The sequence below is a fragment of the Artemia sp. Qi Xiang Cuo genome, chromosome 14 (assembly GCF_049724085.1).
Source record: "Artemia sp. Qi Xiang Cuo chromosome 14, ASM4972408v1, whole genome shotgun sequence".
Lineage (NCBI taxonomy): Eukaryota > Metazoa > Arthropoda > Branchiopoda > Anostraca > Artemiidae > Artemia > Artemia sp. Qi Xiang Cuo.
This window is the reverse complement of record NC_142807.1, coordinates 20,153,664-20,297,842: the sequence shown is the minus strand read 5'-3', so window position 1 is coordinate 20,297,842 and position 144,179 is coordinate 20,153,664. Positions and strand designations below refer to the sequence as shown.

Below are 144,179 nucleotides of genomic sequence, written 5' to 3'. Positions count from 1 at the left end.
TTTTGGCAAATTGTATTCATCAGGAGTACACCTACGATCCTGTAGACTGTCGTAAAACGATTCGATTGAGGGAATAGTTTACTCGACAAATCTCGACATGGAGTAGTAATAATCCTAAGGATATATGCCCTTGACCGTCAATAAATCAAATAAATCATTTGAAAATTGTTGCTTGAGAAGAGGGGAAAGCGTTGCAGCCGTCATCGTTTTTCTGCACTTGAATTAATTCGCTCAAAGATTCTGGAAAAAACTGAAAGAATCTAAAAAGCGAATTTTATTCGTGTTCTCAACGCCGTCTTCAACATATCTCCACATAAATTCCAAAACAAGCAACTTTTCTGATGATTTAGGAATGATTTTGTAGGAAAAGCTGTCTATCACCCATGTATCATCCACAGCTCCATTTATTTGAAGATGTGTTCTTGCTGGTAGCACATACTTCAGATCGTAGTTAGAATTATGTATAAAAATCGGAAGAAGAGCTGCTGTTTAATTTTTAAATTACATGAATTGTGAGCCCACCCCCGAAAGTTACTTTTCCCCGTTAAATTGGGGTCAATAAGGTGATTTTGATTCTGAACAGCGTTTTTTTGGGGCAAGAGCACCCCTACAAACCCAAAAAATTGTCCCCTTTTCTAGTGCCCGTTGCTCCTTATCTGATAATGACATTGGGTAGTTGGTGTGACGCAATCGTGAAGTTGCACCGTTCGCTGTTTTTATTAAACACACCAATAATTTCTCCATGCTACCCTCCTCATCCATAGTCACAAAAAACTCTTCCAATTGCATTTTCTTGTTGGAATCGCGTCGGGCATGCGCAACGAGTTTGTGTTCCTTGACTATATCTGGCCTTGATGGGTCCAATACCTTCAACAGTCTTGATTCACAACCCAAAGATACTTTATCAATTTGTAGCAGGGAATTTTGGAAGTTTTAAAATTGTAAAGTAGATTTGTCCCCTGTCGGCATTTCTATTCTTTGATTGCCATGAAGTTTGTAATATTTCACGTAATCCGTAAATATTCTTTCAGGTTTAAATGGGGAAAGACACAAGGGGCAATAGTGACGTTCCCAATATTTTTTGCCTTGAGATAAAAGTCGACTTATTGCCGTAACGGGGAAAAAATGGCCGTACGAGTTTACATCTTTGGGGGGCTCATAGACAATCCAAACCCAATTTATAACATTATCTCAACGGTGTCCTAACTGAATATAAAACCCCTTTTTTATTCGGTGTCTTTTTCCCATTTACAAATTCTGTGTCATACTGGAGAACAACCACCCCCAACCCTAGATTTTCGTTTGCTTTTTCAAATATAGTTATTTCTTTTACGGACACCGGATACTTTCCCTCTAAACAATCAAAAGTTATTTTAGGGAAATTGTTTCCACTATTACGTGCAAGTCTGTCGAGATTTTTCATTGTTGAATCATTTTTCAATTTTTTATGAGCTGCTACTAAAATGCATATTTAAAGCATTGCAGCCCCGTTCCAAATCTGAAACCTTGAACCCCCCCTGTAGCCGACAAATCTTGGTGGCATTTTATTCGTCAATTACTACCCATCCCCCTTAAAATAAAGTTTTTTTTTTAATCTATTGAGATTCAGATCCATATATTCAATGTATAAAATTGTGGACACGCTCCTCCTCTCGTTGAATGTGTCCAAAGTTGATATAAATTTATTGACCCAATTGAAAAAGTTACCCTCAAATTCATTAAGACCAGGGTAAAAAGTTTGGTTGCCAGTTGAAAAATGAAAATAAAAAATGTCCCCTGATGTTCCCTTTTGTAAATAAATTTTTTGATTAGCTGATGCCTTAATCCCCCCTTGACACCCCCCCCCCGATTCTGAATCTGAATCTCAGTAAGTGCTCGAATTCGGTCGATGTATGTATGAAGAACATTTACAGGATCTGTTAAAATGACACTCCCTTCAACCAAGTTTTCCTCAGTAGAATTAAAATCTATCCTATGTGTTTGCAAGTGACATAGAGCAGATTCTAACAAATAAAATTCACGTAGTTCCGGGGACGCGACACTATTTTCATGTCCTGCAGCTATTTGCACAGGACCTAATTCACTAATAATAAAGTCATGGTCAAAAATGTCCCCGGAAACATTAGATTCAACAATTTCTTTAAGACTATTCATCTCTACTGTTGTAAACTGAAAATCCAGGGGAATAGTAAACGACGTACTTTCACTAATAACATCCGATTGTTCCGACGAGAGGGGACAATTACCTATGATATTCTGAAGTCCCGCGCCAGGGAACGTAGTTGCTTTTGTAGCTTTCCCCGAAACTAAAATAAATGGATTGAGTTTTTTTTCTTCGAGGAAAGTTTTATCACAATTATAGCACATTATTTTTTTTTTCTTAGTTGGATTTGTATTCATATTATTTATCAAACAAAGGTTTTTTTTTATTAACTGGATTTGTATTCGTATTATTATTTATCAAACAAATGCATAATAAATGAAAAATTTTGCTTATAGCATTATTTATGAAACATGTGCATAATAAACTAAGAATTTTGTTAATAACACACACACACAAACAAACACACACACACACGCGCGCTCGCGATCACGCACACGCACACAAACAGACACACACACACACGCACACAAACACTCACACACACACACACACACACACACACACACACACACACACACACACACACACACACACACACACACACACACACACACACACACACACACACACACACACACACACACACACACACACACACACACACACACACACACACACACACACACACAACACATACACACGCACACACACACACACACACACACACACACACACACACACACACACACACACACACACACACACATACACACACACCCACACACACACACACAGACATACACACACACAAACAAAAAAAAAAACACACATAAACACACATATAAACAAACACAGACACACACTCAAAAACACATACTCAAACACACACACACACACACACACAGACACACACACACACACACACACACACACACACACACACACACACACACACACACACACACACACACACACACACACACACACACACACACACACACACACACACACACACACACACACACACACACACACACACACACACACACACACACACACACACACACACACACACACACACACACACACACACACACACACACACACACACACACACACACACACACACACACACACACACACACACACACACACACACACACACACACACACACACACACACACACACACACACACACACACACACACACACACACACACACACACACACACACACACACACACACACACACACACACACACACACACACACACACACACACACACACACACACACACACACACACACACACACACACACACACACACACACACACACACACACACACACACACACACACACACACACACACACACACACACACACACACACACACACACACACACACACACACACACACACACACACACACACACACACACACACACACACACACACACACACACACACACACACACACACACACACACACACACACACACACACACACACACACACACACACACACACACACACACACACACACACACACACACACACACACAACTTCGAAAAACTTGTTTTAAGAAGCGTTTTTCATAATCAGTTAGATTCGGTGTACCCCAAGGGTCTATTTTAGGCCCATTATTATTTTTGATTTATGTTAATGACCTCTTTTCTTCTCTTTGGCGACTTGTGAATAAGGTTTCAGGCTTCACCAATAAAGAGACTAAGGTTTCTCTCCTGATGTTTTCTGATGACACAGGTTCAATTGTGAGTGAGAAAACGACTGAATTGTTGGCTACTGCATCGTCTAACGTTATTAAAAAGATATATATCTGGATGAGGTGCAATAAGATGGCTATTAATTATAATAAGTAAAATTTTGTTGTTTTTGGATGGTCTGGTAATTGTTATCCACGGATATCTTCAGTTAAAGCTGGGAGCATTGTAATATGGTGGACTTCCAGTGTTTGATACATTGGTATTATTGTCGATGAATCACTCTCATTTAAAGATCATATTGTGTAAGTTTCAAATATATTAGCAGAAAATGTTGGCATGATTCGTAAACTTAACTTAACCATTGTTTTCCGAAGGAAATAATCCGTATGTTATATTTTAGTTTAATCCACACCCATATTTTCTATTGAAGTTCAATATGGTTGGGAACCTTCTCCTCAATCCTTCGTCCAGTCCGAGTTTTGCAAACTATTATTATTAGAATACTTGCTAACTTAAGCCCTTCTGAACAGTGTCGAGAAACTTATGTTGAAAATACTCCCAGTGGCTGCTCCCCTTGACTTTTATACTGGTGTTTTTATGTATAATTGCGTCAGAGGTAAGTCCGCTTCTTTTCTAAGTGTGTTCACGCCAGTTAATCAAGTTCAATTCCATGGCACAAGGTCAATGAACAAAATTTATGTTAATAGTTTGGTTATGTCTAGCTCAGGTTTATTTTTTATTTTTAGAGGGGCTAAGCTATGGAATTTGTTAAGTGAGAATATTAAAAATAGTAATTTAATTGAATTTAAAAGGCTGTTGAAGAATGAACTGTTTTCTAAATATGTTTATATTTAGAAAAATATATTAAATTATATATTAAATTAGCATTAAATCATTAAAGGTAGTGTTTTATTTTTACTGAGGTGTTTTAAGGAAGGAGTTGAGAGTGGAGTGTTAAGCGAGTGGTAGTGGGGTACATGATTCTGTAGTTGTGTTAAGTTCTTACACCCCTTCTGAGGTTTATGTTAAGTTGTTTTTCTTTTTGTTTTTCAGTATTTTTTTTTATTTGTTTGGTTATCTCTCCTCCATATCATGCTGTGGTATTTGGAGGGGTTGTGTTTATGTTAACTTTTCTGCTAATAATTGCTATTAAATAAATAAATACATAAAACATTCTGCACTTCCGTAGTTGTGTCTTGAAATTTAATTAATTTATATAAAAAAGGGCCAGTAATTTTCCTTAAACACCAACTCCTTAACGCAAAAAAATCCACACGTTGAAACATTTCCACTCAACTGTCAGCATCTTTTTTAAATGCTATATTTTGACATTTTCAATTAAAAATACTCGTTTCATTTCAGTGAACCTTACTGCATGAGGTTTAGATAATGAGGGCAATAGTGTAATGAGGTGTAATAGTTTAATGAGGTGTAACAGTGTAATAGTGATAATGAGGGCAATAATGAGGGCAATAGTGTCTAATAAAGCGCAATTTGCTACCGTTTACTAGATGTAAATGCCACTGTCCTAATTGCTTTGCTTGAAAGATCTGAACACATCCGGTGTACTGATGTTTTAAGAACTAAATTGTCTTTTGATGATTTTGTTTCTAAGAGAAAAGAGTAACTTTTTGTCTTCGGTGGCAATCGATAGATCAATAATATGCAAACACATATTGAAAACGTAAAAGTAACAAAAATTATTACGTATATGAGGGGGGTTACTCCTCCAAAACACCTCGCTCTTTACGCTGAAATGTTTTAGTACTCTTGAAAAAAAGATTCTTATTGTTCTAATTAAACGGACATAGTGTTTTCAGGAGTCGTTCTTAAGGGATTGGGACAGAATTCAAACTGTAGCGTAAACAGCGACATGTTTTGAAGGAGTAACCCCCCTCAGATGTGTAATGATTTCTTCTCATTTTAATTTTTAATAGTGCTGCTTACTTTCAGTTGAAAAAACTTATTTTTTTATTTAATTTCTGATTGTTTTTTCAAATATTTCCAGAAAATATGGCTACTCCTCCACGGGGAAATCCTTCCTGCCTGAGGATTTATCCTCTAGACAATTCAATCCTGGTAAAAATTACCCTTAACATCTCCACGCGTGATATTGAGTGGGCAACGATTATGCAAGATATAAAAAGAATTTCGTATAGGAATTTTGGCAAATTCCCCCAGTGTAAAGTTTCACCTGAAAAATTCAACTCCTGGAAACTTCCCTCCCCATGAAAAATCATCCCCGTAGAAAATCCCACCGGCAGAAATCCCCTCCCCCGAAAAATGCCTGTTTACTTCCCAATAACAAATGTTTTGCGTAAACAATGGGCAAATTTCTTAAATTAAAGATCTATCTCCATGGACTGTAGGAGGATCGTGATACCCCCTAAGGCACTGTTACTCAGCCTTTAAATTATGCTGAACCAAATGGTTATCTCAAAATTTTGATCGGAGGATTTTCAGAAAAAAGGAGTGTAGGAGGGGGCCTAGTTGCCCTCCAATTTTTTTAGTCACTTAAAAAGGGCACTATAATTTTTAATTTCTGTTCGAATGAGACCTCTCACGATATTCTAGAACCACTGGGTTGATACGATCACCCCTCCAAAAAAAACGCATCCGCGATCTTTCTTCTGTCAAAAAACACAAAATTCCGTATTTTTTCAGATAGGCGCTTAAAACCTTTCCAGGAGGGTTCTCTGACACGTTGAATCTGATGGTGTGATTTTCATTAAGAATCTATGACTTTTAGGGGGTATTTCTCCCTTTTTTCAAAAATAAGGCAAATTTTTTCAGGCTCGTAGCCTTTGATGGGTAAGAGTAAACTTAATGAAACTTATATATTTGAAATCAGCATAAAACTCCAACCCTTTTCATATATCTTTTGGTTTCAAAAATTCGTTTTTTAGAGTTTCATTTACTATTAGGCCGGGTAGCTCCTTATTTACAGATCGTTACCGCAAACTGTTTGATTAGAGATTTGCCAGATAATTTATTGCCAGTCTTGAACAAAATTATTCTAACTTTATATTTTGATTCCTTAACGCAATCTCTCACAAAAGATTTCAAAAATATTTCCTAGCATGTCAATCATACATAGAATATTTTTCGTAATAAAATTTCTCAAAGTATTGTTTAAAAATGTATTTGCAATAAAACACATGAAGCTACCGAAAATCTATTAGCCAAAAGGAAAAAACAAGTTGGAGCAAAAGGTATATTAAAAATTTTCGTTATAGGGGGTAATAAACTCTATACTAATTTGAAGCTGTTCCTGCTACCCTGATTATGAACAAACTTATTGGAAAATTTGTCCTCCTCTAAGTTAAAATTTGCTTTTGAGGCACTTGCTCTGGCATAAATCCACTGGAAGGAAAGTGCGTCTTATTAACTGATTTTGGTTATCAGCATCTTCACAGTAAAATTGTCATTATCGTCATCCAAAATTTCGAGGAAAATTTCTTTTTTATCCATCAATTTAGTGTTTGTTCCAATTACCTTAATATCAAGCATTGACGACCAATGATGATAGTGAAAAAGGGAGGGGTAATAAAAATGAATCCCCTTTGATGACCTAAACTGTAATAGATCCGTACATAGCAACTAATGCCATTTATTCTTTTATAGTACAGGCAAACTAACCAAAAATATGGGTGGCTTACTTGACTTACTTGACTTATGTCTCCTGCCGGGCGCTGCTCGGCGTAGAGAGTGATATGTGCCTCCTCCATCCACTTCGGTCCATGGCAAGCGTTTGTACATTGCTCAAATGGATATGTTCCATCGTCAGGAACTCGGATAGGCTGTCAGACCATCGTTTCTTTGGTCGGCCGCGAGGTCGCTTCCAACCGGCTTTGACAGGGTCGAAGTCATGGATCGTTTTCGCAGGTATGTGTGGAGGCATTCGAAGTAGGTGTCCGAACCATCGTAATTTTCGCTCGGCTGCTTGGGTCGAAAACCGAGAGTGCTTGGTGAGCTGCAGCAGCTTCTCATTGCTGACGAAGTCGAGCCATCGTAGACCTTCGATCCTCCTCAGGCTCTTCGACTGAAAGACATCAATTGCCTTGAGGATTGCGGTTAAAGCTTGCTATGTTTCAGCTCCATAGAGCATCACAGCGCCGATAGGGGTATTGAAAATTCGCAACTTCGTTGTACGACTGACGTTTGGTTTTCTCCCGAGGTGACGTTTCATTCCGCCCATGGCAGAAGACGCTTTGGATATTCTCGCTTGTAGTTCAGAAAGAAGCGAACCATCTGAAGAAAATATAGAGCCCAGGTAGGTGAACCTTTGAATAACTTCGATACTAGTGGTGCTATCCAGGCTAACTGAAGGATTGGCAGCAGGGGAGAATGGGTCTATGGCCATAATTTTCGTTTGAGTCCAGTTTATCTGCAGTCCTACTTTCGCAGCCTCTTCTCGTAGGATTCGAAGCGCTTCTAACAACTGCTCCATGGAGTCCGCCAGAATGGCCAAGTCATTGGCAAAATCAGCATCTGTAATGACACGATCTCCAAACTTGAGTCCAAAGCTGACACGTGAAGTAGTCCTTGTCATAACGTAGTCTACGATGACATTGAAGAGCTCTGGGGCCACTGCACATCCTTGGCGCACTCCTTTCGTGATTTGGAAGAACGGGCTGTGCCGGCAGTTCACTTGAACACAGCTCTCCGTCCCATGGTGTAGAGCTTTTAAGAGTCTGCAGTATTTCTCAGGGAGGCCTGTCGATTCTAGATTATGACAAAGGGGTTCTAGGTCCACTGAGTCGAACGCAGTATGGACGTCGACGAAGGTGAACAAAAGAGCTTTGTCTCGGAGCTCCGTGATTTTTTATCCGATTTTTTGTGCCTTAAAAATCTAGTCAAGGATTGTATGGTGAGACGTGAAACCAGCTTGCTCCGGTTCCCGGAATTTACGAATGATATTTCGACATCGATCTAGCAGGACCATTGAGAAAAGTTTTCCCGGGACAGACAGTAGGGTTATTCCACCGTAGTTCGAGCAGTCGCTTCTAGAGCCTTTCCTCTTCCACAAAGGGATAATTACACCCTTCTGCCAATCTTCGGGAATTATCTCGGTTTGCCAGATTGTAGAGAACAGGGTATGGAGAAACAGGAGCATAACAGGACCTGCATATTTTAGCAGCTCCGAACTCAGGCCACAGATACCGGCAGCTTTATTGTTCTTGAGCCTTTTTACTGCATTTCCAATTTCTGAGGGGCTGAAAGGCTCGTCTGGAGGAGCATCTGCTTCGGGTCTTGGACTGCCAGGTTGGCTGGGACTATCAGTAGGAGGCATAGACGGCTTAGTGTTGTTCAGGAGTGAGCAGAAGTGATCCTTCCACCGCTCGAGACAAGAACCCTCTTCAGAGAGAAGTGTCCCATCCCTGGATAGGACAGGTCCCAATGCTGGTGTTTTATTTTCTGTGAGATCACGGAGGTGCTTAAAGAGGCTACTCATGTCTTTCTTTTTTGCTGCTAGTTCGATTTCATCGGCTTTCCTTGCAACAAACTGAGTTCGATCTCGGTGAATAAGTCTGTTCCGTACTCCATTGAGCCTTCGATAGGTGGCCATGTCCCCAAGAAGTCTTGCCCTCCCCCTTTGCTCTATGACCTGCAGTGTTTCTTCAGTTAGCCACAATTTCTTCGGGAAACTTCGCTTGCCAAGCACCAGCTGTGTAGCTTCACTGGTCTGCGATTTAAAATACTTCCAGGCGTCTTCGCTGCTGTTGAGCGTGCCAAGGAGCTCAAAGCGATTTGATATCTCAACACTATACTTCCGGCGAGTATCTCGCTCCTTTAGTTTCCCAATATCCGCTACTACTGGTTTTCTTTCCAATCGCTTTGCATGGAGGCGAAGCTGGACATCAGCACACACAAGCCTGTGATCTGCATTTCCGAGTTCTGCTGATCTGTAAGTTCTGCAGTTCTTCAGCGATGATCTCCAGCGTTTAGAAATAATAACGTAGTCAATCATCTTCTTTGTGTGACCGTCGTTACTATACCACGTGTACTGGTGGATAGTCTTACGTTGAAAGTAGGTGTTTGCGATCACAAGTTCATGGGATTGGCACAGTTCGAGTAGGCGAAGGCCGTTATCGTTCAGTGGGTTGGGGGATATAGGTCCAATTGTGCCACGCCAAACACCCATATCATCTCGCACTGTAGCAATGGAGTCATCGAGAAGAACAGTGACTTCGTGGGGGGACACTGTTGACAGACATCTAGACAGAGCAGAGTAGAACTCTTCCTTGGTTACGTCGTCAGATTCGTTGGTCGGGGAACAGCATACGAAGATTGTCATCTTGCCATGCTTGTGCCCAAAGCGGGCCTTCACTATTCTGTCCAATACAGTTTTGTGCAAGAGTAAGGCCTTTCTTGAAGGGCCGTTTAGCGAGAAACCAACACCATTTCTTCTCATGCTCCCTCCATACCAAACTAACGAATGATTATCGCCTATTCGCTCTTCTCCACTCCCAGTAAGACGGGTTTCTGTGAGACCTGCAATTGCCAATTTATTCTTACAAAGTTCTTGAGAAAGTAGGTTCTTTGATTCTGGTGCATTCAGTGTCAAAACATTTCAGGTGGCTTTTCGAACCCCCCTTTGATCTAGAAAGTTCAGCCTGTCTGTCTTTCTGACGTCGTCAGCATGTCCGTGGACGCGCGATGGTCGAGATCTTAAAAGGGGGTCTGGATCCGAGGCTATGTAGTCACTTTGCGTAGCACTTGATTTTCAGGTGGAGGGTCGCTAGCCCAACCGACCCTAGGCCTGGAATCTGATTAGAGCTAGGTTTAACCTAGGTACTGAGATTCCCGGGGTGGGCTCCACCCGCCACATGAGGTTGCAGCCACCCTGATCGGAGTGTTTAATTAGGGGATGACCCCATATCCAGAGGCACGTGGTCAGCAGACAAGGTCTGCATCATTCCGGACGAACTCCATCCACGCAAATTGCAAATTGCAATTTACCCCAAGCAAATTGCCACAGAAATGATTCTTATACCATATTGTAGAGAAAAAAAATCTTAACAACATATTCAAAGTTTCACATTCTAGGTCAACGCAAAACTAGTTTGTTTTGCTTTTTGTGTCAATTTTTTCCGTTTTTTTGCTAAAAAAATGAACAGTCGGTAAATGTTCGTTTTTCTGTATATGAAGTACCGTCCTGATGTAAAATGAAGAGCTGAGACCAAAAATGAAATTAAATTTGGTGTAAAATGTACCAGAAAAAAATTTCATAATCATCAATATGCAATTTTACCCTTCTCATCATTGTGACCTCTTTTTCACAATACTATTAGAAGGCAACTATTCTGACATAAAATGATGAGCTGAGCCCTAAAATCAAATTAACCTGATGTAATGTCTACTAGAAAACCCCGTTTCATATTCATCAATATGCACTTTTATCGATAGGAAGAGACTGGAACTACTCCAGTGCAGAACCTCAAAAATGTGGTTCCAATACTCCGATATGGTATCCGTGCTGCAAAATTTCCAAATTTCTGACATGCTAGCTCATCTGGCGGCAAATGGGTACAACAATTATACAAAATCCTGCCAGCTTTACATCCAGCGAATGTTCAAGCTCCAAGAAACCCATCCTGCCGTTTATCAAGCCTTCCAGAATGGGATGCATGCGATCAGACATTCTGACAGCTTCTGGGCTGGACTGTCCAAGGATCTTGTCATTGAGCAGGAGCTCATGCGTTGTCTCAAAATGGCTGGTTGCCTTACCGATGGAAGTTGTATGACAGAGGTTTAAAGGTCTTTATGGGTTCTGTCTTGACTAGTCTGCTATGCACTGAATATTCTGATGGAGGGTATATCACAGGCTTTCTATGGAACTAGTGAACAACATGAGAAAACGTCCGAGTCGAGGCAGCTAAGAGATTTTAAAGTCATCCAGATCGTTATCGATTTCCTAGAAAAAGGACCACTGTTTAATGGGAATCTTCAACTAAGAAACATCTCCAACGGTCTGATAGCCTACGAATCTGCCAACGTTGATCCTGCTAGAGATTTTGGCCTAAAAATCATTGACTCCATGTCTGGAAAGTTGGTCGCTGATTTTGTGTTTCGACGAAAACAACAGGCAGTTCAAATTACTGAAAAGCAGAATCCAGGTGCAGATTGCAAAAGACTGGACCCCAGTCTCCTTTTTCATAGGTTCATCACGCTAGCAAAGAGGATCAATGTCACTGAATCTGAGTACTTTCAACACGAACTGTGTTCCGGTCGGTGAACAAGCGAGAGTTTGCCAAGGCTATACCACAGGCTTGCAATCTTGAGGAGGTTTCTACTCCCTTTCCCAAAAGCATTCGGTATATCATCGATGATGTAGCTCTTCTGCACAGAATTCCATGGGCCAAAAAAGAACGATACTCCAAAATCTTTGACCATTATGCTACTTACGCGACCCAAAACTATCCATCTGCCACTATTGTGTTCGACAGCTACGATGGCGGAGTACGATAAAGGATATGGACCAGTCAAAGAGAAGTCGTATAATCGGCCGTGAGATCTTCTTCACATCAGACATGCAGCTGAAGGTAAAAAAGGATGAGTCTTTGTCCTCATCCTATAAACAAGGCCAGGTTTATCTGCGCAGAGGCTGTTTATCTCCGATCAAAGGGCTTCGTCGTAGTCCAGGCACCATGTGATGCAGATGTCCCAATTGTATAATTTGCTGTTGATTCTTCCCGGTATTACGACACTGTCGTCATTGGAGATGATACTGATCTTTTGGTTCTATTGTGTTATCATGGTGACCTATGAAGCAAGAAACTATCCTTTGCACCTGAGCCAAAGTCGAGCAAAGCTCCCCGAGTATGAGATATTCACAAACTGAAAGAGAAGCTGGGCCAAGAGGCATGCCATCTGATTCTTTTTGCTCACGCCATCTTAGGTTGTGACTCTAATTTACAGATCCACAGTGTGGGAAAAGGCCTTGCTCTGAAGAAGCTAATGAGAGATGCCTATTTTCGTGCATCAGCTGCAGTTTTCATGCTGAACTCAGCTTCGACGGAGGAAGTAAGGGTTGCTGGAGAAGACGCTCTGTTCATGATATATGGCTCATCAAAAGGGATAATCCTGAACAAACTCCGCAGAAAAGTTTTAAAAAGAAGGTGACTATTGCTAGCATGTTCGTCCACCCAGAACAGTTACCACCAACTTCTGATGTGGCTAAATTCCATAGTTGCAGGGTTTTCTAACAAGTTCAGGTATGGAGTGGAGATCTTGATTCAGAACTAAAAGCCGAGGAAAGCGGTTGGAAAAATAAAGATGACTTCTTGTATCCATTGACTACTGACGTCCTACCAGCCCCTCGTCTGCTTCTGAAAACCGTGAAGTGCTCTGGTCAACTGGAATGCAGCTCAACGAGCTGTAGTTGCCTTAGAAACGGCTTTGCTTGCACTGCAGCGTGTAAAACGTGCAAAGAAACAGCATGTTCTAACTCTCCAAGAACCGAAAGCTATAATGATGAGGAGAACGCTGAAGCTTAGATATCTGAATTAATAGAATAAGTTGTGAATACTTGTCGAAGTTTGATTCTTTCCTTCAAATGTTCATGAAGTTGATTTGATAATTTTATCAGTTATGAAGACTAGTCAGTGTGTTGATAATAGTTTCTTCTATGGGGGATTTTAAATCTCGGCTGCTGAAAACTAGTTTCATAGATGATTTTCCTTTTCTAATATTTTTCATGTTTTAACAAACATCTTGCAATCACTTTGTTTAGGCCGACCCATCAGGCAATGGAGTCATCGACGATCAGGTTCAGGCTAACTAATTATTAGATCTTAAAACCGACCGTTAAGCCAGCAAAAGATGGTTTAATAAAAAAAAAAATGGTGGTCACAACGACGAGAAGTGTAAACATCTCATATTGATGATTATGAAACTTTTTTATATACCGTATACCAAATTTCGTCTTTTTACATCAGAATAAAAATTCAGTTTAAGAAAAACGAACAATTACTGGAACTTAACTTTTTGTTAGGAAAGTGAGAAAACTGACACGATACGCAAAAAAAAACTAGTTTTGCGTCACCGTAGAATGTGTAACTGTGGATATGTTGTTCAGCTTTTCTTCCTCTACAATATGGTGTAAAAATCATTTCTTTTGCAATTTGTTTTTACCAACAATCGCCGAATTGGTGGACAATAAGTGCTAAAAGAAACATCTCAAATGAAAATGAGAAAGTGCATATTGATGAATATGAAACGGGTTTTCTTAGTAGACACTACATCATGTTCATTTTATTTTTTGGTTCAGCTCATCATTTTATGTCAGAATAGTTGCCTTCTGATAGTATGGTGAAAAAGAGGTCACAGCGATGAAAAGCGTAAAATCACATATTAATGTTTATGAAACTTTTTTCTAGTACATGGTACACCAAACTTGCTTTCATTTTTGGGCTCAGCTCTTCATTTTATATTAGGATGATACTTCATATACAGAAAAACCAACATTTATCGACAGTTCATTTTTTTTAGAAAAAAAAACGAAAAAATTACCACGAAAAGCAAAGAAAAAAACTAGTTTTGCGTCGACCAAGAATGTGCAACTTTGGACAGGTTGTTCAGCTTTTTTTTTCTACAAAATGGTGTTAAAATCATTTCTGTTGCAATTTGTTTGCGGTCAAATTCTAGTTTGCATGTACTAATAATCTATTTGATAAAACTCTCTATTTTGGTTTGAAAAATATCGCACCTGTTGGAAATTAAGTGAAAAGACCAAATTTGGCAATTAAGACCCCGTATCCCACTTCATTTTCTGTAAGAACATGGGAAGCCTAAACATCTACTGAAGAAGGCTAAAACGCAACATGAGGGAAACAAAAGAAACTATATATAGTTTTTAATTAGTTCTATAAGAAATCATCTTTGTCTACACTCCAGCGCGGCCTTTTGAGTGTACTTTCGAAAGGCCTTTTTCCTCCTCTGCCTGTATCTACGACCCCGGGAGAGGGTACCCCACTTTTTATTATGGACCCGCAGGGACTAGGTCCCTCTTTGACCCGTGCCTCTTTTGGAGGGGGAAAATTATGGAGGAAAAATTAGAATTGATTATAACTCTTCAATTATTTATTTGAAATTCTGCGCACCTAAGATTTCTGCACTTGGGACAATTGCTCCCTCGCTGGGGCAACTGCTACATTGCCCCCCTAAAACTTGCTCTAAGTGCTCCAAAAATAACGAGCGTAACGGGGACGAAAAAAAAAAATCAAGAATTCATTCTCATTATTTATTAATCAGGGAAGAGGATTTTTAAATTAATGTAGAGTAAAATGTCAAGAAATTGGAAACGATTCAAACCACCGAAGACTGGTATCTTAAATAGTTCTTTTCTACTATCTGGCATTGTGCAGTAGCAACAATAACGTATCCAAGGAATTCATCGTATTAGAGAAAATCTGTCTCGACTTAAAAACAAAGGGATATCCAAATAAATATATTATTATTTAATAGAAGATCACCCTATTTGAACTTTATTCAACTTGCTTGATTTTTGCGCCATCTAGATTTTGTAGCTTGTTTTTATGTTTTTTTATGAGTTTGCTGCAGTGATGCTGTAAGTGACCAAAGATTTAATGTACCTGACCTTGCTTAGTGCTATTGTCATGCAAATTAAATACGAGAAGGTCGAACTTCATTCACCTTACTTGGTGGTGGCGCCATCTACATTTTATAGCTTATTGCCATTTGTACTTTTAAAACCGCCACCAGATGGCTATACCATATCCACAGCATCGATCAGACGCTCTCATCGCGGGAAACGTGGAGGTAGAATCAAAAACGGGGATGAAGATACCAGCGATAGTTTCAACTGGGAACAAGACTTAAGCCCTACCGCGTAGACCAAGTTGTCTAGTACCAGTAAATTTCTTTCCTGCTAATAAAACACCGCCTGAGCTCACTCCTTGGTATAGTGAACCGGTTGTGATTAGCGACTGTAACAAAACGCCGCCTGCTCTACGTCCACAGCGTTTTTCAGCTAAACAAAAGCTGCCTAATATACTCGTGTGTAACGCGCGTTCCTTGAACAATAAAATCGACAAACACGAAGTTATAATCAAGCAGAAAAATGCCTCAATCGCCATAATAAGTGAATGCTAGGACATTATTTCTGAGTCAGCGCGCATTAAAGGCTACATTGGCTACTTTAATACTCGTCGCGACCGTGGCCTGAATCGTCGTGGAGGCGTCGTAGGACTTTACTTTCGGAACGATCTACCGTCAAAGCTGTGAAGCGATCCAATTGACTCCAACCATGATATATTGTGGATGGAATGTAAGCCAACACATTCATCAAGAAGATTCTCGTGTTTGATAGTCCCTTCGGTCTATTATCCTGAGAGTGCCAGTAACAGGAAAGAACTTATTGAGCACATACAGTTTTTCGTAGACAAAATGTGCCAAAAGTATGCCTCTCATGCCTTTGTGATTGCCGGTGACTTTAACCAAACAAAGAAATAGTGGATGTCCAGTGTCTTGGATTTGCGACAAGTTGTCCCAATACCTATCCATCAGAGTGGTAGCAAACTCGACTTGATCTTAACGCGCCTTAGAGACTTCTATGATGCACCGAAGTCCCTAGTACCCCTTCAGAATTCTTGTCATTTCATAATTTTCTGGGAAGTAAATTCAGTAATCCTCAAAACCAAACGAATCAAAACTACTATACGACTACTAACAAGAAATTCGCTAGATCGGCAACTACAAATTAATGACTCTGAGCCGGAGCCGGCTCAGTTCCAAGCCGGACATCAACGTCAAAGTCAGTAAGCTAAATGTCCTATTTCAGGAGAAGTTCCATGCTTATTTCCCGACTAAAGTCATTACCGTTATAGATACGGATAAACCATGGATCACAAGTCACCTCAAGGACCTAATTAAGACTCACTGCAGCCTTCACAGCAATGGCAATTCAGTTTTTTAAGCCAAGTTGCGGAACCATATTGTCAAACTGAACAGGCGAGTTAAGAGACAATATGTGAAGGACAAAATTATGCCCTTACTTACGACAGATCCATACAAATGGCATTCGTAAGTAAAAATACTTGCTGGTAAAACGACACCCAGTGACTTAAGCGTATTAAAACAGGATGGTACCTTGCTATCGGCTACGGAAGAGAATTCTTTTTTTGTTGGTATCTGTACCACCTTTCCGTCAATCATTAGTTCATTAATTGAGACTCTCGTTACTGAAGCAGAGATTGATGATGTAGGTGAAATTTCCGAGTTTGCTGTTTACAGGGAACTTCAGAAGCTGAATAGGAACTGTGTGTTCTACCCTAGCGAGCTTTCTACCCTAGCGAGTTGTTACGTGAATTCGCTATTTTCCTTGCCAAGCCACTCTCCTCCATTATTAACCAGTATTTCCAAAAGCAAGTGTTCCCTAGTGCTTGGAAGAGAGCGTCAGTTCGGGTTATACTCAAAGTAAAGGGTCCCAAATCTTGCGACCAACTTCGACCTATCTCAAAAACCCCAAACCTGTCTAAGGTGGCAAAAACGTTTATATATCGCGAGCTGATGTTACAGGTTTCTCTTTCTCTTGACCCATATCAGTACGGATGCTTGAAAGAAAGCAGCAAAACTGTTTACTTAGTGAGAATGTATCGCCTTATTGTCGAATAGCTTAACCGAGGAAGTGCGATTATCGATCTTCTCCTAGTATATTACCGAGAAGCCTTTGACCTTATTCGCCATTTCAAAGCTGTGTCAAATTTACGTGCAATGGGTGCACGCAATTATATTCTTCTTCTAGTGATGGATTTTTGCAAGACTGTTTCCAGTGCGTTTACAGTCTTTTCTCTTGAGACACCAACTCCGAATGAGCTGAGCTCACGTTTGGTGCTCCACAAGGCACAAGACTTGCAGCGCTATAGTTTTTAGTAGTTATAAACTTTGTCATTTTTGAGTTTGAGGACAGGCTTAATTGCATAGACGACTTTTCAGTTCATCTGAAATATCTCATTGAAAACTCCAAGGAAAAACTTCGTTTTTTTTCTCCCGAAGAAAAAACCAAAATCCTTCGCCTTAATCCTCTTAAGAGGGACTTTGTCAGTCCTCCTTCAACATATCCCAGTGTATCTTCGGCTGTAATTCTCGGTGTCATATTAGCGTTGACTGCTCGTCTAGTACTCATGTTGATACGATCACTATAAAGGAAAATGGTGCGATGCGTACCCTTATCTTACTACGTCGTTTCAGATTTTCTGTGTCCCAACTTAATCGGCTTATCTTCCATATATCTGACCAATTTTCGAGTAAGCTTGCCCTGTATGGGGTCCTCAAGTCGACAACACAATTTACCTAAGTGATCAACTTGAGTCACTACAAATAGGAGCCTTTAAAGTTATTCTTTTACACACACATGTGAGTTATGAATCGGCATTATCTGTCCTACAACTACCGTTCCTTCGCGAACATCGTTTGGGTTTGATCTGCAAATTTGGCCAATTTCTTCTTAGCAGTGAAAAACATAGAGAGATTCCACCACCAGTTATAAGGAATAAAATAAACACAAGGTCACCTTACAAAGTGAGCCTGCAATTGCTTACTCCAAGAACAAACCGTTTCACCAATTCGTTCGTTCCTTTTTACATGTCAATGTTTTATAAGTTATAGTCAAGTATTTTTCTTGTTTTCGTTGTAAGTACTAGCGCCATTTATTTGGAATTTTTATTCTAAATTATGATTGCTTGTATGAATAAAACTGTTCTATGATTTCCTGAACAAAATTCTTTAAACCTTTTGCATAAAAAAAATGAATGAGGAGCTAAACCAATAATTCATTGATTTATTTTTCATCATAGAAAATAGGGAATATTTAATAAGGACGTGACTTCTACTTCTTCTTGAATTGAAAGTAAAAAATTATGCTAACTTTTGAACTGAAAGGAAAAGTGACAAACTATGTCACTATGTCGCTATATGATCTGTGAACTGACAACAAAACATAGTGACTTAAAGTAAATTATGCAAACGAATGACTAGGTTTCAAGAGTATTAATCGTTTCATTCAACTCAATCCTCGTTCAACTCAACTCCCGTTTCGTCTAGACCTGTCTGACTTAAACCCCCATTCAGATCAACTGCATTCAGCTAAACCCTCCTCTTATCAACAATATAACTAGAAAATGTAATTCAGCCTGTTTATTCGAAGGTGATGGAAACTAACTCGAGTGTCTTCGTTTATCAGTTAATTCTTATGTGTTTTGTTCATTTTATGCCGTTTCGATGAAAAACTATACCCCTTCAAAAAATAACAATTTATTCTTCTGTCCTATATATTTGTAAATTAGTGAAATTTTTCACGCCCAGGGCCTGAAAAATATTTTTAGACACTTATTAGGTAGTTTATTGCAGGGACAAATGTATGGGAATTATTAAAAAGAGCTAGAAAAGCGGATAAGCCTCCCTTTTTAGTTTTATTCATCCAGTACTAATTAGGCACTAAAACATCGTAGAAAGCTATTTAAAGTCATTTGATCAGTTACACGAGAGTTCAGTTAAATTGGTTTCAGTTTTAAGAGGGTTCAGTTACAAGAAGGTTCAGTTGCATGGTGGTTTAGTTGCTTGGGGCTTCAGTTGCATGAGGGTTCCTTTATATGGGGTCAAGGTGTACGGGGGTTCAGTTGCACGAAGGTTCAGTTGCACAAGAGTTGAGTCGCATGGGGTTTCATTTGCACGGGGGTTTGGTTGTACAAGGGCTCTATTAAATGGGGTTGAGGCGCATGGGGGTTCAGTTGCACGATGGTTCGGTTAAATTGGGCTCAGTTGCACGGAGGTTCATTTGCACGGGGGTTCGTTTACATAGGGCCTTATATGCTTTTACGAAGGGCCTTATAAAACCTATATGCCCTGGGGGCATATAAGGTTTTTGGGAATGGGTGGTCGTATTAAATTCCGATGGGTCTCATTTGATTTTAAATTAGAAGCTGTAGTGCCTTTTTAAGAGTCAAGGTGATTTGAGAGAAACCTCCCCCCCCCTTCCCATAATGAAAATCCAAACAAAGTTTTAAGGCATCTAGTTTTTTAGCATTGTTGAAAGGTTCAGTAATTATCTGTACCAATAGTTGTAGTAGCAGTATGCAAATAGCATCTTTTTTCAACATCCCCTTTAATACACGATGAAATTTTTAACTTAATGCCATCAACCGGTCCTGAAGCATTTCTGATACGTCCTCTTGACAACCTATATGGGCATAGTGTGTTTTGATTTATTTCAATAGTTACAATATAGCACAAAATTTTCGCCTTAATATCCTTAGGCTTATTAGTTGTATTAGTAGCACCAGTGAATATAGTAGTAACAGTAGGAGTACCGTTAATAGTAGTAGTTGTAGAAGTAGAAGCATTTAGACCCCGGCGCCGCGCCGATGAGGGAAGACCGGTGGCGGCGGGGCAAAAAACAGTACGCCGCGCCGCGCCGCCGGTAAGACGCCGGCGGCGCGCCGCCGGCGCGATCAATGTTGACCGCAAACATTAATGTTTTCATCAGTCTTTCTCAAATCACAGCTTCAATTTACAACAGATTCGAGCCTATTCATGAGTTCAAAAATTCACAATTCGCTGGCTGGAAACTGGTCTTCTTCGTTATTCATCAAGAGAAGTAGAAATCTGGTAGAAACGAAATTGCTGTGGCGTTTCAGAACCCTTGCATAATACGAGTAGTTGAATTATCTATTAGCTATGTATTCTTAACATAAATAATTATTAAAATTAATCGTTTTTTTCATCGAGCATTACTGCATATAAAACTTCAAATACAGTATCACAAAATTCGTCAGTTATCTGGGTAAAAACTTTGAATATAACTTTGAACTTAGAAGCTTAATTTTTTCATAATGCCCTTTGCCTATATCTGTTTTGTCACCTTTAAAACATTTGAAATGGGCGACTGTGATATTGATTATTTTTTTTTTTCTCTTTTAGATTTAAAAAAATGCATTTTAAAGTTTTTTTTTGCTTCTTTATAGAATATATGTCATGTAGGCTAAGGCTAAACTGCTGCTTTTTTATTGCTTTTGGCTGCTCTTTTGGATATTATTCATTTTTTCTTTTGGGGATTCATTCCAAATTATAAATTGATAAATACCTAAAATCAGTCAAATTATAAACTGCATCTAAAAGGAGTAAATTTATAAAATTGAAAAATACATGATGAACACTTCATATGAGAACACTTCAATTACAATGACACAAAAAACACTTAATAGTTTATTGGCTATGAAGAAAAATGAAGTGCCATCTATTTTCTTATGTAAAAAATGAAAAGCTCACCCGTTTTAAGTGTAATTAAATGAAATGATATGCAGACTGAAGTAGCTCCAGGAAGATGTTGAAATGTTCATCCTAGTTCGTCACTTTTAATCCATGCAAAATGTTAGGACACTTAGTATCAGTTATTGAGTTTAAGCTTTGATTTCCAAATGCTCACAAGAATTACGAAATTTAAGGAAGTCGCAACAATAAGGCACCTGTGTTCAAAATACTTAGACTCCTCTTTGATCCCCACCCAGGCTCAAAGCTTCTGCTATGGTCATTTCCATGGAAATCTCCAAAGAGTTTCTTTTTAAAATAGCTTTCGAGCGTAGTTAGGGGTATTTAGACTTTTTTGCTTTTCTTCAAAGCTTTGAAAAAGTATTATAATATTTCAAATGTTACATTTGTGCATATTTTTGGTAATCATTTGTGGGGTGATCGAATTTTCTAAACCACTGTAGATACGTAAGAACATTGCAACATCTAGTACCCTGAGGTCATAAGACTGTCAAAGACTCCTCCTTGAACCTACCAAATTGAAAGCTTTTATTATAACCTGGCCTTTTAATGTAACTTGGGCACTGGACCAAAGGCACCATTGTTATTAGAGCGCAACGTTAGATGGGGATGTCGATATTGCTTTCGTCACACCAATTCGTTTTAGTGTGAATCTGCCTGGTACATATGAATGAATGTTTTCAAAGTAAACCCGTTTCATCAATAGGGAAAAAAAAACGGGATGGACGCATATGTCCCTTTCCCTTTGGACGATAAAACCATACAAGTGCTGTGTCAAGTATAACTCTCGAAAATCTTGTTAATTTTGTCAACTTTTCAACTTTTTGGCATCCCAGCTTTCAATAAAAAAAGATCAAGGTACTATCACTTAAACATAATAACTCCCTATGCCCCCCCTCAGGATACCATCTTGATAGGATACCGTCTCTGCTTTAAATAAAAAAAATAATTAACTTATTGGCACCCCTGCTTTAAAAAAAATCGAGGTATTATCATTTAAATATGATAGCTCAATACCCCCCCCCCCCCTCTGGATACCACCTTGATAGGATGCCGTCTCTGCTTTAAATTAAAAAAAAAAGAACTTTTTGGGATCCCTGCTTTCAATAAATAAAATTTCGAGCTATTATCATTTAAATATAATACCTCCCTACCCCCTTCCTCTGGATACCACCTTGATAGGATACCGTCTCAGCTTTCATTTGAAAAATAATTTACTGAATAATTAACAAGGTCACTATATGGTTCAAACAAATACGAAAAATAACGCTAAAGAGCTTAGTGTTCATTGAAAAAAATTGAGGGTATGAGTAAAGGGGTACAAGGACAACAACAAAAATGTCGAAATTATTCAGATATACCTCAAATTATTGGAAAACTGAGTGATAGATTCGCCATGGCATTCCATAAGATCCAAAGAATCGAATTAAAAGGGAACACACACAAAAGCCAAATAAGGCCAGTAGCCTATGAGAAATCACAAAATACCCAAGACAATGAACAAGTCCTAATGGGGGGCCCTTGGTCTATCAATATATTTCAATTGTTTCCTAAGTAGTTTGATTTTCTTTTCTTCGGTCTCCACTTGAAATGAAAAAAAATTATTATGTTTTTGGCATCCCTGCTTTCAATAAAAAGAAAATAAGGTATTATCATTTAAAAATGACAGCCCCCTATACCCCCCCCCCTATGGGCAATAATTTACAATTTATTTATGAATAATGTTTTTGGGGTAACTTCCGGTTCAATCTTTAATTCCCGAACCTTGTACATAGCTTAGTCTATAGCTAAATTTTGTCTCAACCGAAGACTGTTTTTATTTTTTGGGGGGGGGGGGTAAAAATGTTCGAGAAAGAAGATTGTATTTTCTATCAGGTGTTCAATAATTGAGTATTAAACATTAGAAAAATCTTATCTAAAAACAGCAGAAAAAAAAATCTGCAAACTTACAATTCAGCTGTAGAAACAATCTGTCGACTGTCAATTTCAAAATCCAACAAAAGGCTGAAGGTGTATAGTAGTGAATGCGTTCTATAATTCTATTCAACTTAAAAATAAAATTCTTGACTACGAATGATGTAAGAAACAGCGATTGGGAAACTGCATTCGAAATGATTTACTCATTTCATAAAGACGATACTTTTTTTTGTCAACATATGAAGAACTGTGTATATTGCAATATTTGCAATAGCATATTGCATCTGTCTGATTTTTATGCAAAGTAACAAAAGAGACGAAAATTAATGAACAAGACAGCAGTGAAGAATTATGGTATACAAAGTTATATTTGGCAGGGAAAGTCACTGGTGATAAATCACTAGGGGTGGCACCATGATTAGATGATTTTCGGGGATTCAGGAACCAGATTTTTTTTAGCGTGACATATAGATTTTTGGGGAAATCTCGAAAAGTTCAGAGGTAATGCAAGCCGTGCTTGATTTCTAATCTTGGAAATTGAAATACTGAACCATACAAGAAGGAAAAGCTCCGACTTTGCAGTTGACGCAATAAAGAATTGCCGTAAAAATAATTTAAAGTCAACCGAACGCCGCTGCCTCTGCCGGCGGTGGCGTGCCTGCGGCGCGCTGGCGGCGTTACAACACTTTGGCGGTGTTCGACCGGGCCTCTCGTCGGCGGCGTTCGGTCGATCCTCCGGCGCGGCGCCGTGGTCTAGAATCATTAGTGTTATGATGCGAATATTGTCTTTTGGTTCAACATCCCCCACAACAACCGTTGTAAATTTTAATTTCACACACGAAACTGAGATATTGCTGATATGCCCTTTTGACAGCCTGCATACGGATAGCAGACTGTCATCCCTACAACAGAAATATTCTCTGAAAATTTTACCTTCATACATTCATAGGTTGTGGATTTTGAGCTATCCAGAACACACTATGTATTCATTTAATGCTGTTTCTACGGTTACTGTAACTAAAAAACACTAATGGCATTAATTTAAAACTTTTAGGGAACGTTTGGGAGGAGTTTCAATTAAACGAAAAACCTAGGCCTATATGCATGCAGGTATTAAAAGGGCATATAAGCACTATAATGCATATAAGGATATAGGCAACAATTTTCTATTATAGCTAGTAATATCATTGATATTTTAAAGGAGCTAATTTGATCAAAAAGTAACAGTTCTAGTGCCCTCTTAAGAGTCAAAAGTGATTGGAGGGCAATAAGCCCTCCTCTGTAGCTCACAATTTTTCAGACACTTCCAATCATGATTTTAAGGCGACCATTTTGTTCAGCATAGCTGAATGGTCTAGTAACTATATTTCTATGTCTATTGGGTAGGTCAAGCCCTCACAGTTATGTAATTTGCCCATTATGCTTAAAAACTGAATGTTGCTTTAAAATTTAATCGAAACACACTGTTTGTATACTGTTTGCCAATAGGACATCTCAGTAATATACCAACAATGACTGAGGGTATTAAGTTCTCTATGTTTTCTAAAAGCCAGAATATAATTTGTACTTTACTGAAAAAAATTCAAATGAATGTGCATTGTCAGTTTAATATACATATGCCGATATTTATTCCTTAAAATCTTAATTAATTTTTGGTTTCTTAAAGTTATATAGTGAAAACACTTTAGAGAATTTTTTTCAGTGAAGTACAAATTATATTCTGGTTTTTAGAAAGCGTAGGGGTTTTGAACCCTACTCATATTAATTTCTGCTCGTTTTGAGTTTGACCCTGTTATTTATTTTAATTTATGTTCGTTTTGGGTTTCATTTATTTATTGAAATTGACTGGTGGAAGTTGTATACTTGGTAGATTATTTATTCTATTTTTGTTCGTTTTTGGTTTAATGGAGTTCTTTCCTTTTTTTTGAAAAACTTATTTTATGGGAAAAGTTTTTTTAATTAGTATGTAAAAAAAGGACAAGATAGGTTTAAAGGAATTTTGTGTAGCAAATTATAATCTTATAATATTTAGTTATTTGGATATCTCTGCATCTTTAAGCCGAACCATATTTTCTTGGCCAAAGAGAAATCATATAATGGGGAGATTATATCTCTTCTAAGTTTTCGCCTAGATCTTTACCAAATTGTACTCATTTTGGATCTGTTTTCAATTTACTTCTAAATGTAATAAAGCTAGTGGATGGTTATTGGTAAGAAAAAATCCTTTGTCTTCTCTTTTCTAAGAAAAAAGGGTATTTAGGCGGTAAATTGGCCTAAACTTATGATAATATATTTATTTAAATGAAATATGAACGTGGTAAGGTACATAGCACATACACAAATGCAACATTCTATACCCCGACAAGCCTCTATGACGAGGAATGCTGGGAGAAAAAAAACACACTAAAGAGGGAAATGAAAATGACAAGCAACCGCAGTTGAGTTGAACTTAGTTGAGTTGAAGCAGTTGAGGCTGTCATGGGCGCCCATATGGGGGGCAGAGGGGGATCTACCCCCCTGGCTAAATGATGCTGCCTTATATTTTTATATATTTGTTTTGAGATTTCTATTATACAGCATTGAAAGTGGCGATTAGATCTGGTAATCCTCTCCTAAAATTTGGCTTATGGGCGCCCATGGAGGGTCTATGGGTCTTCTGCTGGGATTGTTACCAGGCGATTTTACCTAAACCTAAAACCATTGAACTTTTTTAAAACCAATTTCCTCTCTGTCTTTGATGTCTAAGAGTCCGAAGTATCAGGGAATGAACATTTAAACGAAGGCTGTAATTAGTGCTGTGGACAAAATCTGTGGAAATGTGGCATTTTAAGAGTATTTGGTATGACAAATGCTTCTCTTTGTTCTGAAGACTAGTAGAGACCAGTAGCACGTATAAAGTCAAATAAACATGAAAATATCAATAGCAAGCATAAATTCACCTAAAAAATAGGTTTAAAAGTGCATCCTCTGGATAGTATTAAAAACACATCCGATTTTCGTCCTGAACTTTTCGCTATGGGATTTGATTAACCATAGGAAAAAAGGGCTGATAATTGTCATTGAATCTTTCAGAATGTTGAGATGACTGGTTCGATGTCATACTGCTGTAGATGTTAGAACATGCATGCCAACCAGGAGTGGTTCTGGCCTCTCTCACACCCGGGGCTGAGTCTTGATTAGTCCCTCCCTCTTGTCTCTCAAAATTTTCAGATCATATTTTAACAAAGTTGTCATTTATTACCAAAATTTTCTATTTATTTAAGTCAGACTTTTCTCACTTTAGCCTTTTTAAGATTATTAATTATCTAGTCCCCATTGATTGCTTCTAATTCTTCGCGTTCTATGCTCATTAACGCTAAATCATTTGGTCGCTCCTGGCCCACGGTCGATCTGACTATGGCCCATAGTCGATCTGAATTTTCTTAATAATTGACACTAGTGCACCCCTCCCCCAGCACCAAAGAATTGACGAGAGCTAATTTGAGACAAATTTGAGAAATGGACGTGCATCTGATGTCGCTGGAATCACGGTAGAGATGCTGATGACATCCGTTCGAGCCTGAACTGTTTGGACTGCTCTTCTATTGGTCATTGGATATAACGAAAAAATCTTAAAAGATCGGACTAGGAGCATACCGGTCAAAATCCTCGAGAAGGGCGATGCGCTAATCTGCAACAACTAGAGGGGCATCAACTTAACGTCTGTTCCTTGTAAAATACAAGCCACAGTCATATTACAAGGCCTAAGAACATCCTTAGACTCCCACCTCAGGGAAGAGGGCTTTCCACCTGGTAGGTCCTGCTCTGATCTTACTTTCATTCTTAGATTAATGGATAGAAGAGTCGAGGAATGGGGCAAATATATACACACATATACATTTATACATATATATATATATATATATATATATATATATATATATATATATATATATATATATATATATATATATATATATATATATATATATATATATATATATATATATATATATATATATATATGTGTGTGAGTAATAATTGTGTATGTATTTATGTATGTATGTATTTATTCTGTTTCTCGAAAAACGGCTCCATAGTTTTTCGGGTGAATTGGTATCTTGGGATATTCTCGCCTAAAAAAAAAAGATCTATATAGGTAAGAATTCTGAGAAAAATCGTTAAGAGCCTTAATTTTGGTTTTTGCAAATGAAGTCATGTACTATGTTATTACATCATATATGCATTTCTTATGACATCATATATGGCATCATATAAGTATTTTCTTATATGATGTTATGCATAGCATAAATAAGATTGTTGAGTTTCCAGCGCAACAGTTATTTACATAAAATAAATGTCTGTTGAAAGGCCCAAAAAACGAAAATTTGCTGTTGCAGATACTATAAATAATGATTCTTTAGAACCAAAACCTTAACTATCAAACGTGATAAGATGTGAAATTTGACAACCTGGACCATCAATTGCATCATGCTACAAAACATATATGGACAGCTATACAAAGGCCATTCCTAAATTGTCTGAAGTAACCAAAATCCAAAAACGTATCAAAAATGAAAATGAAGAGTAAAGACACGGGCAGTTGGAAGATCATAGGCAGCGCCATGGAAGGAGTCGTCGTAGAAACATCGAAAAGGGCTCATTCGATTGGAAATTGGAGTGGCTAGTAACCTTTTTAATGGTCGAAAGTCATTGGAGGGCAACTAGCCCCCCCCCCCCACACCCGTCATTCCCCCAATTACGTCCAATCAAAATTTTGATATAGCCATTTTGTTCAGCGTAGTTGATTTCCAGATAGAAAATATCATTTTGAGGAGGACACTCCCCTACAACCCACGGGGCAAGGGTTATAAGTTATGCCCTGAGGGCATATTTTTATAGAAGGCGTTGTCGTAGAGACTTCAAAAAAGGCTCATTGGATTGGAAATTCACTAGTGCCCTTTATAATAGTAAAAGGCGATTGGAGGGCAACTAGCCCTCCCCACGCCCATCATTACCCCAAATATATCAACTCAAAATTTTGAGATAGCCATTTTGTTCAGCGTAGTTGATTTCCAGATAGAAAATATCTTTTTGTGGAGGACAATCCCCCAAAACCCTCGGGGCAAGAGCTTTAAGTTATGCCTTGGGGGCATATAAGGTTTTTATAGAAGGCGTTGTCGTAGAAACTTCAAAAAAGGCTCATTCGATTGGAAATTCAAAGGGCTAGTGCACTTGTTAATAGTCAAAAGTGATTGGAGTGCAAGTAGCCCCCCCCACACCCATCATTCCCCCAAACACATCCAATCAAAATTTTGATATATCCATTTTGTTCAGTATAAATGATTTCCAGGTAGAAAATATCTTTTTGAGGAGGACACTCCCCCACAACCCTCGGGGCAAGTGCTTTAAGTTATGCCCTGGGAGCATATAAGGTTTTTATAGAAGGCTTTGTCGTAGAAACTTCAAAAAAGGCTCATTCGATTGGAAATTCAAACGAACATTGCCCTTTTTAATAGTCGAAAGTGATTGGAGGGCAACTAGCCCCCCCCCCCGCGCCCCTCTTTTCTCCAAACACCTCCAATCAAAATTTTGAGATAGCCATTTCGTTAAGCGTACTTGATTTCCAGAAAGAAAATATGTTTTCGAGGAGGACACTCCCCCACAACCCTCAGGGCAATGATTTTAAGTGATACCCTGGGGGCATATAAGGTTTTTATAGAAGGTGCTGTCGTAGAAACTTCAAAACAGGCTCACTCAATTCTATATTCAAAGGGCTAGTACCCTTTTTAATAGTCGAAAGTGATTTGAGTGCAACTGCCCCCCCCCCCCTCACGCTCTTCATTCCCCCAAACCCATCCAATCAAAATTTTGAGATAGCCATTTTGTTCAGCGTAGTTGATTTCCACATAGAAAATATGTTTTTGAGGAGGACGCTGCCCCACATCCCTCAGGGCAAGGGGAGCGTAAGTTATGCCCTGGGGGTATATAAGGTTTTTAAAGAAGGTGTTGTCGTAGAAACTTCAATAAAAGCTCATTCGACTGGAAATTCAAAGGGCTAGTGCCCTTTTTAATAGTCGAAAGTGATTGTCAATCCGGACTTGTCCTAGTTAAAGATAGGAATGGGGTCGCAATTAGCAATAAGGAAAAAACTAAAGAGAGATGGGCCGAACATTTTGAGAACTTGCTTAACCGAGATAGAGTTGCAGGAAAAAATATAGAGGGAAATGAAAAAGTTTGTGATACCTTGGATGTGAAGGAAGGAGGAATTAGCAACAGTACTAAAAGGATTAAAGAATAATAAGGCTCCAGGTGCTGATAGGGTGGTAAATGAGTTTCTTAAATATGGTGGCTCTGAGGTTAGAAATAAGTTATTGAAGAAGGGGAAGTACCTAACGATTTTAGGAAAACCTTAATTAAGCCACTTTATAAAAAAGGTGATGAAAGTGAGGGTGGTAATTATCGAGGCATTAGTCTGGTCTCTGTAGGTATCAAATTACTTAGTAATATGATACTTTTTAGACTGAGAGATGCCGTCGACAAAGTTTTAAGAGAAGAGCAGTGCGGTTTTAGAAAAGGTCGAGGATGTGTCGACCAAATTTTCACTCTTAGGCTAATAATTGAGAAGTGCCTGAGTTTTCAAACACCTTTGGTCCTCAGTTTTATAGATTATGAGCAAGCGTTCGATTCTGTTGAAAGAAGCTTTAGTAAAGGTTTTATCCTTGTATGGTATACCAGACAAATACATTAAAGTGATTAGGGCTATGTACGATAATACCCCTACTTCGGCTGAGGTGGGAAATGAGGTTAAAAGCTGGTTTGGTATTGAATCAGGAGTTAAGCAGGGTCGTGTTCTATCCCCCTTTATATGGATTATTTTGATGGACTTTGTTTTAAGGAGCACAGGAAAGGTAATGGGAGACCACGGAATCAATTGGGGAAGAAAAAGTCTCCTGGACTTGTGTTATGCTGATGATTTAAGCATCCTAGATGAAAGTATGAGCAAAATGAATGAAGTTTTAGAGGTTTTGCGAGTTCAGGGTGCTAGAATTGGTTTGAAAATTAATGTTAGGAAGACTAAGTCACTAAGGCTAGGAATAAGTGAAGATGAAAAGGTGACGATGGGTAATGAAAAGATTGATCCGGTGGGTAGCTTCAGTTACCTTGGTAGTATTATTAGTAAAGATGGTGGGAGCAGTGAAGATGTTAAAAATAGAATAGCCAAGGCTCAGGGTGTTTTTTCACAGTTAAAAAAAGTCTGGAAGAATATGAAGATGAGTATGCAAACCAGGATTAAAGGAATTGAAGCTACAGTGATGACAGTAGTCAAAAATGGCTCTGAAGCATGGACGCTTCGAAAGGCGGCTACAGATTTGTTAGATATTTTCCAGAGAAATTTCGTAAGGATTGTTCTGGGTACCCGGCTGACCGACCGTATTTCAAACAACAGGCTGTACGAAAAATGTGGTTCAATACCGCTCTCTAGGGGTATAATGAAAGAAAGGTTGATGTGGTTAGGGCACGTTGTGTGTATGAAGGATGACAGATTGCCAAAGATCGTTCTTTTCGGCCAACCATCTAGGGCTAAACGGAAAGCAGGTCGTCCCCGTCTGGAGTGGGAGGACGTCATAAAGAAAGATTTAAAGGAAATGGGAACTTCCGGGGCGGGTGTAAAAAGGGAGGCTTTGAATAGATTGGGGTGGAGGAGGAGCGGGCGAAGCTGTGTTGGCCTCAGGCGGCTTGGTGCTGTGGTGAGTTGTTAGTAGTAGTAGTAGAAAGTGATTGGAGGGCAACTAGCCCCCCCCCCCCCCCATCATTCCCCCCAACCCATCCCAAAAAAATTTTGGGGTAGCCATATTGTTCAGGGTAGTTGATTTCCAGATAGAAAACATATTTTTAAGGAGGACATTCCCCCACAACCCTCAGGGGGTTTTAAGTTATGCCCTGGGGGCATATAAGGTTTTTATTGAAATCTGTGTCACAGAAACTTGAAAAAGGGCTCATTTGATTTGAAATTCAAAGGCTAGTACCCTTTTTAATAGTCGAAAGTGATTTGAGGGCAACTAACCCCCCTCTCTCGCCCACCTTCTCCCAAAACACATCCAATCAAAATTTTTAAATAGCCATTTTATTCAACGTAGTTACAAGTTTTGGAAATTAGCTCTTTAAGGATGACAACCCCTCCCACACAGCCCTCAGGGCAGGGGTTGTAAGTTATACCCTGGGGGCATATAAATTTTTTATTGAGAGTGTTGTCGTAGAAACTTCAAAAGGGCTCATTGAATTGGAAATGGAAAGGGCTAGTGCCTTTTTTAATAGTTGAAAGTGATTGGATAGCGACTAACGCCCCTCTCACGCCCATCATTTTCCCAAACACAACCAATCAAAATTTTGAGATATTCATTTTGTTCAACGTTGCTGAAAGTCCTGGAAATTGGGTCTTTTAGGATGATAACCCCCTCAGAGGCCTCAGTGCAAGGGTTGTAAGTTTTGCCCTGGGGGCATATAAGGTTTATATAGAAAGATGTTGAATATGATTCATAGAATAGATTTTAGTCCTCCTTAAATCCAATTTGTTTATGTTTAAAAACTAAATATTGACTAAGATTAAATCTAAATACACTGTGATAATACTAATTCCCAATAAGGCATCTCAGCAGTGTCCCAAGAACAACTGAGGGTATTATGTTCAAACGTTCGGGGCTACTTCTATTCTTAAAAATTAACCAAATCTAAATAGCGTAAGCGTATCCAACCTATCAAAGAAAGTATACAGATTTTCTTGCGAATGGTATCAAGTTTTCCATTACAGGTCATCTAGAGGAGTTATGAAACTAAATTAAACAGTACTATATGTGTCCAGATTTTAAAAAGTGTGTATGCTGTTAAAAATTGCTGAAAATTTTTCTACAGCATACAAATAGCAGGCCGAACTATAAAGTCTTAAAAAATGAAAAGATTTAAAGTATTATTTTCTTTTTCCCTGAAAAAACTATGTCAATATAAAACGAACAGAAATTAATTAAAAAAACTTTTTCCACAAAATAAGTTTTTCAAAAAAGGGGTTCATTCGATTGGAAATTCAAAGGGCTAGTGCCCTTTTTAATAGTCGAAAGTGATAGGAGGGCAACTAGTCCCCTCCCCACGCCCATCATTCCCCCAAACACATCCAATCAAAATTTTTGACAACCATCTTTTTTAGCGTAGTTGTAAGTTTCGCAAATTAGCTCTTTAAGGATGACAACCCCTCCACCTCACAGTCCTTGGAACAAGAGCGGTGAGTTATGCCCTGGGGGCATATAAAGGTTTTATTGAAAGCCTTGTCATAGAAACTTCAAAAGGGCTCATTCAAGTGGAAATTGAAAGGGCTAGTGCCTTTTTTAATAGTTGAAAGTGATTGGATAGCGACTAACGCCCCTCTCATTCCCACCATTTTCCCAACATGTCGAATTGAAATTTGAGATATCCATTTTGTTCAACGTAGTTGAAAGTTCTGGAAAATTTTGTCTTTTAGGATGATAACCCCCTCAGAGCCCTCAGTTCAAGGGTTGTAAGTTATTCCCTGGGGGCATATACAGTTTTTTTTTATAGAAGGCGTTGCCGTAGAAACTTCAAAAGGGGCTCATTTGATTGAAAATTCAAAGGGCTAGTGCCCTTTTTAATAGTCGAAAGTGATAGGAGGGCAACTAGCCCCCCCCCACGCCCATCATTCCCCCAAACACATCCAATCAAAATTTTTAGATAGCCATTTCATTCAACGTAGTTGAAAGTTTTGGAAATGAGGTCATTAAGGATGAAAACCCCTCATTCAATTGGAAATTTAAAGGGCTAGTGCCTTTTTTAATAGTTGAAAGTGATTGAATAGCGACTAAGGCCCTTCTCACGCCCACCATTTTCCTAAACACATCCAATCAAAATTTTGAGATATCCATTTTGTTCAACGTAGTTGAAAGTTCTGGAAATTAGGTCTTTTAGGATGATAACCCGCTCAGAGCCCTCAGTGCAAGGGTTATAAGTTATGCCCTGGGGGCATATAAGGTTTATATAGAAAGTTGTTGTATATGATTTATAGAATAGGTTTTAGTCTTCCTCAAATCTAATTTTTATTTACAAGATATTCTACCCAATCACGAGTTAAAAACTTTGCGATTTGCTGGCCTGACGCTGGTCTTCTTCATTGTTCATGAAGAGAAGTAGAAATCTGGTAAAAACGAAATGGCTGTGGCGCTAGCGCTGCCTAAGTAAAGAACGATGTGGGCACAATTTGTTTTTTTTTCTCCATACCCGGGCACTTCGTATCGAAGGAGTTGTCGTAGAAACTTCGAAAATGGCTTATTCGATTGGAAATTGGAGTGGCTAGTGCCCTTTTTAATAGTCGAAAGTGATGGGAGGGCAACTGCCCCCCCCCCACGCCCATCATTCCCCCAAACACAACCAATCAAAATTTTGAGACAGCCGTTTTGTTCACCGTAGTTGATTTTCAGATAGAAAATCTGTTTTTGAGGAGGACACTCCCCCACAACCCTCAGGGCAAGGGTTTTAAGTTATGCCCTTGGGACATATAAGGTTTTATAAAAGGTGTTGTCGTAGAAACTTCAAAACAGTCTCATTCAATTGGAAATTCAAAGAACTAGTGCCCTTTTTAATAGTCGAAAGCGATTAGAGGGCAGCTAGCCTCCCCCCCCACGCCCATCATTCCCCAAAACACAATCAATCAAAATTTTGAGACAGCCATTTTGTTCAGCGTAGTTGATTTCCGGGTAGAAAATATGATTTTGAGGAGGACACTCCCCAGCAACCCTCAGAGCCTGGTATTTACGATAGGGCCTTAGGGCATACAAGGTTTTTTATAGATGGCCTTGTTATTGAAACTACAAAAAGGCCTAATTCGATTAGAAATTTGAAGTACGATTACCCTTTTGATAATTCGAACGGTATTTTAGCACAACTAGCCCCCATCCCCATCATTCCCCAAAACACATCCAATCAAAATTTTAAGACAGCCATTTTGTTAAGCGTAGTTGATTTCCAAATAGAAAATATTTTTTTGAGGAAGACATTCCCCTACAACCCTCAGGGCGAGGGTTTTAAGTTATGCCCTGAGGGCATATAAGGTTTTTATAGGTGTTGTCGTAGAAACTTCAAAACAGGCTCATTCGATTGGAAATTCAAAGGGCTAGTGCCCTTTTTAATAGTCGAAAGTGATTGGAGGGCAGCTAGCCCCCCCCCCACGCCCATCATTCCCCCAAACACATCCAATCAAAATTTTGAGACAGCCGTTTTGTTCACCGTAGTTGATTTCCATATAGAAAATATGTTTTTGAGGAAGACAGTCCCCCACAACCCTCAGGGCAAGGGTTTTAAGTTATGACCTGGTGGCATACAAGGTTTTTATAGAAGGTGTTGTCGTAGATACTTCAAAACAGGCTCATTCGATAGGAAATTCAAAGGGCTAGTGCGCTTTTTAATAGTCGAAAATGATTGGAGGGCAACTAGCTCCCCCCTCCCACGCCCATCATTCCCCCAAACACATCCAATCAAAATTTTGAGATAGCCATTCTGTTCAGCGTAGTTGATTTCCAGATAAAAAATATAATTTTGAGGAGGATACTCCCCCAGAACCCTTAGGGCAAGGGTTTTAAATTATGCCATGGGGGCATTCAAGGTTTTTATAGAAGGCGTTGTGGTAGAAACTTCAAAAAACGCTCATTCGATTAGAAACTCAAAGGGCTAGTTCCCTTTTTATTAGTCGAAAGTGATTGGAGGGCAACTAGCCCCCCCCCCCCCAAGCCCATCATTCCCCAAAACACATCCATTCAAAATTTTGAGATAGCCATTTTGTTAAACGTAGTTGATTTTCAGATATAATATATATTTTTGAGGAGGACACTCCCCCACAGCCCTCAGGGCAAGGGTTTCAAGTTATGCCCTGGGGGCATTTAAGGTTGTTATAGAAGGCGTTGTGGTAGAAACTTCAAAAAAAGCTCATTTGATTGAAACTTCAAAGGGCCAGTGCCCTTTTAAATAGTCAAAAATGATTGGAGGGCAACTAGACCCCCCCACGCCCATCATTCCCCCAACCAGATCCAATAAAAACTCTGAAATAGCCATTTTGGTCAGCGTAGTTGATTTCCAGACAGAAAATATGTTTTTGAGGAGGACACTCCCCCACAACCCTCAGGGCAAGGGTTATAAGTTATGCCCTGGGGGCATATAAGGTTTTTATTGAAACCTTTGTTGTAGAAACTTGAAAAAAGCTTATTCGATTTGAAAATCAAAGGGCTAGTACCCTTTTTAATAGACGAAAATGATTAGTGATATTTTTTGTTGTTGTTGTTGTTTAGACCAGGGCACTTAGTATCGAAGGATTTGTCGTAGGAACTTAGAAAAGGGCTCATTCGATTGAAGATAGAAAGGGCTGATGCCCTTTTTAATAGTCGAAAGTGATTGATGGGCAACTAATCTCACTTTCACTCCCACACCCACCCTCCCATTTACCCATTATGTTTAAAAACTAAATTTTGCCGTAAAATTAAATGAAAATTCACTGTGTTAATGCTAATTACCAATAAGGTATCTCAGCAGTATCCCAAAAACGACTGAGGGTATTTATGTTCAAACTTTCAGGGCTACTTCTGCTCTTAAAATTTAACCAAATCAAAATAGCGTAAGTTTAACCAAGCTATCAAAGAAAGTAAACATTTTTTTATTGCGACTGGTATCAAGTTTTCCATTTCAGGTCAACTAGAGGAGGTATGAAACTAAATCAAACAGTACTATTTGTGTCCAGATTTTTAAAAGGGTGTATGTTGTTAAAAATTTCTGAAAGTTTTTCTCCAGCATACAAATAGCAGGTCAAACTATAAAGCCTTAAAAAACAAAAAGATTTAATTAAAAAAAGTTTTTCCACAAAATAAGTTTTTCAAAGAAAAGTAAAGAACTCCATTAAACAAAAAATGAGCAAAGATAAAATCAAATAATCTACCAAGCGTGGAACTACCACATATCAGCATCAATAAGTAAATGAAACCCAAAACGAACAGAAATTACAATAATTAACCGAGTCAAACTCAAAACGGACAGAAATTAACATAAGTTGGGCGCAAAACCCCTATGCCTTCCCAAGGCTAGAACAAAATCTGCACTTTACTGAAAAAATACAAATAAGATAAGATAAGTTTTATTCTTCATTATATACACATACAGTATTACATGTGATTATTCCCCTAAAGGCTCATTGGCCTGTACAAAGGGGGAAGACATATGAAATGCTTACTCAGAGATGAAAAACAAAAGAAATTTTTAAAATGATCACTTACTCATATATGAAGGAGAAGAAAAGAAAATATAGATAAAATGAAAACTATAGAAAAAATAAATAAACTAAATTAATTAATTAGATTAAATAGACTAAAAAAAAAAAATAAATAACATCTACGGAGCAAAAGAATTTTTAACAATTTTTTTAAACAAACCGAATGAGTGGCACCCTCGAGCTGATTCAGGCAACTTATTCCAAACAATATGACACGCCATTAGAGGATGTGCATTGTCAAATGAATGTGCATTGTCAGTTTAATATACATATAATAACAGTTATTAATCAAAATACTAATATTTTTGGATTTCATTAAAGCACTAAAAGTAAAAACATTTATATTTTTTTAAGTAATATGCAAATCTTGTTCCTAGCCTTGGGAAGGCAAACGGATTTTGAGCACCACTTATATGTTAATTTCTGCTATTTTGTACGTCGACTTGATTGATTATTGTAATTTCTGTTCGTTTTGGGTTTCATTTATTTATCGATGCTGATTTGTGGTAGTTTCACGCTTGGTAGATTATTTGATTTGATTTTTGCTCACTTTTTGTTTAATGGAGTTCTTTACTTTTTTAAAAAAAAACTTATTTTGAGGGAAAAGTTTCTTTTTTAATTAATAGACTATATGAAAACGACAATTAGAGCGTGTTAAAAAAGAAAATGAAGGGCAAAGACACATGCGGTTAGAAAGACACAATATATCAAACAAATGGGGGATTCAAAGATGAAAATAAAGAGCAGCGAGTCAATGAAAATCAACCTTTACAGCGAAAATCAAAACGTTTCAGAATTGAAAATAATAGTGATGATGATTGGGTTTTGGATTTTGACATGGCTAACGACACCAATGCCTACCTTACCTTCGTTAAAAAAAAAAAGGTTCAGCTATATGTATTTCATAATGACGAAAGATAAGCCGAGGTGTAACGAAGCGACTAAATTGAAAATGATAGCGATGATGATTGGGTTTGGATTTTGACATGGATAAGGTCATCAATACCTACCATACCTTTGAAAATCAAACATATGGACTGGATAAATCGTTGGAAGAAATAGAAGTTTTGTCCCATCACCTGAACAATTAAAAGAAACTAAGGATCGGCAATATATCTTTCATAATGATAGAAGACAAGCCAAGGCAAAAGAAGAAGTTTTTGTCCCACCATCTGAACAATAAAAAAACAAACAAAGATGGTCGTCAATGCCTTCCATACCTTATAAAATCAAAACCTGGACTAGAATAATCGTTGGAAGAAAAAGAAGTCTTTGTCTCACCACCTGAATAGTTCAAAGAATCAAAGGTTCGGTGATATGTATTTGATAATGACAAAAGGCAAGCCAAGGCAAAAGTTAAATGTCCAATAAAAAAAAATATGTAATTTTACAAAGGCACTACTTCTAATTTAAGGTCCATTTGGACATCATGACACCAAGAAAAGGCTCAAATTGTCTGCGTTTAGAAGACAAGCGACAATGAGAATCTATATATAGAAGCCTGCCGCGTGCCCTATACCTTTGTTTAAAAAACAAAGATTTGGCGATACGTATTTCATAATGACGAAAGATAAGCCGAAGTGTAACGAACCAAACAAATTGAAAATGATTACAATGATGATTGGGTTTTGGATTTTGACAAGGATAAGGTAATCAATACCTACCATACTTTTGAAAATCAAAAATATGGACTGGATAAATCGTTGAAAAAAAGTTTTTGTCCCATCACCTAAACAATTAAAAGGAGTAAAAGGATCGGCGATACGTTTTTCATAATGACAAAAGACAAGCCAAGGCAAAAGAAGAAATTTTTGTCCCACCACCTGAACAATTAAAAGACACAAAAGTGGTCGTTGTTTCTAAGAGGAAGGGATTGTCTTCGGTGGCAACCCTGGTGAGTGGGGTTAGTCGATCTTTTTGTCAAGGAAGGGTGTCTGAAGTCTCGAAAAGTGCAGTTTCTGGCCGAGAATTTTCTTGATTTATTCTCCACAGAAATATGCAGGAGGATTCTTCCACTATCCTCTCCTTTTTTGGAGAAATGTTTTTGTACTAGCCATGTGAAAGTTTCATGCTGATTGAGATGAATAAAACTTTTTTCTAACTTAATTTCAATCGTAAAATGAACGGCAAAAGACTAGTTTAATGTTTTGTTAGCTTGGAATTTTTTGTAGCTAAGTAAATGAAACTTTCAGGAATGGACCAAGGACCCAACGTAGAACCTTGAAAGCTATTTCCGAGCCCTTCCCTCACCCCTACCAACAATTAAAGATTTTTAGGCTGTCTGAAGACCGGTCTTTTATACCTCTTTTTTGAAAATGGAAAAATCCACGTCTATCCTTATAGTCTGCTTGCCTTGGACGGTGATTCCTAGAATTTGAGCTGGGCTCTTAGCTGAATTTAAATACTGGTCGGAAATTAGGACATTTTTCATAGATATTTTCAAACCCTACAAGTAAAGAGAGGGGATGGAGGAATGAGATTGAACGTAGCTTTCTAGACCCATGTTTAGGCTGTAGCAGTGGCGGTTCTAGGTCTGGGTAGGGGGCGTCTGCCCCCCCCAGTTTCTCCGATATCTTATTAAAGACGTTAATTTCCTTTTCTATTTTTACAATCCCGTCATAAACATTGTCATCACCCCTCCCCCCACCCCAGTTTATGATGCCTAAAACCGCTAATGGGCTATACATCCGTTTCTGGAAAATTTTGGGCAATCTATCCAAAAAATTCAAGTTCACGCGAAACCGTTATCATAAGGGGGGAGTGAAGGTGTGAGCTAGATTTGAGGTTCACTTGAGCCGAGCTAGAAGTTCTATTTTTGTTAATTGTTTAATATGTGAGCCAAATTATCACTGAATTTACCGTATATTTGTATGTGGGAAAGTTTTTTTGTAGGTGGACATTATCTAAGGGAGGGGGCATTAACAAAAACAGTACAAACGGGTGGTTTGAAAGGATGAAATATAGTGTAAAAAATATAAATTTGATCTAAGAACATTTAGGAAATACCGGCAGAATTTCAAATTTTGGGTGGCGGGATAGGGCTCTTACACTCTCCTCCCATCCCCCGCATGTGTGCCTGCTTTCAGTTTAAAAATGGACTTTATGGATAAATATTGTTTTGAATAACATACCTATGAGCGAAAGAAAAGTAAAAAGAGGTGCCCGTAACGAATTTTAAAGTAAAAAGAGGTGCCATCTACTAAATTTCTCTCATTTTAGGGAGCTCTACTGTCTCTAAGTCTCCTTCCGAAAATTCTAAGGATTTCATGTGATCTCCCCAAGCCAGAGGAAAAACAACCAAGATTCATAAAAACTGGTGGTACTGTTGCATTAGCTGGAACCCACGCTCGATATTGTACATTGAACAAGCTAAAGAAACTAGTCAAACAGATTTCTTTCAACGGACAATTCCTATGCTGAGGATTGCAAACAGTGATTTTTCATTACGTTTACAATATTTAAAGTTGATACTTTCCCATTATATGGGCACTTCTAAAAATTCAATTTTGGTTAATACTAATGAAATAAAATAAAATAGGACGTATATATATATAATAGTTTATAAACAAATTTGGGCTATATATTTGCACATTCGGGGGGGGGGGGTGTAAAGCATTGCATATGTTAAATACGTAACCTAACGTAATCTAACCTATGTACCTTTTCTCCCCCTAAACCCCCCAAAAACAACAGTACAAATATTGTAAATTCAATGAGAAACCACGCTCTTCGAACAACTTAGATAACAATTACCCGCTTTACGAGTCTCCATCACTGCATTCATTCGACTGTCTACAGCTGAAGTGCCCATATAATGGGAAAGTCCTACCTTAAACTTTTATATTTTGGGGGTTTAGGGGCAAGAAAAGGTACCTAGGTTAGGTTACGTATTTAATACATACTATGCTTTACCTCCACCCCCCTAATATGCAAATATATAGCCCAAATTTGTTTATAAACTATTATATTTTTATCGTATTTTGTTTTATTTCATTAGCAATAACCAAAATTGACTTTTCGCGTGGGTCCCAGCTAATACAACAGTACCAAACAAATAAAAACAGATAATCACTACAAAAGGCAGGCTATTAATTCTACCTGCAACCCATTTATAGGTTGATGTCAACAACCGACTTAAGAATGTCCTCTTTGTAAGCCATCAATCAACTAATTAGCCCCTCATATTACGAACTGATGGGCAGGTAAGTGTTTACTGTTACACTTTTCGTGTGGTCAATAGCATCTTCAACCGATGAACTTTTGCATAAATCTTGTACCTCTGACGACGCCAAGGTCTTTGGCGTAGGGTTACACCTATCTCGCTGATGTCTTGTTGAGGCTCTACTTTCACTGTTATTAGTAGTAATGCTGGCGCTGATAATGGTTCTTTTGAAGTGTATTCAGTGATATTTTTCAGGAATAGATTACAGAAACCATTATTGACTAGGATTACTTCCCAAGCTATGAGTATTCATTTCCGAAGGTAGGCTAAATCACGGAGGAATTACCACTTTTTTTTATTTTATTTTTGAATTTTTATTTGTTACTGGAAACAAAGCAGCCTTATAGTAACCTATAATTATTTTGTTGGATTATCCACTGGGGTGTCATTTAGGGAGGGGAGGGAAAATTCCTCCGTGTAGGTTTTGAAAAAATATAACGTTTCCTAGCATTTAGCATAGTGTTTTTTTTTTTTGACTTTGATTGAAAGAAGCAAAAAGTTTACCTCCTTGTAGATTAAAAAAAAAAAAAAAAAATTGCACCTCATACATCTTTAGAGATTCACGCCACCACTGACCACTCCCTTTTGAAACTGAACAGTTATTATTTTTTTTTTTTTTAACATAATTCCGTCTAATCTTGCTATGAAAGCGCTTCAAAATTTAAATTAATGTAGTTGGTGAAATCTGGTTTTAAAGTTCATTTTTTTTTCATTTGGTTCTGACTCGAGTAGTTTTTAGAAGTTTCCGCCTTCGTTAAAGAAAATAAGACTGTATGGGAAAACACATGCAAGAACTAAGGACGTACCTCTGGCATTTATTGGGAGGGTGGCCCTCCTCCCAAACGACGCCACTGGCAGGAATGTGAAAATTTTGGTAAATTTCTGAGTTTTATCTTGAGTTTAAAGTTTCGAATCGCAAAATTCAGCGCTATTTCTGTCGACGACATTCGAAAAACTTGAAACGGTAAGAAAACCGTTTATATTTGTGTTGCCCAATAAATGAGGTTTGAATTGTTATAAACAAGTATTTTTTGAATATATTACTCTTAAACAACCTATTTATAAACTAGTGATATGTTTTTAACCACTTTTCAATAACTTAACTAGTGTTGATAACTTCTTTGTGTGGTTACAAAAATGAAATACCTTTGGGGCCCTTTTAAGGGCTCAAGATGCAATTAGCCCCAGAAGTGATTACTGAATTACGAAAGAGCATAAAAAAGCATCAACTGATGTTTTCACTTTCATCTTAGCTAAATTATCAGACCCATCAGAAATTGGTAAATTTTTACCAAATCATATTATTGACTTACGAATAAAGTGAATATACCACTCCATGCCTTTTTTATGCTCTATGAATATAATAATCAATTTTTGGAAATGAATTTTAGCCCCACCCCTATTTATACCAATTCAGGGTATATATTTGCGCATTATGGGGTGGGGGGGGAAGTTTAATCTTACCTCTCATTTACATCGGAAATAAAATTTACCCCCACCCCCCTGATGTGCAAATAATAGCCTATACCCTGAATTGGTATAAATAGGGGTGGGGTAAAATTCATTTCCGACAAAAATGATTATTATATTTGGAAAGAGCATACAAAAAAGGCATTGAGTGGTATGTTTACTTTATTCATAGGTAAATAATATGATTAGGTAAAAATTTACCCAGAAATTTACCAAAATGTTAAAGAATTTAGCCAAAAGTAAGTGAAATCTGGATTAAAGTAAAGTTGCCTGTAAATGAAAATTTAATGGAAGTTACTAAAACAATTTGTGATAACAAACTATGAAAAGAACAACAGACGCCAGGTGTCTATAGTAGCCATAACTCTTAAAAACGGAATACTTTATGTATAAACTACCCATTTACGGTGACTCCAAATATATTATTTGTTTAGATCTAAAACTACCTATAAAAAAGTTACGATTCTAGGAGTATTCATCTTAAAAAGATGTGCTCTTGATGTAATTTACGTCATATTCAGCATGTGCAAGAACCTAATGCGGGGGTTTCAAGTTCTTATGGACAAAAACACAGAATTTTACTTTCTTACCGAAAAATTTGATAGCGGGCAAGGACCTATTCTATAGATTTTGAATTTGAGAAAATGATAAATGAACTCCAACAGATATTGAAAACAGTCCCCTGTCCCTTAGAAATGCTGACCCTACCCTCCAAGATAAAACTCTTGTCTGTACCTGCTATAAATAAGACATTTTTGCATTACAAAGAGTTAATTTTAGCGAAAAAAGGTGACTATGGCCATCTTTGATGAGTTATAAAAATGCTAGAATAATTTCTTTAAAGTTTATGAAACTAATTTCTTCTTTTTACAAAATTTCATGCTGCCCAAAATATTTTGTGAAAGAATCAGTGAAAGTCCCCCAGCCAAGTTTAATTCCAAGTTTGCGCAGTACAGAAGCAATATCTACCTTGAAGGGTCTCTTTTTTATGACTTCTTCATAAGTCTGTTACTAGACTATTTTCGTTCCATGGGAGTCAGCTACGACAGTCGGAGAAAGAGAAACAACAACCTGCTGTGAATTTTCACCGGTCTGTAAACTACTGTCCTGTTTCTTCAAATTAGTTCTTGCAGACTTGACCGAGTCGGACAACAGATGTCCGTTTTCACCTGCAAAAAGTGAATTCAAAAGGGCAACAGTTGCCTCACCACTCCTACAGTATCTTACTGGGAGAAAAGATTCTAGCGGAAACGGATTGCGAGCGACATCCTGCCTATTAAGCTTTAGCTGTACTTGACGGCTTTTTCTTGTCATCTCCTTACGGGATGCTGTCCGGGCACCGATGAAGCACTCAAGAACCTCGAATGCATCGATCCTTCTGTTGCTTTGTGCAGCTCCGTAAATTACAGAGTAATTTACTGTCTGAGTAGACCCCAGTTTACTGCTAATGTTAGTTTTTGGTGCCCGAAAAACAAGAAACTGCCGTCAAGAAAAAACTTCAGATGATTCTAGCATTGTTTAGCCGAACACTTCCTTTTGTGTTAAATTTACTAAAAAAAAACTACTAAATTTAAAAACATTTTCATTAAATTTACTAAATTTGACCTCGATTTACTAAGTTTAATAACTCAGGTCCGTTTTTACTAAATTTAGTAAAATTTTTACTAAGTGTGGCAACCATGTATGAGCTAGACTAGAAGGTGAAAGAGGTACTCACACAGGACATACGTAATTTTGCTTCAAGAGTGACCCAGTAGGTCAAAGAGGTTGGGTAAAACTTTGAAAAAAGTTGCAATAATATGCAAATGATATACACAATAAAGAGGTTGGTACTTATTAAGAATCCAGTAAACACGCGGGAAAGACTACATCGAAATCTCAAAGATGCTTAATGAAAAATAGGTTTTCGCTGCATAGTGAGGGATTGCTCACTCCGTGACAAAGATTTAAACTTTAGCTTTTTGGGGTTGAAGGGGTAAAAACAGGTACCTAGGTTAGGTTACGTATTTAATATATGCTATGTTTTACCCCCTCCCCCCCCCTTTAATGTGCAAATATATAGCCCAATTCTGTTTATAAACTATTATATGTTCATCCTTTTTTGTATTATTTCATTAGCATTAACGAAACTTCGCTTCTCGCGTGTTTTCTGGATTCTAAATAAGTACCAAGAGGTTATATAGCAATATCGCAAATAAGTAGATATTTCAGTGGATCACGGGCCTGACGGCCCGTTTACATATTAGAAGTTTAAGTACTTTAAAAGAAGGCCTTATTTTTTTTATATTAAACAAAACATTGCATCAAAGTCAGTTCCAAATGGAACACAGATTCAGTCATTTCGGAAAGAAATAAATATCTTTGATATTTATTTCTTAATTAGGTAAAAAAAAATTACAGTTTCAAAAATTATGAGAAGCTTGTTGTGATTCGACCGCCCTGATATTGGAATTATCTTTTAATCTTTGCCACCTGTCCCCTAACATTTTTTCGAAGACTGTCTTCTTCCCTGGAAATGTTTTTATGGGCAGGCTACCTATAATTGGCTTTGTTTACCTGGCATCAGATTCCTCTTCAAAAACGGCTTGCTTTGTTACCAATTGTAAATTAGTAGGCACTTACGTGTTAGACCGACAACACTCAAGAATTTTTCTGAATTGAATCAGCTAAAAACCGGTTTACCATTCTGTATTGGTAGACAATTAGCTTAGGTTCACTGAAATAAACTACGTTGTAGCTGTATTTTAATTAAGTATTTAATATATAGATTTGGTATTTTGTTTTGGTTATGTTACTTTTAGGATAGATATTTAATATAATGCGTTCATGGCGACCTGCTTCACATAATTCTTCGTAGTAGTTTCCGTAATTTTGTTTCTAAACTATTATATTTTCATCATATTTTAGGATACATCCTTATGATTAACCTAACTTCATTTCTTCAGTGTTGTCGGGCTAACACGTAAGTACCAATGGGTATGTTAACGACTCGTTTAATGTTAAATATGTTTACTGTCATAGCAGCCACTACTAGTACAAGAGGAAATGTTACAATTTTCGAATGTATTTGGCAATTCAAAACAACATGCTGCTAAACACAAGAATCTGAAAATTAAAAGTTAGCCACTGCCAAAGAGTGGGAATGGATGCTACACCAGGTATATACGTAAGGGCAGGGATTGGACCCACGCCCTCAAATTTCAAGATTTTGCAGTTTTCTTATAATTTTCTTTATTTAAAGCAAAGTGATTGTGCTTGTTCCTTTTAGATTTTTTGTGCTTTTTAAAACTATATCCCCTCCAAATATGGGCCCTTGCAGCAGACACAATTCCATTTCACAGATATACCCCTCGTCTTTTGGTGAGAGAGGGTCAAAATATCATTCATAAAAAAGATGTTTTTGTATTGGAATTTTGTATTAAAAAACGATACATAATTTTCCATATTTCAACGGGAATGGAGAGTTCATTGCTAAAATCAAACAAGGGGTCTATGGCCCTCCCCAGGCCAAAAAGTGCCAGAGAAGAGCTTTTAATATATACTAGTCGAAGGAAGATACTAGAATAAGTCGTTATTGACCTGGAAGTGGAACCCGTGATCCTTCGGTAGCTAGCCGAAGTATTTAGCTAGCCACTAGGACCCGTCACAGTAAATTCAACAGGCATTATGAACCCAATGTATATGAAAATATGCGAACAAGCCTATGACCAACATTGCCAAAAGAATGAAAGGGATTCAAAAATTGCTCTTTGTAGGAGTTTAACCCATGAGCCTTTGGTAATTAGCTGAAGCTTATATAGCCTTATGATCCAAAATCCCTTTCCACAGTCACCATTAAAGTATGTACGGTTTCAAACGTCAATTTTCTCCATTGACTAATCATGTTTTGTTCTTGTTGCAAGTTAAATATGATTAGCTCTTTACCATCAATCCTTTCACATGTTGATGCATATTATGACTAGGCAATCTGTCTTGTCAATATGATTATTCAACTCATCTGAAGAGACTTGACTTGCATTTAAACTCCGCCGACAAAAATGAAGCTCTTATAGTGACACAAGAGCAGATCAAGGATTTTTGTTCGGCGGGGGGGGGGGGTACCCGATTTTTTCCCGTAGACTTTGTCTAACATCCTGTGTAAGCTGATCAGAACCGTTTTTTCGACTAATTTTCGACTCGGTCAAAAATTTCAGGGGGGGGGGTTCAAACCGGGTACCCCCCCCTCCTGGATACGGCCTTGTAGTGACATATTGTTTCTTGTTCTATTTCCCTCTTATTCATTTACATTGGTTTATCTATGATGAGACACCTCCAAGATTCCATGCCCCCCCCCCTCCTCTCTGTGCTTGAGTTTGGAGAATTTACATATAAGGGGACATAGACGACACTCGAAATTTGGAGTTGGTGAAAACATTGTTGTTGAAGTTTCGATAAGGTATCCAAATGAGAAGCCGTATACAGTTTTGCTTGTGCTCATTGTGACACAGGCGAAATATACAAGGAATAAAAAATGAATTAATATGGAAAAAAAAAAACAGAATACAAAATACTTCAGAAATCCTCAGTCTTCCGCTTTTTCTTGCATTTACCTTAAGAAATATGTACAAACACACTTAACTAGACAATTTAGCCAAAAATTATGACGCGGGGATATTCTCTAAGTCAGTTTTAAGGGCTTTTTATCGTACGTCCTCTTTTTGCAATGATTGGGCGATATGTAATTTTCCAAAATTAGTTGTCCCACCCCTCTCGCGTGAAAACACGTGCTGAACCTTTCCTGAGACGGTTATATGGCTGAATGTCTGCTTATCTAAAACTCTGGTCTTAGAGACAAAAAATAGCAGAAAATAGCGTATTTTTTCCCATTTTTTTCGGTGCTTATGTTTTCTCACGCCCTATCGAATTTGCAAAGTTAAGGTTCTACAAAAGTAAGGTTCTAACAGGATTCAATTTTTGCTTCGGCATGGCAACCGCATTTCACACTTTCCATTGGAGAAAATGTATCTATGCAATGGACGTATATTCCGTTCCCTTTTGTTTCGGATCAGACTTTAAAAATTTGTTTTCTTCCAGATGAGAAAACTATATCAAAAGTTACTTGTGCATTATATGGTACACATGAAAGAAGTCTAGTTTAGTTAATGCTAATGAAATATAATAAAATAGGATTACTATATAATAGTTAAGAAGCAAATTTTGGCTATATATTTGCATATTTGGGTGGGGTGGGGGATAAATCAAAACATATATTAAATACGTAACCTAACCTAGGTACCTTTTTCCCCCTAAACTAAAAAAAACAACCGTTTAAATTTTGTAAACGCAAAGACAAACCACGCTTTGTCATCCATTAATCTCTTGCATATACCCGTTTGACGGGTTTCCACTAGTAGTTCCTTGTATAGTATATAGCGTTGTGTACCATAAAATGCATAAGTACCTATCAAAATTAGGCAAAAGCTTCTTATTTTGAAAAAAAAATATTGATATTATTCATTGCTATATTGTTATTCATTTATTCAAAAATGTTCATTTTTTAGAAAAATTTTCAGGAAGACCCCAACAATTTCTCTATTCAAATAGTGACGTTACTTGGTCATTATTGCTGGACAAAATTTGAAGGATTTATTTCTGCAGCCGTGCAAAATTGTGTTAAAACTAAAAATATAATGTTAGCATTTTCTTAGATAGACATTCGGTTTTTTTTTTCTTCATCCAAAAATACTTCTCTCAGTCATGCATGCCAGCCTCGATTCATATAGTGATGTGACTTGGTCGCTAATGGTTGGAAAAATTCACCATCCTCAGTCAGAACTTAGTTTTAGCAGAAAAACAACATGACCCAAGAAATGGATGATGACCCGACCCGAAAGCTTCAGATGCTGCTCGAGTGCCCTTTACTTCTTTCAATCTGATCGAAGTTGATCCCAGTCTTTTCTGGTTTGGAAATCTGTTTTAGTTAACTGACAGAGCTTCCTAACCTGGTCGAAAACTTCTTAGAATGCACTCTAAACTAAAATTTGGTTGGCCATTGTTAAATTCTTCAGTGCTCAGTCAACAGTATGTAGTTGTCAGTGCGTTGAGTTGCTTAACGTTGAGGCGCACGATTCGGGTCGCACATTTGTTGACTATTTTGATCGATATTTTGTAACTTAAGAGTCTGTAAGCACATTTCTGGATTTCAAAAACTTTTGGGGAAATTTCTTAGTAGCGTTTTACCCCTATATGTGGTTTTACATTCTATCTCCAAGGACTCGTGTTGTCACATTTTGCTATTGTGGCTGAGTGTCAATCCGCAAGGAGCGAACAATAAATAATGGAAAGATTTCTTCTCTGAATGTAGAGATTGTACGAAGGACACCATGGGTATACTTTAAAAACACTTTTCGCATATTTTACACCCGAGCCACAATATAGTCACACCTTTTATTAAAAAATATGATTTGCAGCCGATATTAGTGTTTACTTGATTTTAGAGTCATACTTGTAGTAATAGTCTCTAGTAATACTATGTCTTTGTCTATTTTTGCCAGATTCATTATGCATATAAGGCCACTGTGTAATGATAAACTAGACATAATGATAAACTAGATTTGACCGTTTATAGAAAGGCCTCACGAAATAAAAAATATCTCTGTTATAAATCCATTCACCCTTTCAAGTTTAAAGAAGTCTTGTTATTTCTCTTGTGGATCGCTACCTAAAAATTTACTAAGAATCTTATATCCAAGAAGAATTACACTTTATTTGAGATGCACTTTTCGGAAAAGGTTATCCAATATCTTTTATTAATCATATAATTAGGCCTAGTCACATGTTAAACAGGCATTGGCTTAGAATCAGAGACCTCTTAACAGGCGATGTTTTGGCACTTATGTATTATAGTGACCATAGTGTTTTTCTTGATCTGTTGTAAAACCGGTTTCACTGTGTGCACTTGAAGATAATTAGCTTAGCCTGAGTGAGATGAACTCTTATACAAGTATACTTTAATTAGATATTTAATTTATAGAGTTGTTTAGGTTAGGTATTTAATATAATCCGTTCTGGGCGGCCTTGCTTTCCCTAATTTTCTGTGGTAGTTTTCATAATTTTGTTACTAAAGTATTATATTTTCCTCATATTTTTGTATATTTCATAAGAATTAACCTAGCTTCACTTCTTGGGTGTGGTCACTATAATACGTAAATACCGATGTTTCTAATTAACCATCAAATATAATTTGCCTTCCATACATACCAAAAATTACAATAGAATATAATAAAGAAAAGTTTGTGTGCAGAATAATATGTGGATGGTATTTTTATAAGTAATTTATAGGCTATGATTTTAACAAGACCTCAGTTACTCATCAAATAGAAGGGTATCAGATACCATGTGACTATGGCAGCTATTAGGTCTCTAGAACCTATCAAGATTCACAAGTATATCTACAAGAGCACAAAGGATAGCTTGACAAGGAGGACAAAGGATCTAATTTCTTTTAGTATTTCTGTTTATTTTAATTGTCAAAATAGTAAAAATTGCATTAGAAACTTATGTTTAAATTAATTTTGTTTCGATGAATTATATTGTATCTCAGTTCTAGCTGAAATTAATGAATTTATTGTTATAATTTATTTGTTATAGCGACCCCACTCAAGAAGTGAAGTTAGGTCAATCCTAATGAAATTAGACCCCGGCGCCACGTCGATAAGGGAAGGCCGGTGGCGGCGGGGCCAAAAACAGCAGCGACGGCGCGCCCCCGGCGCGATCAGTGTTGACAGTAGAGAAGCCCTAATATCTCCGATCGCTCACCCCTGCTGCCACCTACAAGTTTTTTTAACACCAAATATGTGCATAACCTCCCTAGGGAGAACACGTGGTTAATTAAAGCGATTGGGAATTTGGAACACTTTTGCTGTCAGTCATTAATCAAATTGTTTCCAGGCAAAGTTTAATAATGTCTGACAGGTACTGTCAACATTTCTCCAGGAATAGATCCAAGTCATTAATGTTCCTTGCCCTGGAAACAACTCTACTGGTCGAACTCCAAAAGATATTAATAACCAAACGCCATGGAAACAATTCTCAAAGAAACATTTTAGCGATGAATTGTTTTAGCGCGGGAATCAGGTTTCTTAGTAATTTGAAATGCGTCAGCGCAGAGATGCCAAAAACAAAAGGAACACGCTGAAATTACGTTTAGGGATTATTTGGGCGAAATCGTTTTAGACAGGTTATGGAATTATTTCGGCGAAACAGTTAGACACATTTTAAAAGATGATTTAAAAGATGATTTTAGAAGAGGATTTGAGGGTGAAACTCTGTGGTCGTTATAATACACAAGTTCCATTTGAACAGTGTTGTGAGGTCCCCTACCACAACCCCAAAGGGTTCCGATCCCCCCGCCCCAACCCCGAAGGAAGCCACCGGTCCTCAAAGGGCCTCCGGGCTCCCAAAGAGCCCCCGGCGCCCCAAAGGCTCCTGAGCCCCCATTTTAATACTTTTTTAAGGCTTTATTATATCTTTTCAGAACAAATTATTATTTTAGGGAATTATTTCGGCGAAACAGCTAGAGACATTTTAAAAGATGATTTTTGAAGAGATTTTAGAAGAGGATTTGAGGGTGAAACTCTGAGGTCGTTATAATACACAATTTCCATTTGAACAGTGTCGTGAGGTCCTCTACCCCAACCCAACAGGGTTCCGACCCCCCACCCCAACATCCAAGGAAGCGTCCCGGCCTCAATGGTCCCCCCCACCTCCCGAAGGACCACTCAGCCCACAACGGCCCCCCAGACCCTCCAAGGCTCTCCCCCTGCCCCGGCGTTCGTTGATGAGTGTTGTCTGAAACTTATGATTTGGGATATGTAAATTACTACTTCGGACTTTTCTGAGCTAGATTTCTTAGTCTTTCGTTGGTGTGTGTTGTCTGAAACCTATGATTTGGGATGGATGGATTGCAATTTTTGACTTTTCTGAGCTGGATTTCTGAGCCGGTCATAGGTAAGTGCTGTCAGAAACTTATGATTTGGGATGTGTAGTTTGCAAGTTGGACTTTTCAGAGCTATGATTCTTAGTCTCTCATAGGCGTTTGTTGTCTGAAACTTCTAGTTTGGGATGAATAGTTTGCTATTTCAGGCTTTTCTGAGCTAAGGTTTCCTAGTATTTCGTAGGTGAATGTTGTCTGAAACTTATCATTTGGGATATGTAAATTACTATTTCGGGCTTTTCTAAGCTAGATTTCTTAGTCTTTCGTTGGTGTGTGTTGTCTGAAACCTATGATTTGGGATGGGTGGATTGCTATTTTTGACTTTTATGAGCTGGATTTCTTTGCCTTTCATTGGTGTGTGTTGTCTGAAACTTATGATTTGGGATGGTTAATTTGCTATTTTTGACTTTTCTGAGCTAGGTTTCTTAGCCTTTCATATGTATGTGCTGTCAGAAAATTATGTTTTGGGATTTGTAGTTTGCTTTTTGGACTTTTCAGAGCTAGGATTCTTAGTCCCTCATAGGTGTTTGTTGTCTGAAGCCTATAGTTTGGGATGAGTAGTTTGCTATTTCAGGCTTTTCATAGCCTGATTTCTTAGTATTTCGTAGGTGTGTGTTGTCTGAAACCTATGATTTGGATTGTGTGGGTTGCTATTTTTTGACTCTTCATAGCCAGATTTCTTAGTCTTTCGTAGGTGTGTGTTGTCTGAAACCTATGATTTGGATTGTGTGGATTGCTATTTTTTTACTTTTTTGAGCTGGATTTCATAGCCTTTCGTAGGGATGTGTTGACTGAAACCTATGATTTGGGATGAGTGGTTTGCTTTTTGGACTTTTCAGAGCTAGATTTCTTATCCGTTCATAGGTGAGTGTTGTCTGAAACCTATGATTTGGGGTGGTTAATTTGCTATTTTTGACTTTTCTGAGCTAGGTTTCTTAGCCTTTCATAGGTGTGTGTTGTCAGAAAATTATGATTTGGGATGTGTAGTTTGCTATTTCAGGCTTTTCTGAGCTAAGGTTTCCTAGTATTTCGGAGGTGAATGTTGTCTGAAACCATTAGTTTGGGATGAGTAGTTTGCTATTTCAGGCTTTTATGAGCTAGGTTTCTTAGCCTTTCGTAGGTGTGTGTTGACTGAAACTTATGATTTGGGATATGTAATTTGCTATTTCCGACTTTTCATAACCCGATTTCTTAGTCTTTCGTAGGTGTGTGGTATCTGAAACCTATGATTTGGGATGTGTGGATTGCTATTTTGTTAATTGTCTGATCTTGTTTTCTTAGCATTTCTTAGGTTTGTGTTGACTGAAACATATGATTTGGGATGGTTAATTTACTATTTTTAACTTTTCTGAGCCAGAATTCTTAGCCTTTCATAGGTACATCCTTCCAGAATATTATGATTCGGGAGGTGTAGTTTGCTTTTTGGACTTTTCAGAGCTAGGATTCGTAGTCACTCATAGGTGTTTGTTGTCTGAAACTTCTGGTTTGGGATGAGTAGTTGGCTATTTCAGGCTTTTCTGAGCTAAGGTTTCTTAGTATTTCGTAGGTGAATGTTGTCTGAAACTTATGATTTGGGATATGTAAATTACTATTTCGGGCTTTTCTGAGTTGGATTTCTTAGTCTTTCATAGTTGTGTGGTGTCTGAAACCTATGATTTGGGATGAGTGGTTTGCTTTTTGGACTTTTCTGAGCTGGATTTCTGAGCCTTTCGTAGGTGTGTGTTGACTGAAACCTATGATTTGGGATGTGTAGTTTGCTATTTTTGACTTTTCTGAGCTAGGTTTCTTAGCCTTTCATAGGTATGTGTTGTCAGAAAATTATGATTTGGGATGTGTAGTTTGCTATTTGAATCTTTTCTGAGCTAAGGTTTTCTAGTATTTCGTAGGTGTATGTTGTCTGAAACCTATAGTTTGGGATGAGTAGTTTGCTATTTTCGACTTTTCTGAGCTAGGTTTCTTAGTCTTTCGTTGGTGTGTGTTGACTGAAACCTATGATTGGAATGTGTGGTTTGCTATTTTTGTCTTTTCTTAGCTAGATTTATTAGCCGTTAATAGGTGTTTGTTGTCTGAAACTTAAGATTTGGGATGTGTAGTTTGCTATTTGGACTTTTAAGAGCTATGATTCTTAGTACATCATAGGCGTTTTTTGTCTGAAACTTCTAGTTTGGGATGAGTAGTTTGCTATTTCAGGCTTTTCTGAGCTAAGGTTTCTTAGTCTTTCATAGGTGAATGTTGTCTGAAACCTATGATTTGGGATATTTAAATTACTATTTCGGGCTTTTCTAAGCTAGATTTCTTAGTCTTTCGTTGGTGTGTGTTGTCTGAAATCTATGATTTGGGATGGGTGGATTGCTACTTTTGACTTTTCTGAGCTGGATTTCTTAGCCATTCATAGGTGTTTGTTGTCTGAAACCTATAGTTTGGGATGACTAGTTTGCTATTTTTGACTTTTCTGAGCTAGGTTTCTTAGCCGTTCATAGGTGAGTGTTGTCTGAAACCTATGGTTTGGGATATGTAAATTACTATTTCGGGCTTTTCTGAGTTGGATTTCTTAGTCTTTCATAGGTGTGTGTTGTCTGAAACCTATGATTTGGGATGTGTGGGTTGCTATTTTTTGACCTTTCCGAACTGGAGTTCTTAGCCGTTCATAGGTAAGTGATTTCCGAAATTTATGATTTGTGATGGTCAATGTGCTATGTTTAAATTTTATTAGCTAGTTTTATTAGCCTTTCATAGGTGCGTGTTGTCATAAAATTATTGTTTGCGATTCCTATTTTGCCATTTGGACTTTTCAGAGCTAGGATTCTTAGTACGTCATAGGTGTTTGCTGTCTGAAAACAATAGTTTGGGATGAGTAGTTTGCTATTTTGGGCTTTTCTGAGCTAGATTTCTTAGACTTTCATTGGTGTGTGCTTTCAGAAAATTATGATTTGAGTTATGTAAATTACTATTTCAGGCTTTTCTGAGTTGGACACTTCTAAATTTTTCCGTAGAAGATAGGAAAAGTTATTCTATGATTGTGATTATTTTCCATGAAGATAAAAAGTTTCACTTTAATTCTAAATTTTCTTAAATTCAATTCCGACCTTTCTCAAAGACATGAAAAAAAATTAAAGTTCTGTTCCAAATATTTTCCCGGAAGAAGAAAAGTTCAACTTCGATTCTGAATTTTCTCAATGAAAATGAAATAAGTTATTGATCAAATCTATTTTCCAAAATAATATAAAAATTTCCACTTCAGTTCAGATTTTTTTCTCAATGAGATGAAGAAATTTAAAGTTCTGTTCCAAATTTTTCATAGAAGATAGGAAAAGTTATACTTTGATCGTGAATATTCGAGTTCTAATCTGAATTTTACCAAAGAACACAATTCAATTCTAATTTCCACAATAAAAAATTTAAAGTTCAATTCTAATTTTTCGGTGGAAGAGAGAAAAAGTAATACCATACTTGTGAATATTTTCAAGGAAGATAAAAATTTCTAGTTCAATTTAAAATTGTCTCAACGAAGTGAAGAAGAATTCAAGTTCTCTTCTGAATTTTACCAAAGAAAATAATTCAATTCTAATTCCACCAGAGAAAATCAAAATCTTCCACTTCAGTTCCTTATTTCACAAAGACATAAAGAAATTTAAAGTTCAATTCTAAATTTTTCTGTGGAAGATAAAAAAAGTAATACCATACTTGTGAATATTTTCCCGGAAGATAAAAAGTTCCAGTTCAATTTAAAATTTTCTCAACGAAGTGAGGGAAAGTTCAAGTTCTCTTCTGAACTTTCTCAATGAAAAAGAAATTAGTCATTGATCATTTCTGTTTTTCCAAATAATATAAAAATTTTCCAATTTAGTTCAGATCTGGCTCGAAGAGGTGAAAAATTTAAAATACTGTTCCAAATTTTTCACAGAAGATGAAAAAGTTCAAGTTCTCTTCGGAATTTTACCAAAGAACACAATTCAATTCTAATTTCTCCAGAGAAAACAAAAATCTTCCACTTAAGTTCTTTATTTCACAAGGACATAAAGAAATTCAAAGTTCAATTCTAAATTTTTCAGTGGAAGATAGAAAAAGTAATATCATACTTGTGAATATTTCCCCGGAAGATAAAAAGTTCTAGTTCAATTTAAAATTTTCTCAACGAAGTGAAGAAAAGTTCAAGTTCTCTTCTGAACTTTACCAAAGAACACTATTCAATTCTTATGTCTTCAGAGAAAACAAAACTCTTCCACTTCAGATCTTTATTTCACAAAGACATAAAGAAATTTAAAGTTCAATTCTAATTTTTAGGTGGACGATATAAAAATTAATATCATACTTGTGATTATTTTCCCGGAAGATAAAAAGTTCTAGTTCAATTTAAAATTTTCTCAACGAAGTCAAGGAAAGTTCAAGTTCTCTTCTGAACCTTACCAAAGAACACACTTCAATTCTAATTTCTCCTGAGAAAACAAAAACCTTCCACTTCAGTTCCTTATTTCACAAAGACATAAAGAAATTTAAAGTTCAATTCTAAATTTTTCGGTGGGAGATAGAAAAATTAATACCATACTTGTGATTATTTTCACGGAAGATAAAAAGTTCTAGTTCAATTTTAAATTTTCTCAATGAATTGAAGAAAAGTTCATGTTCTCTACTGAATTTCACCAAAGAACACAATTCAATTCTAATTTCTATGGAGAAAATAAAAATCTTCCACTTCAGTTCTTTATTTCACCAAGGACATAAAGAAATTTAAAGTCCAATTCTAAATTTTTCGGTGGAAGATAGAAAAAGTAATACCATACTTGTGAATATTTTCCCGGAAGATGAAAAGTTATAGTTCAATTTAAAACTTTCTCAGCCAACTGAAGAAAAGTTCGAGTTCTCCTTTGAATTGTACCAAAGAAGAATATAAAATAACAAGTTCTCCAGAGAAAATAAAAATCTACCACATCATTTTTTGGTTCCCCACAGACATGCAGAAATTTAAAGTTCATTTCTGTATTTAGCAACGGTAAACGGAAGAGGTGTAACTATGCCAGCAAGTGTTTTCCTTAAGGAACAGAAATTTTACATTATTTATATTTTTTATTAAATTCAGGTCAGATTTTTCTCAAAGAGATGAAAAATTTAAAGTTCTGTTCCAAATTTTTCATAGAAGATAGCAAAAGTTATACGTTGATTATGAATATTAGACATGAAGATAAGGAACTACACTTTAATTCTGAGTTTTCTCGAAGAAGTGCAAATTGTTTAAGTTCTCTTTTGAATATTCTTAAAGAAGAGAAAAAAGTTAACTCAATTCTGAATTTTACCAAAGAAAATGAAAAAACATTCCACTTCAGTTCTTAATTTCTCAAAGACATAAAAAATTTGAAGTTCAGTTCTAAATTTGTCTATAGCAGATAGGAAAAGTTATACTATAATTGCGATTATTTTCCAGTGAAGATAAAAAGTTTCACTTTAATTCTAATTTTCTTAAGTTCACTACCGATTTTTTGCAAAGAGATGAAAAATTTAAAGTTCTGTTCCAAATTTTCCATAGAAGATAAAGAAGTTATACATTGATTTGAATATTCGACATGAAGATAAGGAGCATCACTTTAATTCTGAGTTTTCTCGAAGAAGTGCAAAATGTTCAAGTTCTCTTCTGAATTTTCTTAAAGAAGTGAAAAAAGTTAGCTCAATTCTGAATTTTACCAATGAAAATGAAAAAAGCTTCCATTTCAGTTCTTAATTCCTCAAAGACATAAAAAATTCAAAGTTCTCTTCTAATTTTTCCAAGAAAATAAAAAGGCTACACTTCAGTTCTGTTTTTTTTCTCAAAGAGATGAAAAATATAAATTTCTTTTCTAATTTTAAATTAAATTTTAGCTCCTTTGTCTTATGGATTTACCCATCAAACTTTTAAATTACAAAATGAGTGACTCGTTCTATTATTAAAGACAATCGTTCAAACTCGTTCATCTAACCTTCAAAACATTAGGTTAGGTTAGGTATAAATAAATATTAATAAATAAATAGAAACATTTCTACATGTTTAACTTAGGTTAGGTTAGGTAACTTATCATGAGTGCTCGTGATAAGTTAACCTGACCTTTTCCGGCGAGTATGGTTAGCTTAGGTTAGACTAGATTAGGTAAGGTTAGATTAGGTTAGGTTAGGTTAGCCTACGTACGCCTCACTTAGGTTAGCTTAGGTTAGGTGAGAGACATGCAAAAAGTTAGGTGTACGATTAGGTTAGGTTAGATTAAGTTAGGTTGGGTTAAGTTACATTAGGCTAGGTTAGCCTACGTACGCGCGCGTACGTAGGAACTTGCGTACGTAGGAACGTAGGAACTTGCGCGCGAACTTGAACTTTTTTATCTTCAGTGAAAAATTTGGAACAGTATTTTAAATTTTTCACCTCTTCGAGCCAGATCTGAACTAAAGTGGAAAATTTTTATATTATTTGGAAAAATAGAAATGATCAATGACTAATTTCTTTTTCATTGAGAAAATTCAGAAGAGAACTTGAACTTTCCTTCACTTCGTTGAGAAAATTTTAAATTGAACTAGAACTTTTTGTCTTCCATGAAAATATTCACAAGTATGATATTACTTTTTCTATCTTCCACAGAAAAATTTAGAATTGAACTTTAAATTTCTTTATGTCTTTGTGAAATAAGGAACTGAAGTGGAAGATTTTTATTTTCTCTGGTGAAATTAGAATTGAATTGTGTTCTTTGGTAAAATTAAGAAGAGAACTTGAATTCTTCTTCACCTCGTTGAGAAAATTTTAAATTGAACTAGAACTTTTTATCTTCCGTGAAAATATTCACAAGTATGGTATTACTTTTTCTATCTTCCACCGAAAAATTTAGAATTGAACTTTAAATTTCTTATTGGGGAAATTAGAATTGAATTGTGTTCTTTGGTAAAATTCAGAATAGAACTCGAATATTCACGATCAAAGTATAACTTTTCCTATCTTCTATGAAAAATTTGGAACAGAACTTTAAATTTCTTCATCTCATTGAGAAAAAAATCTGAACTGAAGTGGAAATTTTTATATTATTTTAGGAAAATAGATTTGATCAATAACTTATTTCATTTTCATTGAGAAAATTCAGAATCGAAGTTGAACTTTTCTTCTTCCGGGAAAATATTTGGAACAGAACTTTGATTTTTTTCATCTCTTTGAGAAAGGTCGGAATTGAATTTAAGAAAATTTAGAATTAAAGTGAAACTTTTTATCTTCATGGAAAATAATCACAATCATAGTATAACTTTTCCTATCTTCTACGGAAAAATTTAGAAGTGTCCAACTCAGAAAAGCCCGAAATAGTAATTTACATATCACAAATCATAATTTTCTGAAAGCACACACCAATGAAAGGCTAAGAAATCTAGCTCAGAAAAGCCTAAAATAGCAAACTACTCATCCCGAACTATTGGTTTCAGACAACAAACACCTATGATGGACTAAGAATCCTAGCTCTGAAAAGTCCAAATAGCAAACTACACATCCCAAATCATAATTTTCTGACAACACACACCTATGAAGGGCTAAGAAACCTAGCTAATAAAAGCCGGAAATAGCAAATTAACCATCCCAAATCATAAGTTTCAGACAGCACTCACCTATGAACGGCTAAGAAATCTAGCTCGGAAAAGTAAAAAAATAGCAACCCACACATCCCAAATCATAGGTTTCAGACAACACATACCTATAAAAGACTAAGAAATCCAACTCAGAAAAGCCCGAAATAGTAATTTACATATCCCAAATCATAGGTTTCAGACAACACTCACCTATGAACTGCTAAGAAAACTAGCTCAGAAAAGTCAAAAATATCAAAATACTCATCCCAAACTATAGGTTTCAGTCAACAAACACCTATGAATGGCTAAGAAATCCAGCTCAGAAAAGTCAAAAGTAGCAATCCACCCATCCCAAATCATAGATTTCAGACAACACACACCAACGAAAGACTAAGAAATCTAGCTTAGAAAAGCTCGAAATAGTAATTTAAATATCCCAAATCATAGGTTTCAGACAACATTCACCTATGAAAGACTAAGAAACCTTAGCTCAGAAAAGCCTGAAATAGCAAACTACTCATCCCAAACTAGAAGTTTCAGACAACAAACTCCTATGATGGACTATGAATCATATCTCTGAAATGTACAAATAGCAAACTACACATCCCAAATCTTAATTTTCTGACAACACATACCTATGAAAGGCTAAGAAATCTAGCTCAAAAAAGACGAAAATAGCAAAACACTCATTCCAATCATAAGTTTCAGTCAACACATACCTATGAAAGGATAAGAAATCCAGCTCGGAAAAGTCAAAAATAGCAAACTACATATTCCCAAATCATAGGTTTCAGTCAACACACACCTACGAAAGGCTAAGAAACCTATCTCAGAAAAGTCAAAAATAGCAAACTATTCATCCCAAACTATTGATTTCAGACAACATTCACCTACGAAATACTAGGAAACCTTAGCTCAGAAAAGCCTGAAATAGCAAACTACACATCCCAAATCATAATTTTCTGACAACACATACCTATGAAAGGCTAAGAAACCTAGTTCAGAAAAGTCAAAAATAGCAAACTACACATCCCAAATTATAGGTTTCAGTCAACACACACCTACGAAAGGCTCAGAAATCCAGCTCATAAAAGTCCAAAAAAGCAAACCACTCATTCCCAAATCATAGGTTTCAGACACCACACACCTATGAAAGACTAAGAAATCCAACTCAGAAAAGCCCGAAATAGTAATTTACATATCCCAAATCATAAGTTTCAGACAACATTCACCTACGAAATACTAAGAAACCTTAGCTCAGAAAAATCTGAAATAGCCAACTACTCATCCCAAACTCGAAGTTTCAGACAACAAACACCTATGAGTGAATAAGAATCCTAGCTCTGAAAAGTCCAATAAGCAAACTACACCTCCCAAATCATAATTTTCTGAAAGCACACACCTATGAAAGGCTAAGAAATCTAGCTCAGAAAAGTCAAAAATAGCAAATTAACCATCCCAAATCAGAGGTTTCAGTCAACACACACCTACGAAAGGCTAAAAAATCCAGCTCAGAAAAGTCAAAAAATAGCAACCTACACATCCCAAATCATAGGTTTCAGATACCACACACCTACGAAAGACTAAGAAATCTGGTTATGAAAAGTCGGAAATAGCAAATTACATATCCCAAATCATAAGTTTCAGTCAACACACACCTACGAAAGGCTAAGAAACCTAGCTCATAAAAGCCTGAAATAGCAAACTACTCATCCCAAACTAATGGTTTCAGACAACATTCACCTACGAAATACTAGGAAACCTTAGCTCAGAAAATTCTGAAATAGCAAACTACACATCCCAAATCATAATTTTCTGACAACACACACCTATGAAAGGCTAAGAAACCTAGCTCAGAAAAGTCAAAAATAGCAAATTAACCACCCCAAATCATAGGTTTCAGACAACACTCACCTATGAATGGCTAAAAAATCTAGCTCTGAAAAGTCGAAAAAGCAAACTACTCATTCCAAATCATAGGTTTCAGTCAACACATCCCTACGAAAGGCTATGAAATCCAGCTATGACAAGTCAAAAAATAGCAATCCACATAATCCAAATCATAGGTTTCAGACAACACACACCTACGAAAGACTAAGAAATCTGGCCATGAAAAGTCAAAAAATAGCAACCCACACAATTCAAATCATAGGTTTCAGACAACACACACCTACGAAATACTAAGAAATCAGGCTATGAAAAGCCTGAAATAGCAAACTACTCATCCCAAACTATAGGCTTCAGACAACAAACACCTATGAGGGACTAAGAATCCTAGCTCTGAAAAGTCCAAAAAGCAAACTATAAATCCCAAATCATAATTTTCTGACAACACACACATATGAAAGGCTAAGAAACCTAGCTCAGAAAAAGTCAAAAATAGCAAAATAACCATCCCAAATCATAATTTTCAGAAAACACTTGCCAATGAACGGGCTCAGATATCTAGCTCAGAAAATTTAAAAATAGCAATCCACCCATCCCAAATCATAAGTTTCAGACAATACACACTAACGAAAGACTAAAAAATCTAGCTTAGAAAAGCCGGAATTAGTAATTTACATATCCCAAATCATAAGTTTCAGTCAACATTCACCTACGAAATACTAGGAAACCTTAGCTCAGAAAAGCCTGAAATAGCAAACTATTCATCCCAAACTAGAAGTTTCAGACAACAAACGCCTATAAGAGACTAAGAATCATAGCTCTGAAAAGTCCAACTTGCAAACTACACATCCCAAATCATAATTTTCTGACAGCACTCACCTATGAACGGCTCAGAAATCCAGCTCAGAAAAGTCAAAAATTGCAATTCATCCATCCCAAATCATGGGTTTCAGACAACACACACCAACGAAAGACTAAGAAATCTAGCTAAGAAAAGTCCGAAATAGTAATTTACATATCCCAAATCATAAGTTTCAGACAACACACATCAACGAAAGACGGGGCTCGGGGAGAGCCTTTGTGGGTCTGTGGGGCCCTTGCGGGCCGAGTGGTCCTTTGGGAGCTTGGGAGGACCATTGAGGACCGGGCGCTTCATTAGGGTTTGGGGTGGGGGGATCGGAACCCTTTGGGGTTGGGGTAGAGGACCTCACGACACTGTTCAAATGGAAATTGTGTATTATAACGACCTCAGAGTTTCACCCTCAAATCCTCTTCTAAAATCTCTTCAAAAATCATCTTTTAAAATGTCTCTAGCTGTTTCGCCGAAATAATTCCCTAAAATAATAATTTGTTCTGAAAAGATATAATAAAGCCTTAAAAAAGTATTAAAATGGGGGCTCAGGAGCCTTTGGGGCGCGGGGGGCTCTTTGGGAGCCCGGAGGCCCTTTGAGGACCGGTGGCTTCCTTCGGGGTTGGGGCGGGGGGATCGTAATCCTTTGGAGTTGTGGTAGGGGACTTCATAACATTGTTCATATGAAACTTGTGTATTATAACAACCACAGAGTTTCACCCTCAAATCCTCTTCTAAAATCATCTTTTAAATCATCTTTTAAAATGTCTCTAACTGTTTCGCCGAAATAATTCCATAACCTGTCTAAAACGGTTTCGCCCAAAGAATCCCTAAACGTAATTTCAGCGTGTTCCTTTTGTTTTTGGCATCTCTGCGCTGACGCATTTCAAATTACTAAGAAACCTGATTCCCGCGCTAAAACAATTCATCGCTAAGATGTATCTTTGAGAATTGTTTCCATGGCGTTTGGTTATTAATATCTTTTGGAGTTCGAGCAGTAGAATTGTTTCCAGGGCAAGGAACATTAATGATTTGGATCTATTCCTGGAGAAATATTGACAGTACCTGTCAGACATTATTAAACTTTGCCTGGAAACAATACGATTAATGACTGACAGCACAGGTGTTCCCAATTCCCAATCGCTTCAGTTAACCACGTGTTCTCCCTAGGAAGGTTATGCCCAGATTTGGTGTTAAAAAAACTTGTAGGTGGCAGCAGGGGTGAGCGATCGGAGATATTAGGGCTTCTCTACTGTTGACCGCAAACATTAATGTTTTCATCAGTCTTTCTCTAATCACAGCTTAAATTTACAAATTTACTTTCTCTACTCATTGACAGTACACTTTCTATAGGATAGGATATCGTCTCTCCTTTAAATTAAAAAATAATTAACTTTTTGGCATCCCTGCTTTCAATAAAAACAAATTCAAGGTACTATGACTTAAATATAATAACTCCCTATCCCCCTCCCTCTGGATACCATCTTGATAGGATCCCGGGTCTGATTTAAATTAAAAAAATAATTAACTTATTGGCGTCCCTGCTTTCAAAAAAAAAAAATCGAGGTATTATCATTTAAATATGATAACTCCTTACCCCCCCCCCCCTCTGGATACCACCATGATAGGATACCATCTCTGCTATAATTTAAAAAATAAATAATTAACTTTTTGGCATCCCTGCTTTCAATAAAAAAAATTCGATATATTATCATTTAAATGTAATACCTCCCTACCCCCCCCCCTCTGGATACCACCTTGATAGGATACCATCTGAGCTTTACATTAAAACAAATTATTTACTTAATAATTAACGAGGTCACTATATGGTTCAAACAAACACGCGAAATAACGTTAAACAGCTTAGTGTTCCTTGAAAAAAATTGAGGGTATGAGTAAAGGGGTACAATGACAACAACAAAAATGTCGAAATTATTCAGATACACCTCAAATTATTGGAAAACCGAGTCATAAATTCGCCGTAGTATTCAATAAGATCCAAAGAATCTAATTAAAAGGGAGCACACACAAAAGCCAAATTAGGCCAGTAGCCTATAAGAAATTACAAAATACCCAGAAATGCAAAATTTTTCAGAAAGAAGATTGTGTTTCCTTTAATCTGTCAGGCGTTCAACAATTGTGTATTAAACATTAAGGAAATCTTATCTAAAAACGGCAAAAGAAAACAAAATTCTTCACACTTACGATTCAGCTGTAGAAACAACCTGTCGACTATCATTTTCAAATCCAACTGAAGCTTTATAATAGTGAATGCGTTCTATTCAACTTAAAAATAAATTCTTGACTACAAATGACGTAAGAAATAGCAATTGAGAAACTATATTCGAAATGATTTAATCTCAATTCATGAAGACGATACTTTTTTTGTCAACATATGAAGACCTGTGTATATTGCAATTGCATCTGTCTGGTTTTAATGCAAAAAACAAAAGAGACCAAAATTAACGGACAGTAGTGAAGAATTATGGTATGCAAAGTAATATTTGGCAGGGAAAGTCACAGGTGATAAATCGCTAGGGGTGGCACCGTGATTGGTTTTTTTTTGGGAACCAATTTTTTTTCGGGGTGACGCATAGATTTTCGGGGAAATCCACGAAAATTTGGGGATAGTGCAAGCCCTGCTTGATTTCTACTCAGGAAAATCAAAATACTAAATCACACGAGAAAGAAAAGCTCCGACTTTACGGTTGACGCAATAAAGAATTGCCGCAAAACTCAAAGTCAGCCGAACGCCGCCGCCTCTGTCGGCGGCATAGCGACACTTCGGTGGCGGTCAACCGAGCCTCTCGTTGGCGCTGTTCGGTCGATCCACCGGCACGGTGCCGGGGTCTAAATGAAATATATCGAAACATGATGAAAATGTAATACTTTAGAAACAAATTTGGGCTATATATTTGCATTTTAGGGTGATGGGGGTAAAGTATAGCGGGTCTGCATGCAGAATATGTTAGCAAAAAACATTTTGCTTATTGACTAGTAAGAATTGTTTTCTAACTTCACGCTGTCCAAACATTACTCCCACCCCCCTAATGCACAAATATATATATATTCCAAAGTTTAATGTATTCTGTCACCCGGTACTTGTTTTGTACTGATTTAAGCTGATTAGTGATTGTCTCAATACAGAGCGATGGGAAACCGGTTCTAGGTTTGTTCTCAAGTTTTACACAGCGTAATTCTTGATTGGGGCTGCTATAACAGATAAATACCGTAGGCTAATTAAATATCGTAATGGTTTTAAGACTGATTTATTGATTGTTTTAGCTTAAATTTTTTGGTTGTAGTTAAATATTATCTTGGCACTTGTGTTTTATCCAGTACACACTCGAGAAGTGAAACGACAACAAAGAAGTATACACTCGAGAAACGACAACAAAGAATTATGGTAGGGGAGGCCGCACAGAACTTATTATATTAATACCTAACATAATCTAACCCAACCAAAATACCATCTCTATATATTCCTATTAAATATTTAATAAAAATATACATGAAACGTAAATTTCAACTGAACCTATGCTAATTTTCTTCGAACACTGACAGGTATAAACCGGTTGGTACTAGTGCGTTACGTGGACACTGAGATATATTGTACGAGAGACGAGACCCGTCAAACGGGCTATTTGCAAGAGACCGCTATAGAGTAATGTAATGCAAAGCGTGGTTTTAATTGCGTTTACGATATTTAAACTTTTGTTTTTTGGGGTTTAGGGGGGAGGTACCTAGGTTAGGTTACGTATTTAATATATGGTATGCTTTACCCCCACCACCACATCCTAATGTGCAAATATATAGCCCAAATTTGTTTATAAACTATTATATATTCATCCTATTTTATTTTATTTCATTAGCATTAACCGAACTTGACTTCTTTAGCAGTGCCGCATAATGCACCAGTACCAACCGGTTATTGTCTGATCTGCAGATCCAAATTATCGAGTATGTACTGGATAATACACAAGTACCATTATCTTTATTCTGCTTTCTTGCTTTGCTGAGGATGGCTTTTAGACATGTAGCCGAAATATTCGTTTAGTTTTTTTCTGCAATTCACTGTCCTTAAGATTTCTTCATTGTGTTATCCTCTTTATTGTTGCTATCCACAACTGTGACTCCAATGCAGCTCGTATTAATAAAAGAAAAATATAACAATGCCTTGTATCATTCATCAATCCAAACAGTCTTGCAAAAAGATCATTAGACAATCTATCCGGCGGGTTGTTACCTTACAACATGTGTTTTATCGTAATATTTGCCTCTACTTTGGTCATTAACCTTTGTGTCATGGGTATGCTTTTACCTGAAACCTAAAGGCAAACGGTTTTGAAGCTACTTTCTAACATAGACACCACTCAGTAGCAGACGCTAAATTTAACAGGTCCTTAAAACAAAACAGAGAAAATCATAATCCCCCAATCATCAGGTGGAAAAATCCCAGAATTTGCATTTTAGCATTTGTGCCTAAATTCGGTGAATGGTCGTAAGAACATTTTAGATAGTATCGATTGAATGTTGCTTCACACATTGCGGAAATGCATGCGGAAATCCGTCCGTATCTTTTCGAACGATGGCCCAGAAAACGCCACGGATTAAGGCAAAGTTTTCAAATAAATACATTACCGTGGATAAGGATTAAATAAAAAAAACAATTTTATTTAACTGAAAGTAAGGAGTACCATTAAAACTTAAAACGAGCAGAAATTATTCCGTATATGCAAGAAGCTGTCGCCTCCTCAACGCCTCGCTGTTTACGCTAAAGTTTTTTATTGTTTAAAAAAAAATAAAGGTGTGAGACAGAGTCAAACTTTAGCGAAAAGAGCGAGGCGTTGAGGAGGAGACACCCCTTTCATGCTTGGAATAATTTCTGTTCGTCTTAAGTTTTAATGTTGCTCCTTACTTTCAGTTAAAAAAACTTGTTTTTTTATTTAATTTTTGAACATCTTTTGATGATGCTGGTTTTGATTTTGGCTCACCGTACATGAATAATTAAAACAAAACTTGCATATTAATTTTACTTTTATTTGGTTAAATGACTTTCTCGAAAATTGTTTAATTTTATTTACGAACGTTTTTATTAGTAATAAATATGCGTAACTTACGTATTAACTTACGTAACGACCTTCTATATTCATATATTTTAATACGTACATTAGGGGAATCGCCCCATAGACAATACCTCGATCTTTACGCTAAAGTTCGAATTTTTGTTTTAGAGGTTGTTATCTCATTTTTTCGAAAATAAGGCCATTTTCTTAGGATTGTAGCTTTTGATGGGTACGACTGAACTTATATATTTGAAATTGGCATTAAAATCTGATTCTTTTGATGTATCTATTGGTATCAAAATTCCGTTTTTTAGAATCTCGGTTACTATTGAGCCGGGTCGCTCCTTACTTAAAGTTAGTTACAACGAAGTGTTTGATAAATTCTAAAATAAAATTAATAAAAAAAAAAAAATTAAACAAAACAAGTTTTTCAAAGGAAAGTAAAGAACTCCATTAAACAAAAAATGAGCAAAAATAAAATCAAATAATCTACCAAGCGTGAAACTACCACAAATCACCATCGATAAATAAATGAAACCCAAAACGAGCAGAAATTACAATAAATAACCGAGTCGAACTGAAAACAAGCAGAAATTAATATAAGTTGGGCTCCAAATCCCTATGCTTATACTGACTTTACTGCACTTTACTGAAAAAAATATAAATGTTTTTACTTTTATAACTTTAATAGATCAAATAATATTAACCTTTTGATTAGTAAATATCAGTATATGTATGCTAAATTGACAATGCACATTCATTTGTATGTTTTTTTTAATTAGTGCAAATAATGTTATGGCTTTGGGAAGGCATAGGGGTTTTCAGCCCAACTTATGTTAATTTCTGCTCGTTTTGAGTTTTACCTGGTTATTTATTGTAATTTCTGTTCGTTTTGGGTTTCATTTATTTATCGATGCTGATTTGTGGTAGTTTCAGGCTTGGTAGATTATTTGATCTTTTTTTTCTCATTTTTTATTTAATGGAGTTCTTTACTTTCCTTTGAAAAACTTATTTTGGGGAAAAAGTTTTTTTAATTAATATCTGTTTGTTTTAGATTGACATATTCTTTTTAGGGAAAAAGAAAATAATACTTTAAATATTTTCATTTTTGTAAGAATTTATAGTTTGGCCTGCTATTTGTATGCTGGAGAAAATTTTCAGCAATTTTTAACAACATACACCCTTTTAAAAAACTGGACACAAATAGTAGTGTTTAATTTAGTTTCATACCTCCTCTAGTTTACCTGAAATGGAAAACTTGATACCATTCGCAAAAAAATCTGTTTAATTTCTTTGATAGCTTGGATACACTTACGCTATTTTGATTTGGTTAAATTTTAAGAGCAGAAGTAGCCCCAAAAGTTTGAACATAATACCCTCAGTCGTTCTTGGGATACTGCTGAGATGCCTTATTGGGAATTAGCATTAACACGTGCATTTTGATTTAATCTTATGGCAACATTTAGTTTTTAAACATAAAGTCCAATGGGAGGGTGGGCGTGGGAGGGGAATTAGTTTTCCTCCAATCCCTTTTGACTATTAAAAAGGCATTAGCCCTTTCTATTTTCAATCGAATGAGCCCTTTTCGAAGTTTCTACGACAACTTCTTTAATGCAAAGTTCCGTGGCCTAAACAAGAACAACAACAAAAAAATAATACACTATACACACATTAATTTTTGCTATAGAAATATCAAGTCTTCCAATGACATTTAACGTTTAAAACGGCCATAAGGCCTTTTGATTTTAGATAGAAAGGGCCCTTTTTGAGTTTCAACAACAATCCTTTCCATAAACGCCTTATATGCCCCCAGGGCATAAATTACGACTCTTGCCCTAAGGGCTGTGAGGGTGGTTGTCATCCTCTAAGACCTAATTTCCAGAAATTTCAACTACGTTAAACAAAATGGCTATCTCAAAATTTTGATTGGATGTGTCTGGGAAAATGGTGGGCGTGAGAGGAGCGTTAGTCTTTCTCCAATCCCTTTCAACTATTAAAAAAGGCACTAGCCCTTTTAATTTCCAATCAAATGAGCCCTTTTGAAGTTTCTACGACAACAGTTTCAATAAAAACCTTATATGCCCCTCGCCCTGAGGGCTGGGGGCGGGGTTGTCATCCTCACAGACCTAATTTCGAGAACTTTCTACTACGTTGAACAAAATGGCTATCTGAATATTTTGATTGGATGTGTTTGGGGGAATGGTGGGCGTGAGAGAGGGGTTAGTTGCCCTCCAATCACTTTCAACTATTAAAAAGGGCATTAGCCCTCTCCATTTCCAATTGAATGAGCCCCCTTTGAAGTTAATCTTATGGATCAATTTAGTTTTTGAACATTAAGGCAAATGGGAGGGTGGGCGTGGGAGGGGAATTAGTTTTCCTCCAATCACTTTCGACTATTGAAAAGGACATCAGTCTTTTCTATTTTCAATCGAATGAGCTATTTTCGAAGTTCCTACGACAACTCCTTCAATACAAAGTGCCCTGGTCTAAAAAAAAAAAAAAAAAAAAAATAAATTATACCTACATAGATCTTTACTATAAAAATGTCAAGTCTTCCAATAAATTTCGACTATTAAAAAGGGCACTTGGCCTTTCGATTTCCAATTGAATGAGCCCTTTTTGAGTTTCTACGACAACACTTTCTATTAGCACATTATATGCCCCCAGGGCGTAAATTACAACCCTTACCCTAAGGGCTGCGAGAGTGGCTGTCATCCTCTAAGACCTAATTTCCAGAACTTTAAACTACGTTAAACAAAATGGCCATCTCAAAATTTTGATTGGATGTGTCTGGGAAATGGTGGGTGTGAGATGGGCCTTAGTTGCTCTCCAATCACTTTCAACTATTAAAAAAGGCACTAGCCCTTTCCATCTCCAATCAAATGAACTCTTTCGAAGTTTCTGTGACAACGCTTTCAATGAAAACCCTATATAGCCAAGGGCATAACTTACATTCCTTGCCCTAAGGGCTGGGGGGGGGGGTTGTCATCCTCAAAGATCTAATTTCCAGGACTTTCTGCAACGTTGAACAAAATGGCTATCTCAAATTTTTATTGGATGTGTTTGGGGGAATGGCGGGCGTAAGAGGGGGGTTAGTTACGCTCCAATCACTTTCAACTATTAAAAAGGGCATTAGCCCTCTCAATTTCCAATTGAATGAGCCCCTTTTGAAGTTTTTACGACAACTCTATCTATAAAAACCTTATATGCCCCCAGGCTATAACTTACAAACTTTGCCCTGTGGGCTCTGGGGGGTTTGTCATCCTAAAAGACCTAATTTCTAGAATTTTCAACTACGTTGACCAAAATAGCTATCTCTAAACTTTGATTGAATGTGTTTGGGGAAATGGTGGGCATGAGATGGGGGTTCATTACTCTCCACGCACTTTCGACTATTTAAAAGTTCGATTTCAATTTCCAATCAAATGAGCCCCTTTTGAATTTTCTACAACAAAATTCTATATAAACCTTATATACCCCCAGGGCATAACTTATAACCCTTGCACTGAGAGCTCTGATGGGGTTATCATCCTAAAAGACCTAATTTCCAGAGATTTCGACTACGATGAACAAAATGGATATCTAAAAATTTTGATTGGATGTGTTTGGGGAAATGGTGGGCGTGAGAGGGGGGTTAGCTATCCTTCAATCACTTTCGGCCATTAAAAGGGCAGTAGCCCTTTCAATTTCAAACTGAATGAACCCTTGTTGAAGTTTCTACAGCATCACTTTCTATAAAATACCTTATATAGCCCCAGGTCATAACTTACGACCGTTGCCCTGAGGGCTGTGGGGTTGGAGGGGTTGTTATCCTTAAAGACCTAATTTCCAAAACTTTCAACTACGTTGAATAAAATGGCTACTTCAAAATTTTGATTGGATGTGTTTGGGGAAAAGGTGGCCATGAGAGGGGGGTTAGTTGCCTTTTAATCACTTTCGAGACTATTAAAAAGGGCACTAGCCCTTTGAATTTCCAACCGAGTGAGCCCCTTTTCAAGTTTCTACGACAAAGATTTCAATAAAATCTTATATGCGCCAAGGGAATAACTTATAACCTTGTCCTGAAGACTGTGGAGGAAGTGTTCTAATCAGTAGAGGAGGGGGTGTTACTCCCACGGGGACTCCTTATATGGGCATAGAATACGGACGGGACTCCAAATAAGGGCATAGCCTCCCTAGGGAGAAAGATTATGTAATCGGTCAATGACCTCTTTTTCCAAGGTCGAGTTATTTGATGTTTCTATGTGTAATAACTCCGGGGCAAAGGTTGCAAATGCGCATTGAATTCTAACGGGAACAATGTTATTGATCTAGGACTTGAGGGGGAAGTGAATTTCCGAGAAATTGATTGCGTAATCGAAGGGGAAGTGAATTTACGAGAACTTGATTGCATAATCGAAGGGGAAATTATTGATTCACGAAGGGGAAATTAAGAAACAAACATTAAGGCTTCTTTAATCTGTGATTTACATAATCGCTAGGGGAAATTATTGATTCACGAAGGGGAAATTAAGAAACAAACATGGCTTCATTGTTGTTTGGTTAGCTTAACCTGAGAAATTGATTTACATAATCGTCGGGGAAATTGTTGATTCACGAAGAGGGAATTAAGAAACATTAAGGCTTCTTTAATCTTTAGGCCTGAGGGATTTATTTATTATTGTTGTTTTTGGACAAGTGCATGATAGGGGTGAATGTCAAGGTGTCCTGGAATAGGAAACAGTTAGATCACATGTTTCCTTCTCAGCCAATCATCGAGTCGGATACATCCTCCTTCTCAGCCAATCAGAGACCTGCTTACATATGATTTTCCCCGTTACATAACAATTCACCCTTTGAGATTTCGTATATAACGGGTGTGCAATGTGATTCAATTATCAGAAAGTATTTTGACGCTGTGTAAACAACAATGGATAAATTTGATGAACTTGAAGCCTTGGCAACTTCAATTTACCATGTAAGTACATTTTTTATTTTCAAACGAATTTTCCATGGACCGCCTTCCCTCTATATTTCCAGCTAGATCCCCCCTCCCTCCACCATTGTTTTACAACCCCAAATTCTCGCAAAAAGAACTACATCTCGTGCCCTCTATATTTACACCTAACTCCACCCCCGCCCTCCACCATTGTTTTACAATCCCAAATTATCGCAAAAAAAAATACTTATCCTTCCCTATATATTTCCAGCTAAATGCACCCCCTCCCTCCACCATTGTATTAAAAACCCAAAATCACACAAAAATAAAAAAGTATCCTTACCACTCAATTTCCAGCTAAATCCCCCCCCACCAATGTTTTACAATACCAAATTCTCGCAAAAAGAAATACCTATCCTTCACTCTATATTTCCAGCTAAATCCCTCCACCATTGTTTTACAATCATATTCTAGCAAAAAGAAATACCTTTTTGATAACTTTGGCCTTTCTGTAAACCCTATCAACTCCTGCATATCTCTTAGCTATTAACCCAATATGTTTTGACAGTAGATTTCCGCATGGTTATAATTACTTTATCGTCCCCTCTTCCGATGTGTTTACAAACGCGGCGGCCAAAGGGATTATTCTTCTGTCAAATTAAAACACTTTTAAGCAATAATTAGAATTGTAGTTTTGTAACCTGTATGGAGAAGAGAAACAGATTAAGTTTAACAATATATTTAGGGCATTATGTGAACGGGGGCAAAACATCGCTTCTAACATCTTCGTTTTATTTAAAAGTTAGGTGTATTATGTTTATAGACATGTACGACAATTGAAAAGAAAAATAATTTTTAATTTTATAATTTTTTCATTCCTTCAATAAAGTTTAATTTATATCCCAGGGGGTCAATCCATGATTTTTGTTGGGTGCTAGACCTTTTATTGGAAATAGAAAAGATAATTGCTTCGCTTTCGCTTGAATAAAACGCATGATTAACTTTATGAGAGGTTAGACTTAATTTTTCTAAATTTAGGGGGGAGTGAATATGTGTTTTGTGCTTTCTTAGTGATAAACTAAACAAAATAATGTTTAATAATTTTCTTTCTGTAAAAAGGGGCAAATTTTTTTGATTTGATTTTTCTTCTCTTCTTTAAGGCAAATTATGAAGAATTTGCGGACACTGCTTTGATGAGACCTATGGCTGGCGCAAATAGCGACGAATGCGTGTCCCCTCCTTCCAAAAAAGCGAGGATCAATACTGCGCCACCTGTCATGCAATATGATCGTTGGTCAAAACCCCCCAGCTCCACACTACCTGCCCAAGTGCAGCCACCTACGCAAGCCACTCTTAATCGAGCCACAATGGTGTCTGGCCCCACACTAAAAACAGAGTGGGTGAATAGCTTCAATGCCGAAACCCCACCTATACAAGCTTTTTCAAGGGGCTCAGAAGCTACCCCGGCTGCACAAGTCACACCTCCTATACAAGAAATTAACGTCACCAGTCCCTTCGCCCTCCAACACATGTTACCTGGACCCGGCCCAGTCACACAAGAACATAGCGACGTCACCCCGTCCACCCTCTCACACACGTTACCTGGACCATCCGGCACCCAAGCTCGGAGGGGTTATGTAAATGTAAGTATTTTTTCCTACCTTTCTATTTATTCATTTTTCAGTCCTTTTCAAACCCAATATAAACTTATCTCTGTGAGATATTAAGCCCTCGCCCCAACCATTGTTTTAAATTTATCTCCCTCGGAGATATCTAAATGTAATTTTTTGCAATGAAACCACTCTTTTCTCTGCTCCCACCATCCCTCGGAGATATCTAAATGTATTTTTTTTGCAAATAAACCGCTCTTTTCTAATCTTTGCTATCGCTTTCGATATATCATAAGCGAATATTTTTAGGTAATTTATATTAATAATCACTGCCTTTGAAACTCAAAATGCTATTTTTTCTAATCTTTGATATTTTCTCTGTTTCTATTTCTTCGCTGTTATCTCATAAGCGAATATTTTTCATGGTTAATTTCAATTAATGCTCACTGCATTTGAAACTCAAAATCCCCTATTTTTTCTAATCTTTACTATTTTCTCTGTTGCTATCATATATATTTTAGATACCTTTGAAACACCGACTGCTCTTTTTCACGTAATTTGAGAGAGAGATTATCCCATCTGTCACATATTGACGTTCTAATTTACACTGAATATTTCTATCGTGCCAAAGATTTTAGCGAGGGGAAACCGAGTTAACGGTTCAATCCTGGAACATGCGCGCGGGGGCTTACAATAATTGTGAGTTAATGAAGAGTTCACCGAACCTATAGAACGGGATTAGAGAGAAACTTGGACTTATGCAGCCTAACAATATAGTTTTTTGGGGGATTAGGTAAACGGCTGCGACCCGTGGAGCCGGTGGGCTCGAGAAGCATCGCGGGAAGCGATGCGGGCCCCGAGAAGCGCCACAGGGGTGCGCTGTGGCTCCGAAAAGCGCCACGGGTCAGGGAAGCGTCATAGGGGTGCGCCACGAGTCAGGGAAGCGCCACAGGGGTGCACTGTGGCTCCGAAAAGCGCCACGGATGGTCCGGGAAGCGGTGTGGGGCAGGGTTAGGGGGGGGGGGTGGGGGGGAGCGCCGAAAAAATTTTTTTTTTAACACTTTGAAAATAAACGAACAAATTGTTGCCTTCTATGTCATATCTTAAGTTGGAACTTTCAGTTATATTATCCAAATTTTATTAAGCAATAATAATCCATATTTAAAAAACTGTAGGGATGATTTGAACACTTTGAAAATAAGCTATTTTTTCATTTATAGATTGGTGCATTGGTCCCCTACCCACCATCGAGTGAAGAAGAGGAGGAAGGGGCAATGGACCTTCAGGACAATTCAACCATCAGTGACTGGCACGCTCTTATTAAGTTCATTGATGTACCATCTAATATTGATGATGTTTGTGCTGATTTTTTTAAAGTAGATAGTCGCACAGTTGAGATGTTAGACTTGAGTCCGAACAAATTGAAAATTTTAGACGATTTTACAAGTACCCCGCAAACCTCCTATACCATAACGACTCCACTTCGAACAACTGAAGTGTAGCATTCGCCATATTTTATTGAACAGCGGGGGGGAGGGGGTAATATACCCGAGGGGGAGGAGGGTACAACTCTCCCAGACTTTCAGCTGTCCAACAGAATTTTAAATCATATAGTTGTTTTCACTGCAATGTTCGGTGACCCTGTTAATTCGCTTTTGTCTGGTAATTTTGTTTTTGACCCTGTAGAAATTGTGCATGTATCAGTAGAAATAATTCGTGCGCTACTGGAGAATCAAATTCAATTGTGGGGAGGTAGGGATTCAATTAAGGTTTCCATTGTTCTAAAGGTTTTTTATTTGAATGAGGGAAAAAGCGAGGTTTACTATCATTTTATACATTCCGAGATGCGTTCGGTTTATTCAAATTTAGAAAATTTTCGGGGTGTTTTCACGGATTGGGTGGATCAAATTATAACGCATCTTGAGAACTTTAATGAAAATGGAAGTGGGTAAGTAGTTTTATTTATTGAAAATTTAAGCGTAAATATATGGAAAATTAAGAAGGATTTTATTTTAAGAGGGGGGCATAGGGATGAGGACATAGTTTTAAATTATAATCCAGATCTAGTAGGTTGTCGTGGTGTCAAGAAGATCCGTTTTGAAATAGAACAAAAGTGTTTCAGGTATGATTTCATCATCTCAGCCTTTCAGCCTCTAGCAGATGACGCTACCAAGACGAATTTAGACAATTAGGCTGTACATGGGAAGGACGGTTCCCTTTTCCCAGTTGTAGATTTTTCTTGTTTAGAAGGAAAATATCCAGTGGAGCTTAGATCCATTTATATGATTTAAAGGTCTAATGCCCGTTTAAACATTGGCGTTACTGTGATACACTCTAAAACTGAATTTTAAGTTGTGGCTCGTTCATAAAAGACGGGGGGGGTTGTCCCCATCCGGGGTCCCTCAGTTGAGTTGGTTAAACACTTGGTTTGGTTGCTTTACACGCCACCTAGTCAACCGAACACAATCGGGCATTTTATCCCGATCACAGACATTAGTAGAGTTCTGGGGGGTGGTAAGCATAATGGGGTACGTTTCTACTGTCCAACATGCTTGTCACAATTCCGTAGTGATATAAAACTACGAGATCACATGAGGCATTGTAGCCAGCGTGGGTATCAGACAGTGGAAACGGTTTCTGAGGATTGGGCAATTCTACGATTTAAAAATTTTCAGAACACCCTTCTCCAGTGCAACAAAATATCTTTGGATTGTGAGGCTAAGCTGGTGGAGGTGAATGACCCACAATATTCAAACCGGGTCAAAGAACATCAGGCTATTGCAGTGTTCTACGCCCACGCGCAACGAGATAATTCTAACACCAGGCGGTTGTTAGAAATACTAGAAATATTGGATGAGGGGGAGTGCATGGACAAGGCGCTGACTAAACTGAGTGGCACGGCTAAGGGTGCTATTTCTCTTTTGAGAAATACCCATTATCCTTGGGGGCTGTCGGCAGAGGAGCGTCTCGCAATTAAAAAGCAACACAGCGAGGGGGTGGGTAAGGGGGTGTGTACAGAGGAGGGTACTACCGCTACCCGTGGGGGTAAGGAGACAGTTAGAGATCATGACCAGTTGTGGTAGGAAATATCCTCGGGGGGGAGTAATTTTAGAGGAGGTGCTCATCAATCATGTAATTTAAATGTTAGCCAGCAGTTTTTTATCCCTGTTTTTATTCTTAATTCCAATTATGATTTAAAATTTATTTTACCGGCACTGGCACGTATGCATAGGGGGGGAGGGGAAGTAGATTATCCATGGGTAAATAGTTCATTTACCTACAACATCATTCCCAAATCAGCTGAGAAGTTATTGCTTCTCGAACTGAAATGGCAGGCAGTGTATAATGGGCATACTTGCTAGAATAAAATCAGGTTTTTAGATTCTTTTAGTTTTATCCATAAGGCATTGAGTCAATTGATTCAAGTGCGAAAAAGCGACAATCTTGATAGCTTTCCATTGCTTAAACAGCACTTTCCAGACAGTGAAATGTATGACCTGTTGACCTGCAAAGGTATATACGCATACGATTATTACTGCTCTGGCGCACGCTTAAGCGAGGAGAAATTACCTCCAATTGAAGCTTTTTACAATTCACTGACCAACAGTGAATGCACAGCCAAGGAGTATGAGTTTGCCAAGAAGGTGTGGTCCAAGGGGGATTGTAAAAATGGGTGGGATTATTGTAGACTGTACTTGGCCAGTGACGTTTTAACTTTGTTGGATATAGTCTGTAAGAACACAGACCAGATCTATTCAGAGTTCGGGTTAGATATAGGCTACTATTTTTCTACACCCCATTTAGTGATGGATTTAATTTTAAAAATTAGCATGGAGGAACTAGGCCTAATCACTGACATAGACCAAAACCTTTTTGTAGAGCGTTCAATGAGGTGAGGGTATGTTTTTCATGGGGACCGCGTCTTATCAATCGATCCGAGCGGATAAAGCAGCGGTGTAAAGTCAAATACAGTGTTCTTGGACATGAACTCGTTGTACCCCTCGGCAATGTCACACTACTCTTTGCCGTGTGGGAACTATCAATGGCTTGAGAATCCTTGTGAGTTCCCTGACATTACCACCGTCGAGGACAATGGACCACAAGGATGGTTCTTTGAAGTTGATGGTCACATTCCGCTGGCGCTTCACGACTCAGTCAAAGATTTTGTCTTTCCCTGTATCACTCGGCCGGTGAGCAGGGACTCTCTGAGCCCCTACACTCGATCCTTGGTTGAGGATCTAGGGATGCATTGGACTCCCTCTAAACAGACACTGATTGCTGATTTGGACCCTAAGGAGAATATCGTTTTTCACCTTGTGATTTTGCATTGGTTGGTGAACAACGTCTTAAAGAACAATAACATACATCGGTTCATGCATTAAAATCAGCGACCCTACTTGAAAACTTTTATCGACACCTTTGTTGATAAACGCTCTAAGGCACATTCAAAGGAGGTGAAGGAAATGTATAAGCTCATTCTAAATTCAGAGTTTGGCAAAATGTGTGAGAGCATACGGAATAGATCTCGCTGTGACGTCGTGACTGACCCACTAGAGTGTGCACGAATTAGTGCCGATCCCAATTTTACATCATTCACGTGCATAGAGGCCCGCATGGTTCTTCTACACAGGCGAAAGCGAAATGTAGTACTGAACAAGAATATAGCAGGCAGTAGTTCAGTACTGGAAATTTCAAAAAAGCTCATGTTGTCGTTCTTTTACAATGTGTGCAAGGTGCAATGGCCACGGGAGGGGGAGGTTCAAGTTTACTATGGTGATACAGATTCTCTGCTGTTAAAGGTAAATGGGACTGAAGATTTGGATTTATTGGGTGATTTGCAAAATGGGGTGCACATCAGCTCGCGGATGGATTTCACCCACTGGAATCCATCCCTCTACCCCGAGTTGGTGAAACGTCAAGCCCCCAACCAACTATTAAAATTAAAATCAGAGACGGGGAGTGATTTGATATCCAGGGGGGTGTTCCCGGGCCCAAAAGTCTATTGCGTGGAAACTCATTGTGGGGATGAAAAGAAGGCGTGTAAAGGGGTGCGTACACATTTTGTAAAGAGCAATTTCAACATGAGCGTTTACAGAGACTGTGTAAAAAGTAGCCTAGTGCCGAGAGCACAAGTGCTTGCAATTCGCTCTCTACAGTATAGAAATTATACTGTGAGAGTGGAAAAGAATGCAATGTCGTGTATATCCGACAAGGTCTATGGGCTCGAGAATGGTGTGAGTGTCCTACCCCACGGCCACTACCGTATTTCAGACCGATTTGAATGCATTGACTATCGCAATCAACTTGGTCTGGATAAATTAACCTAACCAACTAACCTCCACCACTCAACCTGTACATCTAACCCAAGCACTAACCCAACCCCTCAACCACTAACCTAACCCATAGCAGTGACGACAACTATTCTTTTACGCCCCGCGGCCCCCGGGGGGAGGGGGGGGGGGGTCCCTTCCCGCGGCCGCCCAGGGGGGGGGGTCCCGCCCGCGGCCGGCCGGCCTTCGGCCCCGCAGCCCTGGGGGGGGGGACCCACACCATTAAATTCATCATGTTCAACGGTGCTACTAGTTCTAGCGTTCCAAGGGTGGGTATTTTGTTTTACAGCAAGTGTTATTGTCTAGACAAGTGTTTAAGTTGACAAAAAGTGTTGTACAGAAAAGTGCTTTAGATTGACAAAAGGTGGGGTACAGAAAAGGGTTTAAAGACAAAAAGTGCTGCTGATGGACAAAAAGTGCTTTATTATACAGTGTTATCGTTGCAGTTCATGTTGAAAAAGTTTTCATGTTGACCATGAAATTTGTCAATTGTCCTTGTTGAACAAGTGTTTCTCGTAATAAATGTTGCCATGAAATATTGTTTTTGTTGTTCTTGAATAGACGGGAAAATTACTACTTATTCATTGGACACATATGATTTACAGTTAGTCATAGTCCGACTGTTGTTAGCAGCAGCATGTATCAATTTAAAACACCCTTCAGATCTTTTCTGTGTGGTCCGTCAATATCGGGGAAAACATCACTTTTATCTAAAATAATTCAAAATTGCGATAAAATGTTATTGGAGAAGCCCAAAAAAATCTACTGTTGCTATAGTATTTGGCAGGAGTCCTATGATCAAATAAAATCTATTGCCACAACCATAACAATACAATTCATACGGGGACTTGATGTTTTCAACAGTATTGAATCGAACTCGTGGTTGATTATTGATGATTTGGCTGAATCCATTGAACAGTTCTCACAGGAAATGCTACAGCTGTTTACCGTTCGCTCCCATCATGAACACATTTCCGTTACCCTAGTTCTACACAATCTGTTTCATCAGAGCAAATTTATGAGAACCCTTGCTTTGAATTGCACCGTCTATATTATCTATCGAGTCGTTCGTGATTATAGCGAGCACAAAACAAAAAATAATCACAAATACCCCGGCGCCCCTAAATTTATGTTTTAAGCGTAAACACAGGCGGCTAGCAACCCCTACGGATACAATTTGTTGGATCTTAATAAGAGCACGCCCGAGGATCTACGTGTAGTCACAGATATTTTCAACAATGAAATTACAGTATATCTTCCGGTGAACAGTAGAAAAGACTATCAGTCGCCATTATGACACTGAAGAAACTACACGAACAACGGCATTTGTTTTCCGTTTTAAGCACTTCAAAACCTCCACTCAGGAATGCCATACTAAAACATGGGGTTGACAATGATTTCATTAATCTAATATCTGAACTTTTTTTAAATTTAACTGAGGGCAATGTTCAACTGCCAGACGGTTTTAGAGAACAGACAAAGCAACATCGTTCCATTGTACGTGCCTTGGCTTGTAAAAACAAGGCAAAAAAATTTAAAAGAAAACGGCTCCTTCAAGCAGGCGGTAGCTTTTTTACACTTTTACTGCCAATAATTGATGGACTTGTAAACAGTTTTCTCTAGATGGCAAAACCCTATAAATTGACACCGTATGAACTTGTCCTCTCACCCGTTGAAAATTTTTAGGACAATATAGGAAAATTCATGAACGACGAAAGTATTGTAGATGACAAAAAACTGCTTTTAGTCCAAAATGCATTGCGACGTATGAACAAACATAGATCTTATCGTTAGAGACCTACCGTTGATCCTCCTCAATAGGAAGTATCTCAAGATTCTGCACAATCAAAGGTGAAGGAATTGAATTCAATTGTATTGAAAATTGGAAACCTATTGCCAGTGACCTATCGAGAACAGAGTAAAAGAGTATTATCTTCTCTCATGCTGGGAACTGGCGATCAGGTTCATGTCGAGAGCACTGGAAAACGAACTATAATTCAGAGAAAAAGATATAATCTAGTTGATTTAATCTGTGATATGGTGACGAATCGTAAAGGACTCTTATAATTTGACAATAATCTATACACCTTTCTGTGTGCAATAAACTTCCCCAAAAGTCTTATTGGCAATAAGCAAATTCTAAAGAAACTAAATGAACATCCAACAACATCATTTAAAAAAGAAGAAGAAGAAGAAGATACTAGCAGCACCACTAATATTAAAACACATGTGGCTGCTATTCAAAAGCGAAGACGAATTGATTTGCCCGCCAGTGTGCAAAAGGGGGGTGGACATTGCACTACATGTCTACACTCAAAATGGATGAAGTTTTGAAAGGTGACTATGAAAATATTGGCGAAGCGGGAAGTTTAAGTTCTCCCAAAACTCTTTCCAAAGTCACGGGTGTTCGCCCTAAAAGTGTACAAGACTATCTAGAAAATGAGCCGAGTTACACACTACATCGGAATCACAGGCTTCGTGCCAATTAATATCGACAAACTAAAGCCTATTACCCATTGAATATAATGCAAGCGGATCTCTTAACGCTAGACGCGGTTCAACACCGTCACAATGCACTCTACAAGTACATTCTACTTGCAATCAATATCCTTAGTCGCTATGTTTATGCCATACCACTACGGTCAAAAAGAGGTGTTGGAGTTGCTCAAGCCATTGAAAGTATTCTAGGACAGGATTCGTATAGAAAAATTCAATCGGATCGTGGCAGTGAATTTGTTAATCCTCATGTTGCAAAAGTACTAGAGAAATATAATACAACACTTTATCATAGTCACAGTCCGATAAAGGCTGCATTGGCCGAACGATTGATAAGAACGATTCGTCTATTAATTTCAAGATATTGCACATTGAAAAATACGCCGGCTTTTATTCATGATTTAGATAAAATCATGTTGATTTATAATCAACGACCCCATCGATCTCTGTCCAACTCTACACCAACGGATGTTCACTACAATTAAAATACATTTGATACATTTCTAAAGCAATATTCCAAGGGTGAAAAAGAGAAAAAAAAGAAGAAATTCAATGTTGGTGATACTGTTCGAATTAATAGAACCACTAATATTTTTGAACAGGTTAATTATTTATGGAGCACTTAACTTTTTAAAGTGTCCAAAATCCTAGACACCATACACATAACTTCTCGACTTTGAGACCCCAAATATGATGAGATTCTCGGTGGCTTTTATGACTATTAACTTCAAAAAGTTAGTAACACTAGTGAAATTTATCAAATTGAAAAGATATTAAAGAGTCGTACACGCCATGGTAAGAAACAGTTGCTTGTTCGCTGGCTAGGATACAACTCAGATTTTGATTCTTGGGTCAGTGCTGAAGACATTAACAATGCCCAATGATTTATATGTGATTTTCATGTCCAATGTTTCTGATCCTCTCTACAATGATCTGAATAGAACAAGTGATTTTTGGACGAAACTCTCCCCCACCATCAATTTCGATGGAAAGTATGAAGTGGCTCTTGTCGACTGTATTCTCAAAAATACCTATGACATCCTGAGAAAGGATCGTAAATATGAAATAAAAATTATACCCTATGATTGTCCGCCACCAACAGTTGATCAAGAACAAATTCAAAAAATCAATTGGTTGGATTATACATACATTGAATTACACTACGAGGAACTCACCTGTATGAATGATTTATGTCTTACTATTAATAAAAGAATTTCCACTCGTAAAAAATATGCTTTTCATTTCAACTATTCAAATTAGGAGGGTAAGATCTACATTAGTTCACCTATTGCCAGTGAAAAGATTATTCTCAATGATAATCTAAAGGATGTTCTTGGTTTTAAGCTCAATATAATCAATGGTAGAAGTGCCGGAAACACTAATTTCATTTTTGCTGACTACCTGCCCGCCTTCTCCACAGACACTTGTATATTTCTCTATGCTTCATTTGTGGAAACATCTCGGGTTGGTAATTCAAATGTTCCCCTCCTACGAGTTCTTGAACGAAAAACCAATCAAGAACATATTCATCACTACAATATAAAGCATCTTCAGTATATTCCCGTTAACACTTCCTATTTGGAACTCTGTCAGTTAACACTAAGAACCGAATTGGGTGATCCAATAGCAATTTCAAAAGGTTTGGCTGTGATTACATGCCATTTTCGACCCATCATTCAACAGCAAGATGTCTAATAAAAAAGTGGTATTCACTTGTCCTGATGTTGACTGCTATGTTAATGCTCTTGGCCCGAGACAACAGGGCAATGGAATGGACTACTACAAAGGTCGCTCGTCAATGTCTGGCTATGGTCTTGGCAGTTGGTTTGCTAAGCTCTTTCGCTCTTCACGACCCCTGGCCAGAAAATATCTTGGACCGGCTGCGACAGATTTTGCATCCTCTACACTATACGATTGGGGCTCTGGCAAGGATTTTAAAAAAAGTGCTACGGAAAATCTTAGGTCCAGTGCGCGAACCCTTGGCGAGAGATTAAAACAGAATGGTAAAGGCTTAAAAAGGTCAAGAAACAGTGCATCACTCATCAGTCTCCATTCAGGTCGGAAACGAAAGACATCATCCCTTTTGTCAAAGAAAAGAAGGAAAAAGCCGACACGTAGTGTAACCAGAAGTCCCAGAAAGAAAATTGTTAGATCGAAACTAGATTTCTTCTCCTAAAATGTCCTACCTACCGCATAAGGACTCTCAAACTTCAATCACCGACTCATTGAATCTATTCAATGCTTAAAATGTTGATGTGATTGTCAAGCATGGATACTATGAACAATTTTATCCACAACAACCCCTCTCCGATAATATCCACTTTCAAATTTATTCCAATGAAGACTACTTTATAGATTTGTCTTCAATATTTATAGATTTGCAAATGAAAGTCCAGAAATCCGATAATTCAATGCCGATTCGGGCCGATGGAATATCCTATGAAAATTGTATATTACATAATTTATTTAGTCAAATTAGTGTCTACATCAATGGCACGCTGGTGAGCACAAGCAACAATCTCTCCAACTATACAAGCTATATGCAATTCATGCTGATGACACCCAAGTCATACAAGGAATTGAGAGGTGCCTCCAATGGATATGAATACATTATTAATACTGATAGTACAGATGCACTTAAAAATGCTACAACTAGTGAATTACATCTAGTTGGAAAAATATATCATGAAATATTTAATATACCCCAATGGCTGCCGCCCAATGTTAAAGTGGATATAAAATTGACGCTTGCACCCTCCAATTTCATATTGAGAAAGGAACTTGCTGGCAATCCCGATGTAAGTCTCTCCCTCACCTCGGCAATACTACATGTACGCAAACAGCAGGTTATGAGTTCTGTTGCATTGGCCGTGGAAAAACTGAGAGCCAATGGCAACAACATTACACTACTTGGTCCTCATACAATCACCACTCAGCATAATATTGCCGTGGGCTCACGCACATTCACCGATTCATCCTTTATCATAGGCTAAATCCCCTCGAATAGGGATTTTTGATTTTTATAAAGCGCCAGTGCACTAGGATCATGGACTGAATGCCCACATAAATTCGAAATGTTTGGACTTTCATCTCTTGTGTGCAAAGTAAACGGCATCACACTCTACAATATATCTTTTGATAAATCCTATAGAACATTGTATGAGTTGACCATGCAAACCCTAGATCATGATTCGTAGCTATTTTAAAATGGTATAACCTAAGACATGTTTGCTAAAACACATGGTATCATTGTATTGGATTTGTCGGGTACACAGGATATGAGTATAGTACGTACGGGGAGTGTGCGTTTAGAGTGTACATTTGCCGACCCATTGGCTGAGAGTATTGCCCTAATCTCACTAAACCAATATGAAACCTATTGGGAAATCACTCCCGAAGGCAGTGTTCTACTAGACTTAGCACCTTGAGCACCGGTCAAATAATCAATGTATTTAATATGGACCCCTACATGTCCCAGTACAAAATCCTATTGTCTACCCTCAGACCATCTTGGAAAAATTCAAAGTGTCAGCAATATCTTGATTATTGTTAATAGCAGTCCGTCGACTGTGCTGACGGGTCATTGGCTGTGCATCTATCAAACAAAGAAGAATATCGAATTTTTTGATCCTCTTGGTCTACCCTATACATTATACACACCTCACATCAGCATCTATATTGAGAGCAGTGGGAAAACTATTGTTCAAAATCGGAAGAGAGTACAGGATCTAACGACTAAAAGCTGCGGCTTCCATGCACTACAATATTTTGTGTTCCGATGTCGTGGATATACTTACAAGCAGTTTCTCCACATTTATAGTGACAATCCCCGTCTGAATGACTTTCTAGTGGAAAATATCCTCTCAGACCTATACAGTATTGATTTCAGTGCCCTAAGAGTAAAGTTATTAAAAATTGTTTGTGAATTTGTTTATTAATAAATGCATATATACAACAATGTCTTTAAATCTAAACTTTAGATTTCTTCTTCTTCGAGGTATTTGAACCAGTCGTGAACCACTAATGCTGATAAATCATTTGGATTCACTGTATATTGATCTTGATTGACTGCACAGTCAGGGTCACATTTTCTACAGTACAATGTAAATTCACTCTTGTCATATCTCTTTGTATAGTCAATTATACTATTTACATTCATATTGTGGAATTCAAGAGTTTCAATCTGTCTATTTGAAGCAATATCACAAACAGTGTTTTCAAGTGGTGAATCACATTCCGTCACTGCCAAATAAAAATCACTTGGTTTATAGTCATAGTAGGTGGTGACATCACAACGATGACGTAGAAACCAAATTGTCTTGTTATTCCAACAGTTGAATCGTAGACCAGATTCCTCTTTCCAGAATAATTTAAATCCACGACGATACCAATCTCGTAGAAATAAACTGAAATCACGTTTGGGATTCTTTCCAATCATAGCGGGGTAAGTATTCTCCCACTGATCACATTTATCATAGTGACAATTGGAGCACAGGTGCCCTCTAGGGTGAGAATCACACATCTCCTCAAGACATGAATTACATCCTTTAATTTGTACTGAATAGCCTCTATGTAATTTACAAGGATTACATAATTTACACTTTTCACTATAGTCATCTATAATTGTACAATTCTCACATTGAGTCTAACTGCCAAGAGTGTACATGCACAATGGACATATATAGAACATTTTGGTTTCCGATGTCAACTCACTCACAGCTAAAACGAGACTGATCCTCTTCGTTCCATAAATTCAAATTGTAGGAAAGGGGAGAGGAGTAACTCTGTGACGTTACCTCCTTCGAATGATGGGGGAGCCATCTACATTGAATCCATTGGCAATATTTTCAAAGTATATCCACAATATGATTCTGCCTTGTTCCAATTAATATATCAATAAATTGAGTATATGCATTTGAATCACATTTTAGAAGTTTCATACACTATTCCAATGGGGGGGAATCACTCTTCATTATATTGTCATGTGCTCCCAAAGAGAATATCCTGCATTTAAGAGATAAATTGAGAAAATCATCATCCAAAATCAAATGTTTTTCCATAAACACTAGATTTGATCTCATTCTCTCTGTCTCAAATTTATTCATTTTTCAGTCCTTTCACTCTAACTGCTGACTCTAGACTGACCCTGATTCATTATGATACACATGATCTAACTTTGTCCCAGTATAGGATCAATAGATGTCCCCATGGATGATGCACTCAATTTCTCTTAAATTCATGCTCCCTTCTAATAATCACTTATGTTCTCGGACATCCATTCTCCCTCGTTTACAAACTCCATTATACGGACCTCATCTTCCTCCTCGAGTACGCACTCGATTTATCGGAAATTTACTTCCCCTTCGAGTCCTAGATCAATAACATTGCTCCCGTTAGAATTCAATGCGCATGTACAACCTTCGTCCCAGAGTTATTACACATAGAAACATCAAATAAATCGACCTTGGAAAAAGAGGTCATTGACCGATTACGCAATCTTTCTCCCTAGGGAGGCTATGCCCTTATTTGGAGTCCCGTCCGTATTCTATGCCCATATAAGGAGTCCCCGTGGGAGTAGCACCCCCTCCTCTACTCTAATCAAAGGTATAATTTCCTGAACTTTAAACTGCGTGGAATAAAATGGCTATCTTAAAATTTTGATTGGTTGTTTTCGGGGAAATGGTGGGCGTGGAAGGGGTTGCCTGTTAGTTGCCTTGCAATCACTTTCGACTATTAAAAAGGGCACTAGCCCTTTGAATTTCCAATCGAATGAGCCTTTTTCGAAGTTTCTACGACAACGCCTTCTATAAAAAACCTTATATTCCCCCAGGGCATAATTTACAACCTTGCCCTGAAGGCTGTGGGGGAATGTCCTGAAATCAACTACGCTGAACAAAATGGCCATGTCAAAATTTTGATTGGATGTGTTTCGGGAAATGGCAGGCGTGGAAGGGGTGTTAGTTTCCTTCCAATCACTTTCGACTATTAAAAAGGGCACAAGCCACTCCAATTTCCAATTGAATGAGCCCTTTTCGAATTTTCTACAACAACTTCTTCGATACGAAGTGCCCTGCTCTAAAGGAAAAAAAATAATACATTGTGCCAACATCGTTCTTATATGCACTCAGGGCATAACTTAAAACCCTTGCCCCGAGGGTTGTGGGGGAGTGTCCTCCTCTAAAACATATTTTCTATCTAGAAACCAATTACGCTGAACAAAATGGCTATCTCAAAATTTTGATTGGATGTGTTTGGGAGAATGACGGGTGGGGGGGGGGCTAGTTGCCCTCCCATCACTTTCGACTATTAAAAAGGGCACTAGCCAGTCCAATTTCCAATTGAATTAGCCCTTTTCGAAGTTTCTACGACAGCTCCTTCGATACGAAGTGCCCGGGTATAGAAACAAAAAAATAAATAATACATTGTGCCAACATCGTTCTTTACTTAGGCAGCGCTATTGCGCTGCCTATGATTATTGGCTAATTTGACTCCCGGTTTAGTCCTTATGCTGCGAAGGATTCACAGAAGACAAAAAGAGAAAGAAATTCAGTCTGAAACAACAAAGATTTTGATGTTCCATACTCATGTTTTTATTCATTTAAAGACCTTGCCAAGAATCCTTCCTGATTTGACCAAATCGTTGCGGAAAGCTAGAGAGTTTTTCAAGTATGAAAACGGATCGAATCTCCGCACGGACTGTTAAATCCGGACGGATTTCCGCAATGTGTAAATGAGCCATGAGTCAAACTGGCCTACGAACATTAGATAAGGCTCAATGGCAAAGTTGATTTTTATAAATAATTTTTAATGCTTACTTTTAGAGTTCATCCTTGAGCCATTGTAAAGTTATGAGATCAATTGCTTTGGACGTCAGAAACATAAAAATTAGAAGTAGTCCGATTAGTCTTAGAAAGGCTCATACCTCTAATGAGGGGGGTTTTCTAATTTTTTCCAAGGGTCTCCAAAGGTACATTTTTTCTGCAGTAATAGACGATACCCTTGTCCGCAAAGTTCGCAAATTCATCTTATAAAAATGGAGGGGCTAGAAACATAACGCAGCACAGGACCCTTAGAAAATGTCATTCCAGGTGTTATACGTTGCTCATACGAATCAAACAGTTCGTGGTAACGAACTGTAAGTAAGGAGCGACCCGGCTCAATGGTAACCGAAACTCTAGAAAACGGGATATATCTATTGGTATTTTTGATACCAATAGATATATCAAAAGAATCAAATTTCAATGCTGATTTCAAATATATAACTTTCATTAAGTTTAGTGCTACCCATCAAAAGTCACGCGCCTGAGAAAATTTGGCTGATTTTCAAAAAAAGGGGGAAAGACCCCCTAAAAGTTATAGAACCTTAATGAAAATCACACAATCATATTCAGCGTATCAGAGAACCCCTCTGCAGAGGTTTCAAGCTCCTATATAAGAAAATGTGAAATTTTACATTTTTTTGCCAGAAGACAGATAACTGATGCATGTTTATTTGTTGGTTTTTTTTTCCCAGGGGTGATCGTATCGACCTAGTGGTCCTTGAATATTGTTGGAGGGCTTATTGGAACGGAAATTAAAAGTTCTAGTTCCCTTTTTAAGTGACCAAAAAAAATGGAGGGCAAATAGGCCCCCTCCCACGCTTATCTTTTTCCCAAAGTCACTCAATCAAAATTTTGAGATAGCCATTTTGTTCAGCATGGTCGAAAATATGATAAATATGTCTTTTAGGGTGACTTAATCTCCCGAAGTTTCCAGAGGGAGGGCTAAAAGTTATGAACTTTACCCAATGTTAACATATAGTATTGGTTATTGGGAAGTATACAGAAGTTTTCAGGAGTTTTTTTTTTCTGTTCGTGGGAGGGAAGGGTGGGTCGGTGGTTATGTTGGAGGATCTGTTCATGATGGAAGTTTTCAAGGGGGAAGGGAAATTGCCATGAAGGGGGCGCCGGACTTGCCAGCATTATTTATTGGTTATTGGGAAGTATACAACCATTTTCAGGAAAGATTTTTTCTGGGGAGGGCTAGAGGAGGGGGTTACTCTGGAGAATATTTCCGTGGAGGATGTTTCTTTGGGGTAAGAGACATTTCTATGAAGGGGGCGCCGGATTTCCAATCATTAGAAATTAAATCGATCATTAGACGATCAGAAATTAAATAAAAAAAACAAGTTTTTTCAACTGAAATGCAAGAAGGAATATTAGAACTTAAAACGAACAGAAATTATAACGTATGTGAGGGGTTCTCCCCCAAGTCAATACCTCGCTCTTTACGCTACAGTTTTTTTCAGTGCTTTATAAAGAGCTATCTATTCTAATTAAACGGCCTTTGTGATTCAGGGGTTTATGAATCAAATTTTTTTTTAACTTTTAACGTAAAGAGCGTGGTATTGACTAAGGGGAGAACCCCCTCATATACGTAATATTATATACGTAATAAAAAAAACAATAAAAAAACAAGCGATACGGCTCAATAGTAATCGAAACTTTTAAAAACGGAATTTTGATGTCAATAAATGTATCAAAAGAATGTGTTTATAATGCTGATCCTAAATATATAAATTTTTTTAAGTTAAGTATTACTCATCAAAGGCTACAGGCCTGAGAAATTTTACTCGATTTTTTAAAGAGGGGGGAAACATCCCCTACAAGTGAAAGAATTTTAATGAAAATCACACCTTCAGAATTCAGCGTATCAGAAAACCCTATTACATAGGTTTCAAGCTCATATCTGCAAAAATCTGCAACTTTGTATTTTTTGCCAGAAGAAAAATATACGAATATAGAAGTTAGTTACGTAAGTTAATTTGTAAAGACATACATTTAGCAAAAGAAAAGTAAAATTTTTATGCAAATAAAAGCTGCATTAACTAAAAAAAGATCAGAAAAGAAATAAAAAAAACAAGTTTTTTAAACTGAACGTAAGGAGCGACATAAAAACTTAAAACGAACAGAAATTATTCCGTACATGAAAGGGGCTGTCCCCTCCTCAATGCCTCGCTCTTTACGCTAAAGTTTGATTCTGTCTCACAACTTTATTTTTACAAACAATAAAAAACTTTAGCGTAAAGAGCGAGGCGTTGAGGAGGGGACATCCCCTTTCATATACGGAATAATTTCTTTTCGTTTTAAGTTTTATTGTCGCTCCTTACTTTCAGTTTAAAAAACTTGTTTTTTTTATTTAATCAATGTAAGGGTCGTATACTCTCTGGCAGATTTTGAGCATTAGACTCTAAGCCGGTGCCTGACAGTCAAGGCTGTATCCAGGGGGAGATTTATGGGGTTTGAACCCCTCCCCCCCCCCCGAATAGTTTGTCCGACCCATGAAAACGTAACAAAAATGAATAAAAACAAATTTTTGATGCGTCTTTAAAAGTTTTTTTAACTCCCCCCCACGAAAAAAATCTTTTGAAACACCCCCCCCCCCCCGATAAAAAAAAATCCTGGATACGTCTCTGCTGGCAGTGGCCACTTACCTCTATTTTACCGTGCATCTTCTTTAAACGACAGAGCCCAGTTCACGGGCTATTTTTAAAATTTATTGAAACTGCTATGAAATTGCTCTGTCTAAGCATTTTTCTGTCAAAGTAATAACCTGATGTAACAAATAACGTATGGTTTTGTTAAGAAGTGTTTTTTTTAGAAGTTTTTTTAGAAGTGTTTTTAGAAGTGTTTTTTTTTTTGAAGTGGGGACAGAAGCGCATTTTTAGAAGCGCACGGTGGGGACATTCATGACCCCTCTTGAAATTTCTCGGTCTTTCTTGTTATTAATTATAAAAACCTTTTCCACAAAATAAGTTTTTCAAAGAAAAGTAAAGAACTCCATTAAACAAAAATGAGCAACACTAAAATCAGACAATCTACAAAGCTTGAAACTACCACAGATCAACATCGATAGATCAAGGAAACCCAAAACGAACAGAAATCACAATAATTAACTGAGCCAAGCTCAAAACGAGCAGAAATTAACATAAGTTGGGCGCAAAACCCCTATGCCTTCCCAAAGCCAGAACAAAATTTGCGCTTTACTGAAAAAATGCAAATGAATGTGCATTGTCAGTTTAATATACATATACTGATATTTAGTAATCAAATGTTAATATTATTTGATTTATTAAAGATATAAAAGTAAAAACATTTATAAAAACATTTTTCAGCAATTTTTAACAGCATACACCCTCTTAAAAATCTGGACGCAAATAGTAGTGTTTAATTTAGTTTCATACCTCCTCTATTTCTCCTGTAATGGAAAACTTGATACCATTCGCCAAAAATTCTGTTTACTTTCTTTGATAGCCTGAATACACTTACGCTATTTTGATTTGGTAAATCTTAAGAGCAGAAACAGCCCCAAAAGTTTGACATAAACCCTCAGTCGTTCTTGGGATACTGCTGAGATGCCTTATTGGTAATTAGCATTAACACGTGCATTTTGATTTAATCTTATGGCAACATTTAGTTTTTAAACATAAAGTAAAATGGGAGGGTGGGCGTGGGAGTGGATTAGTTTTCCTCCAGTCCCTTTCGACTATTAAAAAGGCATCATCTATTTCTATTTTCAATCCAATGAGCCCTTTTCGAAGTTCCTACGACAACTACTTCGATACAAAGTTCCCTGGTCAAAACAAGAACAACAACAACAAAATAATACATTATACAAACATCTATCTTTAATATAAAAATATCAAGCCTTTTAATCACTTTCGAATGTTAAAAAGGCCACTAGGTCTTTTAATTTCAGATCAAATGTACCCTTTTTGAGTTTCTACGATAAAACTTCTTATAGACGCCTTATATGCCCCCAGGGCATAAATTACAACTCTAGCCCCAAGGGCTGTGAGGGTGGTTGTCATCCCCTAAGGCCTGATTTCCAGAAATTTCAACTACGTTAGACAAAATGGCTATCTCAAAATTTTGATTGGATGTGTCTGGGAAAATGGTGAGCGTGAGAGGGGGGTTAGTCTTTCTCCAATCACTTTCAACTATTAAAAAAGGCACTAGCCCTTTTATTTTCCAATCAAATGAGCCCTTTTGAAGTTTCTACGACAACAGTTTCAATAAAAACCTTATATTCCCCTCGCCCTGAGGGCTGGGGGCGGGGTTGTCATCCTCACAGACCCAATTTCGAGAACTTTCTACAACGTTGAACAAAATGGCTATCTGAAAATTTTGATTGGATGTGTTTGGGGGAATGGTGGGCGTCAGAGAGGGGTTAGTTACCGTCCAATCACTTTCAACTATTAAAAAGGGCACTGGCCCTCTAAATTTCCAATTGAATGAGCCCCTTTTGATGTTTTTACGACAACTATATCATTAAAAACCTTATATACCCCCAGGGCATAACTTACAACTTCTGCCCTGGGGACTTTGGGGGGTGTGTCATCCTTAAATACATAATTTCCAGAGCTTTCAACTACGTTGAACAAAATAGCTATCTCTAAACTTTGATTGAATGTGTTTGGGGAAATGAAGGGCGTAAGAGGGGGGTTAATTACTCTCCCCTCACTTTCGACTATTAAAAAGGGCAATTTTAATTTTCAATCAAATGAGCCGCTTTTGAAATTTCTACAACTTTCTATATATACTTTATATGCCCCCAGGGCATAACTTGCTACCCTTGCACTGAAAGCTCTGATGGGATTATCATCCTAAAAAACCTAATTTTCTGAACTTTCGAATACATTGAACAAAATAGACATGCCAAAATTGTGATTGGATTTGTTTGGGGAAATAGTAGGCGTGAGAGGGGGTTAGTTGCCCTTCAATCACTTTTGACTATTAAAAGGCCAATAGCCCTTTCAATTTTTAATGGAATCAGCCCTTTTGGATGTTTTTACAACATCGTCTTCAATAAAAACCTTACGTGCTCCCAGGGCATAACTTAAAACTCTTGCACTGAGGGTTGAAGGGGGGGATAGGTTGTCATCCTTAAAGGCCTAATTTCCAAAACTTTCAACTGTGTTGAATAAAATGGCTATCTAAAAACTTTGATTGGATGTGTTTGGGGAAAAGGTGGGCGTGAGAGGGGGGTTAGTTGCCCTCAAATCACTTTAAACTATTAGAAAGGGCACTGGCCCTTTGAATATCTAATCGAATAAGCTATTTTTCAAGTTACTACGACAAACATTTCAATAAAAACTGTATATACCCAAATGGCATAACTTACAACGCGTGCCGTGGAGACTTTGGGTGAAGTTTTGAGCTCTAAAGTATTGTTTTTTGACATCTAAATGCTTGGAATAAAATAGCTCCTTTAACATTTTGATTAGATATGTTTGGGGAAATGGTGGGCGAGAAAGCGGTATTAAGTACCTTCCAATCCCTTTCGATTATTAAAAAGGGCACTAGCCATTTCAATTTCCAATCAAAGGAGGCCTTTTTGAAGTTTCTACGACGACGCATTCAGAAAATACCTATATACCCCAAGGCATAACTTACAAGCCTTGCCCTGAGGGGTGTGGGGGAGTGTCCTCCTCAAAAACATAATTTCTATCTGGAAATCCATAACACTGAACAAAATGGCTATCTAAAAATTTTGATTGGATGTGTTTGAGGAAAAGGTGGACGAGAGAGGGGGGCTAGTTGCCCTCAAATCCCTTTCGACTATTAAAAAGGGCACTAGACATTTGAATTTCAAATTGAATTAGCCTTTTTCAAGTTTCTACGATAAAGATTTCAATAAAAACTTATATGCCCCAAGAATATAACTTATAACCCTTGCTCTGAAGAATGTGAAGGGAGTGTCCTGCTCAAAGGTATAATTTCCTGAACTTTAACTGCGTGGAACAAAATGGCTATTTCAATATTTTTATTGGATGTGTTTGGGGAAATGGTTGGCGTGGAAGTGGTGTTAGTTGCCTTCAAATTTCTTTTGACTATTAAAAAGGGCACAAGCCCTTTCAATTTCTAATCGAATGAGCCCTTTTTGAAGTTTCTACGACAACACTTTCTATAAAAACTGTATATGCCCCCAGGGCATAATATACAATCCTTGTCCTGAGGGTTGTGACGGGTTGTCATCCTCAAAGACCTAATTTCCAGAACTTTAAATTATGTTGAACAAAATGGCTATCTCAAAATTTTGATTGGATGTGTTTTGGGAAAAGGTGGGAGTGAGAGGGGGGTTAGTTACCGTCAAGGCCGTATCCAGGGGGGGGGTACCCGGTTTGACCCCCCCCCCGAAATTTTTGACCGAGTCGAAAATAAGTCGAAAATTAGTAAAACCTAGGTAAAAATCAGTAAAATTAGTCGAAAACTGAATCAAAATTAGTAAACCCCCCCCGAAAAAGTCAATAATTGGTAACCCCCCCCCCCGAAAAAAAATCCTGGATCCGCCCTTGGTTACCGTCCTATCACTTTCAACTATTAAACAGGGCACTAGCCCTTTGGATTTTCAATCAAATGAACCTTTTATGAAGTTTTTATGACAACACATTCTATAAAATCTCCTAGTCCCCAGGGTATAGCTTACAACCCTTGCCCCGAGGGATGCGGGGGAGTGTCCTCCTCAAAAGTATATTTTCTATCTGAAAATCAACTACGCTGAACAAAATGGCTGTCTAAAAATTTTGATTGAATGTGTTTGGGGGACTGATGGGCGTGGGGGGGGGGCTAGTTGCCCTCCAATGACTTTCGACTATTAAAAAGGGCTCTAGCCTTTTGAATTTTCAATCGAATGAGCCTTTCTTGAAGTTTCTACGCCTTCTATAAAAACCTAATATGCCTCCAGGGCATAACTTAAAACCGTTGCCCCGGGGGTTGTAGGGGAGTGTCCTCCTCAAATACATATTTTTATCTGGAAATTAACTACGATGAACAAAATGGCTATCTCAAAATTTTGATTGGATGTGTTTGGGGGAATGACGGGCGTGGGGGGGGGGGGCTAGTTGCCCTCCAATCACTTTCGACTATTAAACCGGGCACTAGCCGTTTGAATTTCCAATCGAATGAGCCTTTTTTGAAGTTTCTACTACTACGCCTTCTATAAAAACCTTATATGCCCCCAGGGCATAACTTAAAACCCTTGCCCCGAGGGTTGTTGGGGAGTATCCTCCTCAAAAAGATATTTTATCTGGAAATCAACTACGCTGAACAAAATGTCTATCTCGAAATTTTGATTGAATAAGTTTGGGGGAATGATGGACGTGGGGGGGGGGCTAGTTGCCCTCCAATCACATTCGACTATTAAAAAGGGCACTAGCCCTTTGAAATTCCAATCGAATGAGCCTTCCTTGAAGTTTCTATGACAACGCCTTCAATCATATCCTTATTTGCTCCCAGGGCATAACTTAAAACCCTTGCCCCGAGGGTTGTAGGGGAGTGTCCTCCTCAAAAAGATATTTTCTATGTAGAAATCAACTACGCTGGACAAAATGGCTATCTCAAAATTTTGATTGGATGCGTTTGGGGGAATAATGGGCGTGGGGGGGAGGCTAATTGCCCTCCAATCACTTTCGACTATTAAAAAGCGCACTAGCCACTCCAATTTCCAATCGAATGAGTCCTTTTCGAACTTTCTACGACAACTTCTTCGATACGAAGTGCCCGGGTATGGAGAAAAAAAAAACATTGCGCGCCCATCGTTCTTTATTTAGGCAGCGCGCTGCCTATGATTTGTATAATTCCTGCTAGACGTGTTGAATGGTTCATGGTAATATTCATGCAGTAAATTGAGCTAAAACCCAAATATTAAGACCTATATTTGTATTTTTAAGCATCAAACCCCCAACCCTATCCCTCTATAAGGAATTTTTAATATTCTTCTTTTGTTTAATGTGGTCTTGTATGTGGATTAAGATACTTGCATGATATACTCCCTGCAGCTCAAGTTGTTCAAGCATTGACACAAGGCCGTACCCAGGATTTTTTTTCGGAGGGGCTTTACTCAAAGATTATTTTCGGGTGAGGGGGGGGGCTACACAAAAAAACTCAAAAAACGCATACTAAATTTGTTTATATCCATCTTTGTTACGTTTTTACGAGTCAAACAAACATTTCAGGGGGGGGGGTAAAAAACCCCACTCTCCCTCTCTGGGTACGGCCTTGCATTGATATGCTGTAAGTCGGTTTCAATCAACTTAGCGTGAGAAAAGACAAAGAGAAGTGACATAATAGTTGGGAAATCTATAATCTGGGTTATATATTTGCACATTAAGGGAGTGGGGGTAAAGTATTGGGACATTCTGAAGTTAGAAAACAATTCTTACTTCACAATATCAGAATAATTTTAGCTAACACATTTTGTATGAAGACCCGCTGTACTTTACCCCCGTCCCCCACCACCACCTCCCCAACTTTCAAAGATATGGCCCAAATTTGTTTCCAAAGTATTAAATATTTTTATCATACTTAGGTGTATTTTATTAGGAATAACCAACTTCACTTCTTGAGCTACAGGTGCTATATTCCTAAAATCACGTATTTTTAATGGCGTGTGTGATTATTTAACAAAAGAGCTCACTAAAGAATTTTATAAAGAATTTGGTACTTAAGTATTAAACGTACTCTTTTATGTACTGCTAAAGGAGCCAAGTTTGGTTAATGCTAATGAAATAAAATAAAATCGGATGAATATATAATAGTTTAAAAACAAATTTGGGCTATATATTTGCACATTAGGGGGGTGAGGGGTAAAGCATACCATATATTAAATACGCAACCTAACCTAACCTAGGTACCTTCCCCCCTCCCTAAACACTAAAAAACAACAGCTTAAATATCGTATACGAAATAAAAACCACGCTATGCATTGCATGACTCTGTAGCGGTCTCTTGAATTAACCCGTCTTTAGTGGGTTTTTCGTGACTGGTTTCATTGCGTTGTATAAAAGAGTACGTTTAATACTCAAGTATCAAGAATTTGAATTCGTTTTTTTTATGCTCAAATAAAGAATTTCATTGTTTGAAAATGAAATTTTCACCCCCTAATGTACAAATATATATCCCAAATTTGTTTCCAAAGTATTAAATTGTTTCATACTTAGATATATTTTATTAGGATTAACCTAACTTCACCTCTTGAGCTGCAGGAGATATATTCCTAAAATTACATATTCTTAATGGCGTGTGTGATAATTTAACAAAAGAGCTTAATAAAGAATTTTAATTATTTTAATTATGCTCAAATAAAGGTTTTAAAGACATTTAAATTCCAGTCTTTCATGTGCCAATTTATTCAAACCATGCTTTAAGATGATACAGACTTAATTTGAAGGATATATGTTTCTACCTTAAATAATAAAATCTATCATCAAACCCTTGTTAAGTCATCAATTGAAATTGTATTTGGATGAAAAATGAAAGGTTTTGTCTGTCCTTCATTTTGTAAGGTAGCATGAAGGTGAAGCGCAACCAAAAATCGTTGTCTTGTAAGAAAGTTGACTATATGAATATTAAATCCCTCTAAATTACAAGATAAGAATATTTAAATAGCTTAGGTAACTTAATTAACGTCATGGAAAGAGAGAAATTTGCAAAAAGGTATGAGGAGTTGTAAACAATTACTCAAAAAACGGGCCTCAAGTTTTGAAGCACTTCTTACTTTGTGTTAAAACTAAATAAAGTTATATTGAACAATACTATTTATATCAGAATTAAAAATTGGAGAATAAGTTTCTCTAACATACAAATAGCAAGACAAACTATGGATTCTTATAGTGAAGGATAGAAAGGATGTAAAATATTATTTTCTTTCGATAAAAAGACTATGTCAATAAAAAACGAACAATGATTAATTTAAAAAGCTTTTTCCACGAAATAAGTTTTTCAAAGAAAAGTAAAGAGCTCCATTAACGCAAAAAGGAGTTGTAATCAAAGTAAATAATATTCCAAGCACAAAACTACCACAAATCACTATCAATAAATAAATGAAACCAAAAACGAACAGAAATTACAATAAATAAGCGAGTCAAACTCAAAACGAGTAAAAATTAACATGAGTAGGGACGACAATCCCCATGCCTTTTCAAGACCAGAACATAGTTTGCACTTTACTTAAAACAAAATTTATTTTATAAAATTTCACTTTTTTTACTCTATTCGCCAAAGTTTAGCTTATGCTTTATGGAGTATATAATTAGTATCCGTAACGTGTTGAAATGTTTTTTGTAAGCTTGACACCATTATCTAATCGTTCTGAAACCTTAATTATGTCAGATTTATCACAAATTTAATGGATATACTGGACAACGATAGTAAAATTCTGTGTTTTACTTTATGGAATTCAGGTAAATCTAGGGAAAACAAAAATAAACTAGAATTAGACTCCATTGGTACACTTGAAACAAAATACTTTTTAAACCTGACAAATTTTGATATAATTATTAAACTTAAAGTTAACAACTTTTGTGTCAAAATACTACAAAATTTAAGTAAAATTCGAAAAAAAATATTTTACTCTTTAATAAAACTAATATTACAAATCTGCTAACTCTCCGAAAACCTTCAAAAAAGTTTGTAACTTAAATAATATTTAGTTATTTTGCATCGATGTATCTGTTATAAGGAATGAGTCAACTTTTACTTCCTTCTGGTAAAACAAAATTAATAATCTTTGTATAGTTTGTTAACAACAGAAAATATTGATGATAAAACTGAAAAATTGCAAAAAAGTGCAGAAATCTGGGATCTGAACTCTCTCATTAGTTTAAGTCACTACTGCCTAAAGCTCTTGCTACCATAAATAGTTGAGTTGTGAAGAATCAGGCAGTAAACCCTGATGTTGACTAGGCCTAGGGCAGAAAAGGAGGGTCATTTACGGAAAATGTTTTTCTTATGTGGGATTGCCTTTTATGTTAAAAAAATCAGGTCAATCAACATATTTTCTGTGGGAATCGACATATTGTTAATGTTTGAATTTTTACGGACGAAAGTGTTCTCTTTTTTTTTGGCTTAATTATTTCCACAGTCTGTCATGGCAACACTGACAAAATGTGGCACCACCTTAAAAGGTATGAATAGACCTAAAATGGGGCAAGACGGCATAAACTGTTTTCATTTGATGTCCTAGGTACTTTAAAGCTCAACTATTGTATGACCGAAAAGTGTTTGTTCCTGTATGATTTTCTGGAAAGTGAAGGCTTATTCCCTTAGTTAAAGGCTTGAGGTGATTTTTTAAATTTGGTGTTAAAAAATTTAGTATATAAGACCCACAGAGTATTTCATGATGAAAATTTACTTGTGTCTCTTTACTGAATTCTCCATTAAAAGCTGGGATTATTAGCAGTTCCTCACCAAGAGGTGGGCGCGAAATATGCCACAGTTTGCTATTGGGGAAGAAATTTGCCACGCCCGTTAGTATACGTGGCACTCCGAGATGTACACCAGGTGGTGGTAAGTACCACCTGGTGTACACCACGTGGCACTCCGTGGCACTTATACTTATACGTGGCACTCCGAGATGTACACCAGGTGGTGGAAAGTACCACCTGGTGTACACCACGTGGCACTCTGTGACACTTATACTTATACGTGGCACTCCGAGATGTACACCAGGTGGTACCCGAATAAATCCAAAATTTAGTCTTGGCTCGAAGTCTGCAAGCCGAATAGTCACGTTTCTGATTAGTTTAATTTTGTCATTATTATTCATAATTAGGCACTTGACTGTTAAACAGAACATTCTCAATTGAAGTTAGATAATCATAATGAAACACATTAGTTTATATAATGGCTAGTTTATATAGTAATGAAATTTTGGTTATTAATTTAGGCATTGGCGGGGGGGGGGGTGGGGGAGAAATATAACCTAACCTAGCACAACCCCACCTAATCTGTAAATTTATAGCCCAAACTGTACAAGTCCAATGCATTCTGTGACGCGTTCTGTTTAGTAGATAAGTACCATTAATCATTTTTTGTAGAAGAGTAAAACGTGATTCGATATTTAGCGTATTCTGAATCTAAACAAATAAATTACAAATGCCAAGATCGTTTTTGATTTGCTTCTTACTCAAGGTTTAGTAAAGAATTTGCCATATCATCTCTGAAAAAAAAACAACAAAAAAAACAATAAAAATATGGGAGCAAGGGCAATATCTAATCCAGGGTGTAGTCAGTATCTTCGCCTAAATTAATTACAAGATCATATTTCAAAGAGATACACTATCCTGACTTATTTGAATTGTCAGACTTGCATGCTTTCGTTTGTGTTTATTGTTGTTTTTTTTTATGTTTTTTCGAATGAGAAACTGATTAAAAGTTTTACCTAAAATGATATAATGGCAAATGTTCAGTTTATCTTGTTAATCATGTATCATTCAGGATCCTTAACGGATAGTTGGCTTTTGGAGAAATTTCACTAAAAATATTTTGGGTAGATTTTCCAAACCACATTTAAAAAACAAAGATTTTTTTTTAGATAATATGTACTTCAGAAAATGCTATTCAGTATTCTTGAATATTCCCAAAGAAAATCATGGCACTTCGGTGCGCTTCATCCAAGTAAGATCTTGGCACATTTTATTAAAGATAGGTGGCTACTCTTGGTAGACGGGGGAGCCATAAGATTCAGTCTTCCTAATATATGCTTCAATCGTTACAATCATTTGTGCTATTCATTATTTCTCTCGTGGAATTTGCCTATTTGTTCGCATTTTAAAATCCGCCCACCCCGAAAAATTAATTCATCCTTATAGAGCTTATTAAGAGTGATTAGATTATATGAAGGTAACCCATTGCCATACTGATTTTGGGTATAGGATGGAGCTTGGCAAAATAGATTTTAAAACTGGAAGATATCTTTTAAATGTGCTCCAGGAATGTTTAATGTCCAACGCATAATCAAGTTAATATTCAATTCAGTAGGAAATCAATTTGCTAAAACATGAATTTTAGACGCTCCCCTTCCCCCGAAGGCGCGTTAAAGAGGTACAATTAATATTGACAGAAGAAAGTATGGAATTCCCAGATAGTTTTTTTAACTTGATAGCTGTTTATAAAAAAAAATCAAAGAAGGGGAATAAAAATGATGTTAAGATTGTCACAGTAACCATTTCATGATAGTTTGATACGCTGAACAGAAACCTTAAACATAGTTTAATTTTTACAATATCTAATCTATTTTTAATTCTGACTCAAATAGATACTAAAGACAATGTTCAAAGGAATTCTTTCGTTTTTTTATAAGCAAATGAGTAGACTAGAAGGCGATTAGAGATACCTTTTTTGTACAAGTTAATGTCAGCTCAAACCTCACGGAGAAGAGCTTGAGGGCCAAAGGCACCCCAAAAAAGATCTTGCCCTAAACCATAGATTTGAACCGACTCCATTAGATGATTAGAAACAGACTTTTAGTGTAAATGCTTTGCTTAGTGAACATAAAGACAGTTTTCTTTATCTCTTTCGCAAAACAACTTTAATTTAATTTCTTTTTAATCGGTAAACCATTTTGTATATTTATACCGACAAATTACTCTATATTATCGACAATGAAATTAAATTGTAATGGCTTTCCAAGTATTTATGACGTCATCCGTTTGAAAAATATTTTTAAAAATTGAGGTCCTCGACCAATTTTCCCAGCGTCGTAACGTATCTATATCGCTTTTTCATACTGGAAAATGCTATTGTGCCAAATGTCAGACAAAATTATTGTGCCATTTTTACAGATAAATAAATAAATATACAAATATATACAGTCATTGTTCGTTTAAAAAGATAAGACTCACTCTAGTCTTGATTAAATTGATTTTCTTTGATTACAATCAAAGAAAAACCAACCATAAAATAACCCAGGTTTATTATTATTATGTTTTTTCAAAATGTTTGACCTCGTATTGATTTTTAGACTATCTTAATTTTAAACTCATGAATTACGCTTGTTAAGTTTTTTTTCTTATTTTTTAGTTCCTTATTCAAGGCATAGTTGGAAATTTTTGCCGCGTCATCTCTGTAATAAAAAGTGGAGAATGTGGATGCAAGGGCAACAGTAAGTCAAGGGTGGGGCTGAAACCAAAGCATAAATCAGTCATAAGTCCATATTTCAAAAAGTGCACCACCCTGACTTTTCTGAATTATTGTGTAATGCTCCAGAGTTACTTGGTCTCTTGCACTTTTTTCATATTGAATGAGAAACTGATTGAGTGTTGCCCAGTATAGTGGTTTAGTTTTCATTTGATGGTGTCAAGTATATATTTGTTACCTTGTTTGAGGTTTAGGATTAAGGTAGGAAGTGAGGATAGTAGCTGGTTTCGAATTAAATCAGGAGTTAAGCAGGGTTTTGTCCTATTCCCATATACATGGATTATTTTGATGGAATTTGTCCTAAGGAGCCCCGCAAAAGCTATGGGAGAGCATGGAATCAAGTGTGGAGGTAGTATCCTCATAGACTTAGATTATGCAGCCGGTTTTTGTGTCCTAGATTAAAATGTTAGCAGAATAAATGGATTTTTGGAGGTTTTGGGAATTTCAGATGCAAGAATAGATTTGAAAATTAATGTTAAGAAGACAATGTCACTCAGCCTAAGAAGAAATGGAGGTGAACAGGTGATGTTTGGTAATCAGAAGATCAATCAACTGGATAGCCTTACTTACCTTGGTATTATTATTAGTAAAGATGGCGGGACAGTGAAAATGTAAAAAATAGAATAGACAAGGCCCAGAGTGTTTTCTCACAGTTTGAAGAGTAGGAAGATAAGTTTGTGAACTAAAACTAGAATGTTGGGAGCTACGTTAATGACAATGGTTAAGTTTGGTTCTAAAACGTAAGTGCTTCGAAAGGCCGAGGAACATCTTTTTAAACAATGTTTTCTAGGGACTCGCTTGACTGATCATTTGTCAAGCAACAAGCTGTGCGAAAAATTTAGTCTTATTCCACTTTAACGAGCTATAATGAAAGAAAGGTCAATGTAGCTAGGGCACATTTTTCGGATGAAGGATGAAATATTGCCAAAGATTGCGTTTTTTGGCTATCCGTGTGGGGCAAAGCGAAAGACCATTCTGGGTCGTCCAGAATGGGTTGGGAAGAGGTCTTAAGGAAGGATTTAAAGGAAATGCGAAATTCACGGGAGGGGTTGAAGTATGAAGCTTTGAATAGGTTGGGCGTAGGAACAGCGCGAACAGCTATGTTGGCGTAATGCAGCTTGGTTCTGCTGTGAGTTTTTAGTAGCAGTAGTAATGTCTATGCTCTTAATTATGATTGTGGTTCTAATATTTGTATATTATTTTTGCTCGAGGATCCTGTAACACATGACTGCACGAAAAGGGTTCTTAGGCTTACAAAGTGCTCCCAATTCCTAGCAGCTTTTTGTTCAAAATAACTTTTCTTAAAAGTGACTCATTTGAAAAGTAAATGACTCTTTTATATAAAACCGTTATATCTAGTCATATTAAAGGGGTTTTAAGATCCTCTTTTTGATAAGTTGAATGTATTAATGATAGATACCAACCTCACGGGTAAATACAATGGTTGTGAGAAGAGAGAGTGAGTCTAAGGCTCCGGTCCATAGGAAGCTCATTTATTGTTATTGCCTCCCTACTTTTTTTGATATTTGAAAAATTCATCTGATTTTGTTTGTTTCGTTTTGGCTTTTTCTCCAGTTAGCATGAATTGATGGCAACTTGATTTTAATTCAAAATCTGTTGATTTTTGAACTAAAATGAAGGGCCATCAATTCATGGCTAATTGGAGAAAAAGCCAAGACAGTGTTTTGGTAAACGGCATGGGCAAACGACGGGAGTAGCTATGACTCCTCCTTGATTTTTGAGTTAAAATCAAGTTGCCATCAATCCATGGCTAATCAAACAGTTCGTGGTAACGAACTGTAAGTAAGGAGCGACCCGGCTCAATAGTAACCAAAACTCTAGAAAACGGGTTTTTGATACCAATAGATATATCAAAAGAATCAGATTTCAATGCTGATTTCAAATATATAACTTTCATCAAGTTTAGAGCTACCCATCAAAAGTTACGCGCCTGAGAAAATTTGGCTGATTTTCAAAAAAAGGGGGAAAGACCCCTAAAAGTTATAGAACCTTAATGAAAATCACACCATCATATTCAGCGTATCAGAGAACCCTACTGTAGAGGTTTCAAGCTCCTATCTACAAAAATGTGGATTTTTCCATTTTTTGCCAGAAGAAAGATCACGGATGCGTGTTTATTTGTTTGTTTGTTTGTTTGTTTGTTTGTTGTGTTTTTTGCCCCAGGGGTGATTGTATCGACCCAGAGGTCCTATATTATCGTAAGAGGGCTAATTGGAATGTAAATGATAATTTCTAGTGATCTTTGTGAGTGACCAAAAAAAATGGAGGGACACTTGGCTCCCTCCCTCGCTCATTTTTTTCCCCCAGTTACCCGCGCCACAGTGTTCGACAGTCAGGTGGGTCCGCTGGGTCGAACATATGATAAAATGTGTTGGAGGATGACTTAATTCCCCTCAGTCCTCGGGGGGAGGGCTGAAAGTTATGAACTTTACTCAATGTTAACATATAGTATTGGTTATTGGGAATTATACTGACTTTTGAAGAGGAGATGTTGGCGGGTAGGTGGGGGAAGGAGCGGGGCGGGGGCAAGAGGGAAGGCACTGGCCATGAATGAAGGGTACAGGGGGGAAGGGACATTGCTATGAAGGGGGCGCCGGATTTCCCAGCATTATTAAAGAAAAAGATCAGGAATTAAATAAAAAAAACAAGTTTTTCAACTGATCAACTGATTGTGATTAAGAGGTCATTTTTAAAGAACTGGAAAAAAAATTCGAACTATAGTTTAAAGAGCAGGGTATTGACTAGGGGGCAAACCCCCTAATATACGTGTTAAAAATTTATGAATATAGAAGTTCGTTACGTAAGTTAATTCTAAGTTACGTATATTTATTACTAATAATAGCGTTCGTAAATAAAATTAAACAAGTTTCGAGAAAGCCATTTAACCAAATATAATATGCAAATTTTGTTTTAATTATTCATATACGGTGAGCCAAAATCAAAACCTGCATTAATTCAAAAACGTTCAAAAATTAAATAAAAAAAACAGGTTTTTTTAACTGAAAGTAAGGAACGGAGTTAAAACTTAAAACGAACAGAAATTATTCCGTATATGAAGGGGCTGTCCCCTCCTCAACGCCTCGCTCTTTACGCTAAAGTTTGACTTTCTCACAACTCTATTTTTTTAAACAATAAAAAAACTTTAGCGTAAAGAGCGAGGCGTTGAGGAGGGGACAGCCCCCTTCATATACGGAATAATTTCTGTTCGTTTTAAGTTTTAACGTCGTTCCTTACTTTCAGTTAAAAAAACTTGTTTTTTTTATTTATTGGAGAAAAGGCCAAGACAGTTGATAGTAAGAGTGAGAGGCACAGCTGGCATAAGTCTTTTTCAGGAATGTATAAAAATTATGTCATTTTCCCTTGTTGATAGATAGTCTACCATCCATCCACCCATCTTGGGACAGAACTAGATAGTCTTGGAACTTTAGGGATTATCAAGATTTCTGGGCTGATACCTGACGGAAAATCTTGACTGGACTTGTATGAAAAAGGGGGGTGGACCGAATTTGCTTGGACTCACAGGCAGACAAGGCTAAAAAATATTGCAGCTCTGAAATACATTCCCTTTTGCAGGCCAAAGTGGAAGCTACCCTTTACTTCATTCTAGGGGCGGATCTAGAGCAAAATCTTGGGGAGGGCCCAATATGACAAGGGCACCAATGAGCGGAATCTTGGGGGGGGGGGGGCAATGTGATAAGGCTGCCAATTATTGACCAAATTGACAAATTTGTTTAAAAAAGAGACAAAAACAGAAAACAACAAGGAATTAGGGGGCCAGATAAAATATGGGGGAGGGGAGGGCCCTCTGGATCCGCCAGTGCTTTAGTCCCTTCCAAAGACTAAGTTTCTGGGCGTAAGTTCTTTTGCAGACAAGAATTCACTGCGCATGTAAGATTCATCTTGAATAATATTGTTACTGCACAATTCTTCAGATTTATTGCTATGACTAGCGTCACATTCCCGCGTGTAGAGGACTAAAACAAGAAACATGATTTGATGGATTATTAGTTAGATCTTTAATTGTATTATGTTCTCTCTTGTCTTACCATATGAATGTCCACATGATATGCTTATTTAATGGCAAATTTGACTAATCATGTTTAACTATACGCATTACTTTTAGGCAGTAAATGTGTCCAGCAAAACCTCATAGTTCCATGGAAATCACGTAGAAACGTAATGGCAACACTGACTCGTTTATTGATAGGTAAGACAGTATTCCTTAATATTGGCACTCGATTTTACAGTTAGTGTTAACAAGGGTGTACCCAGGGGTAGGAACAAAAGATATAAATTCTTTGTTGAAAAGGGAAGGGGGACGCTTAAATCGAGCAAATTGCTTAAAATCTTACACTTTTGGAGGCTATCCTCAAAACTGTCGTAATTTGATGGGAGGCCCCTGGTTTGTTCTTCAGATCAAAGAGGAGGGGAAGTCATAGGGGGCTGAAGCCCCCGTCCTCAAAGGACAAGGAAAGGGTCTTTTGAGAAAAGAGTCGTAAATAGTATAGAAAGTCGTGATATTTTGTGGTTAGCAAAAGTCTAATATTGATTGTCTGAAAATTAATAAACTTTAATTTTTATTAGTTTTTTTTTTAACTTTTCCTAAACAAGTTTAAAGAAAAGTAGATATTTGTGTAGTGGCCAGTACACACTCGAGAAATGAAGTTAGGTTGATCTGATAAAATATAACCTTCAAATAATCTTTAGTTTCTATAATAGTATAATTTGGGCTATATATTTGCACAATAGAGGGTAGGGGTACAGTATTTGGACAGGGCCCCTAACCTAGTTTAACTTACCCCCCCTCTCTAATGTGCATATATATAGTCCAAGTTACACAAGTCCAATGTATTTTATCACCCGTCACTTGTCTTTGTAGCTATGAAACCAGTTTTCTGAGATCTAACCTAAATGTAATTCCGGAGTGTGAACTGGCTAATAATACACAAGCACCGAAAAGTATGAGAAAACTTACCTAAATTAAATGGAATTCGCATTAGGATCGGCAGAGAATTGTAAATGTTACAAATTTAAAAATTATATTCTTGTAAATTACATTTAATTTCCGAAGAAAAGTTTTTGAAGACAAGAAAACTAAAGTAACTATTGTGAGTCTTTTGGGCAGTTTTTTTTTGAAAAATGGATGGCACCCATACCCTTAAAATCACAATTCTACTTGCTCTTTTCTAGCAAAAATGGTCACGGAGTAAATAGAATTATCACTAACGTTCAGGTGTGAGGTTAAAAGTGACTACCGTCTTAACTAATGAGCTTGGGAAAATTAATGGAATAAAAACTTGGGTTAATGTCGTGAAGAATGATCAGTGGTGCCATCTAGTGTTTGTAACTTTGATTGACCTAAAACTGCTGTACATCCGTCTTTTCAGGTGCTTTAAACTGCAGGGGAGAGTAAAGAATGTAGTGTTTGGCTGGCAGTCGACTTACCATCTTAAAGTCAACTAACTTACCCAGCCTGCAGGATTTCCCAAGCCAACTTAAGCCTACTTTGTGCCGACTGAATTTTGACTTTAAATATTTTTTTAGAACAGCAAAAAATGTTGATCAACTGTCACTTTGTCTTTTGCATTGCAGATTAATCCTATCAATATTGAATTTTCTTTGAAATTTCCTACTTTTTTTTATTAATGTTGCCTCTCGTCCCATGTTAAATTGTCGAAAGTCCAGCTCTTTTACGTTTTTTTTTCTCTTTGGTCTAAACGACAGTTAAAGCGCCACTCTCGGCCTAAGTATGAATTACAAAATCTCAAATACTTGATGACTCATTGTTAATTCGACTTAACAATGAACAAGATTCATAACAAAAAGAGGACAAAGGGTGAGAACGATGTCTTCCCACAAGTTAAAGTTGTTAGGCATTCGATTATTGTCGTCAAGAGCAAGCTTATAATGCTGCGACTAATCCTAATTTAGTTAGACAAGATTAAAATTATTTTGAAAATAAATTTTAGTTTAACAAAGAATGTCTATGTATAATGTGTTAATGCTTCATTTTTGTTCAGTTAAAGTTTTAATTTTCACGTCAACTTCTTCTGTGGAAGTCTGGATAAGATATCAGCGGGTTAGGCTATTTACCGAAGGCTACGCCTCAAAATTTATTTTCCTACGTTACTAAACCTTCCCACTAGCTTTGCTGTCTTTCTTGTGGAATACGGAGTATATAACTGCGAGTATTGTCTTAAATATTTATTAGTGATAATCTTTCATTAGCATGAGCAGTAATTCAAATAACGATACTATAAATGAAAATACCTTCGGGCTCGCTCAGCTCCCTCTCCCTACCGTTCTGGGCAATTGTTTCTCTTTTCGAGATTAAATATCACCCTATATTTGTATTTGAAAAGAGACGTTCTTCTGGTTTCCAAGAAATGTGGCTTCTCTATAGACGCAAGGGTGAGGGGAACACGAGCCAATCGGCCCTCCTTTTATGGCTCTCATTGCTAATTCCTTTCTGTGTACATTCCAAAGTGGCGATATCCAAGTATTTCTTTTCTTAAGTTAACGTTGGCTATGAAAACGGTTAGTCTCGATAAGCCAAAAATTCAAGAAATATAATAAAGAATCAAACAGTTCGTGGTAACGAACTGTAAGTAAGGAGCGACCGGGCTCACTAGTAACCGAAACTCTAAAAAATAAAATGTTGATACCAATAGATACATCAAAAGAATTGGATTTTTATGCTGATCTTAAATATATAAGTTTCATTAAGTTTAGTTCTACTCATCAAAAGTTACGAGCCTGAGAAAATTTGCCTTATTTTCGAAAAAAGTGGGAAACATCCCTTAAAAGTCATAATATCTAAATGAAAATCACACCATTAGGTTCACCGTATCAGAGAACCCTACTGAAAAGGTTTCAAGCTCCTATCTGCAAAAATGTGGAATTTTGTATTTTTTGCCAGAAGAAAGATAACGGTTGCGTGTTTATGTGGGCTTGTTTTACAGGGGTAATCATGTCAACCCAGTGGTTCTAGAATATCGCGGGAGGGCTCATTCAAACAGAAATTAAAAGTTCTAATGGCTATTTTAAGTGACCAAAAATATTTGAGGGCAACCTGGCCCCCGCCACCGCACCCTTTTCTCCAAAGTCGCCCGATCAAAATTCTGAGATAACCTCTTTGCTCAGCATGGTCGAAAAATATAATAACTATGTCTTTGAGGATGGCTTAATCCCCCGCAGTCCCTGGGGGAAGGGCTGCAAGTTATGAACTTTGCCCCATATTTACATATAGTATTTTTTATTGGGAAGTATACAGACTTTTTTCACGGGGGATTTTTCTGATAATGGGCCGTATTTACCAGCATTATTTAAAAAACGATCAGAAATTAAATAAAAAAAGACAGCTGAAAGGAGCAACATCAAAACTTTAAGCGAACAGAAATTATTACGTATATGAGGGGTTTTGTCCCCCTACTCAATACCTCGCTATTTACGCTAAAGATTTTTTAGCACTCTCATAAGAGCTATTTATTCTAATTAAACTGCCTTTGGGATTAATGGGTCATTCTTAGAGAATTGGAACAAAATTTGAACTTTAGCATAAAGAGCAAGGTATTGACTAGGGGGCAAACCCCCTAATATACGTAATAAAAATATAAGAATATTGAAGTTCGTTACGTAAGTTACGTATATTTGTTACTAATAAAAACGTTCGCAAATAAATTTAAAAGTTCTAGTGCCCTTTTTAAGTAATTAAAAAAATTGGAGGGCAACTAGTGCCCCTCCTCCGCCCCCTTTTCTCAAAATCGTCCTATCGAAATTTTGAAAAAGGCATTTAGCCAAAAAAATGTAAAATTAATATGCAAACTTCGTTTTAATTGTTCATTTACGGTGAGCCCAAATCAAAACCTGCATTAATTAAAAAACGTTCAGAGATTAAATAAAAAAACAAGTTTTTTTTAACTGAAAGTAAGGAGCGACATTAAAACTTAAAACGAACAGAAATGGTTCCGTATATGAATGGGGATATCCCCTCCTTCAACGCCTCGCTCTTTTGGCTAAAGTTTGGCTCTTTCTCACAATCTATTTTTTTAAACAATAAAAAACTTTAGCGTAAAGAGCGAGGCGTTGAGAAGGGGGACATCCCCTTTCATATGCAGAATGATTTCTGCTCGTTTTAAGCATTAATGTCGCTCCTTACTTTCAGTTTAAAAAACTTGTTTTTATTTATTTAATTTTTTAATAAGGCGAGTTTGATGCGCCAAAAATCTTCACTTTTTTTCTAGATGCATTCTCTGTACTTTATTTGCCCAAGAAAACATCAAGTTTCTTTTGACAAATAAGTCTGCTTACAGAAGTCGTGTCAGCTCTATTTGTAGGCTACCATATTTGTATAGTCAGGCTCACGACAAACTCTCCTACAGGAACATAGCTTATTAAATTTTTAAATTAAACCTTGACTTTGGTAAAATATAATTTAGAAGGAGATTAGAAAGTATTAAAGACATAAAAGACATATTAAAGACATTTTTGGAGCAAAACTTTACGCCAGCCAATTTAGTTTTTGTCTTTACTCGTTGCAGCACAATTGACTGCCATTAGTAATAAATTTAAATTTCAGTTCAATTGAATTGTAAAAGAGATCAGCGATAGGGTGTTTGTTTCATCACATTTCTCTTAAGGAAAAAAAAAGATACAAAATAATAGTAAAACTTGTTAAGATTCGTAAAAAGTTAAAACTAATGGCCTTGTTATCATCTCGGATTGCGGATACAGCTCTGATCCGCCACCGTTGATGGAAAAGGCCGGCAATCACTCCCGTAATAAATCTTTTAAGGCTGTCTTGGAGAATTTCTTTTTTTCCGCTTAGGGGTTTAAGACAGCATTACCCCATAACCTGCCCAAGGAGTATAACCTGTTTCATTTACTTCGCAATTCAGTGATTAGGAAACACATTATTTACTTTCATTTTAGCACGTTTTCTCCCATATTTTAGTACTATACTGAAGAGATGTAAGTTTTAGTTGCAATCACAAACTTTTCTTGCAATCGTGAGGAGCCCTTACCGCATAAGGAAGCTCGAGTTCCGATTTACAGGCATCTTATAAGTATCAAAAGGACCTTGTTTTGGTATTTGCCCGTACGTGTAGCTTATATTTTAAGGATTCACCCTGGGTCTAGAGACCTTAGTGGGTAAGAAAAAATAATTCAGAAGAAATATATTATTAAGGAAAAGTGCTTAACGTCGTTTCTCAGGCAGAGAGAGCAAACTTTTATTAAGGTATTTCATGGCGATACCCTGTATATACAGTATGTAAATAAAATACGTTTTCAAGTACATGTAAAACGTTTGGAATTTAAAATGAGTGTCGAGAAAGTTTAAAACTAACAGGCGGATGACTCTTGCTTCCTCAATCCTCACCCGCCATGTTCAAGAGATTGCTTGTGCTTCACTGAAGTCCCAACATTTCCGATATTTTTTTTTTTTTTTGAAAACATAAAGATGCTTCGATATTTTTCTAGCCGACAAACCCTTTTCATGTACCATTTGAGTAGCTGTTGTGATTATGTCAGTTTTTACTAAAATACAAGTAATTCCTTGAATGCTATGACTGATTGTTTAAGGGGACGATTGCCCAATTTTGATTCAGGTCAAATTTTAATTGGTTTAAATTTTGATGTTAATTTTTTTGTATTTGAAAATACTTGTTGTTTCTAAATTTAATTTTTTTTTTCATCATGTTTTGTTTTATTTTTGTTTTTATACATCAAAGGGGCTACCCTTATTTATGAGAATCCGCCCTTGCACTTTAAACGTTAAACTGTCAGTTTTGATCACAGTTCATATAATTATCCAGTAAGCTTATCCCAGATCATTTCTGGTCTTCGTTCTCGGTGCGAACAAAAAGCTCCTCCCACTTCTTTCTGCATTAGCGGGTTAGTGTGTTCACTCAATGAGAAATGGTTACAACGTGCATTATTCGTAATTGCGAAAGCAGAAAAAAAACTTGGTGAGCCAGCCAAGTGGTTTGCAAGTGTCCCATCTCACAGGTATGACTTAATTTATATACAAATTATGACTTAAATTATTATTTACATACAGTGGGCTCAAAGGATTGGCCTAAGTAGGATTGAGTAAAAAAGGAGGCGAGGGGTTGATGAAATTTGTGAAAATAAGGAATTTTTTTTCTTCTAATAACTGGTGGAATAGGTTTAATGCTTTCAGGGGTGAATCCAGGATTTTTTTAGGGGAGGGGGCGCAAAGTAGGTTGATCCGACAAACTTACGTTAGGAGCAAGTTTAATTAATGCAAAATTGTGTTAATTAGGGAAATTACACTGCTTTAGAGTACTTTACGGGGGTAACCCTCGCCCCCCCCCTCTGGCTCCACAACAGGCTCGTTTATCATTTTTTTTCACGTTGTGAAATTTTTTTTTCACAGCCTACTATATATACATTAATATAAATTTATATGCAGTGTTACCGCCATACCAATTATTCTCCTTTCCTTTTTTATTCTTTAATAATAATTTCTGGTCGTTTTGAGTTTGAATTATTGTAGGCTTCTATTTTTTACTGATCTTAAGTTTAATATGGCCTTTACTTTTCTTTAAAAAAAAACTTTCTTTTTCGTAAAGTTTTCGTAGTATATATATATATATATATATATATATATATATATATATATATATATATATATATATATATATATATATATATATATATATATATATATATATATATATATATATTTATATCGGCGCGTACAAACAGCTCCTCTCATTTGATTTGCCATCAGCGGTCCAATTACCCTGGAACACGTATTTTGGCAGAAACTTTTTCAAAATGCCTTTGAAACCAACTTGAGACTTCGAAACCTATTTTTAATTCCTAAAAACATCTAATAATAACATTACACTACAAACTACCGATTTTCATGCATGTATTGGAATAAATTAATTTAAAATTAGCTTCTTCAAAATTAGTGTTCCAACGTTGAAGCCAAGTTTCGCGTCCAAGAGAAATCTGACTTGTCTACCCGTGAAAAGATCTGATATCGCTTATGTTTCTATCTGCAAAAACGTTCTCCGGAGCACTTGCACCCCGGTCCGGGTTTTTATAATGGGTGAGATAGGGAATAATCATACTGGATAATTATATAAACTGTGGTTTTGATGTACTGAAACGAGAAATAATCTCAACAGGTTATTACTTTTTAGTTTTGTTTAGTTTTTAGTATTGAGAAAGAGAACCATAATAGGGAATGGTTCGCAAAGGAAATACCCATAAAAATGAAATTTTTCGTCTCATAATTCAAATTAAGGGTCATCACCTGAATTTAATATTCGTATAAACACTAAAAGAGCAGCCATAAAGTTTAAAAGGGGAAAAAATCAACTAAATTAACCTTTGAAGCCCAAGCCTTTTAAATCCAAATGTTTCTAGGTCAGTGGGCTATCTAGCACTATAGAATTAATTAATGCCACTGTTAGAGTTAAACTTCTGAAACTTTCAGTATAGAAAAGCTAATACTAGTGCTGCTAACAACTTGCTCTAGTATCAAACCACCTGAGGCCAAAACAGCTATGATCGCTCCTCCATCCCAATCTATTCAAAGTCTTTCACTTCAAAATCTTCCAACAGTTCTAATTTCCCTTAAATTCTTCCTTACAACCGCATCCCCCACACGGGTACGATTCGCTTTTCGTTTGGCCGTAGATAATTGACCGTAAAGGATAATATTTCGGTAATACATCATCCTTCATCCGTACGTACCGTACACTCATCAGTCTTTCCCTCATTATAGCCCTAAAAAGCAGGATAGAACAACATTTGTCGTACGACTTAGTTTTTGAAATACGGCCGGTCGAACAGGTACCCTAAATAATTCTTCTAGAAAGCATCTAACAAGTTGCTCTCAATCTTTCATAGCACCCACATTTCGGAACCATACTTGACCACTGTCATCACTGATTACCACCCTTTGCAACACCCCTAATACTACAGCTGAGGGTAGCATAGGAGAACAGAAAAGAAAACTTGTATCAAATAGCGCTATTACATAATTTGGTTATTATTGAAACAGTTTAGCAGAAACAATTGAGCAGAGAGAGAATCCCAAGATGAAAAATGGTAATATGCACATATTTCAAAGAATCCAAGAACTGAAAACCAGTTTATCTGGGAACTGTGTTCCCGTCAACTTCCTTTATAATCAATTTGAATTGGGTGCAACTAGCCGTCTAGCTTTACCATTCCTTAGATGGCATTTCGAGCTTGCATTTCAAATAAGGCAACAAGACAATCAAGTGCGCAGGAGCAGTCCTTGTATACCTTCGTTTATCACCCTTCTAATAGTACTAAAAATAATAATTTCCCAGCTCTGTATCTCCTTTGGTTTTTGGAAATAAGGCTAGGTCCCATGTGGCATCGTTGCATGTAGCACGATGACTATTCGGTTTTTCGTATTGGGTATCGGAGAAATTTTCATTCTCAATTTCGTATTGGGTATAGGAGAATTTCCTTGACAAGTTTCCGTTGAAAGCTTCTATTCAGCCTCTTATCCCTACCAAGCCCAGTAATTTCCGAGTTGCCTCTAAAATTGTCGTTTTTTGTGCTAAATGACACTTTATCTTATAAAAATTAAATAAGCAAATAGTTTTATCTATCGAATGAGCCTCTAATCACCACCTTATGACCCCCCAGGAGGCTACCACGACTGGTGAACAAAATGAAGTGGAAAGAGGGTCAATAATCTTCTGTCTTCTCACCACATGTCATTTTCTTATGGGACCGTAAGTACGGAAAAAGAAAATAGGCAAAAAACTGTCTGTCAAATGAGCTAATCACAGCCTATGACCAGCCAAAGGGTGGCTAACACTGGCAAAAAAAAAAACAACAAAAAAACGTCACGACACAGTTTTTAGTCCGTGTTAACCTTTACCATTATGTCCTTAATCTAAATTACTAAAAAAAGCGTAACGTCAATCAAATTATCTTTTGAATGAGATCTAATCACCACCCTACGATCAGCTATTAGGCAGCTAGTGCTGACTGCTGAGGTGAAAAGAAGACGAGAGAAACACCCGTGCTACTGGCTCAAAATCGATTCCCTTCGAATTTTAGAATGCCCATCTGGAAACTCTGTCACTAGACCGTTTTTCAGAAATGGATATTTATTTTTGTTACTACAGTCCATGGTTTGAACTTTACTGGTTCACGCAAGGTTTTCTATATAACCTCTGAAGCTAAAAATTTTTCGCTCTATGCAAGAGGTTTTATGCAAGATGGTTCATGCAAGGTTTTCTATACAACCTCTGAAGCGCGAAAATCTGATCTTTATGCAAGAGGTTTCATTGATTTCGAAGCACTATATTTCTTCTATCGTTTATTGATGATTCTGTTTATGCTTTAGGTGTAATATTCATTTGTAGTCTACCTTCTACTTCTTGTGAGCCGAAACGACCCCCTAATTACCACCATGAGCATATGCCTGACACTCCATTTTCTTGCGAAGAGAAGGTAATTGGTGGCTATTATGCAGACATCGATGCCGAATGTCAAATGTTCCATGTCTGTGTACAAGTTGATGAAACTGATGTGAGTATTTTATTTGTTGTACTAATGCAAGTCAAATTTTCAAATCGATCTGAGCAATTTTTACCGATTGAACTTCATAAGCAAAAACCTCTCTATCTCTCTCTCCTTCTCTCCCTTCCTTGCTCTTTCTTTATTCTTCTCGCATCCTTTATACATCTTCTATTATAATCCTGATTTGTATGGGATTTTCTATGCGCCTTTGTATAGGGCCAAGAGTTTAAATTGGGTCAGTTGGGAGAAGAGGACGAGGCTGAGTTGTCTAATCCTCCATAAGGCTGAAAAGCAACTTGAAACGTGTTTTTTTTTGGCTTGGCCCATCCTTGCTGAAATGTTCGCTCTTAGGGGTCCCCAAAGAAAATTGAAATGACATCCCTGTTATAGTATTAGCCAAATATGCTGAGGACGATTTGAATGGAACAATGACAAAAGAGCTACGCTTGCTAAATAACTAAAGTTTAATATGTAGTATATAAACAAATATCAGCTAAAATTCTACATTATAAGCTAATACTGGAGTGGGTCCTAACAGGAAGTGGTAAAAAAAAAGTGCTTGAACTAAATCAAAGGAAGACGTTATCAAGTTTAGACTTAAGTTAGTTCCTAACTCCTGGGGAAAGGATGGTGATATTAAAGACACTAGGAAGGTACAGGACCGGACACAGGGTTAGAGGCAAAATCAAACATATCTAAAGAAGATAATATGCAACCAATTTGGTATTTTTATTATTACTTTTAATGGTGTGCCTGGTAAAAAAGAAAATTAAAAAAAAGTATTAAGAATAATTAGCAAAACCTTTCCTTGTTGCTATACATTCACCGTCTCTTCTAATAACTATTAAAATGGTTTTTAACATAAGTGTAGATGAAAGACGATTAAAAGGGAAGAGTCGAAAATTCCAAAGACCTCGCAACACCTTCGGCAAGCTGTTAATCAGACAAACCAGGGAGTGAAAACTTCAGCACGTTCATGAGGGCCGATACTTTTGTCTAATTTGACCGTCTATCGTTACCAATGTTTTTAAATGTCATTTTTGCTGTGTTTAAATTCGTTTGAAACTAAATTATAATCCCTAAAATAGGTTTGTGATGATGACTTTGCTAATAAAAATTTAATTTTATAAATCTGTTATTGTTTTATATTTCATCACAAAACCATGACCTTTCACTACATTTGGGAAGGAATGAGAAAATTGACCTTTTTTGAAGGTCAGTGATGGCAGTATCAATAAAAATCCCTTCTCTGAAGATTTTTTGACCGGAGGTTGATCTCCTTTAAATGTACTCAAAAAGCCACGCCCCATCACGACACCAATACGAGCTTGGATAAAAAATATCTTTTGAGATTGTGACACGATCGTAACTTCTTTAAATTTATGAAGTCATGCATTAAGCATTTCCTTAAATTGTTTATAAAGTTAGAAGTTTAAATTGTCTGTGCATAATGGATTTTAAAACAGTTATTATAGATCTGGTCAAGGTGAAAAGGTTATTGCCTTATTCATCCATAGCGCATTATTTATATAAGAATTTTCTAAACTAAGGATGCCACGTCCTTGAACGGGCTAGAGGGTAGACTTTTTCCATAAAATCTTATCAATATTATTCACGGATTAGCATCCCCCCCAAAAAACTATCTTACAGAATAAGAAGAGTCATGAGTCAGAAGCAAGGAACACATTTAGTGTGTTTAGAAGTCAGTATCGACGACGGGACAAATAACCAAATTTCAATTTTAGTCATCTGTTGACCACCATCCTTGTCTCCTTCAACGGAAGCCACAATCACATTAAGTTCCGGGACACTGCTCCTTACTGGCTTCGAACTGAGTTCTGGCTTGGGATTTGAGTTCGCACTACTGTGTTTTGTTTCTTTTTCAACGGAAAACTGCTCGAGCACAGCGGATGCAAAAAGAAATTCAGAATCTTTTGCATAAAAAAGGATTAATCTATCTATTAAAAAGTTCTTCTTTCTAATAAACTATTCGACAAATTAATTTTTTGACAATCTCCTTAAGATCTGACGTATTTAATCACGCTTTTATTTTACTTTTCTGACGAGATTATTGCTTTATTCTTATTCATCAAGTAAATTTACTACATTTGGTTTCTATGAATATACCTTGATATATTCTTTTTGACGAATAAAATAGAAATTGTTTATAATATTCGCCAATGTTTTATTTCAGTAGTATTGTTATGATGTTTGGTCAGCAATATCCTCGTCTTAATTGCAAAATAAAATTTTGTACTTTAACTGTATTCCTCTCCGCCCTTAAAGAAAAGGGAAACAGATATCATTGGAATGCAGATCTATTATTTGCCAACAAGTTTTAACAGCAGATTATGTTTAGTTGTTTTACATTTACGCTAATAACCTGCTTTTATATTTTAGATCATTTTCTTCTGTCCGGTAAAAAACCTTGTTTATTTTGAGAAACTTGTCAAAAATAGACTTTTTACAGGCTGTCTTAGTCATTTATTCACATTTTTTATTTTTCCTTTACTTTTTTGGCAGTTTGGTTCCCCCTTTCTTATTCTTATTCATTTGGTAAATTTACTAAATTTGATTTCTACGTATATATCTTGATATATTATTTTAAGAATTAAATTAGCAATTGCCAGTAATTAGTACCAATTTTGGTACTGGTGCATTATATGGGCCTTTCTAAAAAGTCAAGTTTGGTTAATGCTAATGAAATAAAATAAAATAGGATGGATATATAGCCTAATAGTTTACAAACAAATTTGGGCTATATATTTGCACGTTAGGGGGGGGGGGGTTATTTTGTAAAGCATAGCATATATTAAATATGTAACCTAACCTAGGTGGCTCCCCCCCCCCTAAACCCAAAAAACAACAGTTTAAATATCGTAAACGCAAAAAAAACACGCTTTGCATTGGATTACTCTGTAGCGGTCTATTGTATTAACCCGTCTGGCTGGTTTTTCAGACTGGTTTCTTTGTAAAGGCCCATGTAACGCACCAGTACCCCAATTTGTTACTTCTGAATTACTGTTTCATAATTTAACTCTATTGTCCTAAGCGCAAAATGAGAGTCCATCTAGACTAGTGGTTTCTAAAATCCTGATAAACCCCCCCCCCCCCCCATGGTATTTAATTTTTTAATTTGCGTTTTTTCACCTGAAGGAAGCCTAAAAAGCCATAAACTTGGTATCTTTTTGGGTCTTCCTCTAAGCCTATTTCATACTAACGAAAAATATTGTCTAAATACACCTTTTATACAATGTATGACGTAAATTTTTTGCTCTTTAAATGAATATGAGCGTAACGTCAGTCACATAAACAATGTCAAATTTTGTCAAATTAATTTTTGTCAAATTTTGTCAAAATTTAATTTTGTCAAAATTAAGGCTCTAAAGTATAGGCAGCTGAAGGGTCCTTGTCCTCCCCATCTCCCACTAAAATATTGTCATGCCCCAACGGTGGGACCCGTGCCCCACGCTGGGAATCATGTGTCTAGAATCACGCTAACTAACCAGTTTATAGTTTTATTTCAATTTTGATCTTAATCTTCAATTTTTTTTTCTATACAAAAATATTTGCTTTTTAGTTGTAAGACATGTAGCGCTTCATTTGCCTTGAAGCGCCTTTAAACTCTGAATTAAAATTGCAGTATCTTGGCGCTGGATGTACAAGTAAATTTAGTTCCTGTCACGACCTAGATATGAACTTGACCTTGCTCATATTTATGTAACTGTGTGAATAATCATCAACAAATCCCAAATTATTAGCAATTTTTACGCCTTTGTGGTTTTACAAAAGAGTGCGTAAAACCACAAAAATTTACAAAGTCAGTGGCTAATTGCAAAATCAGAGGAAGATTTTTTTTATACCTGCATTTTATTCGTAAGATTCCCTTTAATAGGGATCTTCAGGTCACGACCCAATCTGGCCGGTGATTACCTTTGGTTTCCTTGTGCAAAGCTGCACAAAATTAAACTTCACCCAAGCAAGGAGGAGGGAAAGGGATAGTCCCCCCTTACTTGGATCCACAACTTGCCAATTTTTTTTATATGTGTTTTTTTTTAAAGAAAATGCAATTCAAAGGATTTTATAGATTCGGTAGAAAACATTTTCTACATTTAGTTAGACTTACAATAGTTTCTTTTGCAAGAGGCCCCATTATATTTGAGTATAATCAAATGCCTTATTTTCTTAGGGATATGTCATTATATCAATACATCAATAGAATAATTATATTGAAGGGTGGAGGTTTATTTTAATAAATTAAGATTAACGACAGTATGTAGCTCAGGGGCTTTGAAACAGAGATGCTGGCTCTCCTAGCGGCGTGATTAAGAACATATGGGACAAGAGCGGATCCAGGATTTTTGTTCGGGGGGGGGGGGTTACTAATTTTCGACTCGGTTTTAGACTAATTTTTACTAAGGTTTTACTAATTTTCGACTAATTTTCGACTCGGTCAAAAATTTGGGGGGGGGGGGATCAAACCGGGTAACCCCCCCCCCCTGGACACGGCCTTGATATGGGATATATGATTAAAAACAGATTTTGGTAAAATTACCTAGTATGGTGTCTACATAAAGTAACTGTTAGTAAGAAAATCAGTGAGTAAAATTTGAGGATGCCTTTTATATATACGACCCTTACAAAAGGGGTCTTTGGACGCGTCTAAAGATAAAATCTTTAATGTCTTCTCCTGCTCTTGTCTTTTTCCCCATCTACTGTGTAATGTTCCTTTTATGACTTGTTGGAGGTACGCCACCATTTTCTATGTTTCATTTTATAAATTATTTTTTAGGTTTTATGTTGCCCGGCATTTCAGAGTGACACATATTTTATTTTACTTCACAAAAAGCTACATTATATAAAAAACTAAACAACTGCATAAGATATAAATCCTATGGGTGGCTTTATCTTCCATTAATTAAAAAAAAAAATCCGAAAAAGAAGTTTTTCAAAGAAAAGTAAAAGCCATATTAAACTTAAGATTAGAAGGAATAAAAACCTACAGTAACTCAAACTCAAAACGACCAGAAATTACAATTGAAGAATAAATAAAACCTAAAATGAATGGAATTTAAATAAAAAGTTATAGCAAAAAAAACATACAACAGTCACTCTAAATGAATATTTAAATCTTAAAATAAGTAAAGCTTAAATTGAATTTGCAAATCAAGCTTAAAACCTACAAAAATATTTTGCTATTGAAGTATAAATCGAACCCAAAACGAAAATAAAATAAATAAAGAATCATAGCAAAAAAATACAACTGATACTAATATAAATGAATAAATAAATCTTAAAACCAGTAAAACTTAAATTGAATATGCAAATCAAGCTTAAAACGAATAAAACTCAAACAAGAGTTTGGATACTGCCTCCTTCCCTAACTTTAGAAGTCTAAAACCTGCTGCGTCATTGACACTTTACTGAAAACGAATCATATTTCAGATATTTTGTTTTGTATTTATTACAACATTGAAAATAAACACAAAAATTACAATAAAAGTAAATTTTGAACTTATGAGCTTTCATCAATTAATATCTATCAAATATTCAGTTTAATTTTATTAGTTCTTTCCACGACTGTATTTGACACATATAGTTTCACTAGGCCTATAAACAAGATTTATGAATACTGCCTCCTTTCCTAACTGTAAGAGTCTAAAACCTAGCGGGTTATTGGCTCTTCATTGAAAACGGATTGTATTACAAATAATTTTTGGAATAAAATATCGTCAATAAGTGTTTTCTTTTTTTTTGGGGGGGGGGGAGGATCATAGAGGGAGGGACAGGGGTCAGATCTCTTAAAATTTGGAATAAAATATCGTTAATAAGTTTTTTTAAGTGGAGTTGGGGTTCGGGCTTATCTGACCTTTGTGCTATTTTAAAAATCCTCGCATAAGGACCTTATATGACTCCAGGACATAACACAACACTTGCTCCAGGCTTTTGGGGGCTGTGTCGACCCCATACTTTTTGCTATCTGATTTTTGAACTTATTTAACAAAATGCCTTTTTCAAAACTTCAATCGGATGGATTTGAGGAAAAGAGGGCAGGGGGCTAGTGGCCCTTCAGTCCATTTTGACTTCTTAAAAAGGGAGCTAGAACTTTTAATTTCCAATTGAATGAGCCCCCTCCGACATTTATACTACCAGCCCTTCCATAAAAATCTTATATGCCCCCGGGGCATAATTTATTGCACTTGTCCCCGGGTTCTGGAGGGTGTGTAAACCCAAGGTTTTATATGATATTTGGTCTATTTTGAGCGAAATGACTATCTCAAAACTTTGATCGCATGTACTTCGGTCTGAATCGCATTATTGGAATTAACATGGTCAAAAACTAAACAGATCAAAAACCCTAAGCCCTGACCTTGAGCAACAAGGAAAATATTTTTTTTTGCAATCAAGCACAGATGTCTCTTTTTTTTCTTTTTTTTCACAGCGAGTGGGGTAGTGGAATATCATAGAAATCTGTTGAAGACTCATTTAAACGTTAATTTTAATATCTACGCCCCTTTCATAAACTCAACTTGCTCACGCATTCATAAAGTGCCATATGACACCAAAATTGATACTTTTTGTTGTCTTTTCTTTAGTGGAAATGATGGGAAGCATGATAGAGGCACTATTACAATTTCCATTCTCGAAACACTAAACCTGTGATGTACAATCCACCCCTACTTTGGATACTCACCCTCCCAGCCTGCTTTATAAGTTTAACAAATCGTCTACTGGCTAGCAGAACTAGCAGGCTGCTGCAGTATCGCAGAGAGATATCAACGTGTTTTTTGCAGATTGATCCTGGTAACACAATCGTAAATTTCTATTTGGCACCAAAAAAGACACTTTTGGTGCAATTTCTGGAGTTAAAAGGCGGAAAAGCGTAAAAACCTACCATAGTGTTGCAGAAAATAATTAACTGGAGGTTTACACCTCCCCCTCTTTTGGAATCCCCTCCCATCCCCTTGTAAGTGAAAACTAAAATACACGCTCTGAAAAAAAACTGCCAAAGAAAAAAAAATTATTATACATTGGTTTTGAAAATTATACACTGGTTTTGGAATCACAACTGTTATTTATGTTTATCTCAACTGTAGGCTAAAAGCTAGTTACAAAAATATTTTTTTTAAATATAAGCTACTAAATTCAAACCTTGGTTGGTTAAGTTACTATATTAAGAAACTTAAATTAAACTCTAGTTGCTTGTCACGAGGGCCGCTCTTTGCTTCCAGTTTATAACCAGTATTGATCTGCAATTACATTGAAATAGAATAAAATAGAATACACTTGATTCACTGCAATATCTGGAGCTAGAGCATGTCATGACGCAAAAAAAGACCAAAAACAACGATAAAAAAAAATAAATAGCAACACGAAAAATTATGGCAGTTATTGTTTCTTCAAGGTCAATAAATTAAAATGAGTCAATAAAGAAATTAATTTAAAATTAATATAAATCAAGAACAATTTTCACAGTTAAAATAGTGACCGTTTATAAAGAATATATCAATCATCTTTTTGCCTCCGTTTGGAGGCAAACCATGTTTTTGCCTGCAGTTTGGCTTAAGGCTTGCATGCTTATTATTTTCATCAGAGATCTAATTGTGTCTGAATTCAAGTATACAATTAGCTTGCATTATAAATAAAGTGATTATAAACTGAACTACAACAGTTTATCGAACATTTGCTGTATTCTGAAGGTTAGAGAATCATAATTTTGTCTGAGCTCCATTTATTATATTTTGTAAATGTAGCGCAAATCTGCTTTTCAAAGGTTTTTACAGTTTAAATTTTACAGTGGTATGAAAAAACTACACCAAATGTTTTTTCAAGCTTTTGAGATCCAAAAAAGTCGTTTTTGACGAAGCTCTACATTTCAAATAATTCTGCACACAACAAAAAATGAGACAAAAAAGAAGAAGAAGAAATCTAAGGATCTTAGGAACCCTTAAAACGAAGAAATAAAATAAAAAAGAAACAGAACTAAAAAAGCTTCAGAATGTCTTCATTTCAAACTGAAGCTGTCTTTAGCGGACAAAATCACGAACTAAATACTAAAAATAACGAGACTAACTTTTAAATTTGGGCAAAAAGTGAGAAAGGTTCCTTTCTACACTTAATTCTATTTTATTTATTTTAAAAATTAATTATTTTAAAATCATATTTCTGGTTGATTTGGATGTTAAATTAAGATTGTTGTAAACTGAAATCCTAGCTTCGCATATCAAGTTCGTCATTTCCTGGGTCAAATTATTCTTATTAATCTTTAATTTAACACATATAAAACTACTTTGCTCTGTTATTCTTGTGAGTTTATGTATTGCAATTAATAATGCATGCCTCTCACCATGTTGGGTATTTGAGTACCTATTATTTTAGTAAAATAACATAACTATATTGTATAACCTACAAATAGCAATTCGTATGAAATTTCAGATACGAGACTTCAAATTCATGTGTCCCAATGACACTGTATTTGATCAGGAGAACTTCATTTGTGCCAATTGGTTTGATGTTGACTGCAGTCTCTCAGTTAAATGGTATCCTAAGCTGAAAAGTTCATTGACCTCAAATAGTATAGGCCTCACTGAATCACCGTATGAAAACCAAAGGAGAGCTCAACAAAAGCAGAAACAACAACTACAAGAAATCTATGATGAACAATCAGGAAGGTTGAAGGTATGAACCAGCTAATGAAAACGGTTTCCGAAAAAAAAAAATGTTGTAAAAGGCTGAATAAATATATATAGGAACCATGAATAAGTCGTTTGAGAGTGGAGGCAACAGGAAAAAAGGAAAAACTACTCGGTGTATACATTCCCCCCACCCACCCAACCACCAGAAAAATCGTCTGACTCATGCAAAAGTAACAAAATATACGTAACATTTTTTTATGCTTTGGAAAGCTTGTTCGGCGAGAGCCCCACCACCACCAGAAAAATCTCAGGTATTTTCAAATTTTTGTGCACTTTTTATTCATAGTATTAAATAAAGTTTCATATCGACCCCCCCCCCCCAATCCAAAAAGTACTAAGCAAGTGCATGACTCAAAGTATAATCTTAACCAATTATTCTTAATTAGTATTAGTTCCAACCACTAAAAGAGCAATTCATAGTTATTATTTCCCTTTTTATTCAGTTCCACCCAAATTGGGAAAACAAGACAAGACTTCTAAACGTCATTTCCTATTTCAGTAGTAGGTATGTTTTATAATCAATCAATTCACAATAATAAAACAGTAGTTGCAGAGAATACGCGGATAGTGCAGTAACTAGAGCATGCAATATATATATATATATATATATATATATATATATATATATATATATATATATATATATATAGCGTATATATATATATATATATATACCTATATGTATATCTGTATATATATTACTGTGCATAGGCTTGACCATAATAGGAAAATCAGTTTACTTTTCTTGGAGAGATAGAGGGGGGGGGGGCTGCAGAAGCAGCAAATTTTTATGTCAAAAATTTTCGATTTTTTCCTAGATAGTGTCATTTCGACCAATCTAAGGGGGGAGGAGACAAGTCTTACTATTTAAGGTCGTATCTGGGCAAGGTCAAAATACCGAGTGTGTTTCATGGGGAGAATTCGAGTCCATAGTGTTTAATTATGTTACAGAATTGGAATCGTTCAAAAGAAAAATCTCTTCACAAAATTTTGTTGTCAAGTACTCATCGATACGTTTACACTAACCTTTGAATTTCCGAATATATCGCATGATAGAACATTTTACAGGTCTATTTAGTTATGATCATATTTTCTAAAAATGTCAACCTAAGATTTTAATGGACAGTTTGGAATACGCATACAATTTTTAAATTTTTTTTTTATCTAATATCGAAAATTATTACTGCCTCCCCTACAATGCTCCCCATAGTTTTAATGTTAGTGAGTAGCCTATGTTTCTTTTCTCTTTTTCAGACGGCTTAGGGCTGGAATAAGTTGATAGTATTTTACCATTACTGTGCAGACACTGTTTACTTTATTTATTTGCATTTATTTTACAGTAAAGAATGCCAAATTAATTCCATATGTCATAGCTAAATGTAGATTAAATTTATTTTCAAATTTGGTCTTTCCTTACGAGAAATTAGTATTCAAAGTGTAGCTCAAAATTTTCAAGGTTTATCAGATGAAAGTTCTTATAAAAAAAGAGTGACAGTAGTTTGGCTCGAGCTCACGTAGAAACCCAAATCCTCAAATCTTTAGGTCTAATGTTTCATTATTTGAAACGTCGAAACCCAAATCCTTAAATCTTGAGATTTAATGTTTAGTTTTGTGAAACATATAACCCAAATCCTGTAATCTTTGAGTTTTAATGATTCGTTTTATGAAACGCAAAACACCAATCCTCACATCTTGAGCTTTAATGTTTCGTTATTTGAAACTTATCAATTCAAATTCTTAAATCTTGAGTTTTAATGTTTTGTTTTATGAAAAATAACACCCAAATCCTCTAATCTTGAAGTTTATGTTTCGTTATTTGAAACGTAGAAACACAAATCCTTAAATTTTTAGATTCGCTATATCGTTTTATGAAACGTGAAAACTCAAATCCTCAAATCTTGAGGTTTAGTTTCACCGTTTTATGAAACTTAGGAACTCAAATCCGTAAATCTTGAGATTCAGCGTTTCGTTTTATGAAACTAAAAACCCAAATCCTTTAATCTTATGATTTAATGTTCCGTTTTGGACTGCTCAAAACGCATGTCTAAAGTGTTAATTTCCGGTTTGTGAGCGTGTTCCAGGTACGACAAAAAAGTTGATAATATTAAGGTATTAACACTCACATTTTTTATATGTTAGGCCTACTCATTACTCACGGAAATTGTTCATTTTCTATTGATCATTATAGTACTTATTAAGGCATTAGTTAGTGAATCTTTCCTGGTTCGTTGTTAATTCGCATTAAATTTGAGATAAATAGGAATTAAATTGAAATTTCCACTTGGGAGACACTCTGTATTTCTAGCTCGAATACCTATTGTATTGTCTAAAGCTATTTAAGTATGCTTACCAAAGAGTATGGATAACTTACAAAAGTAGAAACTAGTACTAGTGTCGACAGCAAAAAAAATTGTCATCGCCATCTAGCACGTGGTGACACAAGGCATTTTTTCAAGCTCTGTAATAATTTTTCTGTATGGAACTGAGATATAATACTTATTACTACCCTAATTTTACCAGTTATTAAATAAAAAAACAAGTTTTTTTTTAACCGAAAGTAAGGAGCGACATTAAAACTTAAAACGAACAGAAATTATTCCGTATATGAAAGGGGCTGTCCCTCCTCGGGGCACTAGAACTCAAATGAGCCCTCTTAAGATATTCTAGGACTACTGGATCGATACGATCACCCCTGGGAAAATAAAAAAAAAAACAACAAAATTACAAAAAACAAACAAACAAATAAACATGCATCCGTGTTCTTTCTTCTGACAAAAAAATACAAAATTCCACATTTTTGCAGATAGGAGCTTGAAACTTCTGCAGTAGGGTTTTCTGATACGCTGAATCCGATGGTGTGATTTTCATTAAAGTTCTATGACTGTTTGGGGTTGTTTTCCCCTTTTTTCGAAAATAAGGCAAACTTTCTCAGGTGCGTAACTTTTGATAGGCAAGAACAAACTCAATAAAATGTATATATTTGAAAACGACATGAAAATCTGATTCTATTGATGTATCTATGGGTATCAAAATTCCGGTTTTTAGAGTTTTGGTTACTATTGAGCCGGGTCGCTCCTTACTTACAGTTCGTTACCACGAACTGTTTGATACTAATTGAATTAACTATTCATATTATTAAACTGAAAAACACCAAGTATCGCCAAACGCTAGATGGTGTTGATAGCTTTTTTTTATGTCTATACTAGTGCCAGTTTCCACTCGTATGAATTACCCATACTCTTTAATGCTTACAAAAGATCAAGCAAATGTGTTAGTTACCCACCCTTTGTTAATACCTTTGGATTTGAAAATACTTAAGATGGGCGTATTATCATTCAATCGCTTAGAACAATTAAAGAGATATGTATGTATTGTCAGTAATTCAACTTTAGTAATTTTATAGATTACATAAATAATGTAATCTTCAAAAGATATTAACCATGGAAAGGCCAGAACATGAATTTTAATTTTTCAATTTTTTTTTTTTTTTAAATTCAAATTAATTTATTTAACATAAAAAAATACAAGCAAATTTACAGCGGCCATCTATAAAAACCCGAAGGTTTGTTTACGATGGCTGCAAATCCATTATTATAAAGCTCTACATCCACATAAAAACTATCTCTTTACGGGGAAAAATCAGCACTTGAACTGAATCAACATAAAGAACATCTCCTACTCTAAAAGGATTACACTCTAGAAATCGCAAGTGAGAAATATCACATATCATCCTTAAAACATACACTCAAAAAAAAAGAGAAAAAAAAAAAAAAAAAAAAAAATATACATCTAACTAAAAAAACAATTACAAAATAAATAATTATAAGCTAGGCTAAAGAGCCGACTCCGTGCGCTTTGGCTGGGTAATTTCGCGAAAATGCGACCATTATCTGTCCAAACAATTTTCAAACCAAACATTAATCAAATTCAAAAAATCTAATCATTCAGATTATAACCCAAAAGGTAACGCTTCAATCTACTCTTGAGCTGGCCTACATTATCAACTTGTCTAATAGCATCTGGGAGGGAATTCCACACCCCCGGTTCCGCAAAACGAGGCAGAAATGCAGCACGTTGAGTATTCCGGAGCTCAGATGCAAGGTCATTCGCATTTCTAGTCTCATAACAGTGATAAGATGAGTTAGCTTTAAAAATTTCCCAAAATACCTCCAGTGAACACTTATTCAAACATTGATAAATAAAAATTGCTAACTGGTAATCCCGTAACTGATAAATATTTAAAATTTTCAAGCTTGTAAAGTAATTCAACGTGCTATTCTCAAACTGAATGTAATTACCTAAAATACGAACTATTTTATTCTGTAAAATTTGGACCTTTCTAAAACTTGAAATAAAACTACTAGTCCATAGCATACAACCATATGATAAATAAGGGCTAACAATAGAATGATAAAGTAAAAGTAAGACATTTGACGGTAGTTGATTTTTCAGTCTTCTTATCACACCCAACCCTTTTGAAATCTTAACTGCCACAAGATCACAGTGTGAATTTCAACTTAAATTAAAATCAAGACTAAAGCCCAAATATTTAACACTATTTACATGCTTTAAAAATTCACCGTTAAAAACAAATTTATTATCTAAAACACATGAAACTCCATTGCTACAAAATGTCACGAAATTTGTTTTTGAAATATTCACTACCAAATAACTAGAATTTGTAAAACTTATCAACTCAGCGAGGGCCTTATTTGTCTTCTCAATTAACTGGTTTGGACAAGTAGCTGTAATCGTAAACACCGTGTCATCAGCAAAAGACGTTATCAGTGCATCTGATATATAAAAACGCATGGTATCAACGTAAATTAGATAAAGAAATGGGCCAAGCACTGAACCCTGAGGCACACCGGAATTAACGATAAAAGTTTTTGAAATAGAATTTTTAATAGAGACTGGAATAATACGCTGGTTAAGATAAGATTCAAACCATTTCAGAATAACCCCTTGGATCCCTAAACGGCTTAGCCTATTTAATAAAATTTTATGAACCACCGTGTCAAAAGCCTTTCTAAAGTCTATAAATACTGAAAGTACCAGTACACTTTTTTCGAGAGCAACATTGATGAAATCTGTTAGGTGCTGGACTGCATGTATTGCAGAGTGGTTTTTCCTGAATCCAAACTGGGTATCACTAAGAAAAACGTAAGTAGTCAGATGGTTATAAAGTCGTCGATGCATCACTTTTTCATACAGCTTAGCAAATAGGGGCAATATTTAAATCGGCCTCCAATTAGACGGATCAGTTTTTGAACTCCCTTTGTGAAGCGGAATAACTTTAGCCTCTTTCAGACGAGTAGGAAATTCACCTTTCTTCAAAGAAAGGTTAATCAAATAAACAATACAAGGCAACAAATATACCATAACATGCTTGAACGCTTTCAGATTAATTCCATCCGATCAAATCGTCCGATCAAAATTTCGGAAAAGCCATTTAGCCAAAAAAATATAAAAGTAATATGCAAATTTCGTTTTAATAATTCATGTACGGTGAGCCAAAATCAAAACCTGGATTAATTAAAAAACGTTCAGAGATTAAATAAAAAAACAAGTTTTTTTTAACTGAAAGTAAGGAGCGACATTAAAACTTAAAACGAACAGAAATGGTTCCGTATATGAATGGGGATATCCCCTCCTTCAACGCCTCGCTCTTTTGGCTAAAGTTTGGCTCTTTCTCACAATCTATTTTTTTAAACAATAAAAAACTTTAGCGTAAAGAGCGAGGCGTTGAGAAGGGGGACATCCCCTTTCATATGCAGAATGATTTCTGCTCGTTTTAAGCATTAATGTCGCTCCTTACTTTCAGTTTAAAAAACTTGTTTTTATTTATTTAATTTTTTAATAAGGCGAGTTTGATGCGCCAAAAATCTTCACTTTTTTTCTAGATGCATTCTCTGTACTTTAGCCTCTTTCAGACGAGTAGGAAATTCACCTTTCTTCAAAGAAAGGTTAATCAAATAAACAATACAAGGCAACAAATATACCATAACATGCTTGAACGCTTTCAGATTCATTCCATCATTCCCTGAAGAACTTGATTTTACCAATCCTATTATCTGTTTTAATTCTTCAACATTCGTTTCATCTGCAGACATGTCCAGTCCAACTCCCCTTTCGTCACTAAACATGTCATTAATTTCATTATTTTCATCGTATTTATTCTCACTTGTTTATTCACCAATCTTGGAAAAATATTCACCAAACAAATTAGCCACCTCTTCATTTCCATTAACAAATTTAAAATCAAAGATCAGACTAGCAGGAATCTCGGTCTCTTTCTTCTTATTTATGATTTCATTTATAATATTCCAAGTCGTTTTAGTTTTGCCTTTGTTTTGCTTAAATTTCTCTCCAAAATATTAGCGGATGCATTACCGCCATAGCCGATTTAATTTATTACGGATTTGTTTAAATTAAGTTAGATCTTGACTATGGTTACTATTTAAGTAACTCAAATACAATGTATATCTCCTTCTAATTAAGTCAAGTAGCTCCTTAGTTACCCAAGGTTTCCAGGTATCCTTTTTCCTCACCTTTATGCTCTTTACTGGGCAAGTTCTCTCAAATATTGGCTGAAATATGTACATGAACTTACGAGTTTGTTAAAAGATTTCGGCTAAATATGAAGGTCGATTATAATATGGACTTTTAGATGAATCTTTCGCAGAGCATAGTCAGTATTGTGCTCACAATTGAAATAAAGTATTTTCAAGACTTTAAGAATTTTTTTGTAAGACTTGTACAATTTTGCCTTAATGTGAAACTTAGTCGTGTCAACTCTTGTCAAGTCGTGTCTAACCTGACAAGTATGTGTCAAATAAGAGAGTCATACTTACTCCCGCCATTTACCCGTGCCACAGCCATTTAAACATTTGCCTCTCAATTACTTGGACTATCTGTCTTGGCTTGTCTCTTTCTAAAATTAGCCATGTCTTGATGCAACCTACTGCAAAATACTTGATAGCTTCAATCCAAAGTCAACGTTGATTTTGAATTGAAGTTATCAAGTATTTTGCAGTAGGTAGCATCAAGACATGGCTAATTGTAGAAATGATCTCCGAAGAGTTCGAACTCCCACCCAAAAAAGTTCATCTAATTTCACCTCTAGGGCTGATCCTGGGTGCATATATACCTAATAACTAGTTCGTATTAGCCCCCTCCCTCCGCTACAAGTTATAACTTTCGTTTTTTTTGCCCCTTCAACTATGCAGATATTCCATCGAGTTTGTAGTTTGTTAAAATGAATTCAGAAATTATCATTTTTGTAAAATTCATCTGCAGGTCCTTATGACATTTATTTTGTTCACTTTGACATTTATTTCTAATTTCCAATTTTCTGGAATTTCAGGCTTTAGTGTTTTCATTTTTATTTTGTTTCCTAACACACTTGTTTGCAAAATGAATATTTCAAAGATAATTTTTCCGTAGAACTAATAACTGTTGTCTATAGCTCTAGTCTATAAGAATAAATGTGGCACTGGTAAATACTTAACTCCTGTAAGTTTGCCGAATGTGTGTCCTAACTATTTTTTGTGTGTATTTCAGGAGCATGAGCTGTTTTTAAAAGAAACACAACGAGCATCCGACGTCCACCAAAAGAAAACCCTTCGAGACCATGAGCGACAGAATACGGAAACTCTTAAGCAACAGCTCAGGCAGCTTCAAAAGCAGCAAGAATACCTAGAACAGATCGATCAACGTCCCGTCGGCCGTCGAGTGCCATCTGGAAGCAAAGGTGTGACCTACGATGACTATTATTCTGACAATTCGTCAACCTTGGAATATGACTATTATTACTATGATTATGACAACACAAATCGACCGAATTTTTATAAGTATGATGAATATGAACCCAATGGGCGAATTGTCGAACCGGTCGAAAATATAAGAGAATTACCAGTGATGGTTTCCACTAGTGCTAAAAAATCAACAACGACAATTAAACCGTCGACAAGGTCGAGTAAATCGAAGTCGAAATCAAAACATTGATACCCTGCCATATTTGGATTAGTGTTTTGGTGTTTTATTGCTGATTGTGTTTGAATCATAAACCTGCCTGCAACCCGGTATTTGCTATTCTTACAAGGGGATATTTGGGATGTGCCTATTCCAAATTGAAATCGTCACTTTCTATGAAATTGTGACATAAATAATGACACCAAATTGTTTTTTTTTTGGCATTTTTACCTCGATGATGAATTTAAGAGGTATTCATGCAGCGTAGCGCAATATATTTTACGTTTGAATTTGAAGTTTATTGGAAATTCGTGAAATCTTAAATTAGATAGTTTGAAAAAGACTAAAATATCTAGCTATTTTTATATGTTGTGAATTATAATGGTGAATAAGCGATTGCTCAAGAACCCGTTTAAAGAGGAATTAAGCCAAATGTTTTGGCCTTTAGCGCCTAAGTTTATCAAGCAGAAGTGATTTTAGGCCAATTATAATTTAAGCGTAAAATTGTTTGAAGGTCATCTACTTTTTTCCTATTCGCAAAAACCAAGAGTGGAAGCTGTTCGTGCAAAACATGTTTTATGTGATACATATTGTTATTATTTTTTAAATGCAATTTACAATCATCAAGGTATTCCGTTTTATGCTTGTTCAGGAATGTGTAAGAATTACTGACACGTGGATGCATCTGCAATCGCCTCAGAGGACTAAATTTTGAGGTGGCCTACCGGGTACTGACAAATATATTTAAAATTAATTAATAAATTAAATTAAAATTAATAAAATATAATGGAATGAATTTAATAACAAAGGTTTATTCAAATTTTTGGTGCTAAAAATGAACTATATTTCGATGGAGACGTAAGGAAGGGAAGCACAGGATTCGGTACTTCTGTAAACTCGTGTAGTTATAGCGGAAAAATTTTCAAACAAGGCAAGCCACCAAAAGCGGATCCAGGATTTTTGTTCGGGGGGGGGGGGGGAGGGGTTCAAACTGCAACTCCCCCCCCTGGATACGGCCTTGCAAGCCACCTATTTTTGCTTTGTTTTAGTGCTTAATGCATATAGGTATGCCGAGATTTAACTCCCAGGGCGGGAGCAGAGAATTTATCAGGAAGGGGGAAGGGGTGAAATCTGAAAAGAGTGTAGCCTATTATTAGGCCACAGTTGTTGGGGGGAGGGAAATCTTCGGATCTATCTCAAAGAGGATTACAATCAGTAGCGCTGATTCACGAAAATATAGGGGGAGGGGCAAGGATTTTTTCGATTTCTTCTTTAATGAAGATTAAAAAAAAAACACAGAACAGCATTGAGTAGGTATTTTTAAAATTCTAGGGATAGGGGGAATTTCCCCCCTCCTGCTCCCCTAATTGGCAGACATGTATGCAATTCATTCAATAAGCTAATTTTGCAGGTGACTTTAGAAAAAGTTTTGTAGAAAGAAAGGAGATTGAATGGAAGGAATTGAAGCAGAGTACTCTTTACGTCTCTTTCGTGTATAAAAGTGAAAAAGAAAAACGTTCCAGGAAAGTTTTTCAGCTTAGAAGAAGGAGTTTCGTAAGAACTAAATCGGACCCAATTTCAAACGAATGAGATTCTTTCATCTTCTGAGCTGCTTAGCCAGTGCAATCAACCTAGCCAGTAACCCAGTCCAATGCAAAAAATAAGATTGATTTGGCTAAAAATTTGGTCTGAAAGGATCAAAAACAATTTTATGTTGAGTATCATGAAACCAAATCAAATATTTCGTCGTTTAGAATCAAGGCATTTTTTTTCGATAACAACTTATTATACTGAGAAAGCTCTATAGCAAGGGCTCTTCAACCCTTGGTTTTATTTTAGAGGTTTGCTTTCTTCATGAGAGTTAGGAAAGGCTTGCCATCATTGGGACTGAACGTATCCATATAAAAAAACAACAAATTAATGTTAGCCGGTTACAAAGGATATTTTTTAAATATTTCGTAATTCAAAATGGTAAAGCTCCCAGGTTGAATGCCGCAGTAGATGAGATCCAGTAAAATTTCTTATTGGATTCCGGTGGAAGTGAATCTAAAAATAAGTTAGTAAAGGCGGTGAAAATGATTTTGATGGAGCTCCAGGTAGATTTTCAGATAGTGTGTTATTCTGAATTCGTCAATAAGGTGCTGACAGATTAACTAAGTGGTTTTGGAACAAGCAGAGTATCAGGGAATCGTGTTTGGCTTACGCGTGATAATTGTTTAGATTTACAGGTGTCCATGCTGGTTTATCAATTATGACTAGGCTGTTGGTTCAGCAGATTAACAGAGTATTTTTGGGACACATCTTCTGTATGTAATTTCATGTAGCTTTTTAAAGTACTTTATACAATCTATGAAAATAAGTGAAAAAAAGTATTTCCAGTGAATATGGGGGGTTCCTCCCAAAACAGCTACCATACATGGTGGCAGCGTGGCAGTAGTAACTCAAAGATTATTGTTTAATATTGTTTCTTCAAGTCTAATTTTCCTGTCTTCTAAAAGTAAATAGATTTTTCCCATATATTCAGTTTCTTTTCCCCATAAAAATGGGGTTTCTAAGGTATTTAGAAGTCTTAGAATCAGGTTTTTGATTCAGTAGATGGCCAGAGGATATTTAGGAGACTTTTTCTGTATGTAATTTCACATAGCTTTTTAAAGCACTTAAGGCAATCTATGAAGATGGTTCAATAAAAAAAAGTTTTTCCAATGAAAGCAAAAAGCCCATCAACATTCAAAACGAACCGTAACTGTCCTGTATGAGGAATGTTGTCACACCCTCAACTGCCCTCTATTTAAGCTAAGGCTATACCAATGCTTAGCTCAAAATAATTTAGAGTTCAAAAGATAGAGCCAGTTAGAAATTACAGATGTTTTATTTACCTAATACGGATCAAAACATTTAAACTAAGTTTTATTTTTAAGGAAATAATAAACCCTTCCATTTCTGAGCATCCATGCATTCATGGCACATGCAGAGCTGTCTTCACGTGCCTCGGGATATCCGGCTAGTCACCGGAGAACTAAATGTACCTAGGGATGGTTGGGCTGGCAATCCTCCTCCTGAATTACTTGCTACGAAAGGAACTAGATATAAAGCCTCGGATGCCCCTTCTACTATCCCAATTGAACCCATGCCTGCCCAAAGACGTACCCTTTTGAACATTGTTGACCACGGTGGCATCAATGTCGCCACCTGGAATGTCCTGACGCTGAACCAGCCTGGTTCTAAGCTTCTTTTAGCAAATGAACTAAGAAGATACAAAGTGACGATCGCAGGAATAACAGAAACTCACCTTACGGGAAGCGGCGAAGAAGATATTGGAGAAGGGTGGACACTGCTTTGGTCTGATGGACTCCAAAGAAGAGGGAGAGTCGGCCTTTTTCTGAATAATTTCACTCGGAAAGCCCTATTGTCATTTACGCCTACCTCACCACGTCTACTGAGAGCGAGAATCGACGGCAAGCACGGGAAGATAACTGTTCTTACCTGTTATGCACCGAGAAACGAGGCCCGAGATGAAGATAAGGACTTCTATGCAGTACTGTCCTCCGGGCTCTCATCCGTACCTCCACACGACTACCTCCTAGTCCTAGGAGATTTTAACGCTGGTGTAGCTAATAACTCTGGTCTGTACAATGCTGTTGTCGGACCTGTGAAAGTTGACGCTCTGAATGATAATGATGAGCGGCTGTTCAATTGCTGCATCACCCACTCTCTATCAGTCACAAATACCTGGTTTGTGAGAAAAGACATTGCGAAGTACACATGGTACAGCAAATATGGCAGGACAAAAAAGATGCTTGACTACATCATTGTTCGACGACGCTGGCTTTCGTCTGTCCAGAACTGCCGCTCATACAGAGGTACTGAGATCGGTAATGCCGACCATTGTCTCGTCTCTGCAAGGATAAAACTCCGGCTGAGGGCCAATAAGAATAACTCCTCATCCACCAAGAAGATAGACACCTCTCGACTGAAGCAAGATCTCTCGGTTTACGAGCGGTATATGGTTGAAGTCTCTAACCGCTTCGAGACTCTCCAGTTGTGTTCAGAAAGCGAGTCAGCATTGACGACATTCATAGACAATGTTCTCAGAGCAGCTACCGAATTTGTGGGCTCGAAGCCGCGAAAGAAGAAAGAGTGGATTAGCAGCCAGACGTTTCAAATAATTGAGCAGAGACGGCAAGCGAGATTACGAGGAGATATGACACTCTACAGACAGTTCAACAAACAACGCAACTCCTTGCATCACAAGGACAAGAAAGCCTTCATTGCGGATAAAGCCGCTGAGCTCGAGCAAACTACCCAAAAAATAGACATAGGCGCAATATTCAAGATCCTGCGTGAGCTGACTGGGCAACATGCCATGACGTCCACAAGCCTAAAAGCAGCGAATGGAGAAACTATATACTATCAGTCTCAATGTGTTGGTTTCTTGGAGAAATACTGTAATAAGCTGCTAAACTCAGATCCGCCCGACTGCATTGCCCCAGGGCTTGTTGCCGCTGTTGCAGAAGCTACCCCGGCCCCCGACGGCACCAACCTTTCCCCTGAGGAGATTGAATTGGCAGTGAGGAAACTGAAAAACAATAAATCAGCTGGCACCTGTGGCATCGCTTCAGAGCTACTTACTATCGGCGGCCCTGCAACGATACTTTGGCTTCAGACTGGAAAAAGGGAATCATCGTACCACTGTTTAAGCGCAAAGGCAGCAAGACGGATTGCAGCAGCTACCGTTGTATCACCCTACTTTCTGTTCCTAGAAAGTTGTTGGCGGCAATGGTCCTGTAGAAACGTGCAATAAGTTTCCTACATACTCCCCCCCCCCAACAAGCTGGATTCATGCCAGGAAGATCAACAACTGAACATATTCATACGGTAAGACATATCGTTGAGAAGACACTGGAATTCAACAAGAAAGCTTACATAGCTTTCATTTACTTTCGTTCTGCCTTTGACTTTGTTGATAGGCAGTCCCTTTGGCTAATCTTGAAAGCTGTGGGCCTACCAACAAAGATAGTCAGCCTCTTTAAAGAACTCTACCGCAGCACAGAAAGTGCTGTCCTTGTTAACGGGAAGCTTTCTTCTTCCTTCCCCGTCAAAAATGGTGCACGGCAAGGTTGCGCTACTACACCCGAGCTGTTTAACTGCATCATCAACCACATTTTGAACGAGAAACACCGTGTCCACCCTTTTGGCATAAGTTATGCCGGGAGGACTTTGTCTGATGTTGACTTTGCCGACCTTAGCAAAAATCTCGACCAACTTGAGTCTGCACTGGAGACCCTTTCCTCCACTGCCTCCAGAGTTGGGCTGCAAATCAACTGGAAGAAAACGAAGATCTTGCCAATAGACAAGACCGCATCGGCATCATCCTTAACTGTTGCGATCAATTGCCAAGCTGTTGACATGGTACGGCAGTTCACTTATCTCGGATAAATTATATCATCAAATGGCACAATTGAAGCCGAAATCTCAGCCAGATCAGCCAAGGCAAATTTTGTATTCGGACGGCTCCAGAGAGCAGTCTTCCACAAACCGCAAATTATTCGCCTTACTAAAGCCCTTATCCACAACACCACAGTCTCAAGCATCATGCTGTACTCTTCTGAGACATGGCCGATAACCCAGACACAGCAAAGCGTATTCAAGCAAAGGGCGTACATAACACGGGCATAGACCCCCTTTCCAATTGGTAGAACTGATACAAGGGGAACCGGAATCGGTTGTGTGCTATAATAACCTGACTCTGTCATAGTTTTTTGCTTCATACAGTTCAAATTTTTAAATCCTAAAAATTTGTGAACAGAAAATGAAGAAACTCAAAGCAGAATGTTTTTTTTTGACAATTTTGTGTCCACCTTTGTATCTCTTTTGCCCTTTCTGTTCTCTTTCTACTCTTTCTTCTATCATTTTATTTTTTCATTCAATAAAGAAACGAAAACAGAATTTTATAATGACAATTGTACGAATATGAAACACAAAATAAGTACTATAAAAACTAAAAAACAAATTATAGAAATGTAAAAAGAGCCCCATTTTCAGTGAAATGTTTTATATACAAACTTTTTTCTAGGAAGTCCCCTCTCCTCACCACTTAAGACCCCATGTTGCCTCCAAGGATTGTCGTCTCTAACGGGAATCTTCAGATCTTCTTATAGAGTTGGCGTTAAATTCTATCTAAATTTAAGGAAAGGGTGTATAATTGTGCAGCTGTGGAAGATTACGATAATGGAAAATTTGATTAAAGGGTCATTTAGTCGTTTTTAATTTTTTTTTCAATTATTTCTTTGTCATCAAGATCTTTGGTTGTGCATGCCAAAATAATTTTGTCAAAAAAGGGAAAACTAGCACAATGAAAACAGAACTGGGGGATAAGTTTACGGTTATCTTACAAAAAAAAAAAAAACTAAAACCAACAAAAAATGCAACCAATACCTTTGTAGAGTTTTTCTTAAGGCTACAAAGAGAAAGAGGTTCCTGTGTCTTAACGTATCAGAAAACCCTACTGTAGAGGTTTCAAGCTCCCAATTACAAAAATGTGGATTTTTTTTTTACCAAGCTAACTTTCAATTAAATGAGCCCCCTTAGAAGTTTCCACGGCTTTTCTTTCCATACCACAAGTGGTTTGGTGCAAAAATAATACATTAAAGCACCGTTCACAAGCGTGTCTAGCCAGAATCCCATGTCTATACACGTGTCTAGCCAGAATCCAATGTCTAGGCAATGCCTGTTCACAAATAAAATTTGGGGCTTAGCTAAAACTACAAATATAGTTTCAAATTGTCATTTCTAGCCAATCAACAGAGCTTATGCGGGCAAAACTTTCAAATATTATAATCCCTATTTTTACTGTCACAAGCTAATGGATGAGATGAGCAAAACAATTGCCTTAGTGTGCTTAATTATTATGTCTGGTGTTGTATATTTGCCTAAAATGAAAAAAAAAAAACAAACAATTAATGAGAAAAAAAAAAAAATTAAATTTCAGTTTACAAATGTAAACAAAAATGATGAAAATAATGGATCTTGACACATTCTGATTGGCTGTAATCGAAAATCCTAGACATTGAGTTCTAGAGGCTAGAACTCAATGTCTAACCAAGCGCCTTGTCTAGCGTGTCTAGCTAAGCGACGAATTTTACTTGTGAACGGTCGTTGCCTAGACATTGGATTCTGGCTAGACACGTGTCTAAACATGGGATTATAGCTAGACACGCTTGTGAACGGTGCTTTAATGTATTATTTTTGCACCAAACCACTTGTGGTATGGAAAGAAAAGCCGTGGAAACTTCTAAGGGGGCTCATTTAATTGAAAGTTAGCTTGGTAAAAAAAAAATCCACATTTTTGTAATTGGGAGCTTGAAACCTCTACAGTAGGGTTTTCTGATACGTGGATTCTTACTTGTGAACGGTCGTTGCCTAGACATTGGATTCTTGCTAGACACGTGTCTAGACATGGGATTTTAGCTAGACACGCTTGTGAACGGTGCTTTAATGTATTATTTTTGCACCAAGCCACTTGTGAACGGTGCTTTAATGTATTATTGAACGCCGCTTAAGCCCACTTCGCTCTTTACTTAGGCAGCGCTATGTAACTGCCTGTGGTATATTTTTTACGAGTCTACGCTTCCTTATTTGTCTTCTATTTGTTCCATTTAAACTGGTTAGATAAAGGTACGAGGTTCATTGTTACTTTATGGTTTTGTTTAACATCGTCTCTTTAGGTGATAGTTTGACCGAGAAGTAGACGTGGTCTTGTGCAAGCAAGTGTTACTTGGTCTAAAGCAAGTGTTACTATAAAGTATAAATTGTTTCATATGTGTTATTATGAAATATGAAAAGATTAATTTTATATACCAACTGATTTACTAGAAACTAAAAGAAGTAAAATCAAAATATTAAAAATATTTTTTTTTAAATTGAAGTGCTTGAGCAATTAAAGGGAAAAACATTTTAGTCCTTTGAAACTTAAATTTTCTGGATTAATTTCCTAGTTCATTTTGTGATAAGAGCGTAAAACTTTTCTGCTCATTAATTTTTATTGGGTTTTAAATGAATATATGTGTTGACTCACAATAGTTGGAAATGAACTCGTGAACGCAAATGGGCACAATAGCTTGAATGTACCTTGAACTCCTAGATTTCACGAGTCCAAGGTACATGAACTCCAAATTGACTTATGACTGATTGAAATGAGTGAAGCTTGCTTTTATTTGAGTTTTTCGAAGAAAATTCTTTTTGCATTGCGTGGAGGCAAAATCCAACTTTTGAGTGCAGTTTAATTTGAACCACTCAAAGGAACATTGCTTATAAAATTATACGAAATTGCAAAAAAGAAAATACCGGACAAACAAAAAAGAAAAAAAAGGAACATAAAGACAGAGAAATACAATTGCAAAAATGGAGGCAAAAAGAAAAAAACCGTTTTACCTAGTTTCAAGATAGTCTTTTTTGTTCTAAAATCTATCTTTTCTTGTGGATTCTTCAGCATGTTTTGGGATTTTGTTTTGAGTAATTTGTTAGTTGAAAAATTTTAGCTCCTTATTATCGAGTAGTGATGGGATAATAACATCGTTCATCTTATATTTAAAGGTCCCTAGAGAGACGTAAACATTTTTCTTTCCTGATCCGTTCTCGTATTTTAAATCTTCATCTCGTTTAAAAGTAAAACTCAATTGCTAACTAATCTTTCATGGCTCATTGAATTTTTATATTAGATTTGATCGAATGCTTGAACTTCATATAAAGCCGAACTAGCAGAGCGTTAAGCTGTAAATTAAATGATGGCCTTCCAATAGAACGAGTACAATTAAATGTCAATTTCATCCTCACAAAAATAACCTATGACTTATCTTCGAGTACTCCCCCTTTTCACGTTAAAACATAGTTTTATAAAAGTACAAAAACAAATTGCAGTTTTTTGCACTTTGAAAAAAAAATATTTTTGTTTTTGAGACCAGTAAGGGGCCTAGAACTGTTTCTCTCCGTCGGAGAAAAGGCAGCCATTAGATTTACGTTAAATGTTGTTTACTTGGTGGTGTTGAGTTGGTTGATCTGGTCTGAAACTCAAAGTTGAACAATGATGAACTCAGTTTTATGACAATATTTAATAACTACTGACTCATGTGAACAATAGTATGTTTTAAGTAGGTAGGTTACCCCAACACAAGTTATGTATGCAGGATTGGATTTTATGTTTGTATATGAGTGTTTTTGTATGTATACTGAGTAGTATGAGCAAGAGATTAACAAATACAGTAAAATGACAGTAGTTATCGAGCCAAAGTTGGGTATTTTAGCTAATAACTAATACTAACTATGAAAACTACAGGTCAGTTTTAGTTCCTGTACAGTAGCCACAGTGCAAACATGTAAAAAAAACAACTTTTTATTCAACTGAAAGTAAGGAGCAATTTCAAAACTAAAAAGGAATAGAAATTACTCTGTATAGGAAAGGGGCTGTTCCCTTCTTAATACCCTTCTCTTTTGAAATATTCTGATTCTAATTAAACGATCATTGTGTTTCAGGAGTAGTTATTGAAGAGTTGGGACAAAAGGTCAGACTTTAGCATGAAGAGCGGGGTATTGAGGAGGGGGCAGCCCCTTTCATATACGGAATAGTTTCTATTTGTTTTAGTTTTAACGTTGCTACTTACTTTCAGTTTAAAATAAATGATGCTTTTAAATAATTTCTGATTGTTTTTCAAATAATGCCATGATATCCGTCTCCCACTCCACGAAAAATCCCCCCCACATAAATTCTTCTATGGAAAGTTCCTTCTGCGCAAAATCCTCCACCTGGAAATCCTCCCCGGAAAATTCAACATCGCTACAGAATCCCCCCAGAATTTTTTTTGTGCGGACGATTCCGCCAGAATAATTCTCCTTGGCATACTTTCATTTGAAAAAAGACTTGTCTTTAATTCTAATTCTGAAAATTTTTCAAGTTATGCCACAAACCCCCTATGTAGAAAATGTTTCGTAGAGATCCTCCACCCACCCCAATAGAAAGTTTTTCCCGCGGAAAGTTTTCCAATAAAAACCTTCTCCGGCTGATAACTCCCCCCCCATGACAAATTTCTCCCATGGACCCCTCCCCCCTAAAATTTTTCCCGGACAATTTCCCTAGATCGCCTCCACATGCAGAACTAAGTCACTAAAGAGGTAAATTCTACTTTGCAAAATTTCCCCTGGAGAGTTCAACCCCGGAAACTTTCTCTCCCAACCTAAGGAAATAATAGATTCCCCTTAATAAATTCCCCCTAAGGAAATCCCCCTCCGTGGGGAATTTGAAAGTTAGCCTACAGTGAAAGACTCAAAAGTGATTAGAGGGTAATCAACCTCATTCCCCCACCCCTTTTGACTGCCCTCCCGTCAACGACATCCGGCTAAAATTTAGAGGTGGTATTTTCTTCAACAAACTTAAAGGTCCAATAACTATACCGCTGGGGATGAAATATATCCCCCCCCCCCCACAGCCCTTGGGGTATTGATCTAGATTGCTATTTTGCCGAGTTAATACATTGTTTAAAATTAGCAAGTCTTTTGCAGTACCTGCAGTCATTGTTTGTAAAAACACCCACAAAAAAGGCTGGTTAGATTTTCCTCAAATAAAGAGACGAAGCTCTGGCATTGTTTCTGGTATCGTATATAGTCAGAGTGTTATACGCGTCGTCCTGGAGTGGTGTTTGAATTTCTGGAATTTACGGAACGTGCATTCCGTAAGGCTGTTCGAAAATGGAAAAAACGAAAACTATACAACATATCTTTTTCTGTCCGAAACAATCCCCAACTTCTATAGAAACAAGTTTTTAAACTTACTCGTTCTTATTCCCTTGAACCTGAACAGAAGTCCATCTCTTGAACCTGCTTATTTTTGGCGATTTTTTTCAGCTTACCCGCCACTTCTCAATTCTTCTTTTTGAGACATTCTTTATAGTTACCTATCAAATATTGATCATAGTAAGAACGTTGGGAATATTCCACCTTCATTTGTAGCTACCCAAATTAATTTGCTGCAAACGGGAAAAGATCCTGGTCTGGATGAACTACAGACTGAGCATCCGAAACACGGCACGGCTTTCCTTTTTTACCAACTGTCCCTGTTGTCCCAGGCACTTGTGTCTCAGTATTTTTGCCTAAGGCCTTTTGTGAGGATTTTGTAATTTGTATTAGAGAAATTAATAAAGTCCCATCAATTTGTAGTTCGTATAGGCCAATAATTGTTTGCTCAATAATTTGCAAACTTCTTGTGAGACTCCTCTTCCCAGTTTTAATGTGCGATGCAGTTTTGTCAATGATCATTTTGGGTTCAAAAGTGGCAAGGTTCAGCTTCAGTAATGCTACTACTACTACTACTAATGCTGCTGCTGCTACTTCTACTACTTCTACCACTACTATCACTTAACAAAACCAAAAGAGCCTAAGTTAATCATGGCTGTCAAATAAACATAGCTGCAGTATCTCAGGCAGCGAATAGGGTATTATGTCGAAACTTTCAAAGAAAGTTGAGGGTTATGTGAAACTAAATAAAAACCAGCCAAGTACGTGCTGGTTTCCCATAGGGTGGACCAGCAAGGTCTTAAGAATTGGAGAGTGCATTAAGTTGAAACTTTCAGGACTACTTCTACAAATACTACTGCTGCTATTACTATGGAACTAAATCAAAAGAGTTTAAATACATCCAGGTTGTCAAAATGGCAAAAATACAATAACTCAAAAACGGAACAGGACATTAGACAGAAACTTTAAGGGGAATTTTATGTTAATATTTAACTAGATCAGGTGCATACAGGTTGTCATAAGGACGTATCAGCAATATCTCAGGAACGGCTCAGGATATTGAGTCAAAACCCTCATGGCACTACTCTTAGTACTGCAACCACTACTAGTGCTTATACTATGTAACCTAGTCAAAAGGGTTTAAGTGCATCCAGTTTGTTAAATTGGCATAAATACATTGTCATAGGAGCTGAACAGAGTATTAAATCTGAACTTACAAGGAAAATTGATTGAGTCGTATATGCTATGTGTATCCAGATTATCAAAAGGGAATGTGTGCAATAACCTAGGAACAGCTAGGGGTGTTACGTTGGAGATTTTGGAGGCTATTACTGGGGATGTTGAGGTAAATCAAATGACCCTATGTGCATCCATTTTTGTCATAAGGATGTATTTGCGATCTCTCGAGAACTGCTCAAAATATTTAGTTGAAATTTTCAGAGAATGTTTAGAGGACTGTTTGACTAAATGGGGTTGTTAATGAGCGAA

General features: G+C 36.8%; 2 protein-coding genes across 2 annotated transcripts; both read left to right on the top strand.

Annotated features, from left to right (window-relative positions):
- The first annotated feature begins 40,664 nt into the window (after window positions 1–40,664).
- On the top strand, window positions 40,665–132,540 carry LOC148944245 (uncharacterized). The gene is made up of 5 exons (XM_089099755.1): window positions 40,665–40,813; window positions 105,815–105,898; window positions 115,064–115,248; window positions 123,676–123,918; window positions 131,499–132,540. The coding sequence occupies exons 2-5, from the start codon at window positions 105,871–105,873 to the stop codon at window positions 131,940–131,942; spliced, it is 900 nt and encodes a 299-aa protein (XP_088955881.1). The 5' UTR covers window positions 40,665–40,813; window positions 105,815–105,870; the 3' UTR covers window positions 131,943–132,540.
- A 2,334-nt stretch (window positions 132,541–134,874) lies between these two features.
- Window positions 134,875–136,710, top strand: LOC148944244 (uncharacterized). The gene has a single exon (XM_089099876.1). It carries the CDS (start codon window positions 134,875–134,877, stop codon window positions 136,708–136,710), a length of 1,836 nt encoding a protein of 611 aa, XP_088956002.1.
- Window positions 136,711–144,179: the final 7,469 nt, after the last annotated feature.

Bases quoted from the DNA above. Each gene is read 5' to 3' on its own strand.
- LOC148944245 (XM_089099755.1), top strand. From the start codon at position 105,871: ATGGCAACACTGACTCGTTTATTGATAG. The intron at 105,899-115,063 runs GTAAGACAGTAT...TTTATGCTTTAG, and splicing joins ACTGACTCGTTTATTGATAG to GTGTAATATTCATTTGTAGT. The intron at 115,249-123,675 runs GTGAGTATTTTA...ATGAAATTTCAG, and splicing joins TACAAGTTGATGAAACTGAT to ATACGAGACTTCAAATTCAT.
- LOC148944244 (XM_089099876.1), top strand. From the start codon at position 134,875: ATGCAGAGCTGTCTTCACGTGCCTCGGGATATCCGGCTAGTCACCGGA.